The sequence below is a fragment of the Corvus kubaryi genome, unplaced genomic scaffold, assembly GCF_017639235.1.
Source record: "Corvus kubaryi isolate FWS band 111438036 unplaced genomic scaffold, C.kubaryi_AGA036_p1.0 split3-73, whole genome shotgun sequence".
Taxonomy (NCBI): Eukaryota; Metazoa; Chordata; class Aves; order Passeriformes; family Corvidae; genus Corvus; species Corvus kubaryi.
Genome location: NW_024582091.1, coordinates 6,805,190 through 6,949,368, shown reverse-complemented (window position 1 = coordinate 6,949,368; position 144,179 = coordinate 6,805,190). Strand labels below are relative to the sequence as shown.

At 38.2% G+C, this 144,179-nt stretch overlaps 2 protein-coding genes across 10 annotated transcripts; one reads left to right on the top strand and one right to left on the bottom strand.

The window, feature by feature from the left end:
• Positions 1-7,652: 7,652 nt before the first annotated feature.
• PTP4A1 (protein tyrosine phosphatase 4A1) lies at positions 7,653-21,455 on the bottom strand. 2 transcript variants are annotated; one of them, XM_042016619.1, is made up of 6 exons: positions 21,186-21,455; positions 14,021-14,570; positions 12,432-12,524; positions 11,926-12,056; positions 10,254-10,328; positions 7,653-9,073 (listed from the first exon to the last, which is right to left on the bottom strand). In XM_042016619.1, exons 2-6 carry the CDS (start codon positions 14,123-14,125, stop codon positions 8,956-8,958), a joined length of 522 nt encoding a protein of 173 aa, XP_041872553.1. In that variant the 5' UTR covers positions 14,126-14,570; positions 21,186-21,455; the 3' UTR covers positions 7,653-8,955. The 2 variants fall into 2 exon arrangements, with proteins under 2 accessions (XP_041872553.1, XP_041872554.1); XM_042016620.1 differs by having other exon boundaries at positions 14,021-14,567; positions 21,186-21,389.
• A 29,946-nt stretch (positions 21,456-51,401) lies between these two features.
• Positions 51,402-114,376, top strand: LGSN (lengsin, lens protein with glutamine synthetase domain). 8 transcript variants are annotated; one of them, XM_042017152.1, is made up of 12 exons: positions 51,402-51,556; positions 54,305-54,418; positions 75,024-75,165; positions 77,199-77,292; positions 78,313-78,410; positions 83,215-83,303; positions 87,142-87,212; positions 92,635-92,714; positions 98,397-98,456; positions 99,508-100,504; positions 109,900-110,078; positions 111,741-114,376. In XM_042017152.1, exons 8-12 carry the CDS (start codon positions 92,685-92,687, stop codon positions 112,938-112,940), a joined length of 2,466 nt encoding a protein of 821 aa, XP_041873086.1. In that variant the 5' UTR covers positions 51,402-51,556; positions 54,305-54,418; positions 75,024-75,165; positions 77,199-77,292; positions 78,313-78,410; positions 83,215-83,303; positions 87,142-87,212; positions 92,635-92,684; the 3' UTR covers positions 112,941-114,376. The 8 variants fall into 8 exon arrangements, 7 of the variants coding, with proteins under 7 accessions (XP_041873086.1, XP_041873087.1, XP_041873088.1 ...); XM_042017153.1 differs by having other exon boundaries at positions 75,024-77,296; XM_042017154.1 differs by lacking the exon at positions 83,215-83,303 and having other exon boundaries at positions 75,024-77,292.
• Positions 114,377-144,179: the final 29,803 nt, after the last annotated feature.

Sequence of the window (144,179 nt, the reverse complement as noted above, 5' to 3'; positions counted from 1 at the left end):
GTCGTCCCTTTACACATGAGCTACTTGGTAGTAGTCCAGATCTTGCAAGTTGTTTCCATTGGAAAGCAACCTATTTATTTTCAGAGAACAGTGTCCTAGTGCCCTGAACGCAAGAAAAAGCAGCAGAAGGTAATTTCTTTGCTTATAGTTCCAAGTCTGTATTCAGCCACAACTCTTCCCAAGAGGTTCATGAATTATATTCCTTAGAGTCTTTCCATGTTTTTTGTTCTAAATGGAATTTTTTCAAATATGCTATATGGAGTCAGATTATGATCACACTGGTCTTACACATGGCTTGCTTTTGAGTGTTAATTATTAGTTGTTTGGTTGTCAAAATGTGGAAAGGAGTTAGATTGCTCCATATACTTACCTGGATAAAGAATGTATTGGGTTTGGTGGTGGACAAACAGGTTTTCTCCCGTGCTGTAGGGCAGTATTTGCTACTGTGAAAAAGCTGAGATATGTTACAGCAGTAGGCCATTAACTATTCAAACAATGTCTCACAGGAACATCTTTCTTTTGTCTGCAAGGTACTTGATTTATATGATTCTAAAACCCAAGTGCTGCATTTACTTTGTAAATTGTGTAACTTAAAATGTCATACAAAGCAGAGTCAGACTTCTGAAATAAATTGAAGTATATGTGCTACAGCACCAGTTGCATTTATCTGCTGAATTTACAATATTGAACAAGCTCTTTTTTTTCCTGATGACTATTTTCTGAAAGAGTCTACTACATTGACACCCCTTAATAATTAGATAACTGCTTTTCATACTGCACTTGCCATGATTTTTCCCAGGATGAACAGCAGACACTGTTCACAGTACCTGGGATTTGCCAGTGTCGCTAGTTCACGAGGCTCCATAGTTAGCTCATTTGAAGTCTATTTTAAGTTACTGTGAATTATATTTTCAGCAAAATTTAAAACTGTTAGTTCCTCAGATCTTTTCTATTTCTTGTGTAATAAGAATTGACTTTTTCAAATGCAGAACAATGACAGCCAATAATCTAAAATTTTCTAGTCCCATAATGGAAATCCTTTTTTTTTTGATTAAGAATATCTGGTTTGACACTATTTTCCCTTTAATTGCCTTCCTTTCCTTGCTTTAGTTAGTACGGGAACAGTAATACGTGCCCCCTTACACACTTTTCACCAAATTTACGACAAGACCATCCTGTTTCCCCACAAAAAGACTCATTCGCAGCTGCCGGTTGTTGGATCAAACAGAAGTTGCGTGTCCTATTCTGAAAGCAGCAGAAAAACATTCAATTCCACAGGTGAAAGGGACTGAGGCGTTTAAAATGAACCATACAGCCAGGTAGACAAAGGCAAGGTTCTGAAGACAAAGGATGTTTAGCCATTGATTTTTTGACTAAGGGCAGATATTTGTAGAGAGGTAAAAGGTATAGAAGCTACAAGCTATTAAGAATTACTCAATGGAATACACAGATTCAAGACTGAGAAAAGGACACGTTATCCCAAAAAATGAGACAGAGTTGCAGTTTTTTTGCAGAGACTGGTGTAAAACAGGAAAAAAAAATGCTCAGATGAAGTTTTGGAGTGCTAGAGGAAAACAAACTTTGATAGCCAGCACAAAATAGGCCTTTTAGACTTATGTCCGAAACTAATTTGGGCAGTTATCTATGGAACTGCTGCTAGTTACTAATTCTCTGAATACCTGATATTTCACTCCAGTACTATTTACCTTAATTTTTATCTTCTGTGAAGGCAGTCATATGGTAGTGTGTCTCCAGTTCCCCAGTACATGAAAATATTGACAAACTGGAATGAACCCTGGTGGAAGGTCACTGAGATTGTTAGAGGCTTGGCGCATTTAGTGTACTATGCTTGTTCACCCTTGCGATGAGACTGAGCAGGGAAATTTCCACTGTCTCAGTCACCTAGAAGATAAATGTAGGGAGGAAGAGACAGCGTGTCTTGGAGGTCACAGTGAAAAAATGTGAGAAACGGGGAGATTGCATCTGGGAAGATTCCAACTAGCTTCCAAGGGAAGAGTTTTCAGCTGGGGGGCAGATACTGGGAAGGAGCTGTTATCTCCATCCTTGAAGATATTAAAAACTTGACTATATGGGCTCCTAAATAACCTGATTTAATTGTGAAGTTATCCCTGCTTCGAGCATGGCATTGGATGAGATCACCTCCTAATGTTTTTTCCAATCTAAATTACTCTATGTTCTAAATGGCACAATCAGGGGATTTCCTTCAAAAAGATCCTAATGCTTCAAAACCCAATAATATATGATAATTCTCTCGAGTTCCCTTCCTGGACTTGGCTCAGAACCTCTTCCAAGGCAAAGGGCTTGCCATTTAACAGAATTTACTGAGATCCAACCTCAAAGTAGCATAAATACTCTGGTAGGTGAAAGACAATTGAGACAGGAATGTAAACATCAAGTGCCATTGAATAGTACTTAATTTTTTTTCCAGTGAAGAAAACCAGGTTGCAATTAAGGAAGTCCAGAAGGAAGTTTTGATGAGAAGTAGACAAGTGAAATAGAAATTACCAAGAATTTCGGGACAGGGAAAACAGGAACAAAATAAGAAAGTCAAGAACTTGGGAGGTAAAGACTCTCAAGGTATGAAATAAACCTTATGCAGCAAAGAGCTAACTCAAGATCCGACAACTGAATCAAGCCTGAGAATGGGAGAAATAAAAAAGCTTGTAATTCAACACAAATAATGGGGAAGTTTGCATGCTCTCCATCAGGATAACCTCCTTAACAACACAAAGTAATTGGATATTATAAAATTGTCTCACTGATTAGATTAAAATGGGAAACAGCCACCAAGTGTCTGCCTAGAAAAAAGTCTGCTCATTAGCAAAACTCTGTCTGAATAAAGACATAGTGCAGAAATACTCCACGTAGGGTGGCCTGAGGTAGCATCCAAGAGCATCAGGGGTGTATAACTCCTGCCAGGTACCCATCCTGCATAGCATCCTACAAGGAACTTCAGTTAGAAGGCAGGAAGAATTAAGAGTCCTGCTTTACAAAGACGTGGAAAGGAGAGTAGGGTAGCCCATCCCTGACACAGACAGGGGATGTGTTACTGTGGAAAACCTGTATCAAGTGCGAAGGGATGACTTTATTTGCAGTATGAGGGAACTCCATGGTTTTGCACATCTGCTATGTCCCCCTTGTCTTTATGTGCTTTTACTATGATGAACTGAAAGTTGTTACAGAGTTGAATTGAAATTTTAAAGGCAAGTTCAGGGTTTGCATGCCCTACCTAAAAACACACAGGTTTACAGGGGAATTAAGAAAGCAAACTAAGATGTATGTAGCTTCCTGTTAGCACTGTGGAAGTGCATGACAATGCTGAGCTGCACTGTCCTGTTCAGATCCTATCATAACTATGATTCTATGAATAGGGAAGAAGAGTTCATCACCTTCAATTCTTGCTAAAGTCCAATGTAATTCAAGTTCTGTCTTTTTCAGAACAAGCATCAGTAAAACTTGATGATAAAGCATGTGCAAATTTATATGAAGGATAAGAATCAACAACTGCGCCTCCACCAACAAAGTGAAATTAAGAATCCAGTGTTGGGGAAGATGAAACAGGAAAGCCTTATAAATATGATTGCCTGACAAAAGATTTTGGGAATATGAAAACTACAGGCAACATCGAAATGAAAGCCACTTTTGAAATACCAAGTCTTAGTTACTGAACAACTGGAAAACAATGGTATGGCCGACTGAAGATAATCCCCCCTTGATTGAACAATACCCTCTGCTTGCAAGCAGGTCCAAGGGTCAGAGCAGACCCTACTAGCTCAGCAGAAGGGGTCCAAAGAGTAGTTTTTAGAAGTTAAGATGTAACACTCTATGGTAATATAAGAACTCTTATAGGCTGTATGTAAATGCTATAGGATTTGTATCTTGTATTAGATTGGTTAGTGACAATTAGAATATTCAGTACAGAAGATGATTTATTGTATTGTAACCAGGACTTCAGTATTCCATTCCATTCCTCTCTTGCTCTTACTCTTACTACTTCTTCCTCACTCTCCTTGCTCTTACACTCTCTCTCTCTCTCTCTTACCCGCTTACTCTCTTGCTCTCTTGGGCCTGCTCAGAGCTGAGTCTGGCAGCTCTGAGCAGTGCCCCTATACCCACGTCCTTTGCAATAAACCGACTGTGTCCCAAGACCTGCCTATAGAGATCTCTCGTCACCGACCATCCGAAACCTACAATCCAGCCCACTAGAAAATACCCATTCCATACATTTAGGTTTTGTTACAGACACAGGTTACATGTAGTATTGAGATGGAATGTCTATTTGACATTCTGAGTATTTCTGTCTTGAGCATTATGTATCTAAACACTGTGGTATCAGATTTTCTTCAGCTAAACTTTAAGAGTTCTCATTTGAATCAGAAATTGAAGCAGGCAACTTGATCTTCTGGCACTGTCCCTATCGTTTCTTGTCAGACCACTATTTAAACACTATTACCTCACAAAGAGGCTTTCCACCGATAAGGAACTTGTGTTGTTATTGAGATAATTATCAATGCATTAGGACATTATGTATCAGAATTTACAGCAGTCATGCACACGACCATCAAGACAAAAATAATGCCACTTGCTGTGGTTATGTGTAGCATAAACCCGTATCAATAAAAAAATCAATTATAATTGTCAATGGTTATTACACATTAAAAGCAGGGTATGTGGAGAGAAATACTTTACCTGACACTTTGAACTATTGCACTTTAAGAAGTTAGGTGAAATTTATTTAATCTACCTGTAGATACCAACACTGCAAACTGAATTTGCCATCCCATGCACTCCCTTTACAGACTACACTCTCATCTTTACAGAGCTCTTCATCTAACCTATATTAGGTATCTCTTAGCGTAGGAGATCTGAGACATATGCCTGTGAATTGCAAAATTCCTTTCACTAAGTGTAAGAGAATCTTCTACTTATGTGTAAAAATCTGTATTTCTTCAGTTAAGTCCCTCCCAGCTGTTAATAAAGCCCACAAAATTTCAGCCTGGTTTTGAGTTCAACTTGTGAAGTATAACTGATTTTTTTCTTTTACAGTGGGATTACACAAACACATACAAAAAGATAATAGTAATCTACTTGGAACAACATTATCTCCGGTTTGCTAACTTTCCCAATACTGACAGAAAATACTCACTTATTAATGATACAGCAAAATCCCAGCAAATCTAAAATACTGTTTTGAGTACTATCTCTCGGTAATTATTTAAATCATGCTGCACATATTAAAAAAAAAAAAATGTTCTTAATGCAGCAGTCAAGCACTCAGAATCTTAAAAACAGTTAAGGTAAGGTAATCTATGAACCCTCAGTCTCAAATTTAGCCCTGTCAAATACATTTATTTAATTACAGAAGATTTTTTCCCCCCATCTCATTTTTAAGGATAAACAATGCTCATGTAAATGGGCAGTGCTTTACTACTTTTCTTGCTGCCCAAGATCCTGACCTCAGATTCATCCTCAATACCAAATTACATGTTTTCTCACTGTTTCTTCTGCAATAATGTAGATGGATCTGATTACTTCAGAAATTACTGCTTATCTCCCCAACTGCCCCACCAGTGTAAGGACTAGAATGGATTTTTATGCACCCAGAACTCAAGACAGGGAGATTAACAACCAGAAGTATTAATTAGTTTTGAGTACAGTCTGAAACACAGTTCTACATCATTTCATATATATTTAAGTACAGTATTTACAGACTTAAGTTGAAACTGACTGCTCAGCAGTTTTGAGAATCAGATTCAAGAAAATTACATTCAATTTTATACCTGATTTTGGATAATCAGTAACAAAGTACCTTGTCTGACTACCTTTTCTCAGCATTTTTTAGCAACCACATGACAGAATATAGGGAATTCATCGATTTTCTGCTGCACTAATTGCAAACTCTCCCTCTCACCCATTTCCCATGAACATTTCTGCTACATGCTAAGGAATCCAGTAAATACTACCACCATTTACAAACCACCTTACATAAGCCATTAAGTCCCCAGCACAAACCAGTCTAGCAGATGACAAGAATGTACTACAACATACCTCTTGAGGGGGCAAAGCAGTTATACACTCATTCTAAGCATCCAAAATTAAATGTTACATTAAAGCCTGTCTTCCATGCCATGCTTTAGCCTTAAGATACAGTAATTAAAATACAGTTTAAGCATTTCTTCACTTGAATTTGTGAAAAAAAAAATTATATACACAAATTACATGGAATTTCATTCAACTTGTTTTATGTAGTTCCATCTGCTATCTTATCTTCACAATTCAAGTACTGTTGAAAACTACCAGTATTATTACAAAAGAGGAAGAGATTTTCTGTTCCTTAGTCATGGCTAAACAGGGAGAGTTCAGAAGTTGACTCTTTGCTTTAAACAGACACATGCTTATGCAAATGTTTCCTCTTGTTTACTGAAATCAACTGAAGTCAAGCTCAGTCTCAAGTTTAGAGTTCAATGAACCAAACTTCCATCACTAATGTGTTAGAGCTCTTAAGTGAAACATAACCCTCCTTACCCATGATGAATTCTGTAAAGACAGAGCAAAATATGATCTATGTACAGAAATTGTATTAATTTTAAGTAAAAAAATTCCAGGCATTTTACTTGCAGTTGTTTTACAGATTTCTCCTACTTTCATGAGTGACCAAATCAGGATTTTTAACTTGAATTGGATACTAATCTGTGTTAAACCAGTATTTATATCAATCAGCCCAGCGTACTGACGAGTTACAGCATTTGTGAAGATTTTGTCTTTGCCATTGTTCCTATAATCTAGTCCATCTTGACAACAGAAACATTGACTTTGGATGTCATTCCAAAAGATCTAATTTCCTCAGTCAAGTGAAGCTGTATTCCGTTAAACAAAATACCTTTTAAACCATGTTCAGCTTCCAAAGGAAAGATGATCCAAAGTTTATTTTACTACTTTAAAGATTGCGCTATGTTCTTTCAGGCATTTTTAAATAATACAGTGCTCTTTATGAGGCTGTAACTTTTCCAGAAGCAATCCTTTAGAAATCTCATTGACTGATACTATGTTCCCACCTCACTCTTTAGAAATGAAGAGATGTATAACCATAGTTTAAGCAGATGAGCATTGATCACCTCAGCTGGCTACTAAGAGCACCTTCCAGTTCTCGTCAGGAAATTTAGTCACCACTCTGGAAACTCACATAACAGGTGTTTGCTCACACAATTTTTGGGACATCATCTGTTTGTACACAGCTTCAGTCTTGACAAATGAAGCACACTATCATACTATTTTTACCTGAATTCTAATGGTACTGATTTAAGCATTCTCCAAGCTTTACTGATGCATATATACTCTTCTGCTTTACTGCAAAAACAGCTCCAAGAACACTAAGCAAGTAACCTGTTTCAGTACTGGGGACAGCAAGTCACAAGTAAGCTACATTAAGAAATACTGTACTTTCTGCCATTAATATTTGTCCACATTTATTTATGAGTAAAACAAACAGCAAACATTACAGCAAAGAGAACACTCAGGCCTAGATTTAAAAAAGAAAACAGATGCCTGACTAGATTCTGAATTTAGGTACCTCGACTGCTGACAAAGTACACAAAAATAAGTGAAAGTGATGAGCATTTCAGCAAACTTCGTAAGTGCATTTCAGTATTTATTTAGATGTTTTAAGCTCTCGCACTAGATTTTACAAGCTGGTGAACACTGGCAAAAGTATTTCTCCCACAGAACTATAACCACACATTCCCAAGACAGTATAAATATATGGTTGAACTAACATTAATACACATCACCATTTTATCAATTACATAATAAAACAAATTATCAAGTATCCAAATATTAAGTTACGCAGCTTGAAAGGCATACAAAATATTACAGAGGTCTGCCCAAGTCATAGCAGAAACTCAAGAAGGAAAAACTAAAAGAAAAGAAAAAGATCACACTTTCAACAAAGCAATAGTTGGTAAACAACTCTCAATAGGTACAGTAAAAGAAACTACAAGATTTTTCAGAAATTTTCTGATTAAGAATTTTTAGCTACAATAACAAAGCATTTCTACATTTTAAAAAAATATTTACTAAAGTAAAGGGCATATTCTATACTTCCTGCACAAGACAAAGGCAACATTTTACTAGAAATATTAAATAGCCCCTCCCAACCTTTTCAGGCCCTCTGTTAAGTTGCACATGAAGTGCCAACATTAATTTTACTGTAAGGCTTTTTGTCTGGAGACATTAAAGACTTGTGTGCTTCTGTACAATTTAAAAGATCTTCTACATGAATAACTAGAGTAATGACTTGTAAAATGGAGAGGTTCAGGTAACAGAAAAGTACAGATGCAGGGGTAAAAAACTGCTGTAGTTCATAGTATTAAAAAGACAGACTGTGCAAATCCTGATAATTCTAGTGCGATTGTGGGAGACAAAAACATACAGTGAGCAGGCAAGACTACTTTAGAGGCCATATTCTTCAATATTGAAATGACTGTTGAAAAAAAGATAGTAAGGTCCAGATAAGCTCCTAGTTCTCACATCATTAGAACTATGCTCATTTTAAGGAGAAACATGTAGCTGATATGCTGGGTGTTTTGGCACCTAATCTCTCTACAGATTGATTTATTTTAGTACCCCAATTTTTAGCAATTGAAACTAGGTCAGTAAGACTCAGTGGCATGATTAAAGGGTATTTCATCCGATAATTAATGAACAAGGAGACAGCTCAGAAACAGGGTACAGCAAAAACATTTACTGGGTCTCCAAATAGACAGATATTTATCTAAACGTAGAAGTTGCATTTCTACTGAGCCTTTAGCCTAATAAATACTCCTAAGGAAGCTTCCTTTACTACTAAAAATACCAGACTGATGTCTTTGGAATGCAGTCTGCTTAATTCTAGTTTCCATCCTTTATTCCCAAAGAAGTACTATAGGCTGTTGAGCTTTACTGAATACAACAATTATTTCGGTGACCATTGGAGTCTTTAAAGCGCAGACGCATCTTGGGGCGGTATTTCTCCAAGTACAGAAGTTGCTTGCTGTTGAAAGCTCCACGCCGCTTCCTAGGTGGAGAAAAACAGATTTTAAACAGAACATTAATCTACTGCCCAATGAAATAGTATCACCAATCAGAGAAAAATATTTTTAGGTCACTTAAAAAAGCCACCTTTAAGTCAAGGCGGTAACCAAAACAGGGATAATTGGAAGTTAAGTGCCAGGAAAGAGGGTGGTAGCTTCCTTTCACAAATACCTCACTGGACCACATGCTCGAAGGAGTACATACCATTTTGGACAGTGTTCTAGCCTATGATAAGCACAAGCCAGAGATTTTACATTAAGATCTTTAGAAGAAACTTTAAAAGGAAGCTACAGAGCAGATACAAGATGGTCTTCTTTAGAGCTGAAGTTATTCATTCTCTTAAAATAATTATGAAGAATACTACAATAGTAAGAAAGTAAATAAATATTTTAAGTTCCCATAATAAGATGCTGAACAGAAATTAAGCTTTGTTTTCTCAAACCATAAATATGTGAAAAAAGGTACATGTTGGCTGACCGTTTGGAGTATGTACCTGGCTTCCTATTCCTCATTTCATATACAACCAGTACAACCTGAATTTAATTCTTCAAAGGCCTGCAATTATGCAAGAAGTATTCTGTTACTGTTTATAATGGATGCAGCTTCTTTTAAAGATAGCTGAATCCTGAGAAATTAAAACTTTGAGACTAAAACTGTTCTCATCCAACTTAAATACATTGATTAAAAAAATCCAAGGAATTATTTGCCTTCAGCAGACCACCAGAAGAGACTAGGAAGAACTTCACAGCACACTTTGATCTAATAAAGAAGGAAGGATCCACCAACATGAACGAGTATTAGTTCTGGCTAGAAAACAGAACCTAAATTCCAAAGGTATTCTGTCTTTCATATATAAAATAAGTAAAGAAAACTCTGCAAATCTAACTGAAAGTTAAATTTGTTAATGGTTGTTTTGGTTTTTTATAAAACCTCCTCAAATAATTATGTACCGCTTCTGGTTTCACCAGGAAAATACCCATTCCACAGGTCCAAGTCCTACAACACTGACTGTGTGCAGTACAATTTCAGACGTACTAAATTAAATACCTTACCAAAAAAAAAAAAAGGCATCAAAGACAAGAGTAACACTCAGAATTTCCTTCACTATCCAAGGATGTATCAACATATTGAATCTTGGGAATAGCTACATGAGTCATACTTACTGTCTTATGAACTGCACTGCATCTTCATACTTCATTCCACATTCTATCAGTGCAAGAGCAACTAAGACTGGAGCTCTGGTTCAAAAAAAAATAAAATCAGTTTAGCTTTTGTCAAAGCATACTCAGAAAAACAATTTACCCAGTTCTCTCTTCCGCATATCTGAAGTTTCTTCTCTGGGAAAGCAGAAAAGGCAGAAGGCATTTCTCCATTCATTGAGACATTAAATCACCTGGTTTTGAGTTAGCCATTCTCGTTTAAATAGGGGTTTAAATTAACTCTGGTCCACCTTAGCTTCATTCTTCTGACTTTAGGAACAGGAGAGGACAACAGGAATAAAATGAAAGTCATCTTTAACCATTTGTTTTAAATCAATTGATTCTGAGGAAGAATTGCATATGGGTTTCTATTCTCCACAATGAGTCATCATTAGAAGCAGTCAGGATGCCAAAGCAGAAGTCAGAAGAGGGGCTGAGTTCAATAAGAACTGACAAATCCTAGAACTAGCGTTACAAGTTTTAGGAACAGATGCAATCCACAGGCTGCTGCACTCCCCTGAGGATTTCCTTGTTTGCCACGGTGTTCTTCCTCTGACAGAATCAAGTTTCAGTTAGAAAAGCTTGACTTAAATCAAACTCAAATACCTTAGCAATGTATGACTCCAAAGAAAAAAAATCAAAGCAAAACCTCATGCCACACACTAGCAAAAGACTTGTGCATCTACTGGTAAGTGTAAGTGGTTTTGTATGTTCAGGGATTTAAAAGAAAACTTACATGCTAGAAAGCTAGGACCATCTTTTCAACTAATTACCTGCCCAGTTCTGACAAAAAACCAACTGGTATCATTCTAAGCAGCAGAAGAGGACTTGTTTTGGTAACATTCATCACTACGGTGAACTTTGTTATGTGTGAAGCCACAATGCAGTGGATAAGCCAGGCTTACGGACAAGACCAGAAACCTCAATTTTACACTGGACATGCTGAAATCCATGGCTAGAATATATCAGCTCCTTTTTGATCAGATCTAGTTCCCAGGTAGTCTTGAACAACAGTAGAAAAACCATTATTTTCTCACATCTGTTGAACTGTATTTAAGATAGTGCCAGCAGAAAGAAAAAACAGGGCTAAGAGGAGAATATTTAGCATTATCCCTAGAAATTTTCATGTCACTTAGCAATGAGACAAACAGCTTTGGGACTTTGGAAAACACTTTTCATCCCCCAAACAGGTGGTGGATGAAAGCTGGTCTTGATGTGCCAGAACCACCCACTTGTTTGCGGTTAACAGTTACAATGCCCTTGGTTCAAGGAGACTGGCAATACTACTGAAATGGAGATGGAGATGAAGCAGGCAAGTCACCAAAAAACAAATCCATTAGGAAAAAAAGACAAAAATATCAGTGGGACACTCATCAATATACTGGGTACAAGAACATACTTGTTAACTTAATTCTGTAGACTTTGTGAGAGCTGTGACAGAAGCATCGTCTCTTGACCTAAAGACCTTTAATAAATACATACAAGTTTCCTGCAATCTTAACTACTTTTAAGCATGAGGTCACTCCAATACTGGATACGTGACTGTTTTACATTTGCCTCAAATAAACTTTTGCACTAGATCTTAAAAAGTCTGACCAGGGATGACAATTCAACAAATCTTTAAAGCTTCACCCACCTTCCAAGACCAGCAACACAGTGTACAGCAATACAACAACCAGGTTCTTCACGAAATTTAACTTTAAGGAGGTTTAGCCAATCATCAACAATCTGGTTGGATGGTGGAGCACCGTCATCAAAGGGCCAGTCCTAGAGAATGGGATTGCAAATACATAAAGATAGAATTCTTGTAAGCTGCATGCATAGGCAAAAAAAGGGACACAATGGACAAAGAGCTGACAGCTAAGGAAACCACTGAAACCTACAATTCTCTAATAGTGTAACTATAAGCAAGATTACAAATACCTTCCTTTTAATCAGTTCTCATTAAGCATACGATTTAGATCGAAACTTGAACCTTTTTTCCTTACAAGAAAAGATGTCTGCACATCTTTTTCCTCCATCAGCTGCTGGAATACACTCATAAGAATTAACAAGGCGGTGTCTAATAATCTTTTTTTGGAGAAGGGGGCAGGGTGAAGCAGGAAATAGGTTGGCTTTGAACCCTGCTTCTACACTACTTACCAAAACCTGAATGCCTTCTTTTTCCACCGGAGCAGTGTCATAAGTAGCTTCACACACTCTTACCACTGTGGTAACACCGTATTTCTTAAGTTCCTAGGGAGTGAAAAAAAAAAATTGCAAGAGTAAAGTAGCTTCACTTACCATTTAATTTTCTTGATAAGCTAACTTAATAACTCATTCCAAAATTTTCAGTAGTAAACTCATACAAATGCTTAACATCCTGCAAAGAACACAGAAAGCTGAAAAGACTAAAATCTTGGGTGCTAATGCCAAATACTTTAAGGTTTTCTGCAAACATAGTCTTAATCTGCAGACTAAGTTTTGTTATGTTGGATCAGACTTTTTTCCTTTAAGATCAGATCCAGATCCAAAAGATCATTCATTTTAAAGGAACAGGAAGCTTCCTGGTTTGCAAAGCTACATACTTCACTAAAAGCATTCTGAGCAAAGTCCAAGTCCTCCCCTTCTCTCTCTCTGCTTAAAACAACAGGTTTGCTAGACCACTTAATGTTAAGAGTTACAAGGACAGGACAATGAATTATTCCAGTTCCCGAGTTGTCATAACAAAATTAAGCTTTCCATTTTGCTGTTACCCTACATTAAAAAAAGAAAAAGCAATCCCTCTTCATTCCAACCCATCAGTCACACTACAAGTGGCACAGTAATGACTAAAGCATTGCCTAAGCATACCTAATATATTTGTGAGAGTATAAAGGCAAGGAAATGTTATCTCACTGTTTCCTGTAAATAATCCTGCACCAAATGCAGAAGTAGCTGTAGTACACCTAAAATCTTACTAAGGAGGGACTTGGCAAACTTGGACCTTCCCACAAAGTAGCTTTGAAAGGAACTTATTAGCATACACACACACTTTATACGACCATGCACTTTATAGTTCCAACATGCTAAATACGTGGTTTAGATGATAAATTCAGTACTAGCAATATATGCCAAGCCACTGGCTTTAGTCAGTAGCATGTACCAAAGCACTTAAAGCAGCTTCAGCAGCTCTGGATGCAGAGTAAGCCTCTGGATGCCAAAAATTTCACTCAAGTAGATGCTATGACACAGAGGATCCTCTTAAGCGACACTAAAACCATGATCTGCTAATAGTGAAGGAAGCTAGGCAGTGAAAGCATATTGCAATCCTGTTATTTGTTTCTAAGGTTCTGACCCACAATATGTATCACTATGCAGCAAGTGCAAGGAAATGTTACACCACTTCAGTCTAGTCTGAATGTGAGCTCCTACCACTAAGAGATATTTGTGTTGTTCTACACATAACTCTGCTAGATAATTCCTGTTTTCAAACCTAAACAATGTACTTAATGTACCATGTACTAGACAGTATAATTATTACTTTGCTTCCCTCTCAGAATGATGTTTGTGGAGGCCAAAGTATACATGAACAGATTTGTCTGCAGATCTTTGAAGCATAGCACCAATATTTAAAAAAAATCAATATACAGCCTCAGTATCTCCTCATATGGTTTTCACACCAGTTATCATCTAGTAAAGGAAATTTTAAATACAGCATGCTGTTCAAGCATTAAAAAAATACATCAGTAAGAATTCTGTACTGGCCTTACCTCTATAAATTTGTTTAAGGTTGCATTGGTTGGATTATGTGTGATCAGGAATCTCATGTTCTTGTAGGTGATTTCCACAGGAGCTGGGCGGTTCATTCGGGCCATATTGATTTAGTTAAACATGCAACAAGATTATGAAAGGATTAAAAAAAATTCCAATACAGAAGTGATGTAGAGAAACTGAAGTCTACTTCACTATACTCCACGTGAAATTCTCAGTGCTTGGAAGTATGAAGTTGGGAGCAATGGGAAATGAAATGAACCTCCTAACAAGAAGCAGCAATTCTTCAATCCAGTAATACTGAGGCAAAAGAAAGGCAGTGCACTGAGGTTTACCCCATCCAGGTCTGAATTCCGTTGTTAAATGCTCTGCCAATTTCAATTCAACACTTCTTATCCTGGTCAACCACTCTTAGGGGGGCTTCTTGGTGGAGTAGTAATGAATTTCTACAGTTCACTTGTCTGCATAGAGGTCGTGCTGTGCCTGGCAGTAGTCTCCACTGCCCTTCAGAAACTCCATAAATGTGTGACCAAGAACACCACAGAACTGCTGTAAAAAGAGGGGGGGAGGGAAAGCATAATGAGTACAGGTGAAACAAGGTTATTTTTAAGACATCAAGCTTTAAAAAATGAAAAAATAAAAACACAGCGACTAAGCAGTTTCACAAGGTTTATTTTTTATTCCAAGAATTAGGTCTGTGTAAGAATCCTGTTACCTTTCTTAACATGGATTACTTGAAAATAAATACATTTACTTATTACAAAGTTTCCATGTAGGGTTTTTGCAACACCAAATCCCATAATGTATTAAAATACCAATTTCATTTGTGCTAAACATAGCAACAAGTTTTAAGAACTCCCATATTTATAAAAAGAATAGTTCTTCCAGGATACCCATACAACTGCCTTTTCCATTTTGAAATGAGAGACATCACAACATCTACTAAAGTTACAGTGCCTAAAATTACAGAAAAAAAAATGCGTATAAATCCACCTGACTCAAACAGGAGGCCTTGAAACCAAATGCAGTCTTTGTGGCCTAGCAATACAATGTATGCTTTTGAACAGAGGCTTTTGAGACACATGGATTTCTAACTAAGAAACATTTCACACACTAAAGGCTGAAGATCAATGGCAACCTTATATGCTTTTAACAGTCTTTTTACACCATGACTTCATTAATATACTGAGATAGCAGTAATAGCCTAGCTAAAAACACATATAGCAAGTTTATTGAACAGGTAATTCCTGTCCAGTGGTATGCTGCTTAGCTACGGTTAAATTTATATGTATAATTACTGCAAGATGCAACCAGGAATTAAGATAGCAAATGAAGTGCTCCAAATTGTGTATTTATTTGCAGATGCTGCAAATGAACGACCCATATGTACTTGTACGCACCGTGGAACCCTTACAGCAGACACGTTAATTCTGTGCCCAGCTACTTTACCAGTGCTCCTGCTTATACCTGCCTAGGGAACAGGTGGGAAGAAGAGGCAAGTTCTGTTTTCCAAAAGAGAGGTACAAGTCGAACCACATGTCCACTAAATATACTTAGGTATTAGAGAGAAACATAATCAATCCTACAAATACTTAGCAGAAAAAATTATTTATGTTGATTAGTCAACTTATTTTCATGTTTTCAGACAGCTTCCTGGTAAGAGTTTTAACATGCGTGTTATGTCACAGGCATGACTTGTAAAAAACAAACAAACAAAATAAAGAAGCACACAAGAAAACCCCAACCTGCTAATAAACACGAGAATGAAGTTAAAAGAAAGAAACTAAGATGACAATTTCACATCCACTTTGCTGCCACTCCAGAGATACTACCATCACCTGGTAGTGATGTAGACTACAGGAATAAGTTTGCCAGCTCTTGTAAAAAAGCTACTTCAGTTTTTATCTTTAACAACTTGCAAGACAGCAAGAACTCTAAGTATAATAGGCGTAGAAAAAGAGTAAGAAGGATCCTCTTAAGTCACAGGTCAACAGAGTAACAGGAACCAGGAGAATTGAGACTCGAAAGAACTCCAAGAGTCATCATCTGACTCACCAGCCATGCCCTAACAAGGTGGCAGGTGTGCATTTAAAAGCCTCCTAGGACCAGATCCAGAAAATAGCTAAAATACAAACTGAAAAAAAGAACTGAAGGTAACTTATTTAAAGTCACTTTCAATTAGTTTAAGAAGCAGAACAGCAAAAAGGGATGGGACGGCTTTAGGCAGATGCAGCTGCACAAGGTCTTGTGCTGCTTTTTGCACTGCACCGGAAGATCTCATATTGATCTCTTCTTAAGGCTGCTAAGAAGAGTAACAGACAGATCCTTGCCCTGGTTAAGGATGAGGGAGTGAAGCTGTCAGAAACATAAGTGCATGCAAGTGAGCTTGAGCACACAGAATGGAGTTGTTAGAGTGAAAATCTTTCAATCAGCAAAATGGAAATTTTGGGGAGAAATGCACATTTAACATGTTGCCGTACCAGGGTGGGTAGGTAGAAAGAAGTAATCAGGATTTATCCAGTCTTCTAGGCAGGCTGCCCTTAGTCTGCAACTAGGAGTACTCAAGACACCAGACAAACCAGTAAACAAGGAAAAGGGCAGGCAGCACAGAATTAGTTAAGCAAAAAATCCTTCTTTTTAATGCATATTGCTAATGACATCTTAGAAACTGGGTGCACAGGTCAAATTCTTACACAAAGTAGAAGCAAGTAGATTATGCAATGTTACATTTGAGTTCTATGTGTTATTAACCCTTACAAAGGAATTCATTTTGTTAATTACTGACTTAACAGTCAGTATTAGACACATCACAACCTTAGTAATTCACACAACTAAGGACCTAACCAAGCACATACTTAAGCCTCACTGTTTTGTTTGCCTTGGCAACTACTGCTGCCACATTATAAAGGACCAAAGCTCACAGTTTCCTTTAATGTGAATGCCATCACTTCTCACCAACACTAACAGGAAAGCTTCATAGGCAGACCAACTCCTTAAGGCAGCAACACACTGAACTATCCCAAGACAGCTTTGCCAACCTAGTTTCATTCTGTTCTAGGAGTCAAATAAAAATTAAAGATGAGTAGTACATGGGCATGCTGTTTGTGTTACAGCATTAAGCCAGAGTACAAGGCTTCACCCACCTTCAGCAAAAAGACCTGGAAGATGAGAAATCAGCTGTGAAAATAGTGTTGTAGTAATTATGATGACATCAGACTTTGAGGGAACTCAAACGATGTCATGAGCTTTCAAAAGTCTTGGAAATACAGCTTTGAAATTACTATATTGTCTCAGAGTTTTGGTAGGTAAGCTATCAAAACAGTCAAGATAGTGCATGAAAGCAAAAAGTTGCATAAGTGAGATTCAAATGCAGAGTGTTGAATGCGGAAGGTTCTTCAACAGAGTAACACCAACTCATCATTTGTAGCACCAAGTTGGGTACCCCGGCACGTTCTTTTCAATTTACATATAAATTTTCCTTGAGGAAATTTAACACTGAAGGATTTTGGAAAAAGTAGCAGTTTCCATCCCAACGGAAAGGCCAACATTTAGATTGTTAGAGCCATCAAAATAAACTTGGAAAACAAAGCTAAAGTTAATGTACCAGGACCATCTATTGAGTGGTAACCTGTCCATTATAGCTGCATTAATTATGATCGTATGACCTACGACAATTCAAGCTAGGAGAAGTTAGAAAATAGCCTGTTCATATAGAAGGATGGCATCTTGAAAGGAAAGGCTTAAATTCATGCCCCTCTCTGGGACAGAAAGCTAAAGTACCTGTCTTCACTGACAAGCAGATTCACATGGATGTTAATTTGGGGTTTGAAACAGTCACTCACATTTGATAAAATTGGTTTATGAAAGTAATCTATTAGATCATTATTGATATAGGGAAAACAGAGAGGTGCAAGGTTATGCCACGCTGTAGACATACTGGTTCACAACTCGGTAGCATCTTGAAAAGGGATGCAAACAAAAGCACTTGTTAACACAGTTAAATGACCCTTTACCTTCAGAAGATGTGCACAATGGTTCACGGTTGCTCAATCCACCTGCTCATAGACCAAAAACATTTATATCCAGAACCAACTATGTGGTCTCACATTCTCTTAAGTCAAGACCTGGCACACACTCACCTACTGAAACCACAGGACTAAAACTAGAAAACTAAAATAAACTAAGTTTCATGACAATTTGAGAACACCTGCAAGGAAGTTTATTGTTCTAAATTACTACCCAACAAAAAGATACTGAATGACAAATACCACCGACTTCCTCTTACTATTCAAGACCTCAGTAGCAACTGCTAAGGCAGTCAGGGAAGAACAGGAGAGTAAGGGGTACAAACTGCGAAGTCATTATGCAAGGTAGAGGCACACCTTCATAAGGTGCTCTTGACAAGATGTACCTCCTATCTACTGGGCACATAAATGCCTGTCTTATGATATCCACAGTGATAACACTGTCCATTTTAGACTACAGAAAGCGACCCATTGCCTATGAAAACACATTCATATCTTACCAATGGGAAGGGAGAAACCAAAGGTTTATCATAAATTTGTTGCAACATGCTCTATGCCGGAAGGATATTCCTGTGGTTCAAGTATGCAGTGAAGGGGGGAAAAAAAAAATTATCTCAAAACTTCCTGTATAACAAGTCAATGCAGCTTTTAGAGATGATGAAATTGAGGCCATGTGACTCAGTTCAAAGTTCTTCTGCTTGGACCACAAAAACATTATGCAAAGAAGCTCTAACAGATATTGGAGAAAATTAGACATCACAGAAACCAATCCATCCCCTTGTCTAGCACTACCTCCTGGGTTTCCAAAAGCAAGGAATCTCCAAATGACTTAACACTGTCACTTCAATAGCAAACTACATAAATCCTGTCATTCTACTAAAAAACTATTCCATTATGTTTTAAGCAATAACATGAGAAATTTAGCACACACAGCAATAATTGTCTGCGTGTATCTCATCAAGTTTAATTAAGCCATGAACGCCTAACAAAAAGTTGCAACTGAGAAGAAAGCAGTAAGGACTTCCATTTAACACAGAAATATTTCTTGTATTGATCCAATAGAGTGAGTTTTAATTTTTTGAAAAAGGTGACAATCTGTTGTTAGTTTATGGTTCACTAATATCCTTATTTGGGTGTTCTGGTTAATGTTTAAAACAAGTGATCACTTACAGTCAGCCAACATGCTGGGATAGATCCGACATTCTTATGTAGCATGTATTTTGTCAGAACAGGAAAGTTTCACTTGATAGAAGTTATTAGATAAGGCTAAGTTCTATTTATTTCCCGTCTTACTGACATTTAGTTTCAGTAAGACAATGACATCCTGTTCCTTTGGCTCTTGTTATATCTGTCATTCATTTTTATTTCTCATTCTCACATTTCCTCTCATGGATGTGTAATTTCTGTATTGCCTCTTCTACATTTGCCCCCTGAAATGACTCTGAAGACAATTTCAAAACCCTTTGCTGTTCCATCACTGGAATAATATGAGCTGACATTTAAGTGTAATCTTAGGTGTCTCGACTTGGCAGTTTTACGAGATTACAAAGAGACAGGTTTCATACTTCTGAGTCACTGCTTTCAAAAGACTCACCAGATGCAGGTAGACATATTGGAAAGTTGTCTCCAGCAGGAGTAAGAAACACCAGATTACAGGACCTTCATGCCACCAAACTGTACAGCTCATAACACTTGCAATGTGCATAGCTGGCTACCAGCTTCTATCGTCGTAGACGACTTGATTTTGTTAATTCTTTGTCCTTTTTGCTTCCCTGCTTTTGGAGGGCGTACTACCACCAGCAAGCCATACACTGTTTGATTTTTTCTGCTTAAATACACACTGTGCTCTGTGGTTACAGATGTTAGGCAGCACAGGCACTGAGATTACTAGGGGAGTTAAAAAAAGAAAACAAACCACAACCCGGCAAGTAAAACCTTCCGAAGCTGAACTGTGATCACCTCCAGAAGGAAATGCCTTCCTTGAAAAGACAGATGGCAAGGTCTTGAAAGCAGTTTCAGTCAAAATTAAGGTATTTGACTGTATTCGTGAGCTTTTGAGGCTCAAGACAGATTGTTACAGAAATGTCTGCTTCAACGTGTACTTAAATGACTCCTCTGCGGACTTTTCCTGCCGAAAAATACCGGCTGCACACCCGAGTTCGGGCATACCCCACCTCTACTGCATAGAGCTCATTTTGGAAAGGACTCACGTCCTCGCTCGCAGCCGACACCGACTCTCCGCCCGAGCACGGCGGAGACAAAGCAGCTGCCCAGCCGCCTTCGCCCCGGCCGCAGCCGCGCACGTGGGGCTACGGCGGGGGGCGAGCGCCGGCCGCGGCAGCCAAGCCTGGCAACCAGCCTGGCAGCCAGCCGCCCACGGGCAAGCCCCGGCTTGCCCGGACAGCCGCGGGCTACGGCTGCCCCGCAGCCGCGGGGTGCCGGGCTCCCGGCCTGTATGTCCCAATCTCTCCCCAGCGCGGAGACGCTGTCCCGGCCGTGACAGCGCTCCGCGGGCCAGGCCGGGCCGTCGCCCCGACTGCGGCGGTCACAGGTTCGCATCACGCCTCGATCAGGCTCCCGACGCGGAGCCATCTTGTCCCCCGGAGCCGCCGCCCGGCTCGGCCTCCCCCCGGCAGGGGGCTCCCGGCACGGCCCAGGGCGCGGAGCCACGGCCGCGGAGGCGCTGCCCTTCCCGGCGGGCGGCCCGGCTCGGCGGACTCCACCGCACAGAGCCCGGCAGGGAGAAGGTCGGGCCCCGCGGGGGGGTAAGCGGTAGCCCGACTCACAAAGCGGCTTTGTACCCGGGCCGGGCCGCCCAGGAGCCGCGGAGAGGTCGTCACCTCCTCCTTTCTCGGCAGAGGAGGGAAGAGGGGCGCCAGCAGGCGGGGGCAGGAGAGGGGCACCAAGGGGGAGGGGGGCCGAGCCGTGCCGCAGCCGGGAGGGCTCGGCTCCCCAGCGGCCCGCCCGACGGGAGACGCAGCCCGGCGCTTCGAGAAGCCACCCGCAGCCGGCGTGGTCCGGGCGACAGAACAAAGAGACAACATGGAGGAGACGGGGGAGAGGGGGAGGAGAGGCGCGGTAGCTGGGAGGCCAGCGGAGCGAGGGGCCAGGGCGAGGGGCGCGGGCGGGCGGCACTCACAGGAATATGGTTACTCATTGAAGACTGTAGCCTGATCATACAGCCGGGGTGCGGGCGCCACCGCCGGGGGCAGGAGGAGCAGAACCAGGAGGAGGAAGAGGAGGAGGCGCTGGAGGCCGCGGAGCTGCCGGCGGGGGTTCGGCGGCGGCGGCGCGGGGAAGGACCATACAGCGGCTGCGGCGGGCGGGCGGCTCTGCGGGCGGCGCCGGGTGGACGCGGCTGCACCAGGAGCGACACTCGGCGCCGCCTCCCGCACGAGCGCCCCGAGCCCCGCCTTTCGAACGTCACTGACGAGCGTCGCGCCCACCCAATCAAAGGCGCCATCGGCGCGTCTGGGGCGGGCGCGAGGCCGCGGGGGGCGCGGCGGAGGCGGGGCGGGCGGGCGCGCGCGAGAGGCGGAGGCGGCCGGCGGGAACCGGTTCGTGAATGGGGACGGGGCGGGGAGCGGCCCCCGGGGCCGCGCCGGGACACCCCGCGCGCGCCCTGCCCCCTCGGGCCGGTGGAGGCGGCTTCGCCGGGAAGCGCCTGGCGCGAGCCCCAGCTCCCCCGGGACGGAGAGTTCCAGACTCTTCCCTGCGCCGCCGGTGCGCGGCGGCCGGCTGGCGCTCCGCAGCCCTGTGCCCGCCGCGGCGGGGCGAGGGGGGAGAGCCGCTCCTGCGCCGGCCGTGGGACGCGGGGTGGCGCGACGCGGGCCCCGTGTGGGTTTAATCTGTCGGCCCCTTCGGCCGCGGGCTGCAAAACCGCTCTGGCGAGTTTAATGCCGACAGGAAGCTCTTAGAACGTTCTGCCCGCAGATTACCCCGTGTCTTTTAAGTCGAGATAAAAGCCGTGATTCTGGTGTTGCAGATGGGAGCTCAGCCCAGTACGCCAGAAGCGGTGTGAGAAACAACAGGGCTCGCTTAGCCCTGTGCTCCCTCTCGCTCCTGGGAAAGTGTCTCCCAGGGCATAGGGGTTCCCGAAAAGCAGACGTGAGGAGGTGGAGCCGGCGGTGGGAAGCACCGACGGTACCACTGCAGTGCCTCAGGGATAGCGGCACGGCCGGCAGTCCCTGGCTGGACACCGGCAACCGGGGAAACATTTCAGTGTGGGTCAGTGCCAGCTCTGTGAAATAACAGCCTATTTTTAGCTTGAGTTTGTCTGGAACTGTTCTAATTGTATTTAACTAGCTAAGTCTTTCTTCTGCATGATATTTTATTGCTACTATACCGATTATAAGAGCTTGCAGAAGTTGGTTTTGATCTAAAAAATAAACCGCTCCAATCTGAGCCTCCTCAAGTTAGTATTGCCCCGTACAAAGGCATGGCTGGTTTGTGATTTTGCCCAGATGTCCTGGGTTTGTATAACCTGCATAAACCGTGGTTTGTCCAAAGGAGGTTTTCATGGTATCTGACACGTGAGAGACGTCCTGTTCAGAACATATCTGTACTATCTTTCCCTCCACTTGGCTTCAGGTGGCCATAAACTAATTTCTAACCAGGAGCCATGTGTCTGCTAGGATAATGTACTTAGCTTTTCTGGGCTGTAAATAGATCTAGGCTGTATTTACATTGTGTTTTCTATTTACTGACTTAGGGCACGTGTCTGGTGAACTTGCAGCTGTTTCCACTTCTCCATATAAAACTTCTTGAAAACGTGCTCAGAATGCTATAAAATAAGATGATCTCAAGGTTAATGGCTGCTTGGAATATTGTTTACTTTTTGGTGGTTGCAATGATAGGAAGGTTTTGGGGGAAAAGAAGTAAAGTCAACATATCTTCTATCGTTAGTAAAGTTTGAGGAATTTGCTCTGAATAGAGTTCTGTGATTAAACAGCTCTTTACCTGCTTTAATCCATGTTTGGTTTTTGTGTTTGGGTTTTTTTCCTCCAACAATGCAAGCTTTTGTTTACTGTTTCATTGCACAATAAACTGATCATGATTTTACAATCAAATTACTTTCTGCTGCAACATCCTTTGAGTGCTCTAGCACAGTAGTTTACTCTGAAAATAAGTCTGGCAGTTTCTCTGAAATTATATACCCAAAGAAGAAAGGATTTAGCTCAGAAAACTTCTGGTCTAAAAGGATTTATTCTTTTTGAGTAAAGAATGCAATGGATAATTTTAATGATTTAATATTAATTTTTATTGGATTGACCCTATGTTGTCCCCCTAATGTGATTAATTATGTCATACAAGTTGTCACGCAGTTCCTGTATTTTATGATCTGAGATGGCAAGAGATGCTTGGAGACTACAATAGTCTCCTATTTCATATAATACAGGCAGGAATCTGAGATATTTGTAGGGGAGAGAGAGACAAGTGAATAGTTAAAAGATGCCAATTAGTGAACTGATGAAGCAGAGTGGGTTGAGGAAACAGAAAGAGATGAGACTCCTAAGGAACTTTAAATATAAGAAAAAAATAAATGCTTGAAAAGAGAAATCTGTGTGCTATAATCAGAAGAGACTGATACTACCAGTAGGAGAAGCAAAGATGTCATCACCATTGTGGTATTAGGAAGATAAATACAACTTTTATGATAAGAGGCTGTAATAGGAAAAAGCTTGAATACATTTTTGAAGCAGTGGGAATGAAAAACAAAATGTGGGCATAGACTGAATGTCCTTACCTAGTTGTCTATTCTCAAGAGTTTTTGAAAGTTTTAGTAGGCAGTTGTGCAGTAAAGCAGTCAATTTAAAGAATACAAAGTTTCAGAAATCAAAATGGTGGGTTGTACCTTATGATTGCTTTTTTTCTCCTAAGTACAATAGTGAAAAAGAATCCCTATTCACACTCTTTATGTAAAAGTGTAAATATTTTATAGGCTTTGCTAGCCATTTTTGTAAAGAAAGGGAATCTTAATATAATTAGGGAAAAGTTTTTTACTTCTGATCATCTTTGTCAACCTTTCTGTACTTATAAAAGTTTCATTATATTATTTTTTAGTCAGAGGGACCAGAACAGGAAGTAGTTTTCAACATGCAGTCTCACCAAGACCATGTATCACTTTGAAGTGGTTTTAATTTATTGCTGCTAAATGTGTTCTGTTTTGAGAATGCTACTTCTATGGGATTCATGAAAGTTAAACTTCAAAATATTACTCTTATGTTTTAAATATGTATCTTTATATAACAACTAATATAAATATTACTCAAAGACTAAATAAAAGTACTGGTAATTAATATGCATGTATTTTGCAGACACTTAACTTCTTTAGTCCTTCTAAAAGTCAGTCAGTTGTTCCTAATGTTTGTCTGGGTCTTCTGTAACATAACATTAGGGCAAAAACCTAATTGTTGTGTACTGGAAAGAAATGTCACAATCTGAATTTGTTCAATTGGATGTAGTTTCATTGTGTCTATATGGACTATTCCTATATTAAATTTCAGTGGAATTGGGGATTTTATATAGCTATCAATGTCATGTCTATTACTAGTCTATATGTATGGAATTAATGTATACACTTAAGGTTCTACTGGTTAGATCTTTGATCTGCTGATATTTACTGTAGCCTTTTGTGTAGAGGTTTCTGAAGGCTGTGGTAATGCCTGTGTCATGCCAGTGTGTAAAAATGTGAAGTGAGTTGACTATCACTGGGTTAGACTGCCATCTAATAGAAAACTCATACATGACTAAGCAGATGAAAACAAAAAAATAATTAAGGGAAAATAATGTAATTAATGCAAATCAATGTAGTTCTAGGGAAAACAGCTATTGCCAAGAAAGCTGACTTAATGCTTTGATAAGATTACAAGATTGGCATAAAAGTAACTGCATAGCTGTAACACTAAATGTTCATGTTTTCAAACAGTTTTATCAGAGGAGTGTAATCAAAGATCACTCTAAAAAACAAGTGTGACTGATGCAAAGACTGATAAATAGCAAGTAGCGACGATGCCAGCATAGTTCTTCAGAGTAGTCTAGGCTGTTTAGTAACTTGCATTCACTCAAAAATGTGCTTTTAGTACCAACACTTGCAAAGTCATACACCTAGAACAAGAAACACAAGCAAGATTTTTAGGTTTTCAAGAATACTTTTGTTACTCTTAAAGGAGTATAGGGATTATAATGGACAAGTCAATATGAACACCCAGGGCAGTGCTTTGGTAACAATAAAAATGATCATTATGTGATCCTTAGATGTCTAATGTGAAATTGTGAGGAGTAGAGGGATTTTTTTTTTTTAATAACGTCAGTACTAACTATTGAGTTACCATGTGCAGATCTGACCACCGACCTTACCTGATCTTCTGATATACATAAAACCCCAACCAATTTGTGTAGAGCCTGTGTGTGGCATTTTTCATGTACCCTGTTACCTGCTCCTTTGTTTATATTTACTGCTCCACCTCTTAACCCTTTTTTGCCTCCCTCTTCAGATTATGTTCAGTGCCGTGGCATCTCCTGGATCTGTGATCCTCTGGTGAACAGGATAATGGATGGAAGGGTCTGCAGGACAGTGTCAATTTGTGTTTGAGAGTGGTAGGTCCACAGCTGTGTCACAGAAGAGAGAGTGATAAATTTCTGAGAATGCAAATCTGCAGAAAATGTTCAAAGACTGGAAACAGTGAGACGTATAAGGATTCTTCCTGTTTAACTCAAAAAGTAGATGCAGTGATATCTCACAAGGAGAAAATCTAGGCCTCTAAAGGTTTTTTAATTTGAAGAGTAAGATAGATTGGTTTATAAATGTATGACAAATTCACTTGGTCTGAAGTTACTGAAGATACAAGTTACTGGCTTCAGTATAGGAATTACTGGGTGAAATTTCCTGTGCTATGATGTACAGATCATAAACTGTAAAATACAGACTTTTACATCTTGAAGTGCAAATTTAACAGGAAAAGAAGACTTTTAGTAAAAAATGCCCTACTTCAGGTTTTTTTAGTTCAAACTCTTTATGGCATTTTTATTTCAATGAAGCTGTAGAATTTCTTATATTGTGTCTTAACTGGAAATTCTGCTTTTAATATTTCTAAAGTTTAATAATATCAATAATTTAACTGAGTGCTTCTTTTTATTTTTCCACTGATTATAATTTCATTGTGTGTATAAAAACCCTCTAAATTACTGAGTTTCTTGTTGTTGTCAGTTCTTACTATGTCAGCTTCATTTCTGCAGCTTGGTCTCATTTATTCTCCGCTCTAGCATGTTTTCCTCTTTATTTTTTGATGGATGTCTTCAGTCAAAATCTTTTTTCAAGCTTCTTTCTTTTCTTCGGTTCTTTAAAAAGTCTTTTGATTGTTAACCATTAATGCATTTCTCTCCTATGTCCCAAGTTTCAGTCAATAGCACAGTCAGGACGCGGTTCTGTTTCCATGGCCTGGGCCCACGTGGTCAGAGCGCACATGGAGCCCTGTACTGCTGGCAAATAGCACCTAAGGAACACTGTTCTGCTGTGAGATTGGTGGGACAGACCTGTACTCGAGAGGAACCTTTCTGCTATGGAAATTTCTATGCTGATGTGCTAGAAGAGGGATACAGAATTTTTATTGTAGGAGATCTATTTGTGATACTCTAGCACATTATCAAAACTGAAAGAGTTTACAGTGGATTCTTAATATCTGTTTGGCTTCCTCGGCCATGCATATTTATAAAAAAATACTCTGAATTCATTGTGAGGATATAACACAGACTTTTTCACTATTAATGTAAATGGGCACTTCATGTACAAGCTGTGGTATGCTAAAGGTTTCTGGTATAGCATCATGATCTTGGGCTAGATCTTGTCTATTTGCTTTTGTGATAATGACAATTATTTTCCATTTTCAGCTCCAAAACTGGTTTCTGTATTTTGAAGATAAAGTAATTTTAATTTCTTTCTGGAACCCTGATTATATGCCTTGGCCATGGACGGGTCAGAGGGATTAGAGAACTACTACTGAGACTTCACAAATACAAGCAATGTGAAGCCCTTTTTCAGTTGTTCTTTGGAAAGAATCAGTGAATTTCTCATATTGCTTCTGTCTGTTCAAAAAAATAATTGTCTTCATAATGCCCAGTTTGTATTAAAACTTTGAAGATGTGGTAAAGAAGGATTTTTCATGGCTGAAGAAATTATGATCCTTTACAGGCACGTGCTGAAATAGTCACTTGGCAGGTTTAACATTCATAATTGGCCCTTAGGCAACATATAATCTGAGTAGATGGTATTTAAGTATTACAGGAGTAATTATAAAGATGAATAATTTCAGAAAATATTTGCACAATATTGCTTACTAGTAAGTTTTCTTTTGTTAGGCTCTTTTTCAACATATCTGCTAGTTTTTCCCATTGAAGTAAATAAAGCCTATTTTCAGGGACGGAAATATTATAGTTTATGGCTTAAACATTTTCTTGAAGGACTTTTAAGACTGTATTACAAAAGCTGCAGAGAAGACTATCACACCCTGAATGGTGCCCTGACTGAGGCCTTACACCGCTCGCTGATGAAGATAAAATAAAGTAACAACTCAGGGCTGGGGACATTTACAAAGCACAGGCTTAACACCTCCAAGGTGGAGACCACAGCCCCAGGGCTATCAGCTGCCAGGCTCGAATAGACTCCCTGCACCAAAAGAGTGGGGGGAGGAGAGCCTTTGGGTGTCCTGGAAAAGCCTCTGGTCAGAGGTGCAGTGACCGCCCATCCTCCCCTGTGCAGAGGAGCCCAGCTGAGGGGTCCTGATGGGGTGGGGGGGAAGCTTATCCACAGCAGAAGGGGTGACATGGCCCAGCACAGGGGCTCCCTCAAAGGGGTCCCCAGACCCTGCACCAGAGCACCAGAGAGGATGCAACAGACCCTCAGTGTTGCAAGGGACAGCGTGTCAAGCCAGCCCCTGCAAGAGAGGCATTCCCACCTGGCCAAAACACGTATTAATGCACAGGATTCTACACTCTTCGGCGTGTGGCAGTGTGTGACAGCGTGACAGCAGCGACGGGGGACCCTCACCACCAGCAGACCGGATGGAGGGGAGCAACGAGACCTCGTTGGGACCCTTGGATGGGTGATTGCTTCCACCTAACCCCTGTCACCTCTCCCTGTTCCCCCACCCCCCACGCACACTTCTTTTTCCATTTCTTTCTTTCTTTCTTTTCCCTTCTCTTTGCCTCCTTTACTATTAAATAAAATACATCCATTTTTTGGCATCAACATCTAACCTCGTTTGGTTTTAATCTCGTTTCTGGGAATATTTTGAACCTTCTAAGTTCTTTCTGGTTTATGCACAGAGACTTAGCTTGCTTTGCTTTTCTGGGTTTAAACTGGGTCGTAACACCTGTACATTAGGAAGACTGGACATTTTTGATTTCATTTAATTAGGCTTTCTCCAAACCCTTTTTGGAACAGTCCAATGGTTTGACATTCTGGATATATCACAACATTTATCTCAGAAACCTGTTTGAGCTGATGGCCTGGGAATATTTTCTCAAGTATGTTAGCGGCAAATTAGAGCCTAGTCACAGGAATGACAAACAGGGCCTTTGGTGCTAATAGTGCTTTCCATATTTCCTATTACTTTCTAAGAAATTTTGTCATAAGGATCCTATACAGCTGCTGTTAAAATACTGCAATATTTTTATTTATGTTACAGTTTTTCAACAATGCTATCCATGAAAACTGCTAAACTGATAATGGTAATACCAGATGTTAATGGCAATTACAAGAACATACAGCAATTACAGGGATTTGTAACTCTTCCTTTTTGAGAAGTTACTTTGGATGAGGGTGAAAATTCATTTATGTTTCTAAAATGTAAGGCACATATTTTATTGCCTTGCATTATTAGTGCTGCAGCCAGAAATAAACAGACATCCCTTTGCTCAGTCTGTTCATATTACTGCAGCTATCAGTCACTTACTGCCTGTTCAGCATCCTCTTCACACCACTCTGGATTTTTTCCCCTCTGTTGCTAGGGAGGAATGCTCATTGATTTTTCTGTGGGTTTTGTTGGTTTTTTTTGTTTTGTGCAGCAAAATAACAATTTATTGAGACAGGAAAATTTTTCAAATCCACTTGTATAACTCACTATATTCTTTTGTCATCTGATATGCTGTACTGTCACTAGACTCAAAGTTTTTCTTGTCATTTACTGTTGGAATCCCATTATTGTTAAAAATCATTGTCTTTCATTTTATTTCTGATATTTGAATTAAAAATTGAAAAATAGAAGCTAAAGTTGGTAATGGAATATCTGTTGCAGTTGTATTCCATGCTCAAATATGACCTTATACCATTAAATGACAAAATTACTATACAAGAAGGAAATTTAGAATGTGTCATAAAAAATATAAATTATTACATTTTCTTAGTATGTATACATGTGCTTTTGTTGTTTCTTTGATTAGTGAACATTTCTCTTTTTTACAGTATTATAATTGCCGGTGTATTAGAAAAGAGATATACCTGTGTTCAATTTAACAGGAAAAACAAATCATTTGGAAACCAAAGTATGTGTAATCTTATGATCTAAAGCTCACAAACAAGGGAGATTAACTAGTATTGCTCTAAATGAAGAAAATTACATATGTTTAAAAATCAAGCTGTAAGCTGTAAGGAAAAGTAATTATCAAAATGGCCTAAAAATATGTAGTGGCTTTTGTATTTGGATTTAAACAAGAAAGCATCTGAGAACTGTCAGCCTTCGTGATCTAGTGCTGGAATTCTTTTGGATCCCTAATTTCTTTTGCCTTTTGCTTGAGTAAACTGCTTCAGCAAATCAAAAATACGCTAAGTCTTTGTAATAAAAAAAGACTTTTGTTGTGTCTTAGAGCAGGTACACTGTGTCAGGCTATCAGTAAACATGTACTTTTTGTGACATAAATGACATTCCAATGGTACTCCAGGTCTTAGGCTATTTTGCTTCCAACTTGCCAGATGAACTCTGCACCAGCCTTTGCTATGTGTATGATTATGTTGGTTTTTTCCCAAGGTTTCACAGTCAGAATATTACTTTGGTCAGCAGACTGTTGGTCAAAATAATACATACCAAACTAATGGTAGGGAGCTTTACCCCACTGAAAATATAACTGAATACATTGTAGTTTGCTTGTGCAAAATTCTTGATGCAGAACTGCCGCTTTTTTACCCCTAGTGCCATGCACCTTTTTAAATTTTTCAAACTAGTGTTCTTGAACCTGCCATTGAGCCCAAAACCGTATATTCCTGTCTAATATTCCTGCAGCTCACATACTCAGATGTTCTCTCAGCACTACCAGCTGCAGGCATATGCATTTCAGCAGTAATTCTGTTCTCTGAAACTATTACTTCAACATGTTTCTGATGCCACATGGATAATTTTTTTTAGTAATGAGAGTTAACATCTCCACACCGAGAAAAGTGGGACACATTTGTTTCTACATCTGTTTAGATGCAAAATTCTGGAGCCTCTGCAACTATTCCCTATCTGTGTTTAAATGTTCCCATTGTAGAATTGCACAGTCCCTGCCTGAAACACTGCTGTATACTTGGGGATAGAGTAACAATTCCAGCAGTTTCCATGGCTGCCCAGTTTGTCATGAAAATATTATGGTGGTAATTTCTTTTCACATTCTGGTACTGTCCAAAAGACATGAAACATCACTTGGATGCCTGCATCATAACATAAACAGTTAGAACTGGGGCAGCATGTTTAATGTGTCTGTGATGAAAGCGGGGAATAGTCAGAGCTATAGGGGCCAGAAGTACCTCAAGTGTGTGTGGTGGCAAGCTAAAATAACCACTGTTCTTAGAGCCAGAAAGGAAAAATAATCTGATTGCTTTGTTTCTGGAGACACACCACTCAGAAGGGCAGTACGTAAACTGGAGAGTATCAGCATAGCCATTGAAGTAAGCAAGTGCACCACTGTATATTCAGGATGTATTTGGTTTATGGAATTGTAAATAATTGGTGATAGTTTGGTTTAAGGTTGCCTGAGTAGATGTGAAAACTCTGTCGTGTGACAAACCCCGCTGTGGATAATTGTATGTAGTGAAACTCATATCCTTGAAACTGACCTTTGGAAGGGAGGGAAAAGGAGTAGAAAGATATAGAGCTAAGTGCTTAGTCTTACTAAATAGGTCTGAACAAGTATTTCAGATTACCAGTATTTGTAATGATAGAAAGTTAAGAAGCTCTTCAAGATGTCAGTAGAACCACTATTTTCTTCAGACTGTCAGATACAGAAAGATTTCAGTATGTCAGGTATAGAAATATTTCAATATATCAAAAGGAACTTGATGCAAAGGCCTCCTAGTTATTAGAAGAAAATTCTTAGGATGCAGACAAGATTAATGTAAAACTGATAATTTTTTCTGCAGTACTTTAGGATAACTAAAGATGCTTAGAAGCAGACTCTTGCATTTTCTCTACATAAAATATACTCCTAAAAGAAACCAGACTCCAAAATTTACTGACATCGTTCTTGTAGCTTGTAATTTTATTAGAAATTTCAGTATTTAAATAAACTCCATTGTAGAAAAAATAATAAAATTCCAATATACATTTCATGATCTAATTTTACTTAATCATTTTCAAGCAAGCAAGAAGTAGTCTGGAGACATTTTCAAATGTCTAGGCAATGAGCTTTAGAGACACTGCTCCTAAGGATTAACACTACAAACTTTGGAGACAGCCTCTGGAAACAAGCTCATTATGCTGTTCAGTCGATGCTCTGCTGTCATTGTTGTTAGGCTCATAATGCAGCTCTCATCCATACGTTCTCTGAAGCCTCTCATCCTGTTAGTGATCCAGTAAGCCTCAACTTGAACAGAAGCTTTCAGAACTAAGCACAGCTTGTACAAGAGAAAGGCTACCAATTTCTCTCCAATTTGAATAAAATACATTGCAAGGTAATGCAGGAATCTTGACTTTTTTTTAAGGTACCATTATGAATAAAACTGGCCATAAATACTTTTCCACTGCTCGTATTTTGGGGCTTTTTTACTATACTATTTCCAAATTTCTATGTAATTTCACTACCCTTATTTAGGGGAGAATGATATCCTAGCTTAGTCTTGTTTCAGTAAATAGCCTGAAAGTCAGATTATGCTCTGCTTTATTCAGGTGCAATCTAATATGATACTAATTTTGGAAACAAATAACTATGACTTCATCCCTCATCAAACAGTTAAACAAAAAGTATATTTTGCCTTTGGAAGCTGCCCTTTAGTTTAAAAGATTACTTTTCAAAAGTATCTATATTATTTTAGAGCATAAGTCATGTTTTCCAAGGGAATAGTCGCTTGGGGATGCTCAACTTTAGACAGTTCCAGCATAAGGGAATTTACACCCTTAATTACACGTTACAGATTCCTGTTCAAAACATGAGAAGGACTAGGAGACTAAAAATGGAATCAGTAGGAGTCAGCATGGCTCACTGGAAAATACAGCAGACAAAAACTGTAGAGGAGACGAATAAAACTTAAATTAGCTTGGCCAACCCTTAGAGGATGAAGTTGACTTTCTTTAGCCAGGCGGCAGTAAAAAGGAGGTAAAAAAATAGGCAAACATGGGATAAAAGTTCTTGAACATAACCAGGAAATTTATATTTTTTAAAGAGAAAGACATTTTAAAAAGATATTATGTTTTCTGAGAAAATATTTCTAAAAATACTGAATAGTTACACAAAAAGGGAAGGGATATCAATACGGCTTGAAGGTGAAGAAAATTATCAGTGAACTAAATGACTGCTCCTGTCAGTTGATAAACGCTTTTCAACCTGTCTAACACTATGAGGATAACATGGCTTTAACAAAATTAATTTTTAAAATTATCTACTTATCCATCATAATAATGAAAAAACAGGGTCCTAAAGGTCCCTACTTACAATTTTCTTGTTCACACACTGCTTCACTCAAATCCGTTCATTCTCTAGAAACTAAACATTCTTCATTGATACAATTATGAATTAACTGCTTTTGTGTACTGCTTTCTCTACTTGCAGTACGAGTTCTGTATTTTTAAGGGTTTTCACTTTCTTGTGTTTGATAACCCCTTCCTTCTGCTTTTTCTCTGCTGGCATTGTAGGGACCAGCAATATTGTTTTCTTTATCTTACTTGCCACAAGACTGCATATTTAGTTTTATATATTCTTGTGAGCTCAAGCCTGCATCTTGTGCACCCAGATACTTCAGTCTTCTTTAGAACATTCTTCAAGGATTACAGTTTTCAACCTCAGAAAATATGTTGCTCTATTTCCCCCTGCTGAATTATCAGGACGACAGTTTTGCATTTAGTTTTAGGGATCAGTTGGTCTTCTCTCTTATGCTCCTTATTTCTCCTATAATGTCTTTACAAAATTCGTCTGAGCTGAGCTGTCCTTTCCAGTTTACATATTTGTATCTTTATGTTCTCTCTTCTGTCATGTTATTATTAGGAAAAAAAACTATGTAAAATGTTGTCTTCAAAGTAACTATCATTGCCTTAAGAGAGACTTACAAGGAAACTCCTTAATCTGCATAATAAAAGTTATAACAGAGAACAGGAAACCAAATGATAAAATACCCTAATCAGAAGTAAATTTATGAATTGGTATTTATACAAATTCAGACGTTTAACTAAAGCTAAATCAGAATAATTTCCCTTCAAGTGAAAAACCAGACTAACTAATTTTGGACTGCACCTCATGTAGAAACCTACCATAGTAGGAGACATCCAGCTTCCTTTTGCCACCATGAGTTAGGTGTCAAATGTGAGAGAGTGATCTAGGCTTTTTCTATAATTCAGAGAGAGAGAGAGAAGTCGTTCTAGAGGCTGATAAATCCTGTTCTGACATAAGTATTAAAGATGGGATAAATTGCTTTTCAGCAGTATTTATCATGACTGTAGAGAAAGAATGGGCAATTAGAGTAAGCACCTATATTTCAAACTGCTAGCGAGGTAACCTGAATCTTACTAGTCTAGAGTGCAATGGACTCTCCTTACCAATGGCTCTAATGTATCACCTATCCAAAAAAATTACCCCATCAGTGTCTAAAACCATGCTATATGTTGGCTCAGTTCCGAACAATATCTGTTCCCATACTCAGACTGGTGTTTTGAGTTGTCCTATGCAATGGGTTAATTTTTTTGTTGTCCTTACCTTGAGAAGATTTAGAAACCATAAAGAACAGAATCCATCATAATTTCATTTCATTTTTTCAGCATTAAAAGGTTATTTGACTTTAAATGATTTATGTACTTCTAAGGAAATTAAAAAAAAAAAAAAAGAGCTTCACATGGTTTTCAAATACAACTATGTCCCTGTATAGGCCTAATACTGCAGGTCAGGGTGCTTGATAGGAGTGCAAGACCTTAAATTTAATCCTCTCATCTATCTTCTGGTGTTTGAATCTGCATCTCTCAGAAGACTCCCTTAATTCTCAGACTGTACCATGTCTTCAGTATATAATGAGTGACTAGAGCCTCTCCAACAAGATAAAAAACCTTTGCTCTTAGTGAATTGTCTACTTTACTACTCTTTTGGTCCTTGACTCACTGATATTTATGTTTTGTAATCATAATGGAGCAGTATCATCAGTGGTCCAGTACACCAGCTGCCCCTATCACAAATTCTGTTCTGAATTCTAGTAGCTGATCTTCTTATCCTGAGTATGAAGTTACATCAGTTTTTTAATGCATAATGATTTAAACCGAAGTCTCAAACATTCAAGGAAAGTGCATTAATAATGAGTAATTTATTTCTTATATCTGGATTTAAAAAGGCAAGAAGGTCTAATATATTTCAAACATTTTAAGCAATCTGGCATAATATAAAACAGAACACTAAAAGGCTAGCATTGAGATTAATATCAATTTAGAAGGTACAAATCCCTCAACTGTAGGGTTAATGGAGCTCTGTACTGTGAATTTACTCGAACTACGGATGTAATGTTAGTTAGTGTGAAACAAAAAGGAATTTAGGTTCTGTTTACTGCCTTCTGTTGGGGGCGTTCAGATTGAATCCTTCTTTTCCTCTGGTTATCTAAAAGGTTCAATAGCTCAGTCCTTAAATATGATTTCGAAAATATGGTTTCAACCACACATGGTGTCGAAATAAAAGAATTCAGGCATGATTTTGGACAAAGAGTTTACATTTGTCAGGCCTTTTAACATGAAATACAGACCTTAGGAAGCATCATTTTCCACATGTTTTGACACCTTTCATAAATTATGTTTGTTGATTATCAAAGTCTGACATCTCCCTGTAATTTGGGAGGGAATAATAATAAATAATAATGGAAATAATAATGTAAAATTAAATTTACTTTATGTAAGTAAACAGTTTTCCTGCTCACTGGACAAGGTATGTGATAATTTCTGATCTTTATATTAAGGCCTTTCTAAATGGGAAGCACAATTTTTAAAAAGTCTAAATTGAGTATTAATAGCTAAAGAATTGTTTTTAATTACTTTTTGTCAAAGTTTTTCTTCTGAACTAAAGAGTGTAAGGAAGACTTTGCTAATGCCCAGCTTCCTGTTGGTAGCAGCTAGTCATTTGGTTAAAAACAGAGGCATGCAGCATAAATGCCTTTGTTTTCAGTAAATATTCCCCTAACTTATAAAGGCTAAAACTGATCTTTTAAAACATATTTACTAATTTAGTTAAATATTACAAATATAGTGTCTGCAATACTGTTGTCTGTGCATCTCAGTATGGCTTATTTTTTCACAATGGTGAGACACTGTTGATTCACTTTGGTTTATGAACCACAGTGACTCGCAGGTTCTTTTTTGAGGAAATTTTGCCAAGTCATCTTGCAGTTGTACTTTTGGTAAACTCTAAACAGAATAATACTTTGCATTTTTCTTCTTCTTTTTTTTTTCTATTAATCTATTCTTCAATTTATTCAAGCATCCAAATTCTGATTCTGCCTTTCAATCTTGTACACTCTCCAAAACCTAATATAAAATACAACGGTAATAAATTACTCTTTTATTTGATAATTTAGTTATTCACATTATTCAGTAGTATCTGGTATAAAGAAAATTTCTGTGGTTCTATACTCAATCATCTCTCCCTTTGGACAATGAACTATTAATTTTAATTAAAAGAAAATAGTTGAAATGGTTTCCCAAGTGTTTTTGCACCCCTCTTTCTTTAGTTTTATCAAGATACTTTTATGTGATTGCTTTCAATAAGGTCATATGGAAGTATCAAAAAACTTCTTGTAAGTTAATACATATGATCTTTACCTGGTTTAGAAGGAGATTAAATTGGATTAAATCCGGAGATTCTCTAAAAAACTTTTAGGCTATCCCTTAAAGGCATTCATATTGTTTGCTTGTTTATTGCAATATTTTTCTGAGAACTACAGTTGGCTGACTGGTTTGTAAATTCCTAATTACCTCTATTCCTCCTTTTAATATTTGTTAGAATTCTTTTTGGAACCTTATTTAGCATGTCAATTAGGAAATTCTCTAGAAAATATACATTTGAGGCTGAAGACAAATATTAAACCTAAGACATTCCCTCCCTTAACAGTGTGTTAACATCAAGGCAGTTATGCAGGAGCCATTTCACTGCAGTGTAGAAGGAAAGGAATAAATCCAGATCCAGCCTACTCTCAAGCAAGAATTGAGTGACTGTGGATCATGAAGGAGCAGGAATGCCTGTCTGGCATGTTATCTGGCATGACACACAACATTTCTGGACAGGATGGATTTCACACATGTCACTATCCTAGGATTTTTTATTGTCTGGGCAGCAGGGTATCACATTGTTGTGTTGTCATTCTGAGTCACTTACGTACTGTTATGTGCTATATATGTCATGTGGTTGCCAAATCCTCAGTTTTGAAAGCTGTTCCTGGGAGCAGCTGTTTGAATATTTCTGTTGGGTCTCTTTTCAGATCTTCTTTGAATAGAAGATGCAATGGGATTTTAGGCTAAGGGTTTCCAGTTGAAAATATCAATGACAGGGAGGGCACAGGAGCAAAACTGTATTGGAAAAACAGGTGCTGTTCAGTCTTAAGAGCAGATCTGGTAGACACTGTGTTGAGCTTTGTGGGGGAAGAACTGTCTGACTATAGGCTTACTGGATTTTTGCAAGGTTAATAGCATCTTTGTGAAAAATAAAAGCAAAGGAGTACATGTGGAGGGCAGTTCCCTTGCGAGGGGAAATTTACCACTTTAAAAACTCCCAAAGCTCTGAATACACTGACTGGCAGAAGTCCAGCATTTTTCTATTGGGATTTTTAATATCATGGCTTCCTATATAAATTGCTCTTTGTCCCACAAGTCTTGGCCAGACAAAGTCTAATTTGATAGTGCCTTTCCTCAGGCAGCCCAGATGACATGGGCTGTTTGCCAGTGCCTGTAACTGGTAGATCCTCTTTGTACTCCTGCTGCCACTGGGGCCACTGGGTACCTCCTAATCACTGTAATGACGTTATGTACTCCTTTGTCCTCATCCCACCAAACTTTCACTTCCTGTCTTTGTGCCAGTCAGAAATGTTGCCTTAAGAATCATGAAGGAGTGGTAGTATGGAGAAAAAAAAAGGAAAATGATTTTAAATTTCAACTTCTCTATGATCAACCTACCATTAATGGACCCCAATTTAATGATGCAAAGTCCTGAAGAAGTGGGAAAGGGCATAGTTCATTTATAAAGCACACAGGACTCTGAAGTGCTTTGACTCTGGACATTGCAGCAGTACAAACAGCAATTAGACCCCAGGAAAAAGGTGGGTTGTTTCCCAGTGCTGGTTCTTTTCATCTTGTTTGCAACCTGTTTATGCACAAAGCACCACAGCTATTTATAAACTGCAAGTGGGAGCTGAGAATAGGAAGAGCTTTGTGTTTATGGGATGACAGTGTCAGGAGAGCAATACTTCAGCTAAACTGGGGTGGCCTCTACAGAGTCCTATTTTTATGATTGTAATGCTGCTGGTATTTTGGGGACTGAAGTCTCACAGACACAGGCTCCGTTTCATGTAATTTATGTGTTCTCACATGTAAAAATAAACAAAGTTATGGTAAAAAGCTGTGCTCTTTTTTTTTTTTTTATTAACACCAAGATGAGTAAAGCTTTTTGGCTTCTAATTTTAATATGAAATTAGTTGGTAGGCCATTTACCAGAAAGGGCCAAAAGGTGGTTGTTACAATATGGTTGTTACAATACTGAGTTGTTTTAAGAAGAGGGTAGGGACATGGGTGAAATGGTTAGATGCATTAAGGGAAAAAAACAGGTCTTCCAAAAACCTTGCAATGGTAGAAAATTCAGTGCAGTTCTAGCAGGTCTGCATATGCTTGCAAATGACCATCTCAAATATTATTTTTCTTCTTTCTTTTGTTGTAGGTTAAAAAAGACACTGCACAAAGGAGTGAGGAACCTAAAATTTCCAGTCTTACTTGCTCTTGCAAATGGAGATACCATTCCAAAGGTTTATTGTAGAAAATTCTTAGAAAAATCTTCTCTGGCCTATATGCCACTAAGAGCTATGGTGTTTGGCTTGGAGCAATTTGGCCTGGAATTATTGCCTGGCAAATGCTGACTTGAAAGAAGAAGCAGAAAATAAAAAAGGTTTTTTTTTCATGTGTGTTGGATGCACTGGGATAAAATGCTGTAGAAATAGTTGATAGAAGCAGATTGACCTAGCATCAATTTGAGCTCCTACCAAACTATTAGATTTTATTCCTAGAACAGACAGCTGCAACCCACTTTTGCTATATAGATGTTACAGAACAGTATTTAAAAGATATAATTTTATATTTTCAAAAGAAAAATTTTTTTGAATCAGTGAAAACTCTTCAGATTTGGCAAGATACTTGTCTCTCATTTGAGCAGAGCAGCAAAATAACAGTACAACCTGCCTTATTCTCTTCTTAAAATTATGGAAAAAGTGTTTGCAGTTTTGATTTGCAAACTTTTTGAACTGAAATTAAAATCAATGCATTACTGCTCAGTTCATGGCTAAAATACCTTTTAAACATACTGTTTGTACTCATTTAACACAAGTGTCTTCAGAGGCAGTGAAGAGTGAGTCAGCACCAGAGTAATTACTGGTTTTAACTCTTCCATGGTTATGACTGCGAAAACATAGTTAAGAAAATGATAGCTTCTCAATTTCTGCAAAATGCCATTTAAGAATAATGCAACTTATACAGCACTTGTAAAATGTAAAACAAATACAGACAACTCCCTGTTAATAATTGACAATCACCTTTTTTCGCTGTCTAGTGATTTGGAGATCTGAGATGAGAAAGGCAAAGGGAGATACTCAATTCAGCTGTGCATTGTCAAGAGAAATAATGGAAAAATAGAATAAAGACATGAAGTAAAAAAAAAAGTGGGTAAACTTCCTTTTTGATATCCATGAAGATTAAGTAAACTTGTACTCTCATATGATTACAAAATGAAACCAAAGATGTTGCTATCTGCTAATTGCAAGTAAATTATACAAATTAACAAATATTGATATTCACAGAGAGCTGTTTTTGTTCCAATAGGTATATAAAGAAATACTTTATTTGTTAATATTGCTAATATTTCATTAACAGTGAAAGAAGCTACACTAATTAAAAAGTTAGCAAACTTCCTTACTGAGAATTTTTTTAATCCCAGAGATTGTACTACAAGAAACAACAGTTTATGTGTGTAAAAATGCCATGTTGAAACTAACCTTCTTTCTTCTTTGGTAAAAGGAAATCAAGTCCCTTATTTAACATTCTAAAGCTACAAATACAGAGAGTATTCTAAAAGTTCAGCAATTTTTTGCATGTATTTATATTCTTTGCTACAGATTGCTCACCTACATTAGCATTTAAGCAGGTAAAGACCTCCTAAACCTTTGTTAGTGGCTGGAAAAGCCTAGAATCCAACTATAAGTGCTCTTTCAACCCAAAGTCCATAATCAAATGCAAGTCTTACTACTGGCCTTAGGGGCACTGAAGTGAAGTACTGACAGCTTGTAGACTTCTTGCCCAAGTTAGCTTAAAGTTATCTTTCACATACCAGTGCTTGTATATGTGTTGTATTCCTCTTCCTTGCTCCTAAGGTCTCCATGCCTCCAGATAAGGCTGAATCATTTGTATGCTGAGGGAGAAGAAAATACTAATATATTTTAAGACCAGCATAATTTTAAATAAATCGTTGAGTAACTGAAAGAATAGACAATCCATGCTTTGTCCCTAAATTGATTTTGAAGACTCAAGGCAAACTTTGTACAGATAATCCAGTGAAGGTTTTCTCTTGAGGTCAGCGCCAAATGAGACAGGACCTTGGTATTTCAATCAATAGGATGTAAATAGAAAATGATTATAAAAAAAAGGAGAAGAAGATTTACATCCTGCAAGTATTTGTCGCGCCATGAGCTGAGTTGGTCCAGTGCTGTTCACAATTGTTCTCACTCTCTCAAAATTCTGTTAATTCTGTACCATACTAAGGGACCTTCTCATTAATTGAAGTCATAAGATGGCAGCTATTTAGAGTTGCAAACATTTTTACACTTACTTGATGGAATCCCAATCATTATCTTATTCAGATATCCAATAGAAAAGTGTAAAGGAGGAACAGTTTTTGGATAATATTCTGACAAAATGAAACCATTTGTATCTCTGGAGGAAGGTTTGGAAAAGTACAGGCAGATTAGAAATGTGATCAAGTCAGGTCTGCAACAGTTGGTATTTACAGGGAATTTATAGAGAACAATGCTGATGGCATAGTCCTGCTATCTTTCAATATATTTTTAAAGTTCCTTTTATCTTTTGGGAATTCTGATGAAGCATTTAGAAGGAGACCAAATAGAACATTTTTGTTATAATGTTTAAAATGTTGGATGCAAGCTCTCTTCTAACTGTAATGCTGATTACAGTTAGTTACAAAATCTCTACGTATTTTGTAGGAAAGTTTAAAACATTGCCATTATTGATATAACATGGGGAACCACAATGCAGTGCGCAGTTAATTGAATTTTAACTTCTTTCAAGTTTAGACTGTAATGTATAAAAGCTGTTCTTTTATTGTGGTGTTTTAGTTGTTCCCTAGAAGCTTACTGTGTTTAATTAATGCCTACTACACATGTTTATGTATCCTATCATAACACCCATAATTTGTGTGACCTTCACTATGGATAAGTTTGCAGCAGGAAAGTAAATCTATTGAAAAACCCCATCATATTTCTTGGAAAAGTTCCAGTGAATAAAACAAGTTCAGTTTGTATCTTGCTCATACTGTATTGCTTAGAATAGTTTCTTTGTGCACAGGACTCTGTTTCTGTCTGGGATTTTGGGATATTTCTAACGTACAGGATTCATCAAAAGTTTCATATTCTCTTCATATTTTTGATCTTTACATTTACTAAAATATGGATGGTATTCCAGATTTAACTTTGATATGTTACACCAAAGGTTGCAGTTATTCTTTTATATGATTTTCTCCTGCATGCTTTTAGTTTGTCTCTGATTTAACACTGAGATAAAGGACTTTTGCTTTGTAAAAGTGATTTGCTATGGTGAATTTCTCCTGTCTCTATTTTAATCTTTGTTGATCTGGATTTATCGTGACCTCTCTTAGAGAAATTATTTTGTCTAACCTGTTTTTTTTTTCATTAGGATTTAAATGATTGTTTCAGCTATATCCCTGAGTGGGGTTTTTTGGTTTGTTTGTTTATTGGGGGTTTTTTGTGTGTAGTTTTCCTCTTCAGATTATTTCTGTTTTATTTTTGTTGTGTTACTGTTTTCTTGGTGACCTACTTGCTGTCATTATGTCCAGACTCGGTCTTTTTGGCTACGCACTTTTTAAAAGGCTGTTTCTAGAAATCTGCCTGCTTGAACAGCATACAAATAAAACATTTCAAGTCTTCTTCTGACAATGTGCAATATTTGCCACAGCATCTCTTAGTTTTGGTGTTTTTCTGTGGTGGCTTTAGCTCTGGTATTGAAGTGAATATACAGCTTTCTATCAACTCTAAGATATTGAATACTGCAGTTTCTAGTGTATTCCAATTCTAGTTGAAGTATCAAGCTGTGGCTTTCCTTGGACACTGTTTTTGTAAATATGGCACTTTCTTACGAGGTTAATCTATTCCTTTATTACTTGAGAGCCACCCCTGTAAAAGTAAGCAATTGACAAAGTTGAAAATACATTCCAGCTACTCCCATTCACATTCCTGCTAACTCCATTCACATCTCTAGATTTAACATCAAGGACATATTTGTATGGCTGATTTTAGCTGGCAGCAGTTAAAAATGCTATAAAGTCTGTGGACATGTAGCACAGACTAAAATTTCAAACCTTCAAAGTCAAGTGATGCTAAAACCAACTGGGCAGTAAAAATGTCCTTTAGAGGTGAAACAGGGCAAGAAATGATAAATTTTTATCTGTTCTGCTGTTCATTTATGTGATTTCATAGCCTGTAGTGAGAGTGAATCCTTTCTCCATTAGTGTATTGATGATTTATTTTTCCTGATGGTCAGAAACTGAAAGATTAAGTTCCAAAACAGTAAAGGACATTATCTCTTCAGTGACTTTTCAGCTCACACAAGAGCTGCAAACATGCAAGGCAGGTCATACAGTGAGAAAAACTGTAAATACAAAATATTCTCAGTAGTGATTAATAACAATTACAAGGAGAAACAATTGTGGCACTCAGAAATAAGTCCTTTTCTATCCAGAGTCTGTAGAATTTAACATAAACTACAGACTTAAAGTGCTGCAGCAGCAAAATTCACTGTTTTAAAGACTACAAACATATGCACAAACATAAAAATGTGAGTAAGGTTGAGAAACCAAGCACTAAAAAGTTCATAAATGCCAAAATGAAAAATGCCTCTGCAATCTTAATTTGGCATTCCAGTGCTTATGTATTATGACATAGAAGCACATATTTATAATATTACCTAATTCATTACAGCTGACAGTGCATACTATTGAAATTCTTCTCTGAATCATTACCTTTCTCACAGATTTTTCTATGAGATGTATCACTTGCATCTGGAAGCACCACAAAATTCATTGATTTATTACTTTATGCCTTGTGAAACAATGGAATATTTTATCCTTATCTAATTTGAAGGAAGCTGAAGTATGGAGAGGTTAAGGTCAAAGGGATCCTTTAATTTCATGTATCTAACTGAGAAGACTGAGGCCTCATTTTTCAAATTAGGTAGTATTTTTAGCAAGCCATATGTCTAGAGCAGAGGTTCCTCTAACAACTGTTACAGTGTGAGTGCTTAATACTTAAAGAAACAGGTTATAACATTGCAGTTTTCACTTTTTGCCCCAGGCAGAGCAGCTGAGACAGCCAGGAAAATGAAAAAAATTTCTGAATGTGCATGTGAGCTAAATCATTCACTTTGTGAAGATGGTGTAGGAACAGGTTACTCATCACTCCAAGTCTTGTATAACTTAAATGTGTTCAGTGAGTACAGAATTTCTAAGGATTTTGACTTCTCTTTCACAGGATTCTGAGGGTATGTGTCAGTGATACTTTTAAGTTTACAATGTGGCCATTTAAGATGGTATTTCACAGGGACAATGACAAGTTCATCCTTTAAATGTCCATATCTTGCTCAAGTTCAAAACTGTGGCACAAAGTAAGGAAGTGGGGAAGACAGGAAGAGTGAGATAGGGCTAAAATATTGCCAAGAAAAGACCTCAGATTTTTTTTATTATGTAGAAAACAACCTGGGTTTCCTTATTTCCTTCTCACAAATAATCAAAGTATTATTGCTAGTGTTTTCTAGAAGTTTTCAGGCTCAGCCAGATTTCCAGCATGGAAACTATTATCCTAAACAACTGGTGTTGGGCAAGTTTAAATTATCTGATCCAACTTCTGCTGGAAAGTGTTAGCTATGGTTATCTCAGCCACCTGCCCTCCCTGTAAATCTAAGGGCTTCATTCTGCCTCAAATTGCATCACTACAAGTCCAAAATATTTTCATTTTTTCAAAATAATATCAGTGAAAAAGTGATAGCAAATAATAAAAGTAACGTCAAATTAAAAAATTTTATAATTTCTGAAAACAAGAGATCTGAATTGACCCAGGAGAAAAGAGGATCACAAAATATCTCTGTTCTCCATTGCATTTTTTTCCTATTCCTTTTAACCAATTTCCTATAGAAGTTGCAAAATAGGATTCATGTTACTAAGGTGGTTGCACTGTTGCAAGAGAGGAGTGGCAGCATTCATGTTAATTTTCTACATTATAACAAGAACTACTTTCATTAAAATGGAAAGATGTTGAAATATCCAGTTTACCATAGCTGGAATATTTCTCAGATGTGTACATTTTCAGAAATCTTCAGCAGGATTTAATAGCATGATTAATCTCTGGCAGGGTTCTCTAATTATTACTAGCGATCGCACTTGAGTTCTTGAAATTTAAAGGGCTGTTTCGACAGAATTTCATTGGGAAAAAAAAAATCTGCCTTTTTTTCTTTCCATTCTACATCTAAATTAAAGTGATCTCAAAAGCTATTAGCAAATGGAATTGTTTTCCATATAATCTCACTAATTAACTTTTTTCCAGTAGAGTTACTAAGTACAGTAGCTACTGCAGTTCATCTTTATTAACCGAGGCATGACTGGCAAATCCACTTCTGTTACACTCCCTGAGATGTAGTTTAATAACCAGTGTGTGTCAAATGTCAGCTCTGCTGTTCCTTTTGGGATTCTTCTGTCAAGAGAATACATGTTCTCTCTGTGCTATCCTGGCATTTTCTAAAGCCATCCTCCAATTTGCTTGCCCAAGACCCACAGTGGATTCAGAAAAACAGTGCAGGAAGTTTTTTAAACTACTACATGAGTAGTTTTAAATAAGCAATTCTTTCTTCATCATAAGTTAGGGAAAGGTGAAAATGCCATTTCAACCAACTGTTCCATAAAAATCTATTTTACTGCCCAGGAGAAGGAGTACTGCTGTGTAGCAATTGTGAATGAAGCAAAACTTGGTTGGGAAGAGGGGCTTTCTTCTCTGGATTTGCAAACTCAGTGGTATTCTGGTTCCTTTCTGAATTACACACTGGTGATTTCTCATTCTCTTTTAAATAACTGTCTGGCGTAGTTATTCTAAACATGCTGTCAAAGGCTTTAAAATAGAAGATACAACATTTAGAAAAATTTTGTTCTTTCCACAAAATGATATGATTGTCTGTCTCTAAATTTACTTTGGGAATTCATTTTAAGGATCATATGTTCATAATGCTTTGGCACAGAAAATTAAGCACCCTTCAAATATGCTATGATTTAAGAAATGTAAAGGGTTTAGTTAGATGGCTTTATTTATGACTGCAATGTACTCTGTCTGTCATGGTGAGACACTGGAAATACTGGGACTGAATCCACAACTCTGCAGGAAAAGTTTTACTGAAAGTACATGGAATTTACCCTCAGCAAAAGCAAAATTATTCCAAATTTGGGAAAATATTGACATCTTCTTGATATTCATACCTTTGTCTTCTTTTCAAAAAGAAATAATGCACTGCCATATGACCTGCACAGAAAAAAACTCAAAGGCATTAATTTACAGGTAGAACTTAATAACCACTCTATTTCATTTGAATAAATGCAGAAAATAATCATAAACCAGTTGCTTTTTGGAAAGTGAAACTTCAGCCATTTGGGCCCTTTATGTGTTTTTATGACAGAATTCCATTTTATATTCCTAGTCTTGTTTTTGAAATGATGATATATATCCACAGACATGCATATCTGCCCGCCCTTCCATATGGGCATATGTCTATTCATTGTGTACATATAAACTAGATGTTTTGGTACATATTCTGGAGTGCATAACATTGTTTTGTGAACTACATAAACTAAGTGAAATACTGTGTGATTCTTTGTCATCAATTTTTAAAAAGTATGACTGTGTTTAAAAAGTCCTTCCTTGCACCATCAGGGTGTTTTGTTTCTTAAATATGAATAAAAACCATAAAGATATAGTGTAAGTTAAATTGATATTTTTCTTAAAGAGGAAAAAAAGGAAAGCTAAAAGATAAGGTTGTGAAGACAACTGGGAAAGAGAACAGGAAGAGGAAAAGAAGAGAAATGAGAAATTTTAGTCCTATAAGGCATTGAGTAAAAATAAAGATCCAAGCTAGGTTAAAAGATAAAAAAAAAAATAGAGAGGAAGTTAAAATCATCTGTCCTGAACTCATTCTGTCAGTCAGAGATAGGAAATACCACCTTCAGAAATCTGAATACACTTTATCCATTGACTCATCAATCACAGAAGAATTTCAGTACACTGATTCCAAAGCCTTGTTTACACCATTGTAGGAGTTACTGAGTGAGGATTAGAAATAGGAGGCTTATTTGGGAATACAGTTTCAGGAGGAGGTTAAATGAGATAAAAATAGAGTGAGAAAAATGGAAAAGATAAACTAAATAGAGCAAAATAAGAGAACCAAAAGAAGAGAATTTTGCAGTAAAGTCTTTTCTATTTCAACATACACTGTTATGTTTGCTGTTTTCCTGCAACAAATTTTTGTCCAAAATGATCAGTCGATGCCCGTGCGTAACAAGTGCTGGATGCTCTAATTCTTCTTTAGATAATGAAAATTATCTTGATACCTGGGAGTCAGGCTGTATGACTGACTCATAGTCATGGCATGACTTGCTTGACCTGCCTTACTCCTAGTTTGGAGCATTAAAGTGAGCAGCAGACAAACATTTTCAAGCTTGAATGTTCACTTAAGTCCTAAAACTAAAATTAAACCTGAAATAAATAACCAGGGGCAGTCTGTGTTGGTGGAGTCAACACTTCTGAGCAACTTCCTTCAAAGAAGGTGCTTCTTTCACTGTGTGCATGGTTTCTGAGAATTTACACTTGAAAATGTTGGCTTCATTCCTCAGAATATTTCTGTGCCATCTGTAAGTTTTCCACCCCCTTATTTTGTATTGTCCATCTGTTTAGACTAAGCATTTTCTCATAGGTCCTGAACACAGTGTGTTATCCTAGAAAGCGAGGTGAATGACTATCTTTTGGACTCAGAGCTTTGCAATTTTTAAGGCATGGATTTTCCCCACAGTCCCTGCAAGATGGGCAGATAATGGTTCTCTCCATTATCTGAGGCACTAATGTCTAATACCAAAAGATGCTTAATGTAAAAGTCTTTCCTTCAGGTAGAGGCAACTTCTTCAACTTTGCAGAGGCATTATCCTGCAATTCATGTAACATCTGAACTGCCACCAACCTGCTTCTGCCACCTTACACTGGATATCACTGCATTGCTTGGGGACCTGCACTGAAAACTATCTCCTGCAGGATTGCCAAACCAGGCATCTTCTCAGCTATCTTTTCTTAGGGGACCAGTTTAGAGGATGCTTTCATACAATTTCCAATGAATGATATAAAAACTTTCACTGTCTATGTGGAAGTGGATATATTAATTCCCTCAAAAGCAATGTTGGGGTTTTTTTCCCACTTATATGGGAGGCAAAAAAGAAAGGTATATTTAAATTTTCATTCTAATATATCAGGGTCTGGAACAGTCTTCCCCTTTTCTGTGAGAGCACTTTAATCAACAGAATATGGGTTAGGGTCAGGAGAGAAAAAGACACATAGAAACACTTTCAGGTTATCAAATAATTATTTACTTGTTCAAAGAGAAAAGACAACAGAGCAGATTTAAACTGGGATATAAGAGAGTCATTAGATTAGTTTTAGTATACTTTATATTTTTCCATTTGAAAAGTAAGACACTGAGTTTGGCAAAATGGAGCAAACCACAAAAAACAATTTATGGAGGATAAAATCTACTTTTTTAAAAAAAATCATGTATTTCAAAAATCACAGTAGGCAGATATTAAACATTAACAGATACCGATGTATCAAAACAGCAAAAGAATCACTTCAAACTTTAGGCTAAGGACAACTCATTTTGAGGGTAATTTACACAGTGACTTTTGGCATATTTGGCGAAATTAAATGGCAACAGGATAAGCCAAATCTGTTACTGTAATCAAGAAAGAAAAGAGTTTCGTGTTCTGCCACTCATCTTTCGTTTTCCATAGATGTTTTTTGCATCATACATCTCCTGACAGACTTGAAAAAATAATTATGGGACTCTAAAATTTGTGTGTGCCTTACACCACGGTCAGGATATATGTGGACTAGTGGAAGGCTTCTTGTATCACCTCTAGAGCTCATTTCCCTTGCACTTAGACATCTGCTTCTTTTCTGTAAATAAAAAGAAATAGAACTTTACTAAAATTCTGCAGGAATACCCAAGACTATAGCACTATAAACAGCAGAGAAGGTGTAGAGTCACAGAATGGTTTGGGTTAGAAGGGACCTTGAAAAGTCATCTAGTTCCAGCCCTTCTGCAGTGAGCAGGGACATCTTCAACCAGATTAGGTTGCTCAGAGCCCCATCCATGATCAGCTTTGTCAAAGGTGTGTGGGTGAAATGATGCCAAGCCTTTTGGAAAACTCCACAGGTTCTAGCTCCAGTTCAAGGGATGAAAAGGGGTGCCTCTTTGGGAGGAAGCATTCCCATTTCTCCTGCACTTCCAGTGCAGCATTCTTTCTTTGGCTTCATACCACAACCACTGTGAGGGAGCAAAGCAGATTCTCCTTCCTGAAGCTCTCTAAAGTGACACAGATCAAGACAAACATAAACACAATCAAAATGAAGTTTTGAAGGGTCTTTGTGTGTAACAGCAAGAAGAATAATCAGGACCTGAGAACTGGCTGAATGGCAGGTCACAGAGGGTTATAATCAGTGGCACAGGGTCTGGTTGGATGCAACCCTGTGCAATGTGCTCTAGGATGACCCTTCTTGAGCAGGGAGGCTGGACCAAATGATCCTCTGTGGTCCCTTCCAACCTGACACATTCTGTGATTTGGGCTTCATTCTAAAATCAACTGTGGTAAATAAGATTTAAAAAGCAACATTTTACAAACTACAAGACTTGTTAAAATTTGTCTGCATACTGAATTATCTGAGATTCTGGACTGTATAATAAACACCATGCGCAAAGAAACAGAAATGAAAGTTAAGGTACTGCACAGGTACAGTAAAAATTGGCTAATAAAACCCCAACATCTTGATTTCTACGTGTACTCTCACAACTGTATAGTCATAGTGAGCTGGCAAGAATACCATGAAAAAAAGGGGAGCTTTAATCACATTATTTTGAAATTGTGAGTATTTCATTCAGCACTGGATCTATCGCCAGCCAAATAAGGGGCAAATTTACTTTATCATTAGATATGAATGTTGCTATGTGACTAAACAAAAGATTTCAGATATCATTGTTGTCAGAATTTTCAAGAACAAGAGTTTACTCTCACTATAAAAAGTAAAATGCAATCTGATCTGTTTCAATGGAAATACCTGAACATTTTTCCATGGCATGTTATCTGTGAAAAATGGAAAATCTATGTGAGCTAAACAGCAAATAATTGCTCCAGATATACTGGATTTCACATTACATAATCTTTACATTGTTAAACTTTCAGAAAATATTAACCCAGGCTACATTAACCCTCTTGTACTAAGCATAAATAACACCAAAGAACTAGAGCAGTTATGAATATGTCAATTTTTAAATGTGTGAAACAGTTCTACTGCACAAAATGAAACATAAGTTCAAGAAATACATAATTTAAGCATGGATTGAGAATATTTAATGCTGTCACTTGAACAAAGTCATAAAAAATACTAATTGCTCACATTAAAAATGTTGTCTGTACTTTAAGATAGAGGGACATTAATAAAAAAGCATTGCTGATCTGTGATTTAGAGGCACACAAAAATACAGATGGCATCTAGAACAAGACATATGAAAGACAATGATACTGGGCTAGATATTAAGACCCTTCAACTTAGATTTTTTTATGTTTTGATGCATATAGACATGCCTATGGCCCCATTATAGTAAATGGAAATCTAATCAACGCAGCTGGAGTCAAAAAAGCAATTTAGTTCACCTGAGAGCAGACATTAAGGCTATGACCTTACTAGCAAATAAAATAGTTCCACATCTTAGATACCTGTAATACTTAAATCTAGGTGTTTGATGTCCTAGCGTGCTCACAGCCATGGTTTTTCTCCTCGGCTTTGTGGGAAATTTATGGAGAAAACTACTAGTGAGAACTCAGAGAAAATTATTTAAAACCCCCTGATTTCAGTCAACCCTAGATTTTCACACACTCATACCCACATAAAAGCAAAAATATGTTTGTTTAAGTGGTCTGGCAAGGATCATCAGAGGTTTATGTCAATGGCAAAGGATGTGGTTGTTGATTCCTCACTATGTCTCTTGCCTTTTTACTTACTGGCGATATCAAACAGGTTTTTGGACTGCTGTTCAATACCGTTTCGAAATCAAACATTATTTCAGGGTGATTCTTCTGTTTCAGAATTTAATTTCTCTTTTCATAATTCTTAGAGAATGGGTTGCCCTTCGTATATGTTTCCTCATTTGAGGTATCTTTAAGCTTACAGTCTGCCTTCCTTTTAGAATAACAGGAGTGATACATACAACATGATGTTATCTTTATTGCCATTCTTCTGTTATCAGACCACAGACCTTCTGGTCTTGACAAAACCTCAGTCATTTCCAGTTTGGTTGCTGTCAGTTTTGTTCTTTGCCATCAACACAAGCCATTCTTTTACCTCTTGCTTTATTGTTTCTCATAGAACCATAGAATGGTTTGAGTTTGAAGGGACCTTTCAAGGCCATCTCATCCAAGGGGGGGGGGGGGGGGACCCAGGGACATTTTCAACTAGGTCAGGTTGCTCAGAGCCTTGTCCAATCTGCCCTTGAACACTTCCAGGGATGGGGAAGTATTCAAGAGCAGATTAGATGGGGTTCTGAACTCTGTGTTGCCCACCTCTCTGGGCAACACAGTTTGTTAGTCAACACACAGTTTGTTAGTCAGGGAAAAAGCTCTCAAATTGGTGTTTTAAAATAGATATAAAAGCAAAAGCTTTCTCATATTATACTTTTCAGGAAGTGGTAAAAAAATTAATCTGGTGTTCTATTACACAAGACAGTCTGTGTTTTCTCTCTGGGGGAATTCGAATATGAATTTATAAAACTTGCAGGTTTGAGAACATATGGTTTATTTGATTTTAGACATAGATACGAAATTTAATGATAAGAGCAGTTATGCTTTATTGTGCAGAGCCAGATTATCTGGTAGAGCAGATTAGGACCCATTCAATATGCACTTGCAAGGTCAGGTCATGAATGGTCACTGCTTGCCTTGGAAAAATCACGTATTATGATTTTGTGCTAGTTTATCTTGTGTATTTCATGTGATCATTCTTGTCTTGTGTCTAATTCTGTCCCAGTCAAAACCAACACCCTAATCTTCAATTCACTTTCCATGAATCTACCATATCCAGCACTTCTCTTATATGCTTTTTGCTTCAGAGCTCAGGTGCTGTGCCAGGAGGCAGCTGCACTGGAAGCTGAGTCTACCAGATGTAGCAACTGCTTCTATCTGACTTCCCACCTGGGTTGGAGTGAGAGCATAAACACTGCACTGGAAGGACTTTCGCAGGTAAGTACTGATATGCGCCCAGCCTCTGAATCACTTCTGAGCTCAGTGGGACACTTAGAGCATGGAAATTGTGCAGTCCAGACCTACTGGCTGGCTGGGACATGCTAGCTTCATCACCACCTGTGTTGGTCCCATCCTCATTCCACTCAGTTTCTGAGTTTTTAGAGAAAAATGGGTGTTAGTTTTGCTGTAATGACTGTGAATTGATGCAAAAGTTTTAAATGAGGACAATGACATTCCCATGTTTCACATGCTAAGGAAGAAAGACTGAGTGCTAGAAATTTTTTACCTGAGACTCTGTTAGGTATTGGAGAATTGGTTTAATTTCCTGCCATGCTCTGCTGTGAGCTCAGGAGTGTCTTTGACCTTGGTATCCTGGAGTACCTAAGGCCATGGTGAACCCTAGCACAGCAAAGGAGGCAAGTGTCCCGTTTCAGGTGAGAATATGAAAACACCCATTTGCTTAATCCAAGAGAAGACTGGATTAATTTGTCTAATAGTGTATCAAAACATGATACTGCAAGGACAGGCAAGCACCCAGGCAAGAAATAGTACCATCTGGAATATGGTGTCACTGGAAAAGCAAAGTTTTGCAAAGTGTGCATACCACACATTACCATGATTGGTAATAGGTTTCTTTCTGCTAGAAATCCTTCTGCAAGGAGGGGGTTATTGCTCCCTGGAGATTAACTGATTCTGGTTGGGGTGAGAAATTTGCAGAGATAATAGGATAGGTCAAGTGGAAGAGAGTGATGATTTGTTTGAACAAGCTTGGTGCCTGCACATGAAGGAAAGACTGTGTTCAATCTGTGAAATCAGTCATTGAATGGCTGTAATGTGACAGGGACATTGATACATGGGATATGTGTGGTCTTTGTGCAGACAAACCACAGTTCCATAGACAAAATGGAACCTGAGGTAGAATTCTGGCCAGGAGTTCATAGTGATAGCTTCATAATTATATCTCTTGAGGCAGAATGGGTTTTAAATCCAACCAGTAAGATGTCCCTGTTTGCAGAACACCCAGAGCCCAGTTGTGTGCCCATAAAATGGAAAAAAGTTAGAAACTAAAGCATATACAGTCTGATACCCTTGCATACTCATGGAGGAGGACCGATAGTGCTGCCCACCTGGGCTAGCCGTAGAGCTCCCTATGGACACTGAAGTTAATTTTCCTTGGTTTCAGCTGTAGCAAATAGCCTTACACATTAGGGGATGGTTGTGTGCCCTTCAGAAAAGTCATTAAAAAAGCCAGAAACAAGGTCATCATCCCCAGAAAGGATGAAGCCATTTTCATATAATCTGGAAGATTTGATAGGGTTTGCCGCAAACCTTTAAAATGCCCTTTCTTTCCTGACATCATCAGGTGTCCATGGTGGTCCTTCAAAGAAAGAGTGAGGCAAATAGCTAAAGTTAGTCACAGCTTCAAACATTCATTTAATCCTCTGCTGCACTCAGGGCATCACTTAAGAGCACTGAGTTACTACCCTGAATACAGCTTTAATATCTCACAGGGGATGCAGATAAAAAGCGTCAGCAGAAGTGTGTCATTCCATTAGACCAGCTCTGTATCTCAGAGCTTATGCTATTCAGCTCTCAGGGAACTGTTGTGGTTTGCCTGATCCACTTGTGCCTAGGCAAGGAACTTGTGTAGTGGAAGGTGTTCCAGGTGAGGTATCAGCATCTGAAAGACACCAACGTGCAGCTATATCTTACTATATTTACTGTCTATTCAGGATGTAAGCTTACATTTATCAGAATGCATTTATTAGCAGTTTATCAAAATGTTTGGTGTAGATCTGCTTTGCCAGTGAAGTATTTCATGTCTAATAAGCTCTGACATTTCCATCAGGTTGTAATTGCAAAAAACTCAGTGTTAAAAACCTAACAGGAAAAAAATGGGAGGCAAGATGGTTGCCTTACTCCTTTGCTCAGGGAATGGGAAACATCATTGCAAAGATTTTGAATAAGCAATTAATACATGGCAAAGGCAATAAAGTGTAGCCAAAGTAGAAGCAGAAACACTTCTGTGGTATTTACAAGATTAAACGGTTTATTTGTGTGCCTCACGAGGTATAGAAGACACAGCAGGATAGAAATATAAAACTGATGAACAGGCTTATTTCGGACCAATGGGGAAGGCTCAAGACAGAAGTATGATGGAAAGTGATGTGTTCATATCCTTAGAGAGAATATGAAATAGGATTTAAATATGTTATTTCCTATTTTATAGATGGAGCAGCCTACCAAAAATTTGCATAACAGAATTAACCCCTTTTGCAGATACACTTCAGTTCTAAGTAACAAGTAAAAGCAAAACTAGAAAAACAGCTGAGTTAAGAAAATATGTTCAAAACATTTAGTGGTATGCTGGTCTTGCAACTTTGTGCAAAGTAAGCAGTTATCTCCTGAGAGGGCAGAAATGGATAGCTGGAGTGAAAACCTCTTACAAGATTTCAGCTAAATCAATCCTTTTCTGTTTGAGTGCAGAAGGGTTAAGTGGCATTTGAGTGAATCTAAACCTCAGAAATCCATCAATGTGCAAACACTACAAATTAAAATATTATTTTCTCTCATATTTGTTTACTTTTGTTGTGAGAAAGCTGTAATTTTAAAAGAAATTATTTTTAGTCTGTCTGACTGTGTAGCACGCTATTGAGTTTAAGTATCATTAGGTTAGAATTTGCCTGGCTGAACTGGTAAATACAGTCATTTATAGACAATTAGCTGCTTCCTGATGTCTTTCAGATGCTGATCATGGTGAAATGTAACCCCCATGCCATGTCTGTGCAAGCAGTTCCTGCCATCCTCCCACTGCTGCCTGTTCTTCTGGACCTCAGATTTTATAGCCCCATTTCAGCAGTAAGTAAAGATTTGACATTGTTGACAAATTTACAACTTTCTGGTGCCTGAATTACAAAGATGCTGTGCAGTAAGCACAAACTGGCAGAAAGCATCTCAGTCAAATCTCAGACTATCTGGAATTTAACAGGTATCAAGGGATTGTCTCTTCTCAATATATTTAACAACTTAAACTTGCTAAACTGTTATTAAACAGCCTTATTTGTTCTGCTCTCATGGAACCTTGTCGGTGTGGATTTGTCAGTGTTGAAACCATCTAAACTTGATCTATCTAAAATCTCTTCCGTGTCTGTATCTGGTTTCTCATCCATGTTATCTGAGCTGCTAGTGATGGTTTCTGCAGAGCACAATACACCTCAGAATCCACACATCCTGCAATCTGCCTGTCTTCCGAGCAAGACTATGTAATGACATTGATGAAAAACAATTATATTCCACAAAATAATTATTACCATATTTAAATTTCTCACAATAGTCAAGGAGGAAGCACACTCTAATGAAAAAGATGCAGAAAAATAAAACAGAGTTACACAGCTTGGAAAAAATAAAATGTTTACTATTAGCAAGAAACCTCAGTAGTACTGTCTTTTCTGAACTAGTCATGTGGCCTCACCTTGAGTACTGTGTGCAGTTCGGGTCACTGCAATATAAGAAAGATGTTAAACTATTAGAGGGCGTCCAAAGGCAGTGACCACTGACAGGACCCAAGAGAATGGCCTGAAGTTGTGTCAGGGGAGATTTAAGTCAGATACTAGAAAAAGACTGCTCACCCAGAGGGTGGTTGGGCACTGGAACAGGCTCCCCAGGGGAGTGGTCACAGAACCAGCCTGACAGAGTTAAAGACGTGTTTGGACAATGCTCTCAGGCACATGGTGTGACTCTTGGGGATGGTGCTGGGCCAGGAGTTGGACTCAATGATCCTTGTGGGTCTCTTCTATCTCATCATATTCTGTGATTCTATGATTGATTTTCAATAGTTTCTAAATCCTTCACTATGTTCAGGAAGCATTGTATAAACTAAGCATTAGTAATGAAAATGTGAAAGAATCTCTGCTTCTTTTTCCTTTTCCTGCCTACCCCATCACCTTCCCATGGCTATTCAACAGCACAATACCTTCTTATCTATTAGGAAAACACATACTAAAAGAGTAGGCAAAACTGCAGTTCAGCCTCATCACTGAAAGTAATGAAGTCTCTTAACATGGGCTCCATTCATACTCCCTCCACTAATATCTGTCTGGTCACTTGCTATGGTCTAGATTGGAGCTCTTCCATGGAAAGGAGAAATAGTCTGAAATTTTCATTCCATACACTGCTTAAAATTAGACAAGGGCCCCAGTCCTGAAAACTGGTAGGTGCAGGGAATAATCCTGAATAGTGTCAATAATTTTTGGAAAATTAGTTTTCCATTACATTACTGAGGGTTTACAGAAGCACATCCTGAGATCTTGCATGCAAGATTGCCTGTGCCAACCTTACACACAAGGTTGTCAGGACAAGCCTTGTGATGTACCCCAATCCATATGTCTTGCTAATGAAGAGGGCTGAATTATACTGAACTAATGGGCTTTTCATTTGGAGTTTTATTTGTGAGTATGGTTTTTGGATGGAATGATCTCATCTCTGGGAATCAGACTGACCCCATCATACAAATCAGCCATCAAATGACAGAAGCTTCTACTCATTTCCAGACTTGAGACAGCATCAAACCAGTAATTTCATCACTAGCTTGCAACCACCATCCAACCACTATCCAGACACTAGTAGAAAGTCTAACTTTTCTTTAAAAGAAAAGAAAGTCTGACTTTTTCTTTAAAAAATGCTCACTTTAGAATAGGAGTGAAGTTCATACTTCCAATAAAAAAAGAGTTGAATTCTTGTGTCAGAACAACTTTGTTAGATCTGTCTGGCTCACTGATCTGCCTCTGACAATGGCTACTAGTAGATATTTTGGGAAAGGCAAGGACATAATTATTTTTTCCCGTGTTTATAAGTTTCGCCAGTCTTAGTCTTTGGGACTTTCAGAATGGATATCTTGCATTAATTCATCCATTAATTTTGTCTACTTGCTTTTTGAGCCTATTTATACTTCTGGTATCCACAACATCCTGTAGCAATGAATGTTACAGTGTTATTATATGTCAAATAAAAAGATACTTCCTTTTGTTCTAAACCAGTTGCCTGGTAATTTCATTGTGGTCCACCTTGCCTTTATGTTATGGGAAACAGTCAACAGTTATTCCTTATCCACCCTCTCTTATGCCTTCAACAGTTTCTATATACTTCTCTAATTTCCTCCTCTTTTTGTTTCATAATTTTCTACAATTTCCTCATTTTTTTCCCCATAAGTCTTAGTTTATTTAATTCCAAATCTCCAATTATACTTATTTTCTAATTTTACTGTGTCTCTTTGGGATAGAATCACATTTTGTGATGGATTATTTCCATTTGATTCTTTACCGGTTTCGTAATAGTTCTTGATATTCTATTTTTGGCTTTGATCATTTCTTAATATTGAAAATATGTTTTCAGAGAACTTTCCATAAGATCTACTTCCAGAATCACCTTCCTCATGGTCATTTGAGGTCTAGTATTTATAAGTTTAAGTTTGTCACCTTATGGTTTGTTCCCCTTCACGATGATAGGTATGGATTTCCTTTCATGAATGATGAATTTAACTGCCCCTCTATCACGCAGATAAGGGGGCATATAAGACCATTCTGCAACTTGTCATTTCCAGTGCTGATTCTTGTAATTAATTTTGTTCCATTTGGAGATTTTTTCCCCTCACTTTTTATTTTTTAACCAGATCATTTAAGAATTAGTTTAGTATCATATGTCTAAACACAGATACCTGAGGGACTCTGCTGGCACCTTCCTTCTTTGTGAAAAATCTACCATTTCTTTCTAATATTAGTTGATTGTTCTTTGACCAGTTACCATGAGAGGAATTTTCTTCTTCCTCTCTTGACACTGAACTTTTTTGAAAGAGCCTTTTTGACAGATTCTTTTCAAAAGCTTCTTGAAAATCTAAATTCATTGAGGAGATTAAATACTGATTCCTTAAGATAATTATTGTTCATTATAATATAAATAATTTATAGTTCTATGGGGTAGAATTCAGCCATGGGGGTAGAATTCAGCCACGCTTACACTTCTGAAAAATCCTGACTTGCCACCAGCCAGTCTCTATTCTATCATGAAGAAAAGCTCAAGGAAGTAGCAGAAAGCTGGTTTTTGAGTATCTCCAAGCAATGTATTCAGCTGATAACCTGTCTGTGGTTCCGTGGGCCAAGCAACCCTGTAGGTGATTAACATGGGAGGATGAAAGATGAGAAATTTATTTTTTAAAATCACAATTCAGATAGGAAGTGTCTAGAGATTTGCAGTAACTACCAATTTAGAGGACTTGGCTATCACTGTAAGCAGAGATAAATGTCCATGTGTGCATCACTGCAACTAATATGTCTCGATTATTGACAGAAGTAGTTTCCTAAGATTGATCAGCTTCATAGCCTCTGCAAACTTATGGGAAGTTGGCTGATTGAGGTTCTGATTAATCTCTTCCAATTTTCTGGGACACCAGAACTACAGTTTCTATATTTTATATTCTTGGCTCCGCAAGATATTGTGTTTACCCAATATAGATACTTTTTTCTCCTGTAGGCCTCTCTTGATGTCTTTTATTCCTCTTCAACCTTATGGGGTAGACATACTGGGGCACATTGATAAAAGTAGTCCATTTGGGATTGTGGGATAACAGACAAGCAGAGATGTCACAAAATGTGCATGTATATGGTCTTAACTGCAGGTTACCAGAAATAGGTACCAAATGTATCTTGGCTTCACTGTGTGACACATGACAAGTTAAGGAATACTTAAATTTAATCAAAGAAGCAGATGAAATCTTGCCAAACCTTCTAATTTTTTTTTCTCATTTTACTGCCTGATAGTCATTCTTAATTGGAAATAAGATTTTAATCTCTGAGCAATAGACAAACTTTACTATGACCCATCTTTACTGTGGAGACTGAATTTTCTTTGTCTAGAAAAAGATGCCAGTATATTGTGCAAGTATCAGCTGTTTATGTGTAGAAATGCTTGGGTGAAAAATATCATACTCAAGGAAGGTTTAGATGGGGAACAGGAATTGGAGATGGATCCATAAGAAATTGCATCTTAGAAGTACAAAGCAAATATCAGTAATTGGCATTTTCTTAAAGGTGTACTGTACTAAAATATTCATAAATAAAAATGAGGGTTTCAAGGGGCTGAAATTCAATACTATCTATAGAAGAAAACATATCTGAATAGAGATATGTAGTAAAGCTGCACTGCTTCTTAAACTATCATTCAACATAAAAGTAATATTTACAAGTTTAGATATTTATTTATTAACTCTATTGAACCTCTGGAGTCTCGCTATGGTGGTGCTTTACCATTTGGACTTCAGTTACGCACCTAAATTTGGTCATATATGATTCAAAGTCATTATGCAAGATAAGAGCTCATTACAGGAATAGAGTGGAATTGTGGACTTCAACACTGAACTTTGAGATTAGAACAATAAAATAAAAACTCATGAGATGCATTTGTTAGCTTTTACACAGATAAGGACTTGCTGACATAGCAGCATCCTTGTTAAATAAGGTCTCTGTTACGTAAGGACAAATGTAGTCTGCTTCTGTCACCAGAGTAATCCTAACTTATTCAAACATATTTAATGTTCTGATATTTCACAAATAAAGCTAAAAAAATAATTTGCAATCTAAAGTGCTGTCTTTGACGCTGCATCTAATATTTTTCTAGTCACTGTGTTTGACAATCAGAAAATTGCCATTTGGAAATTAACCAGTTTTGTGTTCAACCAGTACTTGGGGCAATTCCCAATTCTGCCTTATTCCCTAAACATTCCTGGCCAGTAAGCACAGAATCTTCCTTTTTGTATCAGTATAGATGAGAATGTGTAGAGATTGCAGTCATGAGATATTGTTTCTACTACCTGGTTGAAAGACATACTTACTTATGAAGAGTAAAGTGAAAGGGGAAGACTAAATTTTATATTTTCAGTAAAAGTTTAATTGAATCATAATTCACACAAAAATTTATTAAACTTTCAGAATTTACAATTCTTTTTGATTTATCAACCTGTAGTCCTTTGCATATGTGTGAAGAGCAACACAAACTGAGGAAAAACTGTAGATTCCATTTTAATAAACACTGCATGTACATATGGCTCTCCCTGAAAAGACAGTAAAGAAATAAGAGGAAAAAAAGTTATTAAGAGGATAAGGAAACTCTAGCATAATTTGCTGAAAACTTGGTGGTATGTCAGATGCAGATTTTGAGTTCCTATGTAAAAACCCACATTTAGAAAACCAGCTGAACCTCCTATTAGAAGCAATTATTGTTCTACCTTGCAGCAATCGCTTGTATTGTTATTTGCATGATGATTACAAGGAAGAGCTATTTCTTTGAGAAAAACTATACAATAATTATAATAATTCAGTTTTATTTCTTGACTTTCAATGTAGTTTCTGAAAGGATTAGCTGATATAAAAAAACTCAGCCACAATTTGTTCTTCCCTTGAGAGAAGCCATGTTCATTTAAGAAAGACTGAAGTCCCCAGCCATGCACCATGGAGTTTTGTTTGCCTCTCCTTTAGTGCAGGCTGCCAGGCTGCCTTGCCCAGGGTTTGGACAGGCAAGTAGATGTGCATATTGAATTCAGAAGCAAAACAGGGAAAAACAGTATGCTTGATTCACACAGAAAATAATGTTGGAGACCTGTAAATATTCACATATATTGTTCTCTCAGAAAAGCATACAGAATTCCAGAAGTTTGTACAGTGGAATATTTTCTAACCCAATTGCATACACAAGCAGCTCAGCAGTTCAGTCTGCAAGAGTTTGCATCTAAAACTGAGTAACTTTTGCCCTTGTACTTGTTACTGATATTTTTGGAGGATACAAGCTGACTTTAGGGATACCTGATTTCTTTAATATCAGCTGACATCCATGACTGTGCTGGCCTGGACTCTGTAGAGCTACACCTTTGACTGCCTTATATTTATTTCTGGGATGAGTAAATCCCAAGACTTAAAGTACACTTTATCCTCTTCCTGCCAAAAGTAACTATAATAGAGGCTAAGGCATTAAGGGTCCAAAAGCCTTGTTTTTGCCTGGAATTTTCCTCCTTCTGTGAGAAGCAGTGCTGTAAGTTCCCTGTCCTTCGGTCAGGTACAGATGCTATGGATAGATCAGACCCACTTAGCCTGTGGAAAGGGCCTACACATATAGGAGCACAAGAGCATAAAGTAAGTAAAGGTTCCAACAAAAACAGTCAGAATTTTTCCACTTCAGATTTCAGGGAATTTATTATTAGTAATGATTTTATTTATATTCTTTATAATAATTGTTATCTTTCAATTTATTGTAGGCCTGATGCTATACTATGTCTAAAAGATGTGCAAATCCCAGGATAGGATAATTTCTATCTGTTCTGCTGCAGTCTGCTTTCAGCCCACTGTGGACAGTGGTATGAGCAACAAATTATTCTGCTCATGCTTTTTCTGGAAATAAAGCATTTGGAGAATGAAAGCAGACCATTTCACTGGGCTGTGAAGACTGAAGACAGTAGAGATCTTGACCTCATAATTAGGTTGTACACTGGGAGAAGAGTGACCTGAATTTCGAGGTGTTTCTGTGATGAATGTTGATATTAGAGCATCATAGGTAACATATGTAAAACACCTCTGGAAAAGTATCAGTGCTTAGAGCTCTGGTTGCTCTCGTTTGCCCAAAAGTGTGTTTATGCCTACTTTGTCATGTTCCCTCATGCAATTGTGTTTTGTGGCCAAATGACGATGTTCTTCTGTGTACAATGACAACTAGAGCAAAAATGATGGCAAGTACCCTTTTTATCAAGTTAGTCCCTTCTTTGGTGCTTAAGGTACAATCCGAAATTATTTGGGCTTAAATTTCCTCAAGTAGTGGAGGGTGCTGAGGTTGCACCTCCACCTAACTCAAAGAAATGTGGCATCAAATTGATGTTCATGCATAAAAATTAAAGGATAGCTTTTTGTACTCAGTTTTCATTTGTTTTAAATATAAGCCTCACTGCCTAGTTTTTAAAAATGTGGCTTTAAATACAAGCCATCCATGGATAATTCTCAGCTTTTGATCTCTGGGGATAGATGAACTTAACTGCTGGTTTAGGAAAGGAATCAAATCTCCAAAAGAGAGACCAGACTTCCCTTTTTTTGAGAAACAAGTGGCTCCTTTTGGCTGACTTTAGAAAACTTCTTTTTAGCCTGTACACTGGGGTTGGAGGTGATTCCATTTTCTCTATTGCTACCTTTTTCTATAGGCTATTTACAAATTCAGGGTATCTAGCAGAATAGATACTTACTGTGGTGATCTGATGCTTAAGGTGAACATTAATGTTTATCTTCTATAAAAGTTAAACATTTGTTGCTAATATATATTTCCTCCCCCAAATTCATAGATCTGTAGAATTTGAGAGTATCTCAGCAATATCTGTGTTCCCAGTTCATTTCAAAAGAGCAGAGTATCTGCTGTACAACTCACATTCCTTGGCTGCTTCTCTTCAGAAACAGCAGATCTGTATACATTTTCCATTATTGCAAGACACTGCCTTAGCCAGTAAGCAGAGGGGACATTGAGTAGTGCCAGGTCAGATCCTAGGGCAATCAAGAAAATAGTTTTGTTTTAAATGCAGTACCAGGAATTCTTATTACTAGAATATGTTTGATGGAAAAGGAATAAAACAGTAACTGTGTGAGTTGAATTTTACACTGAGCTGAAAGTGTTCCAGAAATATCGCTGAAGATAAACATCCAAAGGGGGTTTCTGACAATTAGGTATGATTCTCAACTGAAGAATTAAACCAAAATTATGCAGGTTCATTTTGCTGCCTTTTGTTAATGTACAATCTGACTTGCTTTGTCTTTCCTTTTCCATTTTTCCCTACGATTTACTCTATTTCTTATACTGTATTTATTATAGTGCCTTGTGCTATGTTTACTGTGGGCAGAAACTAACTTCTGCTGAGGTAGAAAATGGCTTTCTATTTTTTTTTTCTATGCTTGTACAGCACCAGCAGCATAGACCTTAACTGACGCACCTGTAAGGGATAGATAATAATAGTTTAATACATGGCAAGACAAGAAATTATGTTCAGTGTTGATATATATATATACATATAGTAGTAAGATATAAAATAGTCATTCAGAAGATTTTCAAGATAGATGAAATGTAATGTCAGATAAAACTTCCTACTCTCAATCTTGTAAGAAATGTTTTTGATACCACTGATACTGGTGTAGCCCTTGGACTGATTTTTTTACTTGTAAGAAAGCTGCAATAAAGAAAGACTTATTACAAGTGTTGCTGCAGCTTTATGGTGAGACATTTCAGGGCCCTGAGAGCATGAATTGACTTTAATGGCTCTGATGAGCCTTCCCTGGGACCCTCACCCTTTTCCTCAGGGATCCCTGCCCTTTATTTCTCTCCTTAATCCTGAGCTGTGGTGTAGGTGTGCCTGTCTCCTGGATGGACCTCAGACCTCTGCTGTAGGTGGCTGATGTCCTGGGAGGGACCCCTCAGATGCCTCTCTGAGCCTGTCTCCTTTGCTCCTGGCTGAGGACCCTGGGTGCACCTGGGCCTGGCACATCCCGTGCTTGGCTGTGGCTGTTGAGTAACCCTGCTCCCAGCTCCTACGGGGCTGTGTTCCACTGATGGGGTGCTCCCTATGCTGGGGCCACCCCGGGCTCCAGCTCACCTTTCTGTGTTGGCTGTGTTTCAATGTGCCTGAGCAAAGGTTTCATCTCTGTTTGTAGCTAGAACCGGTAATTTCAATGGGAAATTTTTGCCAGAATTGCAAAATAAAAAAGGGCAACCTTGCAGAGATTATAGTCTATGGATAGTTTTAAAAAAATAAGAAAAGAGAGTCAGCATGTTTTATTCACAGAATGTTTAAATGCCACTTTTTATTGACTAATTCTTTGCCTTGCATAACCTAATACTGTCATGTTGAAACATTAGATTAAAAAAAAAAATTTCCTTCTGAAAGGAAAAAAGTAATAAAAATTGTAATAAAATGAGTCGAGTAGTGTTCTGCAGAGCTCAGTGTATGCTGTCAAGGGATGTGGCTATGGCAGAAGCATTTATAAGCAGTTCAGTATTCAGGTCTCGGTGATGAGGAAAGCTGCTCTAAAGTGATTTCTTTGACCACCAGAAGCAGTGGTGTTTCTTCAGCACTGTTTTACTTTTTGCTAATCCGTTTCTGTAAGTCTGGCTGCTTTGTTCTGCCATAAACCCTGGAGTGCACCGTGCCTGATGGGGTCATGTGTGTGCAGGTGACTTAGAAAGCGATACCCCGACATTGCACCACCATTTAATTCCTGGAAGGGAAGTTCCTTGTACCATATACTGTCACAGCCCATGAATATGACCACATGTGGTCCCATTTGCTTTAAACAACCAAGAAAAAGTATTTAGAAAACTTACAGGGAGATGATTGTTTAGCAAAAAAAAAAAAAAAAAGTTTTATTTACTGACCTCAGAAAGGTACTCAAAACACATTCCAATACAAATCTTTTGCCTTCAGAAAACTCAGACTCTTTGGATGAGGAACATAAATTACATGAAAGCATCATTCAGGCTGTGGGAAAATGTCTCTTCTAAACCTGTCTCAGCTGAAGCCATTAATGGCCCCAAATGTGCTATCTAGTTCTTTATGACTTGGCTACCAAAACACTTGTGCATTCAATTTCTAATCCACTTTCAGACAAGACTGACAAGATAGCCCGTGACAGAGGTGATATCAGCCCAAACACCTTTACCTGAAGTCAGTTGGGGATTGCTCACATGTTTCACCAACAGCCTCCTACAGACAGAGAGACAGACAGATGACCAGCCTGGGACTGCCAATGTTTTCAACCATCTAACAAAAGAGCATGGCTGTCTAATTCATTAGGTTTGTAATGCTACCTTTTCACTGTCATGAACGTGGTGACCCAAACTACAATATGTATGTTGCAGATGTGATGTAAATACAGTGGAATACAAATGTACTTTCCTGTGATCCATAGCAAATCAGGTGGTAATGAGTAATCCGTGCTCTCAGACACTCGCTAAGAACAGTTCTGGATTTACAGCTTAACAGATGTGTCAAGCAGAAAATAAGCTACTTCAAAAAAGAATATTAAACAACGGTTATCTTGCAATTTGATTGAAGTAAATTTCAACTGCCAATTGCTCATCCTCCAGATTTCTCAATATCCCATCTCTGGTGAAATGTATGAGCCTGACTCCTAATTTAAGATGGCTAGATGGGGAAATATTTTAACCTCCTTTTTCATTATGTGTATATGAGTACTTGATATGTAAAAATACATATCTGATACTGACATACAAAAGTAGACTATTTGCTTGTCTCTATTGTGTTCCACTCGTGTTTATAACGAATAAAATATCAGGACAGATATCAAATTTTCCATACATTTCACCAATGAAAATTTAATCTGATTTATGATCTGCAGTAGGATCTGGATAGACCAGGTTGATATACCAAGACCAACAGTACGAGGTTCAATAAGACCAAGTACTGGGTCCTGCACTTGTGTCACAACAACCCCAGGCTGCACTACAGGCTGGGGGCAGAGTGGCTGGAAAGCTGCCCAGCAGAAAAGCCCTGGGGGTGCTGGTCAACAACAGCTGAACATGATCCAGTGTGTGCCCAGATGGCCAAGAAGGTCAGTGGCACCCTGGCCTGTATCAGCAATAGTGTGACCAGCAGGTCCAGAGAAGAGATTGTTCCCCTGTGTTTGGCACCAGCACCGGTGAGGCCACGCCTCGAGTTCTGTGTCCCGTTCTGGGCCTCTCACTGCAAGGAAGACATTGAGGGGCTGGAGGGTGTCCAGAGAAGGGCAATGGAGCACAAGTCCTATGAGGAGCAGCTGAGGGAGCTGGGGTTGTTTGGCCTGAAGGAGAGGAGGCTCAGGGGAGACCTTTCTGTTCTCTACAACTGCCTGAAAGGAGGGTGTAGGCAGGTGAGGGTCAGCCTCTTCTCCCAGGCAACCAGTGACAGAACAAGAGAAAATGGCCTCAAGCTGTGCCCGGGAAATTTGGGTTGTCCATCAGGAAGAATTTCTTCACTGAGGATGATCACAAATGTTGGAAAAGGCTGCCCAGGGAGGTGGACACCATCCCATGGGGTGTTCAAGAAATAACTGGGCATGGCACTTAGTGATATGGTTTAGTTGACAAGGTGGTGTTTGGCCAAAGGTCAGACTTGATGATCTTGGAGGTCTTTTCCAACTTTACTGATTCTGTGATTCTAAGATTCTATGATTTCTTAAAAATTCTTCCTTCAGTTAAGTTACATTAACGCTTTATGTTGATGGAAGATATCATACAACAATTCAGTTTACAGTCCTACAGATGTGAAAGATGGCGTGTGCTACCATGGGCAGGTAGTCTTTGTGATGATGCAGTAGTATTATTTTTAGTGAATATAGAAGTTGAAAGTGAATTACACAGACAAAAAGAATTTCAGAATGTTAGCTAACGTTTTTGCAGTGAATTCTCGTAGGGGTCAATCTTTGATTTAGTTGTTGGGTTTGTTTGGCATTTCACATAGAAAGAAAAGATCAGAACTAAGTAAGTCAGATGGCACTCCTACAAGATGCCATTTACATTCCTGCCAAGGTCAGCAACCTACACAAGTTAAGCCTCAAAAAAAAAAGCTACAAAACTCTAATCAATCAACAAAGCAGACAAATTTTTTCTAAGCTTTTTTCCCCCCGTAGTCTAATTGAGAATTGATTGGTGTTTTAGAATATTTTACAGTGGACAGAAAAGACCACTCTTGATTTGTTGCCAGATCATATTGTTTCTAAATATCTTAGAGGGGGGGTTGTTACTTTTCCACTATAGCAGGCCCATCACTGAGGAGCCAAGCTCTGGCAATTTTCCATTGTGTTTGCTAGGTGAGCCAGTGTTGGGGTCTCCTCCCCTGCCCTGGAGCCCTGGGAGATGGGCCCTGGGAGGGAGACACGGGGTTTCCCTGCCCCTGGTCAGCCTCATTCCCCATTGGTTGGTTTGGGTTCCCTGATAACGCCAAGGACCCTGGGGTCCCGTGACTGCGGAGTTCCTGAGCAGAGCCCCGGCCATGCGGCTGGAGAAATAAACATCTCTGAAACATCTACCACGAATCTGTCCATATATACTTCGCTTTCCACGAGACTCCTGGTTTGATATATGTGTGTTGCAGTAATCCCCGCTGCAACAAGCCAGAGTTGATTTTTACCTCTGAAGAAAAGTTAGAGGTTTCCTGAGATTGAAAAACTATTTTCAGCAAGATGGACATTAGACACAGCCTGGTCATCTACACTACACTTTGTTCAGTGGCTGGAGCACTGTCATGGGGGGACTCACTGCAAGCAGGTACATCACCTTGGAGTCTCCCAGCCCTGAGCTGCATTTGAAGAAATCCCTGTTTTTTTTCAACAGATAGGGAATTAGAGCACTTGCCCAAGAAATGCAAGACCTTGACCATCACCTTTGTTTTGGGAGATGATGAAACCACATCTTCCTTGTCTCAGAGTCTGGGGAAGAACCAGGCTGCCAGACAATCAACAGTGCAGATGGAGTTGCACCACTATGCCAAAAAGACTGAAACAAATTCATGGACCCAGGAAGAGAAAAACTCATATAAAATGAGGAAATATGTACTCCCAATACTGTTTGTGCTTTTTATCCCATGTCTCTTAAATGGGTATTGCAGAGCTCAGATCAGGAACTAGGAAAACACTGTCTAAAAAAGGCTGCAGACACATGTGTCCTCATGTTTGCCCTCCCAGGCTACTGCACACTCTAAGGCACCAAATGTAGACAAACTTGGTATAGATGAGGTGTAGACGAGGGCCCTGTTTGTGTCCAGCAGCTGTAATATTTCTTGCAAGTGAAGGAATCTCAGCAGCATGAGAGGTCGCTTCCGGTCCAGGCACATTCATCCCCAAAATCCAGATTATAGGTGGGCAGGATCAATTTTGGCCACCCTGACTCTAGTGTGCTTGAATTTGTCCATGAACTCTTGTATTTCACAAACTGTGTGCCATAGTGTTGGACATCATTGAAGCCCATGAGGAAAATGTTGTGAAAACAGATGTTAATAATGCAATTTATTACAGATACTGGCCTATTAAATTGAAGGACATTAAGTAGTGAAATAAATTATTAAGAAAAACAGACAATTCCAGGCATTCTCCTGGGGAGAAATCTATTTTGTGCTCAGCCACAAGCTCAGCAGGGGTGAAATGCAGTCCATTTCATGCAGTTTGAAATGTAAAAGCACTGACTTGATCACATTGTATGAACTCTATGCTCCAACACTGTGTTCAAAAATAAATATTGCAGAGACGTACAAGAAACACATATACAACCTTTTCCCCTGTGGGAAAATTCAACAACTTTTTGTGTAAAGAAACAGTTTTATCACCTCAGAAAATTCTTCTAAAGCTAGTCACAGTTGTATTGATGTTGTGTTTGTCCTCATTAGCAAGTTAAGAGGTGCTGCTTCTCCTTATCATTCAGAACCAACTCCAACACTTCTGTGAATAGGTAATAATGAAGAGAAGATGGGAGAAAGAATCTTTCCATCCTTTAAGAGATAGTTTAGATATGAAGAGATTAATAGCTATCACTGGGGAATCTGAACCAAGAATCAGTCTTCAAAACCTTCCCAGGTGATAATGGCACAAAGAAGACTAAACCAGATTTAAATAAAATTTTTGTAAGTTCCTGTGGTCAGGTCCAGGTTGTAAGGTCCAGAAATTCCTCACATTTTAAGTACGGATCTGCATCTTTTACAGTGCAGTCTTATGTAGCAACCTTCAGATTAATGCAGCTAAACCAATCTTGGAATTCACAATTCTAATTTTTTTTTTTTTTAGGTTTGGGTTTTTTGTCTGTTTGTCAAAAAGAAATGAGGTTTATACCACTGCATGTGCTGAGGTAATTCTGCATGTATGGTGATTTTTTTGAATCCTCCCTAATAGCTGGAAAGTTCTGTCTGATTTCTACTACTTTTTTCTACTACTACGTTTCAAAGATAATTAAGCCCCAAGATTCATGCAAAGAAATGGACAGTTAGAGGAGAGAAAGTCTGTTAATCAAAGTATGCACCAAGCATGTATACTCTATTAGAATGTGCATGAAAAAGAAGGCCTGAAGCTTGGAATGAAAACTTCATTTGGGCAGCACAGTTTGTGAAAAGCAGTGTTTCCTGTGCCTTGTCTGGCCAAAATCAAACAAGTTCAAGGCACAGGTTTGTAAGGGAAACAGGCTTTATCAGCTTCAATGTTTAGGAATATAGGTTTTTTACTTAGTAAATAATCTATTCCTTCGTTTCTTACAGTCTGATGTGATTTTGACTGGGTTTGGGAGAAGAAATTCAGTAACACTATGAGAAAGGCCAAGGCATTTCTGAGCCAGGCTAAAGCAGAAAGTCTGGGCAGTCACGTGAAAATAAATTTGTGATGAGGTTTGTAGCCCAGCTACTAAATCAAATAGGTTTTGATAATATGCATCCATTATAATGTGCCTTGTTCCAGTCTTTTTTTGGGTTGTTTTTAGATGGCTGTTACCTTTATATAAAATGTATTAATCCTAATTATCTTGTCTAAGGCTTTTCTCTCTCCACAATGCATCATTTACAATGAAACCCCCTGTTTCTGGGGCTTCAACCACTTTGCTCCTTCTTCACATCTCTGATTGAGGAAAAGCCTTTTCCTGTTTGCTAAATCAGAATCTCTGCTAACTGTGCAAGTACATGTGAGAGTGCAAGGACATTGTATATATGTGCATATACATTTAGGCTTCATGAAGAAAAATCTATTAAATTATGGAGCTACTTACAAATGCTTTAGTCCAAGGAAGTTGACATCACTGAAGCTGAACCACAAGATTGATCAAAGTGTAGTTTATGACTGTGTCAGTATCGCAAATATATAACTGAGTAAAAAGGTTTTTTTCTCCTTTCTCTGTTTTTCTACCATGCACAGTAAATCAAATTTTATAAATGTTTCCAGCAAGCAAATGGTATCCTCAGTAGCTACCATTTAAGCTTAAGAATTTTTGCAGTGGGATTTCCTAAAAGGCTTCATAGAAAAAAAGGTTCATTGTTTGAAGCCAAATTCAACTTTTGGTTAAGACTGATCAAAATAGTTTATACAGATTTTCATAAGCTTTTTGCTCATACTGTGTATTATTTGGCTTAGTGATCACAGCTGAAAAGCATGATTTTAATAAAGAAGTTGAATAAGCAGATTGTGGGTCACATGGCCTGCCTCATTCCAATGGTAAACAAAGTAAACTACTTTAATTAAGGCAAGATAGGTAATATATGTAGCATGTGTATTATCATTGTCTGGTTTGCTTATTCCTTTACATTCATATTTTAAATAGCCAGCATATCATCTTATCATCTTATCAGATGATAAGAAAGATGACATTTTATTAAGCAGCTGATCTCCTTATGTTTTTACAATTTCTTCTGATGAAGTAAGACTGAGCTGTGGCTGTAAATTCTAATTCTAATCAACATCCCTCAAACACCCAGGAATCAATCGTTTGTTTATAAGACCCCATCAGGAATGACTGAACTAATCACTTTGAGTACACCCCTCATGCAAGGACAAATCCATGCTCCTGTGAATGCCAGTGCTAACTACAGATTGATTTTATTGACTCAAGCATTCTGAATTAGGTGAAAGAAGTGGTAGGAAAGAGACTGGTAGTACCAGTATGGCAGGTGATGTGTGCAATGAGGCACACAAGCGTAGGGTTGAATGGGTTCCCAGGCTTGGAACTGGGAGGGAATTTTGTTCAGGGTGTAGTGGCCACAGACTGCCAAGGATTTTGGAGGTTTTCTGGCTTTGCTAGAATCATGCGCGTGTATTTACACAATCACATTCCTGCAAGAGCCGAAAAGAAGGTGGTTGGTGACCTTGGCTGCTCTTTGTCCTGCTGCTGTGGTCTCCAGGATGCTGCTCTTTCTGAGCTGCCTTTGCTAACTGGAAACCTCCAGCATGTGAAAGATGGGAAAACATTAGCTGTAGGCACATGATTACTGACAACTTTGACATTAATCAGCAAGAAATCATACCTACCAACCAAACACCAACGCCAGCCTTCTGGGGAGGGGACAGTCAATCTCCCTGGGCAATTCATATGTAAAGGAGCTCTACTGCTTTTCTTGTAGCATTTAAAGCTTCGGGGTATTTCCCTAATGAAGGATTTAAAAACGTGTGACCCTTGGCCAGAGATCTGGTTCTGCCACTAATGCTGCAGCCCAAAATGTTTGAAAGTGAGTGACCATGCCCCATCTCTCAGAGTTCAAAGCCAGGCTGGATGGGGCTTTGAGTAACCTGGTCTAGTGGAAGTTGTCCATGCCCATGGCGGGGGGGGGGGGGGGGGGCATGGAACTAGATGACCCTTAGGCTCTCTTCCAATCCAAACTTTTCTATGATTCTATGACCTAGAGCTCTCCGAGTCTTGGGGTGGAGCAAACATCAGGTCCCAGTAAAGTAAGCTCTATTAAACTGAATCTCGTCATTACAACAACATTTATGCAGAGACAGCGTTGCATTGTAACGCATGAATTTTTATTTATTTTTTTCAAAGTGTTTTTCCAGATGAGTGACTAATCTCAGAAGCCCGCGGGCCGCTGGGGATGCAGGTATCCATGGTTACTTTCGTTGCCTAGCGACACCTCCTTACGCTGCTGAGCGAGCGCCTGCTCTCGCCTCTGCTGCTTCGTGCAGCCCCATCCACCTCCACCCCAGGCCAGCTCCCTTGACATAGGAGAAGTTGCTCTGCAGTCCAGATTAGAATTAGAGTTGGTGGTTTTATATGAAAAAAGAAAGAGGAAGGGGGCCAAAGAAAGACTCTGGTCTCTCTAACAGCAACATAAACCCATTTGTGGCTCCAGGCAGGATCTGAGTCAGCATGTTGATGTAAATCGTCACTTGTGCTGTAAGACACAACTTTGCACAAAAGTTCATTTAGGGTAGGATTTAAGGGTATTGATTCATTTCTCAGCCAGACATAGACCAACAAACAAACTAGGGTTTGTACTAACAAACTAGAGTTTGGCTCCTTTACTGGGTGAAATGAAGCATAGCTTCATTTAAAAAAAAAGTAATATTTATGTTATTTCAGAAACAGAAGATGCATTTGTCTTATAAATGAGATTTAAAAATACACTTATAAAAAGGCTGTGAGTCAGATTCTCCAATTATGTCAATTTAAGATGAGTTAATTGCAAATTAAGAACAATAAATTTTACTGGACCTGGTTATGAAGGGCTTCTCAAATGCTGCTGGTTTATGCATGCCATGACTCACCAGCATCCAGTCATGGTACACAGAGGTCTGCAATTGATGTCACAGCCTTGGGCTCTGCTTTTCAGAGCATTTTCTCAGAACAATGACTTGCAAGTACTTTTCACCTGAGCACTCAGGATGGTATTTGTGGTCTAGCTGGGTTGCTTACACAAACAAGAGAACAAATTGCTTATGTAAGTCAGGCACTTCTGGTGCAATCTTGCCTGTAAATAGGGATGCCCTTGTCTTCCTCCTCCTCAGCCTTCCCTGATGCAGCACTCAACTGCCTTGCTGTAGAAACAGACAAAAGAAGATCGTTTCTGAGTTTACAGTCCTGAGTTTGCCCTTCCAAACAGTGTTCTGCTGAACAAGAGCTCCTTTAGGAGGTTGCTTTCTGGAGTATTGATGTGGTAGATACAGGAGGTGCAGTCCAATTAAAGTGCTTCTGAAGTAAATCCTTGAAAGCACCATTGTTTTCTGATTAATTCTTGCTCATGACTTCCTTGAGTTTAGTGCCATGGGAGGTGTCTCTTACTATGAATCTGCCACCTTAATAAACTCAGTCACCTGTAGTACTAGGTCATTAACCTTGTCCCTGGTTTGGGCCAGATCAGCTCAGACTCCTCCTAGCAGTTCTTGGGCACTGCTTGGGAGTTAGTACAGAACAGACACTATTCCCTCTAGGCAGTTTGAAAGCTGTCTATGGTGCTTTGGAGACAAAGTGGTCATTAGTGCTGACATTCTGGACATTTTGGTCTAGCCAGGTTCATTAGAAAAAAAGTTCTGGGCATGTTTAATCTTCTGTGAAGTAGTGCAGTGCTTTAACTGCTTATTACATTGTTTATTTGCCACGTCTTGAGCAGGTTCAGCCTGAGCATTTTTGCAGAGATACGGACAAGTACAGGATTCTCATTGTACTACATTTACTGAGATCCACTCAGAAAAACAGAAACCTGCAAGAAATGTGTTTAGAGTGCAGATAGTAGTGGTTAGGATGCAGGTGTTTTTCAACCAATGTCTGTCATGGGGAATAAGAAAGTTCCAGCATGTTTTCCCATTTTTATGAAGTTGCTAAGCTAGAAAGTACCACATGGATTCACTGGATGATGTTCATCTGTGTTTATCTGTTAATTTTTGTGTTGTAATTGGATTGTTAGCAGTAGGGAGCTTGTGAAGCACATAGCAATTAGGGTTATAATTCAAGACTCCAAATAAGCTCTACAGTTTATTGAGTAAGGATAGCAATGACCTTAGCAAACCAAAGGGTCTGTGTTGCTAAGTATGATGCTGCTGTCCTTGTGCAGTTAGAAAAGAAGGGACTTCTTGCTCACTTGGAATGTTCTCCAGAATCTTTTTAGTAAGTTTTTCTCCTTTATTTCTAAGCCTTTTTCAGAGCATGTGGAAATTTTCATTGGTATTCTTCTTTTTATTTCGCATTGTAACTGCAAGTCAGGACTAAACTCAAATTACACCCTTCCTCTCTTTTAATCTTTATGTCCTATCTCTTATGCTTAGCATTAAAGTTGTATATTTCCTTAATACATGTTCTTCCTTGTAAAGCACTTCCTGGCTGAATATAATTTGTTTTCCTGTGTTAATTTAGGCTAATAATTCCCCTTGCCTCATTTGCAGCCCACAGAGTGATGCAACTTCCCCTTGTTTTGTTCCCAGATAAGTATTGCCACAGTGCTTCCATAAAATGATGTAGGACTCTGTTTACAAAAGAGTGCTTCTGTGGTATCTTACTGCTTTCACAGGAAGCTTAACAGCTTGCAGAACAGTAAGTGGCAAATGTTTAATGCAACATTATGCCAAGTTGAGGACAAACTGTTCCTCTCAGGAATGTTTTCAGGCTTAAATGAGAGGAAAATCCCCCTTGCAGAATGTGAATTCATGAAGGCGGTGGGGAGTGACTGCCACTTCTTTGCCTTGCCAGCAGCTCTAATTCTCAAGCACCTTCCAAGGCTTTTTTAGATCAGCTGTAGTGTACGCTCAGCAGCAAGTAGTGATAAAGCTGTGACTGGCTTTTCTGAGGAGCAAAGATTCCTCTTTCATGGAGGAGGCAATAAGTCTTCCAGTCTGCCTCTGACAAAAAAATTGGCTTGTGCCCACAGATGCTGGAACGGTACAGAGGGGGGAGACATGAGGCCATAGCAAAGCTATTAATGTGAGTAAGAAGAGACTAACAGTGTAGCTGCAAAAACTGTGAGACAGAAGAATTCCAGCTTAAACTGTGATGAGTCAGACTGAAATATGTGGAAATTCAGACATGGATGAGAGTCATCCATTAGGAAGATAAGTGGATATTACTGAACTAGCAGTAGTTTGACTAAAGAGTGAAAGGAGTTGCATTTCACAGAATTAGGTTGGAGAAGACCTCCAAGATCATGGCATCCAACCTTTGACCAAACACCACCTTGTCAATTAGGCTATGGCACTGGATACCGTGTCCAGTCATTTTCAGAGCACCTCCAGGGGTGGTTACTCCACCACCTTCCTAGGCAGCCCATTCCATTGTTTAACAACCCCTTCTGTGAAATAATTCCTCCTGACTTTCAGCCTGAACCTCCCCTGATGGAACTTGAGGCCATTTCCTCTCGTTCTGTCACTGGTTGCCTGCGAGAAGAGGCCAACCCCCACCTGGCTACAACCTCCTTTCAGGCAGAGAGCTATATGGTCACCCCAAGCCTCCTCTTCTCCAGGTTAAACACCCCCAGCTCCTTCAGCTGATCCTCATAGGACTTACCCTCAAGACCTTTCACCAGCTCTGTTGCCCTTCTCTGGACGCCCTCCAGCCCCTCAGTGTCTTTCTTGCAGTGAGGAGCCCAGAACTGGACACAGCATTTGAGGTGTGGCCTCACCAGTGCTGAGTACAGAGGGACAATCACTTCTCTGGTCATGCTGGCCACACTATTGCTGATACAGGCCAAAGTGCTACTGGCCTTCCTGGCCACCTGGGCACACACACTGGATCATGTTCAGCCACTGTTGACCAGCACACCCAGGTTCTTTTCCACTGGGCCCCTTTCCAGCCACTTTGTCCCCAGCCTGTAGCGCCGCCTGAAGTTGTTGTAGCCAACCTGGCACTTGGCCTTATTGAACCTCATAGTGTTGGTCTCAGCCCATCTACCCAGCCTGCCCAGATTGAATACATTTTAACAGATTTTATCGTTCTCTGTGTTAATGCTCCTAAGCAGGAAAACCAGCAAGTGATCTCTGCCCATCATCAGTATTCTTAATCTCTGGACCTGACCCTCCGGTCAAAATATTCTGCTGGCTTTCTGAGGCTCCTGGGTTCTGAATTCTTTGAAGGGGGGAATTGTGTGGCTGTTCTCTGTAAGTAATCCAAGACTTCCAGGTGAGTGCCTGAGCTGAGGGATCCAGAACTTCCCGATGGGTGGTGTGCGGAAGTCATAGAAAATGTGTTGTATGCTTTCTACTTTATACCCAGTGTTATGGGTAAGGCACCACTTTGGGTTTTCTAAAGATGACAGGGTGCTCAACTGATGCTGTGAATTTACTGTAGGGAAGGTACATCAATCTGCAGCTCATGTCTTTCAATGTCCTAGCAGTGCCTGAAGACTTTGTAAAGTGTGAATGAATTTCAGACCTTGATGTCCCAGTCCTCCACCTCAGAAACAGGGTGTAATATGGGGGGAAGAGAGGAATAGAATTAAAGCCTCATCAAATGAAATCTGTGTTCTTATAAGGAAATACCATTCTTCACTATAGTAAAGGATGTTTCCAGTTAATCATGAGAAATGTAATCTGTCCAGGAAGTTTCATAGGAGACAAAGGGGAACAACAGCTTCTAGATCACAAGGCTCCTGAAGACATAGTTAGAATTCATTATGTAGGAAACTTTTATGTTCATGATAAAGGGAATTGTCATGTTTCAGTGTTTTTCATTAAAAAATAATTTTTCAATTGAGCTTTCAGATTTTGCAGAACTTCTGTTTGTCATGAAAAGCTGTTTTAACAAAATTCCTCCTTCGTATGTGTGCATAGGCTTCAGCTGTGTCTGATCAAGGGGGAAGAAGCATTTCCTGTGAGGACCCACAGCACAGGCTGGGGTGCTGCTGGTGTGGAGAGGGACCACATTCTGGACCAGGTGCCCAGGTTGCCTTCAGGTGGAGGCTGCAGGGAGTTGAGGTGTTCCCAGTTTTCAGCTGGCTAAAGATTTAGACAGGGTCAGCATGTGCTTTCAGACCTGCTCACTGGAAAGTGTCCCACAGCTTAATCAGCAGGAAAGCACCACTTGGTGACTTGGCCATGACCTTCAAACTTGGTAGGCAAATTACTTTTGCAAACCACCAACAGCAGAAGATTTTCTAAAGAAGGTACATTGACCAGAGATGGCCAAGAAGATTAATTTACATGACAATAAAAACATTTAGAAACAGATATTTCAGTGCTCCAGAATTTTTACCTTCCCATAGAACTAAATATGTTTGGTTTTGGGTTTTTTTTCTATAAAAAATAGCTATTTTTCTGCACTAATTTTATTTTCTATCTTCAAAATTGAAAGGCAGAATTGTTAGTCAGGTGAATTTCAGAGGGCCAGTACCAGAAGAAGTTGTAGGTTTTTTCAAAAATGGTTTTAGTTATTTAGTTTTTCAAGCACATAGAAGCAAAGTACTTCTATGCATTCCTGTGGGGAAGAAAGAATTAACTAGAAGATTCCTCTATGATACCCCTGAAACTTGGCTTGGGGGCATGGAGTTTGGCAAGCTTTTGAGGAATTGTGTGAAAAGTCCAAAATATACTTTAAATCATGTGGAAATTCTTTACATGGAAATCATGCTTTAGTAAAGAAAAGGGAAAGAGCATGAATGATGAAATATTTGCTTTATAGGTAAGAAGATGTACTGATCAATGTAAAGAAAACACTATTTTGTGACATATAATCCATTTTTCATGGGGATTTCAAGCACCAACAACTGGGGCTTTTTTAAGGTGATTGAGTTATACTCATATTGAGGGATAGGAAACATCATAATGAGGATACATGATGTGGTCTGTACTTCTTACGTCCTTGACAACAGTTAGTCTGTATTTATAAAAAGAAGACTATACTAGAAAATTAAAAACTGGGTTCAAGGCCTTGATTATAAGAAAGTAAAGATTAAAGGGACAGTAGCTTTGATTACAGTGCTGTACCTCTGTAAATTAATAACTGTCTGATGCTTTGTTAGGCACAAAAAAAGGTGGAGTCATTTTCATAATGTTTTGTTCACTAAAAGCTAACAGTATGATTTATTCTCATAGATAATTAATTTCTAAAAATTCTTCTTTCTTTGTGGCAATTTTGCAATGGCAAAAGTATGCTAGTAAAATATTTTTTTTCCTTTGTTATTTTCTGCAAGCAGGATTCCTATTCCTGAGCCCTAGATTCACTTACACATGACATTAAAACTCCAAAGAAGGACTGCAGGAAACAAAAATTATCTGAAGGCAGAAAAAGTCAGTAAGTTTTTGTGCTTTGCTGGTTTTTCCTCAGTTTTATTAAAAACACTTGTGTAAAAGTTCACCTCCTGGCATGCAGTTATTTCCCATATAAAATTATCATAAACATGTGTGTTACAATAGTATTTTTCATTTCATGCAATGTTTCATATACCTTTATGATGTTCATGGAAAAAAACCAAAAAGAATTATGGTTTAATATTATGGTAGATAGTTAACAGATGTTTTATAGCTCTTCAAATATAAAAATTATTACATTAATGCAAAAAAACCGGTGGCATTTTGAATAATCCTCAAATAGTAAAAATCCTGCTTTCATGCATATGTTTATTTTTATAATAATAAAATTGAGATCCATAATAAAAACAAAATGACCCTGTAACCCTCACAAAGAATGTTTTTCTCAAGAAATATTTCCACAAAGCAACAGAGATTGTCTGAAAGAGTCATATTTAGTGCACAGTAGTGGATTTGACAAGGACAAGCACAAGCCATTATTAATTGCCATTTCTTGAACAGATTAGTTAGAGGTGCCTCTTGTGGGCAGTAGGTTCCCTGTCCCATAAGCTAATACAGCAATGAGATAGTATAGGCAATCTATATCAAACGACATCTGATAAAAGTCTGATTTTAGTGGAGAAAAAGGCATTTCAGTAGCATGAAGGGTTTTTGGAAAGGAAGACTCCCTTAAGAATCTACAGTATTGCCTTTTAAATTTTGCTGTTGCAGCTATTTATTAGCTCCAGGCACAGGATAACTGGTGTGCGCCATAACAAACTCTCAGAGCTGTACATTGAAAAATCTGTTTTCCTAAATATTTGTAAAACAATTTCATATAAAAGCCCATCAGCCAAAAGTTTGTATCATAATAAAACTTTGTAAGTCTCAAATTATTCCCAAGTTCCATGGGAGCATCGAATCTTCTTGACTGATTAAATAGGTTCACAGGTTAATGACATCTAAGAGTTTTTCATCACAGTCCTGGAGTATGTGGTTTCTTTTATGTTCTCACTTTAGGCTTAGTTATGAGACTGAGAAGAGAAGCCAAAATGAAGAGCATCTGCTTGAATGCAGCCAAACACACACTGCAGCAAACCCAGGAGCACAGGCTGAAGGTATGGACACACCAAAATAAAAGTAGCCATGACAGCTGAGTCACACAGTTCAATGAAGTGCAAACCTGAGACCTGGATTGTATTATCCATAGACTAGAGGAGAATGAATGAACTTCCTCAGGACAATGCAAAAAAGCTTACAGGATTTTTAAACAGTGATGTGTTGGAAAAGATGCTTTTAAACCGGCCTTGAACATAAACAGCACATATCAAATTTTCTTGCTTTGCCAAGACAAAAAAAAAAGGTTGTATTTCCAATACTCAGAGACATAGACCGGCAGGGACAGAAACATAGCGTTCTTCAGGGAGGTCATCCCATCCCTAAAAGTTCATTATAACTACAAAGAAAGGAGCTGATACAAGTAAGCAAAGCCACAAACCATTTCTTCTCTTAAAATTCATGTGGAAGCTAAAGTACACTGAGAAGAGAATTTTGTTTTATTTGTTCTCTGCTGTCTTGTCATTGCCTGGTAACATTTTCACATAATGCAGGCTGACACTTAGAATCAGACTTAGTAGGAGGATTGATTTTGTTCCCTTGAAGAACATACTGGCTTTTCAGTGAAATATTGAATGCTTCAGGTGTGAGCTCAACCTCATCAATTTTCAACCTCAGACTTTTATGTTTAAAACTATGGGGATTTTATGTTGAATGTTACTTTCATGTCTTGTGGGAACTGCAGCTCAGCTGCTTGTATCCCTTTTTTTTTTTTTTTTCACAATCATCGGTGAAAATGCGATATCCCACATGAAAAATTTTCATGTTTAAGTGTTTAGTAGAAACAGTTTTCTTCTGGAAACAGACCAATGAACCATTGAAACTTTTCATATGTGTTGTTATTCAAGCCTGGGCTGCACAAAAAGCAAAAAGTGCCTTTGCTAGCCACCTGCAGAGCTGTGGTAAAAGACACTCAAAATTCACCTAACTTTGATGTTATCTGTTTATAAAAACTCACACATAATAAAAACTAAACCTGCAAAAAATATAGATTAGGATGAAAGATCAAGCTGCACAGAAACTAGGGATCACCACAACCAAGAGTTGCCTCTGAGACCTTAATTTAACTACAGTGGGAATTAATTTTCTGTGTTAAAAGGCAAAGAAAAAGGGGAAGAATAGGATATGATTACATAATTAAAGACTGTATTGAAACACAACTACACAAGAAACAGAATAAAGGTTGCCAGGAAATAATTTATCTGGTATTTCCTATCTTCCAGTGTCAGACCTCAGTTTTTCAGCCTGCATTCCCCAATGGATGATCACACACCAGCTGCAGTCCCATAGTTGTACAGCCAAAATTGTAAATGACAGCAAAAGAATTTGCAACCTAAGTGATATTATATTCACGTTTTAGTTTTGTAGTTAGTTACCTTATTGGTTTGAAAAGGTGGCTGAAATCTTTTGTTATGTGACAGTTTAAGAACCTCCATCAGATTTGAACCCTCTTGTTTTTCACATCACTGATGTCAAAGCTTGATGTAGGTGATCTTTGGACAGTAAGGGTCTGTTATTTTTTTGTGATAATATTAGTCCATGTGCTAATGCTTAGATGCCCTTATGAAGGAGAAAGAGTAACAAACAGTGGTTGCTCTGTGGAATAAATCTGTGCTCTGTGTGGCACTTCTTGACTGAGGATGGATAGCTGTGGCCTCCTTTCAAAGCATGGGTGGAGAGACTTGCTTGTTTTAGCATGTATTTTTAATTTCAACTCCTCACTGGAGCTGGAAGGTCCTCAAGCCCGCTCCTGGTTGTCCCAGGAAGCGTGGCATTGCTCCAGTGCTGAAGATAGGCTGTTCTTCAGGTGCAGTGGGATCTGCTTCTCATTCCTAGGCATGTGAAATGCCCAGGCCTGTAGGATATGGTTCAGCTCCCTTTCTCCACAGTTCAGTGATGACCCCCTACAGTAACACAGTTGTGTGTTAGTTGTTTTAGTATTGCCAAATATCAAAGATTTGGTGGAAAGATAGTTCCGTAACAACTTTTAAGAAGAGATGCAATACTGTTTTGTAAGAGTTGTGGAGCCACAACCAGGAGTTGTATCTCACTGTTGAAACAACCACAGAGAGGTTACTGAAATAACTAAGAAAAGTTATAAGAAAAAGAACACCTTGGAACTACAGTTATTTCCCTAAATTCTTTTCAAAATACTCTGGTGCAGTTGTACAAATGACTCCTTGACTCTCCATATGGACTATGAGTCATTCTAATGTCAAATGCCCAAAGCCTGAGGAAATTGCAGGTTTAGTGTTGCTGAGTCACAGTGGCATGTACATCATGTTAGCTTCAGCTGGCATACAGGAAAGACTGATATACACCTCTAACTTCTCAAATCTTTTCTTGTCTCTTAGGCCGTTGGGAGGATTGTGGTCTACTTTGGTGATGTCCTTGAGAGTAATGTTACGAATGCCCTCAGATGGTGGTTATTTCCTGGTTGCTTCTTGAGCTCCTAATTAAAATGGAATGCTAAGTGGAGCATAAATGAATACTATATAGAATGGGTCATTAATGACCTTTTACGCTAGTCTGGTATTTCTGCTGAAATATCATTTTCCCTGCTGCAATAATGGAAAGAGAAGCACCAGGGTGAGAACTCTGTGTGTCTGTTACATATGGTGCAAGCAGCGCCACTTGGTATGCACCACTGAAGACACCGCTGAAAACAGCCTCCATTCCCATTATACAATACTCATTTTAGTTGTTCATACCTTTCTGAAGCACCAAATTTAAGCCAAAATGTTTCATATCTTTCCTGTGCCTCTGACTGAACTCCAGAATATTCCAGCCAAATAATTCAGCTCCTTCAATAAATGAGCCTAGGAAAAAAAATGCCACTTTGCTCATGTTAATACTTTGAGATCTATTCTGTAAAATTCTCCAGCACCACCCTGCAGGTATTTTAAGTTTGGCAGAGAGATAGCTCTCATGTCAAAAATAAGCCTACCTTCCTTCCTGCCTGTGAAAATCCTCCCAATTTTTTTTTGAAGTCATAATGATTATGTCAATTGCAATTCATACAGGTTCAGAAAAGTTGTGAGAAAGCTGTAGCTTTAAGCTTTTTAGATATCTTCCACAGAAATTTGCAAACTTCATTGTTACTTTAAGCTGTTGCTTTACTCTTGGCTGATCAGGTGTATAATGTGTACTTTTCTCACAGTATAAATATGCTTCTGTCACTGACTTTGGGGGAACTCAGAAAATCTTTCCGTGTCTTGGAACACTTTTAACCCTATACTGGCTTTCTGTGCCTAGAAGCAACATAGAGTAGTGCTTAGCTGAGAAAAAGAAAGAATTGCAGAGCACTTCTGCCCATGCAGTTTGCCTTGGAGTCTTCACTGCAAAGCAGGTCAGGCTCCTCTTTGCTGTTTTTGTAATGACTTTTGCCTCTGGCTCCTACATCTAGAGTTCTTATGCTCGACTAGATCAACCTGCTATATGGATCACTGGGAAAAAAATTGTCTTCTAAATTACACTGAATCAATAACAAAGAAGTGGGGATTTGGCACCTTCTCATCTAAGCAGATAGGGAATCTTTCCTCATTATCTCTCCAGATTATATTTGGAAGGTCTGGTACTTGTTGAAGATGAAACTGTCTGCAAAAAGTATTCATCCATCATTAGAAATATCTACAGGGTAGAGGGACTTATTTGTGAGTGGAAATTTGAACCACTGGACTGGATATGGGAAAGAAAACTTGCCTACGGCACTGCAACTAATCTGCTTGGAGAAGACATGTTAGGTGTGAACTAGCCTGATAAGGCAGTGAGGAAGATCAGTCAGAAATTACATCTACACAATGCCTTTATTTAACAATCTATACCAGTGTTGTTCAGCTTATTACAAAAAGCTTACAGAAATTCAAAATGTGCTAAGTGATCACCTCTGGACTATGGCACAGAGGGGCGAGTCCCTCACTGCTCTTATCAGAGATGCAGGAAGTGATCTGGCAACCAAATTCTTTTAAAGGGTCTTGGCAGAGCTCATAGGAGCCACTCATTTGATAGCCTCCTATGTGCTGCACCATCTCCTCCTTTACCCACACTGGGCTGTCAGACTAAATGTAAATCAGTACATAAGTACAGCCAAGAACAGCTCTTGAATCCTCAGGTTGATTGGAACTGCTTGACTCATGCTCTCATGCTTGATAGCTTATGCCTTCCAAAATAGGTTTGGCATGTTTAAACCATTTATTAGAAATGGTCCCTGGCCTGTTCTGAGCCCTGAATGCCACCTGGCACATGAGCATATATAAAACACAGTCCACTATGGGCAAGTAAGGATGATGGGCCATGAGTGCACTACTAGAGGGCCTCCCAAACTGATTTTGGTGTGCCTTCAATCCATTCATCCGTTGTGCACATGGAAGTTTCCATACCATTGTTGGAACACCTGTTACAGTTTAAATCGTCCCCATGGATTAAAAGAACAGTAATGACAATGTATGAATCTATTTGTATAGCCTTGACTCAGTGGTCTTTTAGTGGTTAAGGTAGAAGCACTTAATGTGTGTATTAGAAGGCATCAGAGGCAGCACTCAGCTTCACTTTGTCCAGTTCTTACCTCCAGTAGGTAGTGAGTATTTCACTCAGTGGCTCAGCCTCAAGGATGTTTGCTTGAAGCACTAGGACAAATGACAAATGACATTTGTGAAATCAACTTCTATTAACTGGCTCAAGTAAATGTGCAAAATTGCAGCAAGAAGAACACTCACTATATTCTGTACTGCAGTATGTCTTGCTGTATGTGTTGACTCCTTTTAACTGATGTCGTTGATTTTTTATAGCCAAGCCTTTTTTTTACAGCTGCAGATACAGTCCCAGCAGCATAAACTGTGGAACAAGCCTTTGATTCTTTCCTCCGCCTTCTAGGTCTGGGCTGTGTTATTACCCCAGTAAGTGTGTAAGAAATACACAGGTGTGTGGGAGTCAATCTTTTGATTTTTCCAGTTTTCCAGGACTACTATGGTTTGCTCTATTGAAAATACATCCAGATTACTTGTAAGTTGTATAAATGCCATGCATTAGTCAGCTACATGTTACCATTCTCCGACTGACTGAAAATCCCATTATACCTGCTCTGTAAAAGCTCTTACAAACAGTAGGAACTCAGAAAGATACTTTAGGGTGACCTGGTAACCCTTGCTGTCTAAAAGCATTTTCAGCAAGATTTTTCTGCACATCTTTGAAAACACTTTAACAGTGACACCAATGTAGTTTCTTTTGGAGAAATAGAAGAAGCATACTCAGTTACTTTGCAATATTTTCTAACCTTTATCTCTGTTATTTGAGACAAGTTCTTGGTTTTTTTTTTTTTAAATAAATAGAGCAGTCATCCTTAATTCAGCTCTGAAGCAGCAATATGTGCAAGAAAACAGAGTGTGTGTCCTATAATCAGTCCGGTCTTACTTAGTACTTAAATATTCTGATAGCTTTAATAATAATTTCATGGCTAGGCATTTAGGGCCTTCCATACTTTAACATGCTTTCTACCTAAATCACCAACCCAAAGTCATAACTTTGAATTGTCATTGCTTTTTTGTGTTGACATAAACAGAGTGGAGGGATATTCATCACAGGTCGTTTGGATCACCTATCTCTGTGAGCATTGGTAAATGGCATGAATTCACACTGGGGTGAAATTTGGTATCAGAGGATCATCAGCAATAAGAGCAGTAAGGTACGTGGAAGAAAACTTCAGATAGCATCATTTGCCTTTATAAATTTGATTCTAGCTACTCAGGCCATGACAAAGAGTGACAATGAGCTCCTAGTATGTTAACCTAGAGATGGAACAATGAAACAGAAAGTCACTTCTATTTTGAGGTCCTAAAATACTTAGGCAGTTCACATCCATCTGTTTCTATCTGATGGACTGTATGTAATTTTCCAAATTTGGTAAAACTAAAAATTAAGTTTTAAAGTTTAGCTCTTACAAGAATTCTCCTCATGACCAGGAGCACTAGTGTCATCAGTCTTGTAAGAATTTCTTTCTAATGAGATTTTCAACTGTCATGGCAAGTTAACAGCATGGAAACAGGACTACAGGCACCTGGAACACTGTTACAAACGGCTGAAATACATCAAAGAGAAAACATTTAGCAGAAACACGTTTAAGAATATATGAAGGGTTTGTTTTTAATTTTTTTCCCTTAAAAGACAGTAAATATTCTTACTTATTTCCATTGGTTTTGGGACACAACCTAGAGACACTGGATATCCATGTCTAAGTCCATGCCTTGCCTGCCATAGAGATTATTTGAGAAGAGGCTGATCTTAATTGAATTTGATGTTGGTTGCTCTCACCACTTACCCTCTCCTTCATTCCATTTCTAAAAGTTTTAACTTCATTTTAACACAAGGAGAGCCACACTGTGTAAAAGTGATGAACGTTGCGAAGTGAAATTGGCAATTCTCGACTTTTTTGAGAGATTCCTCCATTAATAAGTGAAGAATGAAAAGGTTCTGGCAAACTATCATAACCCAGCTAAGTAAGTTGAATCATAAGGGGGTTTTAGCTATTGTTTTTCTGGGAACAGAAGCTGTTCAGAGATGACGAGTGAACTGTGGGCTTCATAATAAGCCTATTACAGAGCAAGGTTTACGGGTAAATCCATCAGCATTCCTGCTTTCCTGCTAGCTATTCCTTGCACCTTTTTTTCAGCAATGGAGATTTCTTTTACATGGAAACTGAATACTCATTCTTCTCTAAATAATGTCAGATGTTCCTATTAGTTGTAAATCAGGCATCAACTTTATCAAGGTATTTCATATTCGAATTAATGAACATAATTTCAGAATTAATGTTTTTAAGCTTTTTTTACATAAACAATAAATCTGTGAGGATGGTGCCACCTAATGTAACTAGAGAACATGGCAGTTACTTTTTATTTGATGCTGTTAAATTACCAGCAGGGATTGAAAGGTTAGGAATTTAGTACTCCTTTATCCTTTCTGTTTCTTCTCGCACTAGCTTGCTTTCAAGGCTTCCTTGAAAACATGATAGAAATACATATTTTAAACTAAAGATTCTTCATTTTACCCCACTGAATCTATTCTATGCTAACAGCATTCAAAACTTGACTGGCAGAAAAAGTAGTTGGAAGACAACCTCAACATAAAGTATATCATTTTTACCAAGGCAGAGATTAAACACGTTTCTCCCTCTGTCTGGAAGAATCTTTCACTAGTGATAGAGATTTAAGCTTATATTTCTTCTCTTTATCTGACCCAATGATTTTTCAGTCAGTTTACATCAATCAGAACAATTTTAACAAGGAGGACTAAGCACCTTTGTTGTCTATTCATTTAGCAACAGCAGTGGTTAGCATAATATAGAATAGAATAGAATAGAATAGAATAGTTGTAGCTGGAAGTGATGTACAATCCAACTAGTCCAACTGCCTGACTACTTGAAGACTGATCAAAAGTTGCAGCATATTATCGAGGGCATTCCCCGAATGCCTCTTAAACACTGACAGTCTAGTTACATGGACCACCTCTCTAGGAAGCCTGTTCAGTGCTTGATTCCCTCTTGGCAAAGAAATGCTTCCTACTTTTGAGTTTGAACCTCGCCTGCTACGGCTTTGAATCACTAAGCCTTTCAAGATGATTATTAAGGGAGTCAGTAAAGGGGGCAGAATTACATATCTAAATCCATCCAGGCACAAGCTGATTTCAAACCATATCTATTGTACCCTAGATAAGTATACTTTATTGAATGAGAGAAGAGTATATGCTCTCTGTGTAACTAATCTACTAAGGAAAAAGGAGTATGAATACAAGTAAACCAGAGTGTTCTGTGCATGCAGACAACATAAAGGAGAATTTACTTCCAGAGTGAACGGATTTACCGAGGAAATAAAATAAAGAAAACGAGTTGTGGTGCAATAACACAAATATATCAAAAGATCTAGATAGTTAGGCTAATAAAGCTTGTGTCAAGTTTCAATCATCAGAAGTACTAAAGTTAAAAGTAAGCATAACACCCAGTGTGGAATTTCTCTTCAGCTGTAGTATGCTAAAAGTTATTGCAAAGAGAACCTTAAAGATAATTTCCTCTAGACTTGTTTTAAGATTCCAGAGAATTACCTGAGAAAGACCCTAAAGTTAGTGGATATAAAGAGTTTTTTACAAGCAGGTATATAATGTGGGCAAATATGTACTTTTTTGTTTATTTCTTTGATTTTGCCAATTTATAAGTGCAAATCAAAGTAACAGACACTATTAATTTATCATTATTTATCTCATGTATATAAATTTATTCTTTTTGGACATATAATTAGAAAATTTGGGATTGGAGAATGAATGGCATGAATATTGTTAGTATACTCAGATTGCATACTAAATTTCATTCTTTTTACATAGTGCTTTCAGTGATTCTTTTTACATAGTGCTTTCAGAGATGATACACAGATAACTGTGTACTAAGAAACCACTGATAGTTCCTCAGGAAAAATACTTGACAAATCATCTACCAGGCAGGCTATATTTTCACACTGCAGAGAGGTTGGGTCAGTCTGATCCCATTGTACTTGAGGGATGTTTCACCTTTTGTTGCTGTATTGCCATGGACCACCTTTCACTGTAACATTAATGCAGTTTAATGGCAGCTGGCCATCTGCTTTAAAGTGAGACAACTTGGAAACTGTTTGGAGGCACATCTTAACTCCCTTCTTAAGTCTAAGTAAAAGGCCAAGTCTATTAAGTGACATTTTTCTCCTCTTTTTCCAGCAAGCAGGGATAATCCTGGAAAAATTGAAATGATTGAGGCGTGATGGACACCTTGCTGTGTTTACCTGGAGGTAAGAAATGCGAGACATGTGAGTAAGACCATAAGATGCCATGAATTTTCTCCAACCTTCTGCTAAAAGGGGTTTAGTAGGCGTAATATCAAAAGGCTCTTGAAGACTCAGTGTATATATACATGGAGGGTGGTGGCAAGTAACAAGAGGCAACAAGAATCGAATGATGATGCACTGGTCACGGTCCATGCTGACAACTAGTGGCAACCATCTAACCTTCTTCCAGCATGGATTCACAGCCTCCCAAACTAGTGTGGTTCCAGATTAAATCATGAAGACTTTACAGAGAGTGCCAAGATCTGTAGTTACAGAACCTCAGCCAGTGACACTGCTGCGTTGATGTGTCAAGTAAGGTCTGTTACATCTGCCAGGAATTTGAACGGTATATTAATGTGGAAAATCCCAGCTGCCACAGATGGTGTTAGGGCTTCTGTTATGCAGTTTCTGCTGTGCAGCTTCTTGCAGTTCACCTCAGGGAGCATGTCATAGTGAGACAGAATTACAGGGGTAGCTGTAAAACTGGAATAATGGTACTAATGCTCACATGATGTATTCTGCAGGACTGGAATTTCAAGCACTACCTGGATTTACTGTAATCCATATTAATTGCTAATTACAGTCTGCAGGGCCAGGTGCAGCCACAAGGCTCACTGGAAGAAGTGTTTTGTGCCTTGCTTGCTGGAGCACCTCTCCAGACCTTGTCACAGGTCATGGTTCCACGTGGGGTGATGAGCTCTGCTTAGGGCCACAGTGCAAGGCAGCCTTCCCATGTGCTACTGTGCTGGAAGAGGCACAGAAAATAGGACAAAAGTCTCAGACTGCTGCATGGCTCTGTGGCTGCTCAGCCAGTCCAGCAGCTGCACTGTGGCAAAGTATGACTGCCAGGGAAGTGAGCGTACATTGCCGCCACAGGGGTGAAGGAGGAGAAGGAAGGTGCATTGGGTAGAGCTCGGGGTACAGGATTTCTTTTTCTAGTCATGGTCTTATTTTGGTTCCAATTCAATGTGAGCACCATTTGTGCCCACCTTTTGAGAATGCAGGAAGGGAAAACCGTATGAGGAGGATTTAAAAGGGGACCTAGGAGAAACATAGCTACAATAATTGAGATGGATCAGTGCAAATCTAAGGTCTAATAATCTGTTTTACTAGGTGGCAATATGGAATTTAATTAGCTGAAATCTTTTGTAAATCTTGATGCTGAATAATATATCAGCTGTGAAAAAATGCAAAGAAAAAGACACTGAATAGAAGCTATAGTATTGTTTAGTAATGATGGCAATGCACAGGGTTGGAAGTAAAAGAAATATATCCTGTTGGTGAAGGAGCACATTAGGTTAGATTTTCTTGAAGGAATTTCAATGTTCAAATTTCTCTTCTGGCTTTGTAATACCAGCCTTTAGGTATTAGTTCAGAATTTTTTGAATTTATGATGGTGTGGGAGAGACTTAGTGAACACCTTGTTTTGTTGGCCGTGTAATTGCCAGCCTTGGAACTGGAGAGCTCAAAAGTCTTTGTTCTAAAAAAGCTCCTGTGATAGGTCTGGCAAAACCCACTGTAACCTCTATATCTGTACAGTACTGTATAGTGTGGATGGTAGTTGGCACTAGTCAGCTGGCATCCATTTGGAAATCTCCACATTATAAGAATGCTAAACAGCTTTAATAGGCTTTTTATTTTGAAGGCTTCTGAAATGGGAAAAAACATTTTTTAGCAGTTCAATGTAACCTGCACTAGTTAGGAGAAAAAGCAATTTCCTGGTGGATGCTTCAAAGTCTGATTCTTTGCTGCTTAAAATGATGTTAATTCAGAATATACAGAAATTTTCCCCCTTGGAGAACCAAATTAAATGGGAGGAGAGTACATGCAGTGATAACTTTTTGTTGGAAAATACATGAAAAAACCCACCCTTTTGTCAGTAGATGAAATCAGAAGTAGTTCTAAGCCACGATGATGGTGAAGTCTGTCTGAAGGTTGCCATCAACTCACCCACTGATCGTTCCCCTGAGTTGGCAGTTGTTTGCCACAGTAGCTGTCACCAGAGAAGTTGAGTCCCTTTTTTTAGCTGCTGAAGAGCTACTAATGGGATAATGAGCAGCTTGCACTTTCTCATTAGCACTTATTCATCATAGATAGCGCATACAAAGTATCTGTAGTTGAAGTATTAAGTAACCACTTTTGTGATGTTTGTTCTGTGTCATATTTCTGAAGTGTCTAGACTTTTATATTGGTATTTGATCAACTGTGGTTGAAGCCCTGCTTCAATTTAATTATTTAAATTAAATAATTATGCAAACTCATGGTATCAGTTCTACATTCTAAAATAAAGGGATTATTTTGGGTAAATCTTTGTTTCTCCTCCAGAAAACACCTTTTTGAGTTGTTCTTCTCTGGCTCCCTTTTCTGTGATGCCACAAACAATATATAGCTGTGAAAATATTAGTCTGCACCACACATGCCCTTGAGGAATTTGGTTTACTTACAATGATGTTAAAAACTGTTTTTTTAGCCAGTATAGCTGGAAAAAGAACATTTTTAGCACATTTATGCTAATGCCAAACTGAAACCATCTCAAGGCCACTTAGCAAGGAAGATGAATTTTGCTGTACCTACCTGAAGGATTTAAGGACTAGAAAAGGTTCTCCTGCAATGAAGTGGAAAAGGAGGAGGGGATGAAAGATCGGACAAGCATTTTAGGACAAGCCTAAGAGGCAGGTCTGCTCCAACCCATCTATCTGCCTGGAAACAAGGGGTGGATGAGCATGGCATGGCTGTTTCTCACAGCTGTGTTCCTCATCAAGAAGTGAACATTACTCCATACTTTTTAGCCCTTTGTTATTGTGGCCAATGCTAAACTAGGTTTTCAGGAAGTTGGAATTCACCACTTATAATGTTTCTTATGCAGAATTAAATGAAAAATGTAAAATAAACATGATTCCATTAGTTTTATCTTCCCTTGTCTCTATTGTCAGAATACTTCTCCCTCTTAGGATGCCTTCCTCTGGAATTTTTTTTTTGAAAGACTGTAGAGAGGTCTGTTTTAGGAAGAATACTCCCACATCTGTGTGAAAGTAGATTTTTGCAAAAGCTCAGTTACAGAAACTGCCTTTCTGAAAGTATCTATAAAAGCCAATTTTTATAAACGCCTGGATTTTTCTCATGAGATACAGTAGATTTGTCTTGATTTATCCTATTTCCCAAAAGTCGGAAGATGATGAGCGTTACTGACCAAACAATGCTCTTTGCAGTAGTCTGTGTGTTGTGGTAGATCTGAAATGGGCTTCGTCAGTTTCTGGATCCAATTCTCAGATTCTCCAACCAGCACAGTTTTTCTGAAACCAGCAGCATCTTGCAGCAGGACATGTTGACAGAGGACCCCCTCCCTCTCCTCTTTCATTCTGTTCACAAAGCAAAACAAAAGAACAATTTTTAGGAGGACCTAATAAGTACTTGAGATGGAAATAGTTGATTCTTCCAGCAGTAATGAAAATATTGTTTCTTGCTAATGGTGTTTGCAAGATTGGTGCCTCAAAAACTACACTGTTTGAGGCAGAGGTTGCTCTTTCTTGTCTTTATGATCTGTTTAGCGGAACAGAGTAGAAGAGAATGCAAAGTGTGCCAGAGATGCTTAGTACTTGGAAGAATGTAATGAAGTAAATAAAAATATGTATAAATTAATCAGATGTAAAACCATAGGAGAATTTATTCTGGACAGTATCTGTGGTAGTTACCAAGCTTGATCTGCCACTTAAATCAGAGCCAACTTTGAACATGTCTCAAGTTACTCAGGGCGTTGTATAGTCAAATCCTGAATACCTCCAAGGATGGATATCCCACAGCCTGTCTGGGCAACCTGTGCCAGTGTTTGACCACTGTTCTTGTGAAGAATATTTTTCTTGCCCTGACAAATGAGATTTTTAACCTGAAATGTGTATTTTTCAAATTAAGAACTGAGGTTGTTCCTGCTTGTATTCAAAATAGTAAAAATGGGAAGCCAGAAGATTTGTTGCTGTCTGGCCTCTGCCTCTCAGACTATTTGGTGTGAGTAGTCCTGCTCAGAAGTGTCCTTTGGACATAGCTCATCCTAACATAGACTCACAAGCAGCTCTGCCCTGGCAAACTGTAGGTCTATGACACCTGTCCATTGCCTAGAAAAGAAACTGCAATTGTGCCTACTGATCGTATGATGGCATTCTGTGGTGAACGTTTTTGAAAGAACTATTCTGAAAGCAAAATGCTGAGTTCCATCCCATCTGTCTTGTAGGAGCCTGGTCCTGTTGAGTGGTCTGGGGGACTTTTTTAATGTCTGGGTGACATTTTTTAATGTCTGGGTGACAAAAGGTCAAATCTTATAAATAAGCCTATTTCTTGAATACTAGCAAATTTCCAGCTGTTGCCTGCTCTGGTTTGTGACAAGTGGGGCAGTTCAGAATGGGGCAGTTACAGAAATTGCATAGATGGATTCACAAATGTTGGGTCTCTGGGCTACAAGAAAAGGAAGGATTTTCAGAATCCCAGTTTTGGACTTGGGCACTTATATTCATGCATTTGACCAATGATGCCCAAGATTTTTGTGAATTATAGCTCCCAATGCATAGTCATTATTTTGGGGTAATTTTAACAAACTTTTTTTTTTTTTTTTGAGTATTAAAAAATGCCAAACCTGAGTTTTCGCATTGAATGCCAATCTGAACATCATGTTTACTTGAGTTTATTGAGTGATGGGTTGTCAGGTAGGGTTGCTGTAAGGACAACAATTTGGCCATCCTTTAATGTTATGTCATCCAAAGGAACTTGAATGAATGAAATGTCATTTAAAAACAGTCCTTTGAATACATATGAAACCTGAAAAATAATAAAAAAAAAAAAAAAAAAGACAATCTTAACTATCTAATCTTTGAAATATTTTTAGAGATCTAATGCAAAAAAGACTCCTCCCCAATTCTAACACAACTAGATGCACCACTATTAATTTAGAACATGGAAACCAGAATAACAGGCTGGTGCTGCATGTTGTTCTTGCAGTATGCTGTGCCTTTCAAATCCCTGTTCATGTGCCTCAAAAACATACTGCTGTTATAATGCCCAGTGTAGGTTTTACCTCTAAGGAGCCTAACAATAGCTTCTCTTCCAGAACAGGAATGGCTTGTTACAGGACAAAAGCCTTTTGTGAGGAGAAAAGTTGAGCAAACCAGTTTCATGCTCAGTTGTCTTTGTTTCCAGGCAGGCAGCTAATAATGTGTGTTTGTCAGTTTACTACTTCAGCCCTGTTCCAGAAAGCAGTGCTCTTGGGCATGACTCGTTGGGGTTGCTCTTCATGGTTCATCATCTGCGTGGCCTTCTGGGAAAAGAACTTTACAGCAATTCTGTTTGAACTAACCTTCATTGTATCTGTGCCTATAAATATGGGATATCTTTCTACTAGATTTTTACTAGGCCATTTCTGATGGTGACCTGAACTAGAATGAAGTGGACATGAACAAAAAGGAAGATCTTACTCAGCAGGTAAGAGACTGATCATGAATGATTTCTGAGCAGATATACTGATATAAAATACTTCTTGCACCTACCTCAAGATTTCAAGCGAGTGCCTGTTCCTTGTGAATTACGTAGAAGGCTCTTCATGCATGTATGTTGAGCATGGTCTAATTCTGAAGGAAATGGAGGTCAAAGAAAGGCTTCTTGCTTAAGCTGAAAAAACCCCATTTGCTTTAAGAAACAACTCTAACAGATTTTAACTTCCTATTGGTTTCATTCATAATTTTATCAAAAGTAACAGAAATAGATGTATTAAATCTGATCCTATTAATATTATTGGGGAAACACATTGCTTTGACTTCGTTAATGTAAATGAAAGCACTACAATCTGTGGATCAGGATCTGACCTGGATTAGAAAGTGACACTCTTGAGTCAGGCTACCGACCCAAGCGAAGTTGCTCAGTTTCTATATAAGTGCATTTTGGCAGATTCTGGTCCTGAATTCGTACTTCTGTGGTCCCAAACCACTGTGAAGGAAGGATCAGCTTATTCATTTGGACGTTCTGCCTTATTTAGGGATTTTTTTTTTACACAGTGCGGGTGGCATAGTCAAGGGAAAGTAATTACAAATAATCTTGTTACAAGGACAACTCTGTTGCTTTGAAGCAGCAAGATAATCAGTGACCTTGAGAAGCCCATCTGGTAATTGTGTATGTAGTATGAAGGCTTTGAGTGGGTGTAACAGACAAAGGCAGGTGTCAGATGTGAAAATAAGTAGCGTGATATTGTGAGCGAGCCTCACTCCATTCATTTTCACGTGGAGGATGCTAACAATCTTGAGTATATTTAAAAGTTTCAAAGAAGGAAGGAGACTTTTTCTGCTCCTCACATGTCCACACATCTCCCTTGACCTATGGCAAGTTTGTGCTTCAACTTCTCCAACTGCAAAATAATGAGATGTACTTAATGTTTATGCCACTTTCGCATCCTTCACAGTGAGGTTTCTGTAGCAGTAAATCACTCTTAAAGAGCCACTTTATCAAACAAGGTCACTGAGGGAGAAATTAGTCACAGCAATATCTTGACAAAGTATGTGATCCTCATGTTTCTCACTTACAAACAACCAGTGTCTGTTTATCATCACACGCCTAGTTTTAGCACTGCACCCAAGAGCCAAACCCCCCCTCTGTGCTTGGAGATAGTCCTTGGATATATCTGTGTTGTCCTTGGTAGAACTCCGTGGCCAGATTCTGTCCTGGTTCAAATCTTTAACTCCAGTGACTCCAGTGAAGCTGCATTAATTCCCAGCAGTAGGTAATTGTTCCTGCATCCTCTGCTCCTTTGCTGCCTGGTTGCTGGGTAAGCAGCAGGGCAATGCCAGGGAAAGGGGCAGGGAAAGCACTTGGATGCAGAACTACTTGCTTTATGGGTACTGTTGCATGAGGTCTTAAGCAGCACCTCCTGCTGACTTGGCTTCAAGTATTTGAAATTCATTTGAAATTTGAATACACAAAAAGATTAAATAAACTTGATGTACCAACCTGGGGGTGCTCTAAAGTGTAACCTGGTAACAGCTAGAGTGGGACATAAAAAGTTCCTCAGCATTTAGAGTATGACAGTATTTCAGTAACTCTGAAAAACTGACTTGAATTAGAACTGGAAAAAAGTTCAAACAATGTGAATAATGTCACATGTCAGCATTTCCTGAACAATATTTTTACATTTTTTTAGACTGGAAACATTTAATTTCAGTTTTTCAACAGTGTTTTATATGATGCAAAAAAAAAACCAAACAAACCAAACATAAGTGAAGCAATTAACTTTTCATATATAGAAAATTCAGTCAACGAAACCTTATATATTTTTGACTTTTGTTTTAGTTTCCCATGTTTTTCTACTTCTTAGGTTTACCAGATTTTGACATTTTGATGTTCTTTGCAAAAATAATCTTTCATTTTTGAAAAATCTGTAGCACCAACTCGGAAGGATCATCACAATTTGACCTCTTAACAATCAGTTAACAATATGAAACAAAAAAAGAGAATGTGAGTGAGCCCCTATCGTACTTTGTTGAATTCTTGCATCACTTTTTTAGGTAGCCAGTAGCAGGAACATTGAGTTATTTTGTTGATTAGATATACTAAAGCTCCTGCTAGAATTGCAGCTTGCCTCTTTCACCTTTTCCTTTGATAGAAACCCTTCAGCAGCTATTAATCTACAGTTACTCAGAGCACATTTTATACTAACTCAGTTTCTCTCTTTTTCTCCCCTTTCAAATGCCTTACTGAGAGTTTATTTTTCTCATTTCCATGTCTCTTTTTGTCAGCCTGTTTTTGAGAGAGGTTTATAAACCACAATAGTGTTTGCCGTCTTGCCTGAAGTCATGACACAAACAAAAAGTAGGAGAAAAATGGAAGGTCCCCTCTGCAGCATCTGAATTTGCCACACAGAACACTGCAGATATATTTTCAGTCACCTATAAAATCATTTTAAGGCAAAAGTTCAAGAATTGCCCTGGATTTTCACCTGTTTCACACACCACAAACCTCAGTATTTGTTATTCCTCCCAAAGGCAACACTTTACATTTCCAATGCTCTCAGCTGGGCAGGTTTACAGATGAACAGCCTTTTGGTAGTGTTGTATTTCATGATATAGTTAATGCTCCACTTCAAAGCTGTACAAAGCCTAAAAATGAACACAAACTGATTAAGAAGAATTGCTTTAGATTTATATTTTCTGTGTTACCACAAGATATAAAATGTCCCTCAGATGCAGAATCCTGACCACATGCCAGAAGTGGAACTTAGTTTGGTTAAGTAGAGCAAGCAATTTCATCTGCACAGTGCTAAAATATTTACCTGCTGCTACTGTCCTCTGTTCTCTCCTCTTCCTACCTGAATGGTGCTTTAACATGCTACTGTAAAGCTTAAGTGTAGCCCTTATCTGTTGATAGTCAAAGACATCCAGACTCTTGTGTACTCAGAGTGACACAGCAGGCATGTAGCGAAGGCAAGTAAAGCTGTTATTTGTATGAGTTGAGATTATCCATAAAGGGAAATTAAGTGTGATCCAGCCCTACTCTTCCTGCCTCTTGTAGGACTTGCACTGGTCCACTCTACCTGAAGCCTTACCAGGTGCAAACTCCAGTGCAGAGAGGATCGATGTATGAGCACAAATTGCAGCACTGGGACAAGTAGTCCTAATAGAAATCAGAACTTGGGGAAGTACCAACAAATATCAATGAAAAATAGCATCAGATAAAACCTTAGAAAGAAAAACCTAAATCTCAGATTCGTTGGACAATGTGGCCTACATTCTTTATATTTTGGACCTAATTCTTCTGGCAGGAATGTTTGAATTGCTGCCCAAATGCTCAATTGCTAAGACAGAGAAGCAAACTTCAAAACTGCCAAGACCTCTGACTTAAGTTGCAAGTAAATATTTGAAAATCAGCAAAAAAACCTAATTGATGCTGAAACAAATGTTGGGTAAAAAAACTGGTACTGTTGCTCTACAGCAACAAAAATGTAGGAACTTTCAGGAAGGAATGTAAAAGTAGTCAAAATTTTTGCTGTATTAATGCCATGACTGTTTTGCTTTCAGCACAGCATGACACATGGTTCAATTAAATTAAGTAATGGTTTGTAGCCAGCTCACATGCACTGTATCTCATACAAGGCACTATTTCTCTGAACTGTCTCCATCTTCTGTAGGGAAAAAAAACCTTTCAAGAAACAAAAAGTTAAACACATAATTCATAAGTCCTATTCCTGAGTGCTTTCCCCTCTGTGCCCAGGTACTGAGCCTTTTCTGATTGCAGACACCACATAAACTACTAGACAAGTAAATCTAAGTCTGTGTTATAGCTCATGCATATGACTGTCTTTAATATGAAGAGATGCTGTAGCAGTACCTTGCAACGAATAAAGAAATGTTTGTTTCACTGCAGAAAATACTGTGAATGATTTCTAAATTAAAATCCATAATGTCTGACTTTATTTGGAAATTAAGAGTAATTTTCCTGCAAAAAATCACAATGTGCCTTTTGCTGAGGACCCAAAGTAATGCATAGGTTGTTCTCTGTATGATTGTAAGAGTTTTGTTTATTTGAAAGTAAAACTGATCACTGTTTTTGTTTAAGAGTAATGGGTGCAGTATTTCTTTTGGGTCTATAATCAAACTGCAGTACCACAGCCTAGTTCTTCATGGAAAATATACCCTTTGCAAACATCTATAGATACATCCATCATTAGAGATTTGTTGCGAAGGAGCATTTCCATTAAAGAACTTACAAGTGATCAGTTCTTATCCTGCTCACCTCTATTCAGAAGGAATTTGTTTTGTTAAGGATTATAATGTGGGGATGGTACCTTGTGTTCATGAAATCCTTTGGAATGGCTAGTTATGTGAATAAGCAGTTTTCTGACATTTTGCTTTTGACACATGAACAATCCTTTGTCTGACTTCAGTACAGGTGTTCTAAAAAAGGATGTGCTCAACTTTCCTTTGGTCATTTTGCTGAACATTTTTCAGAGATCTAAAATATAGATAGCAGGCAAAAACTTAACCTAACTTTAAAATTTTCAGTAGTTGTCAGCATACATTATAAAGCAGAAATGCATATGGCGTTATGATTATGTTACTGGTTTCAAGTTATTCAAAGGAAACAGATGAATTCTGAAAACCTCATAAATTTTAAATCAAGGTATTTTGATGATGGCAGGCTCTGCAACAAAATGGCAGGAAATATTTGTCATAAATCGCAAAACACATTTTTTTTAATGACTGTAACTTTCATAGCTGGAACTCTTCCTTATTTCTGTCAAAAAATAATGTTATATGCTTAGAAATTTAATATGATGAATCTTTTATTTGAAAATTTGTGGTTTTCCATTTGGCAGACACTGGTTCCTCCACCCCTACTGTTTCTCCCCCAGTGGCATTCCCTTTTTTAATTACTAAGGAAAGTATTAAAATTATAATTCTGAATTATAATCTGTTTTTTTTCACTTTGCCTGTCAAAGAAGTTATTTTATTACGTTTCTATTCCATAATGATAGAGAGCTGTAGGAATTAGGTCTATTCTACATGGGTGAATGTATAGGGGTATCAGCAAACACCCAGAGTTATTTTATGGGGTATGTTATGGGAATAAACCAAAGCCCTTGGGTGAAGAAATGGGTTTATTAAACACTGAGGGCTAAAACTGGGGTAGCCAAGGACTTCTGTTGTGAATGCGCCAGTAACTGTGTTAGATTGCAAGTGGGCATCACTGGCATGTCCCTGTCAGGATACGTGCATGGGAGTGACAGGTTCATCCTCCCTGCAGGGCTGCTGGCCAGCTGCCTGCCACACTAACTGCAGTGTCCCAGTGAGCTCCCGAAGCAGCTGTACACACAGCCGGCCATGGAATTTTGGAGCAGGCGGGAGAGACAGAGGAAACATTTCTATGAGCTCTTCATTAGGAGAGAAGCCATAAACCTCTTTTGACTACATAATAATGGAAAATAGCATGGTGAGAAAATAGTGAAGAAAGGGAGGAATAATGCGGAAAAAGGGAGTTGTTAATGAAATTAATGTAGGCCGTGTAGCTGCTTCCTTCCCTATGCACAATGGATGATGCTGCCTTTCCTTCTACGTGCTTTTGTCTGCCAACAGAAATCACTTTTGCCTTATCCAGACTGGCATTCACTTTGCTTTTGTGCAGATCCCTTCTTCTGGAAAATCAGAAATTGGAGAGAGTGCAGATTATTCCTTTGTGGAAAAGGTAAAGAATGGTCTCATTCAGAAGCTATCCCTTGATTTCCCAGTGTTTTTACAGGTGCTAATTCCAGCCCAACCCAAGCAAACCAAGGACTGTTAATATTTCTCCAATGCATACTTGACTAGGTATTCATAAGTAATATAATAATTTGGGATTGGCTATGCAGTGATTTTGGTTAAACTATGTCAGGCAGTCTTTTTTAAGACATTGTGAGACGGAGAATTCCATCACTACCTTGATAATCACTCACAGTATTGAAATTTGTGCTATTTTTTTGATTTGCAAGTGTCTGGTTTTGATTTCCTGTCCCTTTCCCTGTCACCATCAAATTAATCACTCTTGAGGTAGGATTAGGATACTTAGGAGAGATGGTGATCCAGACACTTCTTGATATTTTTGGGGATAATGCAAGCACATTAATTTTTGTAGTTCCTTTTTGTACCTTTTCCACATGTTTACATCCATTTTAAAATCTGCTCCCACCCCTGCAATATAAACTATATCAATGTCATATATAAAGGTAAACATTGGGTTCTTTCCTGTTTAAACATCCAAATACGAGTTTTTCCTTTTGACTACTGCTCTAAGTTCAGTTATTTGTCCAAATTAGGTCCTGAAATTAATCTAAAAGTTGCTTATTTTAAGGTTTCAGTCCTCACATTTATAAGAATTGCCAGTTTTCTGTGTTTCAGGGCAATAAATTTCCTTTATAAATACAAATACTTTTAATATGAACAGGAATACACTTAATTGTAAGTACTAAAATACATTTCTTTCACATTTAAAGGACATGTTTGGCAAATGATGTCACACAAAGTACTATGTCTTACAATGCTAAATCTGCCTAAAAACAGTATTATGAAGGTATTTTCACCAATTTTGTTCTAAAACATAAGAAAAAGAATTCTGTGAGATATTTTAAAGCTCAAAATAAGTGTTCACAGAGGCTTCCATCACCGAGAAGTAATGGAAGCAGCTGGTGGTAGTACTCCATTGCCATGTTCTGTGTCATTCATGCATGTTGTTTGGTTGTATATTTTATTGCTGGTTACAGAACACATCTGAAAGTGACAATGATGAAGTTGATGGCAACAATATATGTGGTTTCAGAAAGAAAAAGGGAAACAAAGGTCCTACAAAGTATATTCCTCCTTTAGAAAATGAGAAGATGGAACTGTCCCACACCTCAAAAGTCCCAGATCCTTGTCCCCTTAAAGGAACCACTGGTTGCTCAGAACTGCCATCAGACCAGTCTCTCCAAAACCCCACTACCTTTCCTCCAGTACAAAAGGACAGAGGAGGTCACAACAATTCCAATTCTGGCAGTGATGGTAAAGAAGACAGGTTTGGAGAAACACGAGAAACCCAGGAAAATGCTGAAATTGGGAAAAGAATAGTGGGAAAAATGAACGAGGAAATAGATACAGCAGCTCAGATGAAGTTGTCCACAGGTGTGCAGCCTGCGAGGCGTGCAGAGAAAGGTGGCTGCACAGAGGCTGTACAGAGGGCAAAGGACAGTGAGCAGAGAGGGGGTAAGCCAGAAGGACAGGCTGGAATGGAAGAAAAAGTTGTCAAGTTTCATGTGACAAAGATGGGCTCCCTGGGCAGTGCTGCATCCATGCCAGGGAGCCATACTGCCGAGTCCCTCACAGGAGCACCTGGCATTTCTAAACGAAGTCTACAAGAGTTGAAAAACCTGCTTAGTGAAGGTCATCTGCCTTCTCATGGGCCCATTTTCTGTGGCAAGGGAGGTGGCACTTTTGCTCAGAAAAATTTGAAACCCCGGGAGAAAGCAGCTGACAAACAGGGCGGGCCCTTTGAGACTTTTACTCCCCATTTTGGAGAGGAAAAGCAAAAGTATCTCAGCTTCCACAAAGAGGGAGTGGGGCAGCAGAGCAAAACCGTCCTGGTCCTCAGCTCTGCTGGCTCTGATCAGCAGCAACCAGTGGGAAGCAATGTGGATCAACTTATTCTGGGACTACCAGCAGCTCCTACACCTGCAGAAAGCACAGCTCCTGAGGTTCAGTTTGACTCCTCCACAGGCCACGCCGGTAAGGATACTTAAACATCACCTGCTCTCCTCTTAAACAAAATGCTCCTGTTGTTTTGTGGTGTTTTGCTAAGCTGCAAACTTAAGTCAGAGCTAGTGCACAAGAGAACTGACACCTGTGGTTTCTGTGTGATCAGGATGGATTGGATATTGTGCTCTACATCTATGCTGCTTTTAGATATTTTTGAAGTAAGGCATTTATAAAGCCCAACTGCCTGCCAAAAAATGCCATGCACAACTGGTCATGTCTTTTTCACTAAAACGGAAATATTTCTTCATTTAAACTGAGTGCAGGCAGCACTTCCCGAAAGTCTGCTAGATACTGCAAAGCTCTGATGGCATCTATGCTTCTTAACACTTCCTTTTTTTTTTAACATTTCCAGCAGTAGAAATTGGTCCCATGTAGGGATGATGTTTTCAATTATTTGTCCTGTGAGAGAACTGGAATGCAAAAACATCTCTTATAAATTATAGTGGAAAAAAAGCAAATGAGGCAGAGAGAACTTCCACTTATTTTCATGCTGTTCAGTAAGTCCATTTTGGAAGTGTTTATAGAGACAATTAATTGCTACTAATAGGCTGTGATTTCTTTGTAAAAGCTTCTGGGCTAGCTGGATCAACAAACCAAAAACTATTATTAGCTGTGATAATGTAATGGGCTTGAACAGTTTGTTGTTCTGTTTCCAGGAAGCACAAAAACACCAGTTTGTCAGTTGTATAGATATCACATTAATACATTTCCATGAGCATCAGTCTGAGATCACATTATCAGCTTTCCAGGATAGATATCTTTCTTTTTGATTTATCTTACTGATACAAGAAATACCAACCTCTTAATTGATAAAGTACTTTAGTCATCATTAACTATGTAACAAAATATAATAATAACAATCAAATGTTTACAATAATATTAATTTATCCTGGTTTTTTCAAGTCTCCTGACAGATCGGTAGAAACCCTCCTATGCATACTCTGAAAAAAATCAGTTTGAACATGTCAATTGTTGTTAGCTACTGCAGGATTTCTTGGTAGACATTTTGTGTTACCCAGTTTGACCGAGTCTGAACAAGATATCCATGAACATTATCAGTGTTTACTCGGGGCACTGCATGAGAAATACAAAGCTTTGAAAAGATATTTTTCGCTCGAACCATTCTCTATGCATATCTATTAGAATAAAAAGGTTAGAGGATTAATTAGCAGCCTACACTTGATGCTGTTCCCTCTCCGGACTACATTGTTTTTCACATTTCTAAAAGGTGAGCGAAATGATTATCAAATTTATAACACTACTGTTTTCTCATTGTCTGCAAAACCAGCAAATATGTTTTAAAACATAGGAGTAATTATTCTTTGTCATAGCACTATTTACAAGGTAGAGGGAACTGATGAGATTAATTGTAGATTCCACAGGGAGATTTCAACTCAGCTGTAGCCACTCAGCATGAAGTAACTAATCCAAGCTTATTACCTAGTCAGTAAAGCCAGGCATTTTGTCTTCAAAGAGGTATTAGAGGTGGATGAAAAAATGACCTCTGAAGTGTGTTTCCACTCAGTGGGGAAGAAGCCCCATGATGATTAGCTTAGATCATTTGTCTGACTCTGAGATGCCTAGAGCTACCTGGGATTAATCCTGCCCTGTATCACTGGTGGTAGTGATGATTGTAAGAGACCTACAGATGAGAGCAAACTATGACGGGAGCTGGGAGAAAACTGTTTTGTCTCATCAGAAAAGTATTCCATATCAAATGTTTTGGAAACTCATGAGATTTGGGTTCCATTTGGATTTGACCAAAAAAGTTGTAGTGCTCACTGTGCTTTTCTACTAGTAAATGGAATGCACAGGAGTTTACACTTAATAAGAATGGTATGTGTTCAAAAATTAATTTTCATTGAAGACGTTCAGTAAATTAACTGAAGAAAAGAAACATTTGGATAAAATTCTGCAGTGTTTAATGAGCCTTTGCATAAACAGTATTTCATTGCTGTCCATGGTAATTTATTGGTTGATAAGATCAAGTCCTAATTTTTTTTTTTTTTTTTTTTTTTTTTACTAAAACATTACATTAAATATTTCAGTTACCAGAGTGCCTGAAGTCTTGGATCTAAAGATATCTCAACACTGAGTAGATCTGAAATACAAACCCCAATAATTTACAAGTTTTCAAATAGTTTAACTTGCTCAAATCAGAAGACTTCATCCAAAATGTTTGGAAAAATTACAAGAGGTTATATATCAGATCTACTACGTGTTGAGATACAGCCAAAACAGGAATATGCTTTATTGTTGTTAAAAGTACAGAGTTAAGGGACAATTTCTAGAGATCAGCAGCAGAAAATTTAAAACATATGTCTGTGTCAGTAATTCAGAGGATTTATATACAGTCATGTTAGTTACACGGTAAACATCTCTCCAAAATAATAAATCCATATGTTTTTTCCAAAATACTGATTGGAAAATGTGGAAATATTACTGTATGTGGATTTTGTCCATTTCTTGTCAGCTCTTTTGTAAAAGAAGTGCTTGGACATGGGAAAAAAATAATAGAAAAGAAGCAGACGTCAGATATTTGGGTTAGTAAAAAAAAAGTTACTTGAACAGTGTCAGAGAAACTGGAGCTGAAGCTAAAACTCTTAACCTAAAGCTCTTTTCCATGGAAAGATAGAAACTAACACATGCAGCTGATTAGGTGAATACACTGACTGCACTAACATGAATTTAGGAATTTTATTTGCCTAAGTGTCTATATCTAATAATGATGCACATTTCTGCAAGTTGATATGTAGTCATTAATTGGCAGGTGCTTCTTAAGCTGTTCAATGCCTGCATTCTTGGACAAAGAGGGATGATTCCAAACAGTAAAGAATAAGATGAAATTTCATGCATGTAGTATTAAATAACCATCATGTACATGCACACAGGATGAATTCATACGTGTGCTATATGTATAGTGTAAAGAGCATGTAAGGTAGGTGTATATTGACCTCTCTGAACTCAAACCTTGCCATGTGCTGCTCTGCATGCTACTAAATTAGAATATTAATACTATAGTAGCCAGGGACAGAATGATGAATCCTTCAACAAAGAAATAACCTAGGCTTTTTTCTCTATTGACATACAAAAATTTGCTCACATACTCTGAACCAAATTTGAACTCCCCATGTGGTTTGGCTGTCCTCTGTGCGCACCTGGAGGAGACATGTCTGCCCCAACTGATTCTGCTCAGTAAATCTTGTCAGTCACAAGGAAATAGAAATGGAGGCTCTTTGGGACCTGTAAGTGGACAATCAGGAGATATAAGTGGTCACTTCATAGTCACTGCCTCTGCTCTAATTCCTGGACCATAACGATGTCTTACTTTGGGACTTAAGCCTGTCTTTTTCACTTGGTACCCTTTTCCGCTTTGTATTTTACACAATCTGTGCCATTCTTACGGCTCTCTTAAGGTGAAGAACCAAAGCCATACTGTTCTTTCATGTTCTTTGCTTATGCCAACAACATTTTTCTTTCTTCTATATTTTGAACTGAGTTTGAGTATAGCAGGGCTGAAGCTCAGCTCCTTTCTAGAGCCTCTTGTTTGCACTTATTTTCTGTTGGAAAAAACATCATATTTTTTTGTCTTTTTCTTTCCTTTTCTCTCTGAACTGAGCTATATACAACTCATCATATTTTTTTTACCTCACAAACTCTAAGAACAAACCAAAGCAACCAAAAGCTCTTTAGTCCTTTATCTTCCATACTAATAGCTGAAATCTTCCTGCTATGTGATTCTGCATGATTTCCCATTTTTCCTCTTGATCTATATAAAATAAAAATGCTCAGACAGGACTTCTATCCAGTCTTTCTGATCTATTTTGTCTTCTTTTAGGTGAGATTCAACTCATCTATCTCTGGTATTTGTAGTAAGCTAGTCATCCCGTGATTCTGTGTGAGAAAGAGGTGTGTATTCTGACCATAATTCCCACCCACTGGAGATCCTTACTTTTTTTATAGTAATAGTTATAAGTTGCAAAAACAGTTAGATTGGACCTAATGTAAGGGAAATGTATTCTCTGCTTTTTATGTCTGCCAGCTGCCTCTCCTTCTACAGTATATTTATGAAAAGTTTAGTCCTTACCTTCAATACTGTACAAAATCTCTTCCCTAAATAACCTTGCTTCCCATTTAGCATAGTGATCTCTTCCATCCTGGAAGTGTTCAAAGCCAGGCTGGATGGAGATTTGAGCAACCTGGTCTAGTGGAAGGTGTCCTTGCTCATGGCATGGGCATTGGAACTACATGCTCTCTAAGGTTCCTTTCAACCCAAACTGTTCTATGATTCTCAGTTGATTTTTTTAAAATAGGACAAATATTTTTAGACCAGAGGGGGCTTCCTAGTTTGCAATAGCGTATGCCTTGCTTCACGCAACTTTGATCAGTGATTCCTTCCATAAATCCAAATTTTCTGTTTGATTTTGAAGAAAGATAGGCCACTGTAGTTTCATCTTATTTAGGATTATCTGTTAGGTAGTACTATTGGGTATTACGCAACTTAAATTTCTTTCAGACACCTGCATATTTTGTTTTCAAATCCTCTAAATTTTCTACAACTGTGATAATTTTCTCATCACTACAGAAGAGCCATTTTTATAAAATATCCTGGAATGTACAAAAATATAGGTTATTTATTTATCTTTCATTTATTGAGAGATAAAAACTTACTTTACATTTGACTCTTGAAGATGTATCTTGTCTGAGAAGCTGTGTCATGTTGTTGTCATCCAGTTTGGAAAGAATAATTCATGACTGATTGAAGCTCTATGTCAGTCTCTAAATTAGCTATAGAACTCAAGAAAAACCTGAGTTTCTCCACGGTCATGCTGGTAAAAAGCCTGCTTTGCAATTAAGTTTAGAAAAGAAAGCAGACTGTCATGAGAAAAAGAAATGAATGGAAAACACATTGCAAGTTTCATTGTCAAACAGATCAGGGAAATATTTTAACTGTCTCCTATCCTTTGGGAGTTTCTAGTATGCTTACATAGTTATGCCCCTGTTATGAGTCTTATAGGTGAGTAAAAATACAACGTAGGAAATAACTTTTTATGTACTTGACTGCAGAAATCAAATGAGTAAACAGTTTTGGCAAAGCTTTTTTTTTAGGTGAGAAAGAAATTGAAATTGCATATTTTTTCAATTGAAGACGCTTCTGGTCACTATTCACATCAATAACGCATTCAAATGCAACTCATGTCTACTTACCATGTCAAAAAAACAGATTGGAATAGAAAAGTAGCAGTAAGAATGATATCTGGCATAGGAAAAGCTGTCATATAAGGTTTGAGAAATAAAGGTGGTTAACGTTTGAAGACAACAGTGAGAACAGTAAATAACATGCTGTGCAAAGCAAGTAAACTGACCGTCCTTAAATATAAAAACCAGAGTATTGTAAGGAAGGACAGACATGTTCAAATTAGTGCTGACAGGAATTTCCATAGGATTTAGAAGTGTAGTTGTGTGATTACCCTGTGGGACTCTTCACTAGTGAGTATCATCAACACAAGGTATCTGTTTTTATAAAGGGGGTCAGTATAGATCTTCAGAGCACCCTGTGCTGGATTTCTAACACAGTCACCTCTTCTAGGCCCGAGACACTGTACTTTAGTTGTGATGTGGTTTATTAAGGGATCACGGGAAAGGGTTCCTTTGAACAAGTTGAAAACAAGATTGATCTGGGACGTGCACTTTCTTCTGTTTTGGCACTTTCCTGTTGCTGAAAAGGGAAAGCTGATGTCAACTATTTGCCCTAGCTGCTCTTAGCAATCTGGGTGATTTCGATATTAATAATCTAAGAAAGATGCCACTCTTCTATAAATAATAATAGTAATAATAATAATAGTAATTGTTATCACTATTAATGGTAATATTTTTAGTTCATTGTGTGATTAATATGTTTTAAATATGTGAAGACAGTTTGTAGGTATTTTGTACTAATTACAGTAGAAACAGGAATATTACCAATTGTTTCTCAATGGTAACTTAAATGGGAAATGCAGACAGAACCATAGACAAACAAACATTAGGTTCTTTTCTGTGTCCTGCCAAACTGATATAGATATTTAATGATCTGCTTAAAGAAAGATGACCAGTCTGGATTTTTATTTGATTTTTAAAATGAAAATCTGAACAAAAATCTGAGCATCTTGTTGAATTTACATGTTTCTTTAAGGAGATTTTTCTGAAATGAAAAGGAAGATGCCCCTCTTCCTAGAGGCCCAGAAACCTAGAGAAAAAGTTTTACTCATGAACAGAATCCTCCCTCAGAAGAATGTAAAACTTTTAGACTGTGATTCTAAATCAGCAAGGCCTGTCAAATACTTATTTATTAGCTATTTTACCTACAGTAACTAATGCTCTGGATAATGATTATATGAAGTGAGTAAAGACAGAGTACTCAGTTCCCTCCTATGCCTTTCCAAACTTAAATAATTATTGGCATCATGGATGCAGTTTGAGTGGCTCCAAAGAAAATATATTTTGGGTCCTGTGCTGTAGAAAAGTGAATAGTCATTAGTTATTCAGTAATTATTACTTCAGAAACAAATCCCCTCTCATATTCCCAAAATCAATCAGAGATATTAAGTCAGGGTGACATTTTTATCTATCATACAATTTACAGAAACATTATTTCAATGAGAAGGCTAATCTGCAAATGATATAAAAGATGAACTCTAAAAAGTATGTGAAGGCTACATGACTGTTTCTGTTGATTCTAAAAGATTTTGGGAAAAGGCTCTTGTAAATGAATAAGTGTCTTTTGACTAGCAGGGTGTCTACACTGGCATATAGATTAATTTTAATCTAATACTAGACCAATATGTATAATTTAGTCTCATAATTTAACAAGATATATCTTTGATCATAAAAGATCCAACTGCAGAAGAAAATTTCTTGCTTCTTTAGTTATTAATATTTTCTGTCTTAATCTTCTTTAGAAACATTTTCTGTTTATGAATTTTCTGTTAATGTTTGTTCACATCATGTAATTATATATTTATTCAAATACCTTTAGCTCAAAGACAACACATATATATAAAATTTGGAAAATTACCTGATATTGGCAGATGTTTAAGTATATTTGTAGCTTTATTTTTTAAATGAATTTATGCAGCATTAATATGAATTCCTGTAACATTTGTGTTTTTCTTAGATACTGATTTATATAATCTATATCTCTTAAGAATACTGTTTTAAAGAATTAATATGATCAGAATTAAAGTTACAGTTTTTTCATGAGTTGTATGTTTTTACCTGAAAAATATTTGTTCAGTAGATGGAAATTTAACAGATGACATTTCAGGACATTTTAAGAAATTCTTGCAAGATTTACATCAAAAGCTGACTGATGTCAATGATTGTCAGCCAAGCTTCACTTTGAATAACACAAAGACATAAAAATCTCAGTGTGACAGGTGGTTGACAGGAAATGTCTACCATCTTTGCAGAGGAAATGAAACTTGTATGGAATAAGGCATTGATCACTGCTTTAAAGGTAAAAGCCTCAGATTTCTGTCCCTGGAGTTGAAAAAAAACTTCTCTTAATATAAAATTTGGAAGATTTTCAGAATCTTTTAAAGTTCTGTTACTCTACTGAACAGTCACATTTTATGCCTGTTATTAAACTTCTAAATAAATGTCATGTTCATGAAGAGGTTGAATCTGGTAAATGCCAGCAAACATCTATGCTGTAAAACAACATTACAGGATGACTGAAGTGGTATTCAAATAACTTACTTGGTGGCATAAGCAAGACAAGACCAGTCCTCCCTGCTTGCTATTGTGTTTTGGCAGCACCTGTAACAGAGTGAGTGTTACACAAAACATCTAAACTGGGCTTCCTTATTTAATATTCATCTTTTAAAGGACATATTGTCCCAGTGTTTATAGAAGACTTTTGGAAAAAAAACTGTTTCCATAAGGAGCTTAGAGCTGAAACAGACCAAAGGGAAAGATGTCATGAGAAGTAGATATGACAGAATTGCTTTCTAGATTTGTCTATTAAATTTTTACTCTGTTCTCCTATTTACTTGAATTTTGTTCTGTACTTTCAGCTGCCATACCTCAGAGAGCACAGTTACTAACTTTTTCTTACTTGTCTGTCCTAAAGGATCCTCCTTGCCGTCTGAAGCTGGAGGATCCAGTAATATCCAGCAATAGTCAAGGATTCTGAGACATCTATGACTACAACTGAATCTGTGGCCTTCTCAGGGAATAATCTGATAGCCTTGTACTGGGCCAGCTTGTGAGCCTTCTTACAGCCCCACAACTGGCAGTCCTGCTTGCCCCAAAGGAGAGGTTAAAAAGATGTGTTTGTACCTACTGGCTACTGCTAGAGGAGACCTGTTCTAGTTTCGGTAATTTGCTACCAGAGAGGTGAGGATTGCCCCCACCAACCTTCAGAGTACCTCAGCATGAAGCTTTAAACTTCCACTTGAAGGCTGGTGGTGAATGGTTGCTGTTGGTGATCTTCCGCTGTGGTTTTGAAATACCTGCAAAAATTCATCTGACCACATGCTCAGGAAGAATGGAGGACTTTTCTCCCAGAAATGCAAAAAGAAATATATTTTTCACAGTTTATTGCATGTTAATATAAAATTTTACTCTTGGTCTGCTTAGTTTATTGTACTAAGTGGAAGTTAATGCCGTGTGTAGTTTAACTTGAGTAAAAACAATAGTTAGATACCAAAAAGAAAAGCAGGCTGAGAGATCAAGAGGTTGGTGAAAGGAAGTTACTTTGCCCATCTCTCTGTTCCATTATAGAGGTTCTATTCAGGTGTTATCACCTTCATGTCAAGAAGTTTATAGAGCCCTACAGCTTCTGCAATACAGTTAAGAAGATAACTCCATAACAGCAAATGCATAAATGCATAAACTTCCCTTGAAAGTCACTGCCTGTACTGGAGGAGACTGCAATCCTCCTCAAGAGGCCTCAAGAAAGGTTTAGTAAAAGACAAGTGCCCTTTTTATCATGTTTCCGTATCAACACACTTTACAAAGTCATAGAAGAAACAGCACCTGTATTCTGTCAGTTTTCCATGGGAAATAGGTATCCAGTTACTACTTTTGCTCCTAAAACCACTCAACAAACCTCATAAACTCCTGGTTTTACCACATGTTCTCTTCTTAACTTGGAAAAAAGTTTAAATTACAGACCATTCCAAAAAATAAGAGATTTTATACAGGATGTCAGGGAAAAATACATGTGTTTATTTAAAAATCTCTTTCACGTTCCATATCTTTTTCTCATTTCTGTTTTTACACTCTATGCCACAATTTCCCACTTTTGCACTTTTTAGGAGAAGAGCCATATTCCAGCTTTCTTCATTTTGTTTGACGTGAACATTCCTCTTCACTTCTAGCATTCAACAGAGACCCTGATGTAAACGGCCTTGGAAACCCAACTCTCCTTCACCTATTCTCTCATATTGAATTTATTAAGCAGCAGATGGCCAGGGACAACGTGCAGTTTGTCAGATTTGAATCAATAGACCTCCATGGTGTGTCAAGATCAAAGAATGTTCCTTCTCGATTTTTTCACGTAAGTTTTTTTGTTTCCAGTTTATGTGTTTTCCTTTTAACCTTTATGTATTTTCATCCCCATCCTTAAATTATATTTTCTCCATCGTGCAGGCAGCAACTCCAGCTTAGAACAAATTATCTGCTCCCTCCTCTTGCTCATGTTCCTGAAGGATCTAGACTTCTTTCATCATTCCAATCATTTATTCCTCTTTTCCTCCAAATAGTAATCTAATTAGGTAAAGCTAAAAATTTCAGTTCTTTGATGTTCTAATCATCTCTTCCCTCAGAAATATCTTTTCAGATTCAATACATTATAAAAATTTTAGTTTGCTGAACATCTCTAAATTGCAAAAAAAGAAAGGAGTAAACATTGAAAGAAATAAAATGACTGAAGATAAGTTCATTTTAGTTATGAGAAATTTTATAGTTATCAATCACATAGGAAAATATCACTGAGTTGCAAGATGACTTAACAGCAATATTTGCCACAGTAATGATTCAGGAAATAAAAATCACATTAGGAAGCAGGATAAATTAGGTAGCAGGGTTAGAGAAGGGAGAAGTACTGCTATAGGGTAGTCACCTTTGACACCTTTTTCAGTGCCAAATGGACAGCTTAGACATCTTGGAACAGAGTTCACCAGAGTGTGCAGTTTTGGTTTGGGTGTCACACATACTGATACCGTTTACTGCCACCTGCTTAAGAGAAGACAGACTTCATTCATTCATTCATTCATTCATTCATTCATTCATTCATTCATTCATATTAAGAGAAGCTACCATATGCAGTTTGTCATCTGGATATGCAAAATTGGGTTTTTTCCAGCTCTGAGCTTGCCCCTTTCTAGGTTTGTTCTGTCTCCTCTGCTGACACAAATGGCAACCTTTTCACTTAGAAGAATAAAGGTAAGATGTAAACCGGAGCCAAATTTCACTTGGTGGAACTTGGCCTAATTGCAGCTTTCATCAGAAAAATACTTGGTCATAAGGTAAGTTGTAAAGGTGCTTGATTGAAGGTAGATGATCCTTCCTTGGGGTCTTACCTGCATTTCATTTTCATCAGCTGCAGCTTTCTATTCAAATGGAGAAGAAAGTATATTTATGAGTTTTTCTCACCTGGAAGTGCTTCCCTGCATTTACCCCAAACTTTTGAAGTCCAGAAAGTGAGATTTTTCTGCTAAATGTTGCATCTGAAAAACAGTGAGGTGCATGTTATGGCATTCAAAGTGAAGTTACAGCCTGAACTGTATCAATATGAGTCTTTTGTGGTCACTTGCATCTATGTAAACAAAATGGCCAGAGGGTGGAAGCTAAATAGACTAACTACAGATAAAAGTTTGACTTGCAAAATTTGCACCTAACTGGTGATACCCATAAATGTCTAAAGACCATGCAAGAAAAGTGTTGAACATTTTTTTAGTTCCTTATGGAAAGTTAAAAAATGATCGTTGTGATAATTGATGCCATAGTTTTCATACCAATCTTGCAGAAAGTTGTTCTGCTTTATAAGGACACAGTAACTGTCTCTTACCCTTCATGTCAGTGATCATTGCATTTTAGTGTTCTTTGTGAAAATGTTGTCGTTCTACCTGGGAATCTGAATTTAATATATTTTATATACATAAAAATACCACTGAGCTCTTTTCTGATTTGGTAATACGTCATTCTGCTCTGTGTTTAGGAGAAAGCAATTCATGGTGTTGCCATGCCCAGAAGTTACCTGGAACTGACGCTGAATCCTAAAGATAATGAACTAGATTACATAAATGCAACCAATTTCAATTGTGACATAATCCTGAACCCTGATTTATCAACATTTCGAATACTACCCTGGACTGAGCAGACTGCGAGAGTGATATGTGATTCCTTCACTGTGTTGGGCACCCCACTAATGACCTCCCCAAGGCACATTGCCAAGAGACAGCTGAGCCAGCTTCAGGACAATGGCTTTTCTTTGCAGTCTGCATTCACTTATGAATTTTGTATTTATGGCATTACTGAGGTTGTAAACTCAAAGACAATATCCTTTCCTGCAGCCACGATACTAAATAACCATGATCAGACTTTCATTCAGGAGCTCATTGAAGGAATGTATTATGCTGGTGCCAACATTGAAAGCTTTTCTTCTTCCAGTGGGCCTGGGCAAATGGAGATCACTTTTCATCCAGCGTTTGGCCTAGATGCTGCTGACAGTGCCTTCACGTTTAGAACAGGCCTTAAAGAAGTGGCTAAGAAGTATAACTATGTGGCTAGCTTTTTCTCAGAATCAGGATTCTACAATTCGGGGGCTCTATCACACAGCCTGTGGGATCTGAATGGCCAGAAGAATCTGTTTTCTGCTGGTTATGGAGTTGAGGAGCTCTCAGAGCTTGGAAAAAATTGGTTATCAGGTCTCTTGGCACACACGGCAGCTATCAGCTGCTTGATGGCTCCTACCACCAGCTGCCGTAAGCCTTACTCTAAATACAGTAAAGAATCAAAAGAGACTGTAAATGCAAAATGGGCATATAATGATAACAGCTGTGCCTTTAATGTCAAATGTCATGGTGGAAAAGGCACTTACATAGAGAATAAATTAAGTTCTGCTGCAGCAAACCCGTACCTGGTCCTTGCTGCTACTATTGCTGCAGGTCTAGATGGAGTAAAGAGAGGACTTAGCTATGATGACATGCTCGAAGAAGAAAATCACACTGGTGATCTGAAACATTCATCAATCCCTCTGAAACTAGAAGATGCTCTGGTTGCTCTTGAGAAAGATTCTTGCATTAAGGAAGCATTAGGTGAAACTTTTATCCGATACTTTATTGCTATGAAACATTATGAGTTAGAAACTGAAGAAATGGATAGTGAAAGGAATAAATGCCTGGGATATTTTATTTAGAAGGAGCACTCTTCTGTAGTGGTGCTGTGTAAATGCATACAGTGAATGGTTAAGATTCTTGAAATTAGTACATATATTTAAAAATGTTTTAGTGCTTTGGGATTTTTCCCCCCTCCTTTGTATAGTACATGGTAATTACACTTTATTGTCCATGTACATTCATGGCCTTCAGTAAAAAGCCGATATATTCATGAAATAATATTAACACGGTTTTAAAAAACAGGTGGAGTTTTTTTGGGCAGACCTGCTGGTGAAAAGAAGAAAAGAGAAGGTGAAATGAAGAGCAACTACACAACTGTCATAGGACTATAACATGCAGAAAAGTGGGAGTAGTGGGGACAGTGATGAGGGTTGGGGTTTAGAACTGAGGAAGGCAGGGAATTTCTTGTTCAGCATGGTTATGGGATTTGTCCCAGCCTATTCAGTAACTGATGGGTTGCTAAACAAGAAGAATCTGAGTTTGATTTAAAACCTAAGCTAGAACAATGAGCATTGTAGAGAGAGGGGCAAAGGACTGAGGCTGTAGAACCTGAGAGGCAGGAATCAGTGTCTTAATGGACATAAATAAAAAATACAAGAGGGATTATATAATAACCTATAAATCATGAATTCTGCTGCTGAATGGAGTTTTCAAGAATTATAGTTAATAAAGATACTAAAAGAAATCAAATGGTGACTTGAAGACAAAATAATTCATAGAAAGGCAGCAGTGTCAGGCCACTGTGCAATAAAAAATTAGCTCATTTTAGGTCTGTTTTGATAGTTATTGGGTTAATTCAGAGTTAAAAGGCAAATGTGGAAAAAAGGGCAAAAAACCCTAAGGATTTAGAGCTTAAACTGTACTTTACTGGGAAACCTGATTTTATCAAGTATGCAGAAGATGACTGAGAAGAGAGGAGCAGAAGGAGTAAGTTAAAACCAAAAAGAAAGAGTGAAGATGCAAATTCAGAGACTGACAAATTATGGTTAAAACAGAGGGATGGAAGACCCAATCCTAAAATTAGAAATGGCAGCTGGTATAAAGAAAAATAATCTTTTAGGAAAGGGAGGAGGTGGGGTTTATATTTGCTCTTTGCTTTTGCTCCTACTGTCATCCTTTATTATTAAAGATAACACTTGTTTCATACACCACCTCCACATTACCAGTAGTTTCTGGTGTTCTTTATCTTGTCACAATATTTTGATCTATGTGTAGGAATTTGTGAGTAGAAGAGTTTGGTCATCAGTGGAGTAAAAACAAGATTCAGTCAATGCCTCTGTCAACTTGCAGAATTAGAAAGGTGTGAACAGAAATGCTCTACTTGCCTACTGATGGATATTCCATTCTTCCTCTACAGAGTCCTATACTTCAAATGTAGCTTTTCATATGATTCCAAAGAACTCATTTTTTACTCAGGTAGCAAGAGGAAATAAAGAATCTAAAGAATCATGATGAATTCCCTTGTCTCAGTCTTTGGTTGGTGGGCGAATTTGATTCTCTCTCTTACTCACATGATATATTTTTTGAATGAGCAATTTTGGGGCATATATAGGACTATTTTTCTTTGCTACAGGCTAATTTGCATTGGCCAGGTCTAGCCTTGCATTTAAGCAGAACCTCCCATTCTGAAAAAAATTCTTCTAATTTGCTTCCCTAACACTTCAGGGGCTCTGGAACTCTGTCCTCTCTCTTCTCTTTCTGGTTACTTACATTTTCCCAGGTTTTGGCAGAAGACACACATAAAAATTATTTCCTTGCTCAGACAGCTTACTTACCATACTTAATATTTAGTCCCAGCAGTCATACAGATTTACAGTTATTTGTTGGTGTGGCTTTATAAGACATTTTTTCATTTGTCTTGGATTTATAATTAACTGCCACTGTATACTTTCACTTTTAAAAAGATAATATATAATGGACTTCTGTAACTGAATTTAATAAACATGAAGTTTATGATATATACTACATATATTATCCATATTGTTTTCTTATCAACATCAGACCTAAACCTTTTTCTGTATATGTCCAACTACCTGATTAGATTAATAGAAAGACATTATTTACAAACAAAAAATCCAGCTATCTAGAACTGGTGCTCTACAAGTTATAAACAGTTATAGCAAGATAAGGTAAATCAATAAAATAAATCTACAGGTATTTTCTAAGTAGTCCTCAATGACATAGACTCTGAAAAGACAGTGACTTGATGACTTGATGACAGTGACATTAAATTGAAACATTCCTTGTTTCTGGCAAATGAATACCCTTTTTTTTTATTATTAGAAAGTTCGCAGATGGAGCCTGAAGCTAGTGTGCCCCAAATTTTTGTCAATATATTGTTCAATATTTTTTCTTAAATATATTCTATATAGTGAAAATAAAGTAACTCCAACTCTGTGGGAAAGCATTAAAACATTTATTTCAACAGGAGCAGTTATGAATTTTAAAGTTGCATGTATCCCCAACTAAGTTTTCATGCATGTCCCTTAGAAAGACCACAAGAAAAAGATATTTACTTCACTCTGCTCAACTGAAATTAATTATTATTGACTGTAGTATCACTAACATTTCATCTTCAAGTGTTGCCTGAAAATACTCTTCACTCTTCTACAGGTTTGAGGTCAATGTCTAGAGCATTGCTAGTTAGATAATATAAATATGTGCAGTGTTATAAAATAAAAAAGCAAGGCATCTGTAATTTTGCATAAGCTCCTGATGATTTTCCAGGATCATAAAATCGTAGAACCATCGAATGGTTTGAGTTAAAAGGAATTTTAATAATCATCTAGTTCCAAACCCCTTGCCATAGTCAGGGACACTTTCCACTAGAAAAGGTTTTCTTGGAGCCCCATTCAACATGGACTTGAACACTTCCAGGGTGGGGCCTCCACAACTTCTCTGGACAACCTGTTCCAGTGCCTCACCACCCTCACAGTAAAGAATTTCTTCATAGTATGTACTCCTTTAGGTAGTGGAAGGCTGTTGTCAGGTCTACCCAGAGCCTTCTCTTCTCCAGGCTGAGCACCCCCTGCCCTCTCAGCTTGTCTTCACAGGAGAGGTGCTCCAGCCTCCTGTTCATCTTCATGGCCTCTTCTGGGCTTGCTATAACAGGTTCATACCCTTCTTATGTTGGGGCCCCAGAGCACTCCAGGTGGGGTCTCATGAAAGCAGACTTGAGAAAGAGAATCACCTCCCCTGGCCTGCTGGCCATGCTGCTTTTGATTTTCTGGCTGTTTGGTTTTCTGGGCTGCAAGCGTAGGGTCGTGTTGAGCTTCCCACCAGCAGTCCTTCTCGTGGTGCTTTTGTACACAAATGCTCTTTTATGTAATTCAGCCCATACCATTTCTGCTAAAAGAGTCACAGGAGCCATCCCACCATGTCTCTGTGGTACTAATAAAAGCACTGCAGGCATGTGCACATCCTTAACTCTTCTCATTTATTCCCCACACTATGTACATTGGCACAGAGGCATTTAAGTGGGGGGCCCTATGAAGCTGACTTACTGGTTGTAGACTACAGTCAGAGGTTGCACAGAAAAGAAATAAGAAATTCCTGATATTAATAAAGCATTTTTAAATCTTTTTAAGCAGACTGTGTATTTATATCTTTGTTGGCAAAGTGGGAGTACTTTTGACATTGAGCTACATCATGACTGCTTTTTCTATGTTTTCCTGTGCCAGCTTTCATTCCATAACACAGAAGAATTACAAGGAGGACTTCTATAAACATGTAAGCTGTCTAACATTCTGTGTAGGTTTCGGGTGAGTTCGGTCGGGACGGAGACGGAGACGAATGGAGAGATCTCTATAGGCAGGTCTTGGGACACGGTTTAATGTAAAGGCGTGGGTATAGGGACACTGCTCAGAGCTGCCAGACTCAGCTCTGAGCAGGCCCAAGAGAGTAAGCAGGTGAGAGAGAGAGAGAAGGTGTAAGAGCAAGAGTGGAAGTAAGAGTAGAAGTGGAAGAGAGGAATAGAGAATGTCTGAAGTCCTGGTTACAATACAATAAATCATCTTCTGTACTGAATATTCTAATTGTCACTAACCAATCTAATACAAGATACAAATCCTATAGCATTTACATACAGCCTATAAGAGTTCTTATATTACCATAAAGTGTTACATCTTAACTTCTAAAAACTACTCTTTGGACCCCTTCTGCTGAGCTAGTAGGGTCTGCTCTGACCCTTGGACCTGCCTGCAAGCAGAGGGTATTGTTCAATCAAGAGGGGATTACCTTCAGTGGCCATACCATTGTTTTCTAGTTGTTCAGTAACTAAGACCTGGTATTTCAAAAGTGGCTTTCATTTCGATGTTGCCTGTAGTTTTCATATTCCCAAAATCTTTTGTCAGGCAATCATATTTCCAAGGTTTTCCTGTTTCATCTTCCCCAACATCCTGGAAGGTAGGTTTCACAATGCCAGCATGTTAAAGGCATTATAAAAATTTGTGGTTCCATAAATGCAGGTAACTAAACACTTCCTGGGCTACTTAGGCCTTTTTGATCAATACCAATAATAGTCATTAAATAAATATCATTCAGAGTAGTGAAATAACTTTTTTCTAGAAAAGTTAGAAGCCCTGACTATAATTAACATCTAGGGTATATCAGCTCTTATGAAAGAATATTCCATATCCCATAAGTTGTATTTCCTATTTAGCATTTGCATCATTACCAGTCTTGCTTATAATGTGAAGTGGGAGTTTTTCCACAGAAAGTGTATGCCTGAGAGAGAGATAAATTTAAGTGATATTTTTCACAAGTAGTTTATTAATAAAAACAATTTGTCTGAAACTAGTAGCAAACATGATTTAGTGAATTTAGTGTTAGATTTCAGTGGAACAAGAAATGAAGTAAATTTTAAAGAAAAAATGTAAAAAGAGAAATGGATAAATATAAAATATTTACTTGTCAAAACTGAAGAACATATAAAATAGGATTCAATGGGAATCTGTCCTGCAGTCTAGTGTTCATTGTTTTCTCTAATCACAGATAATGAAACAGGCATACTGTCTTTGAAACCATTAAACTTTGGTTTTGGTTGTTGTTGTTGTTTTTGGTTTTGCTACTTGTGTCAGGGAGCAAGAAAAAAAGAAAAAAGGCTGTTACCAACAACATTCTGGGAAAAATATGTACTTGAGTAAGAGTAAATGCAGGACACTACACTGAGACAAAGATGTGAAGCGCCTCAGTTTTTGCTTGTTCAGAGAGGAGTCTGGGTTGTGCTCATTTCACCTGCTCAGCAATTTCACTGAAGAGGCAGATGAGGAAATATTAACAAGGGTAAGCTTGCAAGAACAAAAACCCGATCATTTTGCTCAATTAAATTCTTCTCAGGATTTGATAATGAGGTGACACACTTCAAACACATTCAGGTTTATTGGAGAAAATCCTGGGGACCTAAGCAAATAAACACATCTAGCTAGGACCTATTTACTAGGAATAACTGAATTATTGTGTGCAGCTCAGAAAGGGGAGACAGACTATAGGTTTTACTAATGGTTTCCAGGCATGTAAAAGATGTAGCTAAGGAGCAGAATAATATCTTTTCTTCCTGTCCATTGCAGTTAGAACATAACAGCAGGTTTTCATCAAGGAAGATTTAGATTAGACAGTCTGGAATATGTCAGAATGTTAAAGAGAATGAAACTAGAACGAGGGAGATGTCTGTGGAAAGTGGCATTGTTTTGATAAGGGACTCCAAAGGGTGACTTATGATATATTGAGATAGTATATCCTGATGCATGGTACCTTCATAGTGTTTACAGGTATAATAGGATGGCTCATTTTCCTTGTTTGCTGGGTCTCATGTTGCTGTGTGATCATTGAACTGACTCTTAGACTGTGGTCTTAGCTGAGTTTATAGGAAGGGAAAATACTTTATGTATTTTAGGAGATAAAAAATTAGCTAAATCACATTATTTTTAATGGAAAAAATCTATCAATAATGAATGTATGCCAGAAGAAAACAGACCAGAAGACACAGACTAACAAAGCAGCCAGAAAAACTGGTGTACAACTACAGTTAGACGTATCATGTAATGGAACACTAGGGACGCAGTGAAAATGCACTGAAACACTATACTATCATTGATCAGGTAAATTTTATGTTGAATGTATGAAATGAAAAATGAAGGTACCTCATACCCCTGCTACACAACATGACTTGGTCTCTTTTGTGATGTAGGATCAGAAAAATAATACAAAAGCTACAGACACCTCCATACAGTAGCTTATTTTCAATTTGGAAATGCTATGTTTCTAACCAGACTTCAGGTTTCATGAGATGTGAAAAGAGAATTGAATTTATTAGCTAATATGTCTTCAGCATGTCAAGGTGATGATACCACGTACGTAAGTGAGTATTCAAATTTTATTCTTTCAGGCTCCAGCCAGAGGGCAGCAGTGCACCGTGCAGTGTTCCTCTGGGATCTCAAACTGTCATGCTGTGCTGAAAAACACCCCATTAAAATCCACCCCATATATTTCATATATGTACTTACAATATTTTTTTAAAAAAAATAGTGTGGCAGCTGAAAACTAATGCATATCTTTGTCATTTGTTTAGCTAAGCTTAATTATCTGTTGAATTTGCATGGACTTTTCAGTAAAGGACCAGAGATCCAAAATAATGGTTTTCATTCTTGATAACAGCATTTAAATATTAATCTACTAAAAGGCTTGTATCTACATTCACGTGTGTGTATCATCTTTAGGTGTATCATCTTTAATAACATTGCAACAAAAGTACAAGTCACTTAATGGCAGTATTCCATTTTTGTAATTTAATGTAGGCCATCACTGGAATTTCTTTCATGTTTCCATCTTACTCAAACACTTTGGGAAGTCTGCTTGCTTATAGGGACTTCCATTTTACCTATACTGTTGTGTTATTTTTTTCCTGTCTGCTGGAGGAAAATTGTAAATGCATAGAGAATAAACACACCCTAGATGTACCTATTGTAACCACCTTTCTATTTCTGAGCAGAAACATAACTTTATGCAGAATCTGAATTATTGAAATTTAGATACACATTCTAGATATCTGTCAGCACGTGGGATAGCCATTTTTTCAGTGGTTCTGACTATATATGTCTATATGGCTTTGCTCTGCAAGCCTGCTACCACATTTTTCAATATTGAATTTCTTCACAAAGTTGCAGTATTCCAGTCTTAGCAATCCTTTTCCTCCAAAGCTTTCTTTGCAACACCTTCATGGCTTTTTGGTTTCACTTGTTTGGTTTTTTTTAACTAAAGAGCTCAATTATGTTCAAAAGTCTTCAAATGCTTGAAATAAAAATTGATCCTGCAAGATTGTTGCAGAGCATTAATTTAGCTGCTCTGAAACTCTCCTGTTTTAACATATTTGAATACACCATCTGTGGAAAATCTACAGATGTGGTCCCAGGGTATGGCAGTAAAGGAAGTAAAGAGGAGAGGAACTATTTGCAAGCAATTCTACTAAATACGTGTTAGTCTTGAGCAATGGGAGAAAGATGTGCAGAGGACTGAGCAGGTGAGAATGCTTTCACTGTAATTCATCACCTGAGAAAAAAGACCAGCTCCTGGATGAAGAATGACTGGTTGAAGTTGAGACATCACTTGGATGAGTTTGCAACTACAGAGCAATTTTTTTTGATTGAAGGTATACAATAACAATTGTTCAATTTAATCTGTGATTTCAGAGTGCTTTTTTATTTCTTTGCTGATGCTAAGCTCTCATCATAACAACATCCACAAAGAGAGCCTCCTACCATCTCACCCTGGCTATGATGTTCTGTCCTGGTAAATGTTATGTCCTTAGTTTTTTGCTTTTGTTGTTGTTTCATTTTGGGTTTCTTGTTTTGCTGTTACCACTTACAGAATCACAGCTAATACTGACACTGGTTTGTACCTCTTCCATACACACTCTACATGGACTTTCTGTAGAATATTAAATTGAATTCAAGGCTATTTGGCTCAAACTCACCCCAGAGAATTTTAGGCACTTTAGTGGCACACTTCAGTTAGGATCTTAGCTCCCATGCACCTCTGGCTGTTGCTTGTTGCCACAGATAGAAATTGCCAAAGGGCAAAAAATATTCCATTCTTTTTTGTACGGTACTGTTTAATTCTCAAAATTAAGGCTGATGACAATTATACTGAAATTTGCTTTCTTAGATACCGTACAACAGTGCACTGGGTCTGGTTGGGATGGAGTAGATTTCCTTCACAAGAGCCCATATGGTGCCGTGTTTTGGATTTGTGAGTAAAACAGTGTTGGTAACACATCAGTGTTTTAACTACTGCTGAGCAGGGTTTACATAGCATCGAGGTTTTCTCTGTTCCTCGCTCTGCATTGCCAGCAAGTAGGCTGGGCTTGACAAGAAATTGGGAGGGCACAGAGCTGCAGCAGCTGGCCCAAGTTGACAAAAGTGATATCATAGACAATATAACGTGATCAGGAATAAATCTGGATTTATTATTTATTATTATTACGGAGCCTTTTCAAAGTAGTCATGGCTTGGAGACTGGCTGCACACTGATCTCCTTGTGGGAGGTGGTGAGTGATTTTCTTTACATCACTTGAGGTTTTTTCCTTGTACGTGTTTAATTGTCTTTACTCACAAATTCTTCCTGTGTTTGCACTTCCAATTCTCTCCACCATCCTGATGGAAGGGTGGGTGAGTGACCGGCTGTGGGGTTGCTTAGCTGCTGACTGCAGTCAACTTCCTACAAACTGTCACTTGAACACTTGTGCCCCTGGCCTAAGACAAGCCTAGGTGAAAGACAGTGCATAAGATAAAAGTCTTGGAGTTTTTGGAGAGGGGAGTAATTGATTTTTAGTGTTGGTGATACTAGGATTTTTGTGGAAAAGGTGAACAAATCATGTTTTATGACACCTTGTTAGTGTCTGGATCAGAAGCAAGTGTGCTTTAATCCAGATTCCATGTTCTTAAACCTGTTTTTTATATTTAAGTATTTCATTGGCTTCAGATACTTTGCCATATGGTAGCATCAGTGGGTTGTTAAAGTCCAGCCTTATCCTCCAGTGGGCCTCAGTGAGCACATCTTTTGAGGGTCACAGCAGAACTGCACAGTGAAATCGTCTGTGCCCCCTGTAAATCAGAGCATTTCACACCAGAGCTACAGTCACAGCTGCATGATATTGGAAGTGAGCAAGAAGAACCTCACAATGAAGCTACATCATAAGGTTCTGTATATTGTACAGCAAATCAATATAAACTTACAACAGAATTACATGCTAAGCGTCTCTGTAATATGTGCTAAATCATGGAGATTCACGATAAGGTTCACCTTTAAGCTCCCATGTAATATAAAATAAATCACTAAGTTATAGCAAGGCCCAGCAAGCACCTTGCTTTACTTGGGCTATTATTACTACTGCTGTAGTGATATGGGGGTATCTGTCATTGACAGGAAGAGTTAGGTAAAATGGTAAATCAGTTTGACTTTGAGGATGTACATGGAATGTGGCCACCTATTACTGATTCAAATTCCCTTCCTTTGGGATGCTCATAAATCTGCTTAGAAATGTGGTAGCTTTGCAACACACAGGGACATATGAACAAAAGATTTTTAAACATCAAAGGGCCGTGAGGTGGTCTCTTTAGCACAGGTATTCTGCACATTGCTCCACCACTGCTGACCTGCTGAACTTGCTTGACAGTGAGGATGAACTAATCCTAGGGCTCTGTAGGTTGCTGTAACAGCATATGCATTTAAGTAAATAGTTGAAAGTAACTTTCAGTTCTCCTGTGGGGATACTTTACCATTCCATGAAGTCTTCACTAGACACCAGGAAAACAGCATTCACAGGAGACTCTGTAAAACATCAGTTTAAAACTTACCTTAGTTTTGTTTTGACGAATAGCTTCAGATCAGTCACATTTTCTTGTGACTAATATTTTCTAATATTTTCATTGAAAACTTAGGGCAGTGCTCTTAAGGATATACACACACAGAACTGTTTGCACTCTAATTTTAGTGTGCTGAGGGTTGGAAGGGGAAAGGGAACATTCATGTACAGGCATCAAATAAAACCATAAGAAGAATGAGAAAGAAAAGCTGATGCTGATTGTGGAAAAGCAAAAGAAAACAGAGATCACGTGGCTGCTTCAGGCAAAAGGCTTCATCCTTCATCCAACTAAATACTTGGCCATGACCCATCAACAAAGAAGTAGTTGTGAAGGATGCCTCTAGAGGCAGTTTCCAAGTGGAAGTTATTTTGGAGATAGCTTACAAAGCTACTTTGTAAACAACTAACCTATCAGGGTTAATATGGAGCTTCCCCACTCAGAGCATATTTTTGACCTTGAAGTACACATGACCAACAGTGTCAAATGGTATCATTGCACTGAGACATCAAATATTAGTTAAAGAAGCCACATAGAGACCAGTGGTCACTCAGTTAATTGTTGGCTTCTCCAGAGTTGTACACTTAAGCGATGAATTAATCTGACATTTTAAAGAGGGTCTGGCTCCAAGCACTCAAAGCTCTGGAAGAGTCACTGCATGCCGTAGGACCGATGTGTGATCTCTCCTAACTCACCAGAGCCAAAAAAGGCTGGTACTAAAATGGCATCCAGCAGATAGCAGTTTTCCATCTGCTCGACTGCTGCTTCAGCTGAGTACTGCTGGATCTGAGAAGCCCTTGCTCTGTCCCATGAGTGTTACAGTTGAAGTGCTGCTGTCATCCCCTTGCCTCTGTGCTTGACTCCAGAAATGACAATGTAACCTATCATTTGGATCAGGGCTCAGCCAAAGTCCCTTTCAGTGTCCACTGATCTATACATTGTTTATTGCTTTCTTATGAAGGAATAAAAGGGATTAATATATTCCTAAAATTTAGAAACTGTACAGGTCATTTCTGGGAGCCCATGGGTAGCCTTTGTCATAGCAAGACTTTTGGATGCCAGCAACATCACTGTGCTGTCATTTTGCTTGTTGTACCATTAAAACCAAATGCTCAGTACTGATTTCAGAAGGAGCTGTGTGGCATGACGAGGGAAATGCCAATGTCATCTTGTATCATTTTAATTAATTCTTGAGATGCCACAGAGCATCAGAGGATCACTTTTGTGGATCTGGGTTATTTGCTCAGAGGAAAATACATGGTTGAAAAGTCTGCACTATCCACCTTGCTGCTTTCATGAACAGAAATGTATGTTATCACCTGTTAGCCTGATTGCAGTGGGACAGATATTTCCATTGATCCTGTCAGAACCAACCATGCAGCTCATACTGCTTGTGTATTGCATTATGCACCTTCACAAATGACAAAAAAAAAGGTCTGTTTTGTCTTGGTGAAGCCAGTTAATTAATCACACAGTATCTTCCTTGCATTTTCTTGCAACCACTGTTTTGTGACACCAGAGGATGTGTCTCTCTGGGTGCACTGTGTGAGCTGGAAACCTGTTCCTTCATAAAATCATGACCTTGTGGAAATGACATTGGAAGAGGTATTGAAATATTGGTTTTGTCAAAGATGATCCCAAAGGCAAATTCTTCTAACATTTTCTGTCTTCCACACATCCTCAGTGTGGCACTTCCTGAAGCAGATCAAAGACTAGACACAAAATTAGTTTGTGTAAGCACCAGCATCTGTATGTTATGCCACAAAAGCTCTTCTATATACACAGAAACACAGAGAAGTAATGGTGCATGGAGGAAAATCCAAATAATGCCCTGTTCTGGGTCCTTCTAGGGCTATCCAGGATTCATCAGCTCACCACAAGCCTACCTCACAACCCCAGAGGGGGAGAGAACCCCATGGCGTACTGGAACACAAGGACTCAGAGGAAGGGACACTCTCCCTGGGCCCCTCTCAGGACTGTTCCAGGAGTATGTATGAGGTGCATATTTGTGTTCTGTGTGTATGTGCCTACTGGGTGTCTCTGCTCAGCCTCTCTTGGGCCACTGGATCCAGCACAGTATAGCTTCCCCACACATCATACGCATAATTTGTTTTAAAAATGAAGTTGGACAGATTCTTCCTACAGAGCCATACACAGGATAAATGCCCACAAACTCAGAGCAAAATAAATGGAAGAAGAGTCCATACAGCTTGCTTCTGTCACATCACATCTTATTCAAAGGGCAAAACATATTTCAATAATCAAATTTAAATTTGATTTAAATTTGGGAAACTCCAAACAGCACACATACAAGCTGACAGTCAAATATTGGCACCATCTTAATTTTGTCTCATCCAGTAGATGACTATCCCAGCAGTCCTGTGCAAACTGCCAAATGTCAATCCAGCAAATTTCAGGATACAGCACACAATTCCTGAAGCAATGAAACATTTCCCAAAAGATCCAATGAAATTTGTTTCTTAGGTGAGGTATCTAATGAAAAGACAATACAGTTGGGTAATTCGCTGTTTTTACTGACCAGATTTCAGTGTTTGAGGGAGCAGACTCACATACTTGATGGCATTCACATTTGTATCCAGCTTAGTTTTCCCGGTGGCTACAAGTATACTTCCAAGAGTGGCGAACACAGAAGAGGCTTTTATTTTAAAGATTCTTGGGTAAGAGAAGAAAAATTAGTCTGAGGTTTAACTCTGCAGTGTTTCTTGCTGACTTGCAAACTTAAAGTACTGCTAATATCTATCTACCTTTTTTTTAAGTAAAACCAAATTATTCAAGTGAGACTATTTGGAACAGAACCATAAAATTTTTTCCCTACAGCAGTGTTACAAGTGGAGATGGGAACATGAATAAATGGATAATTAAGCAACATAGTACTAAGTCTAAAAAAAAAGAAATGTAATTTCCACCTACTAAGACAGGAAAGAACTTTAAGAATATTTTTATTCTCATTAATTTCCTTCTGTTTTGCTGGATCCTGGTCTTGGAAAGAAGAAAAATAAAATGTATTTCCGTAGTCTTCTGTGTGTGGATCACTGTGTCTTAAACATGCTTTTTTCTCCCATGCAAGAATAGAATTTTTTAATATTTATATGTTCTCTAATACCAATTAAAATCAGCACTATTAATTATCACAATTATGACTAATTATTCTGTTACAGATTATGTAAAACTAAAAGGTTTTTAAATATCCTCTTTTCATCACTCTTGCATGTCATTTCTGCTGTTAAGAGCTGTTCTGCCAACTAAGTGCATAATAACTGCTGACATTTTTTTATCTTTGTTCAGGATTTTCAATGAGGTACTGCATAGCCATTCCTCACTACAGCATGGACACAGAGAGAGCTTTTAGTTCTGTCTGACACAAATGTTGTTTTGTTTTAAAATATCACGTTTCTTTCACCTGTTATAGTGTAGACACAATCTGTGTGTATTTAATTCTAAAACCAGTTTGAACAGACACTATTATTAAGAAAAAAACCGTAATATTCTTACAGAAAACAAATCTCACCTCCAGTGAGAAACATGGAATCTTACTTATATTAGTGCAATGACCCCAAATAATCACAGCATTCTGGTCCTTGATATCTTTTAACCTCTTTGAACTCTTGTCTGTTGCCTTGTAAGATTCTATATTTTTAAAGATAGAAGTGGAAAAACCCCACCCATTCTGCTTTTTCAAAATCAAGACATCATTTTGATGAGTAAATAATAACAATTAAAGAAATTATTATCTTTAAAAAGATTTATTCTAGCTCATCTGACATTTTAAACCCCATTCCTGACATAGTAGGCTACAATCTCAGCTCTTTGCATATCGGACCTTATACTGTGAAAATGCAAGGGCACTCTTTCTTCAGAGACTTTTCTTTCACACTCGGCTCTTGCATGCCTTAATTTTACATAATACTATCCCAAGGAGTGGGAAAACTCCTTATTATTTGGAGCATTGCCCCTTGTTTTACTTACCTTCGTTTTATATCAGTTTAAATCCACCAACATGAGTAGAGCTTCTCTGTAATTACACCATGGTGATGACGGAATTTATTCCGACAGTTCAGCCCTTAATTTGATCCTCATGTGTGGTCTACTTAGTTGCTTTCTTCTACACAGCAACCTGAAGATATACAATCAGAGGAGTCTACTGCAAGTTATGGCTCTCAGGAAGAAGAGGCTTTGGCATTCTCACCCTTTATGATACAGACTCATCTTTTATACTGTTGCACTTGAGGGGAAGCCCTGGGTCTCTGAAACCAGCACTGTACAAATAATGTCTTAGAAGGTGTTACTAACACAGTGATGTTGTCAGAGGTGTGATGAAGAGTGATTTTTGTGCTTACTAGCAGAGTAGATTACATTTTTCCCATTAAGAGCTAAGTGAATATAAGTCATGACACATATATATGTTTGTGTTTACAAGAATCAACAGGAAAAGAATCTTTGTTCCCCAATTATCCAGAATGGGAAAAGAGTATAACTTGTTTGGATCCTTACTGGCAGTGGATGCCCAGGTTTCCATCCCTTCACACAAACGGAGGTGAAACAGGATGAGAGGAAGCTAGTGTGCATCATTGTAATGGTAATGGTTTAGAACTGATTGACCCTGAACAAGGGTCAATCTGGATTAGACCTAAGAAAGAAGTTTTCTACAATGAGTGGTGCAACACTGGAACAGGTTGCCAAGAGAAGTTGTAGGTGCCCTGTCCCTAGAAAAATTCAAAGTCATGTTGGACAGGGCTCTGAGCAACTCGATCTAGTTGAAGATGTCACTGTTCATTGAGGGGGGTTGCACTGGATGGCCCTTAAAGGTGCATTCCAACCCAAACCAGTCTGTGATCAATATTCATCCCAGTAAAGGACAGCACAGGGTGTGGGCTAGGTCCCGGTGTCCAGAAGATCTCTTGCAATTAGCAGTTTAGACATATCCCTGAAGAGCACATCTGTGCCTGAGGCACACTGGCAGCTGTTCCTTCACTAGCATAACCATCTGTCTTAGAGAGAGGGTGGAATCAGGTATGCTAGTTTTTCCATGTATATTGCAACTCGGAAGTGTGCCAATATATCAACTTCCACGTGTATACTGAGCCTTAAAAAGAGAGTTTCTTTCCTTTTTCCCCCTTTCTCACTGCTGAGTTGTTTCCTTTTCAATGCAAGGGATTCAATCCCTACCACGTGCTCTTTCCCTTCATTTAGCATATTTTAGACAGGGACCCCATGCTTGATTTCCCTTTGGCAGGCTGTTCTTGCTGATTTGTTGTTACTGCCCTCTTGGGATGGCCCGGGCTCCAGCCATGAATTCTATCTTCCCCAGCTGTGCTATGACTAGGTGAAAGAGGAAGGGCTTATATCTTCAGCTATGCCCTAGATATATTGCCACTGTCTAAATTCTACATATTGCCTGACTGGCTGCAGCGCTCCTGAGCGTGTAACTGATCTCCCCTGTTTGCCGGGGCACTTTGTACTTCTCTGCATGACTCATTACTTGTGTTGCAGGAGTGCCTGCAGCAGTAGTCTACAAATCAGGAATTACAACTGGAAGCAGAGTGATAGTAAGAGATGTAAGGGAGTGTTGTAAGAAATGCAGTTATTTTTTACTGTATTTGCAGTTGTGTGTCTGGAGGCAAGCATGAAGAGAAGTTGCAGTCACAAACAATCTGGGAATGAAGCCCATGGTCTCTAGTAATGACTAAATCCTAATAGGCAAGGTGCAATAGAGATAGCACTTGGAGGCAGGAATATATGGGTTACAATCTATGTAGCTATTTATACAATTTAAAAAGGTGGGGGTGAAATGATATCCCTGCAGCAATGTAAGGAATAGTCATATAAAGGTCCAAGAAATAAATGTTGGAAATGCCTCATCTGAAGACCAGGAGCATTTCACCTCCCTGGGAGTTTTCTAGCGAGTATTTTCAAAATGTGCAAATAAAATTAGTCTATGTGGACGCATCATAGCTTGAACCTCCATTTGGGAGGCTGATACATTGCAAGCTGTTAAGTAGCAGTGTTTCAGTATATCAAATAAATGCCTCATCAGTATCCTTGCATTATGCACAGCTACTTCCTGTTGTAGACAAAAGGACTGAGGATTTGTAGAGGCTTTTAAACTTCTTTTTTCCTAATCTAGAAGAAATAGTCTGATGGGTTCATTCCTCATTTTTAAAGGTGTAGCTGCAACTATGCTAGTTACCATTCAATTAAGTGGCAGTCTCTGTAGAAAAAATTCCTGTTATCTACTTATATTTAGACTTTTCAGGTTTTCTGTGAAAGTTCACCAAGGGACAAAAAAGTCTTAAGAATTTTGAAAGTTTTAATCAAAGTACACTAAGGTGTCCAGTTGTACAATCCTTCTTCATGTTGTAGCGTTTTGACTGTGAAATCATTGAATTGCAAAATGGTGAAAATATTCCTATTTTCATTCCAGCTTTTAATTCAGCTAATTGCTTATGTAACATCAACTGTTTAAATGGGTATATATTTTTTGATTTAGGAAACAAGCTAAATCAACAAGACCTGAAAGTGTATACAATATTAATGGGACAGATAAATATTAGTATTTATCAAAAATATCACAATATCTTAGAATTGATATTATTTCAGTGGATCACTGTCTTGCACCAAAAAACCCCAGAAATGTTCCCAGCCCCAGCATAGCAATATCTTAATTGTAGTACATTTTTTTTCTGAGCATCCCCTCTTGCCAAGACTGTGCTCCGCTCTCACCAGACTTCCTCTGACATTCTCTTCAGCTTCAGGCAAAAGCAGTAATTAATGATAAGACCTGAGTGGTGTACAGTTAAGCACTAAACAGGACTGCCTCTTCTCATCTCTGCCAGTTGCTTGCTCTCTGACCTTCAGCAATTATTCAGACTGATTGTAGGTAAAATTCCATGTTATGAAAACTATGATGTGTATGTCTACTGTTTCAAAATAGATTAACTTAATTAAAATCTGTGCTTCCATGGTACTCTCAAGATCTTTGGTCTAAACAAAGGTCTGCTAAAGCTAATTAAGGACATTAAGGTGAAATTTGCTTTACAGGAACCATTATCTCTGCTGAAAGACCTTTCAAAGTGTCTATACTTTGAAAAACACTTGGAAAGAAAGGTTTAAAAAGTATTGATTTAAAGCTAGGTCCATGCTAGAACCTTTTTATGTTATGGTGATTCTAGTTGCAGGTTGTGAGGGTATGAAGCCTGGGAGGAGAAGGAGTATCTTTGTTAGAAATACTTCTGTGTTAAAATTAATGACATATATTCTCAATAAATAAAACTTGTCTACTTTTATAAAGCTGTGTCAGTTCATCCAAAAAAATTACTGTATCAACTAAAAAAGTCACAACACTTAGCAGTACAGTTTTCTATATTTCTTGTTGTAAATCTTTATGTAAGCACAGTTATACTGGGGTGTCAGGGACTGAAATATTATAGTTTATGGCTTAAACATTTTCTTGAAGGACTTTTAAGACTGTATTACAAAAGCTGCAGAGAAGACTATCACACCCTGAATGGTGCCCTGACTGAGGCCTTACACCGCTCGCTGATGAAGATAAGATAAAGTAACAACTCAGGGCTGGGGACATTTACAAAGCACAGGCTTAACACCCCCAAGGTGGAGACCACAGCCCCAGGGCTATCAGCTGCCAGGCTCGAATAGACTCCCTGCACCAAAAGAGTGGGGGGAGGAGAGCCTTTGGGTGTCCTGGAAAAGCCCCTGGTCAGAGGTGCAGTGACCGCCCATCCTCCCCTGTGCAGAGGAGCCCAGCTGAGGGGTCCTGATGGGGTGGGGGGGAAGCTTATCCACAGCAGAAGGGGTGACATGGCCCAGCACAGGGGCCCCCTCAAAGGGGTCCCCAGACCCTGCACCAGAGAGGATGCAACAGACCCTCAGTGTTGCAAGGGACAGTGTTAAACCGGCCCCTGCAAGAGGAGACACGTGGGCATTCCCACCTGGCCAAAACACGTATTAATGCACAGGATTCTGTACTCTCTGGGGTGTGGTGGCGTGGCATAGCGTGTGGCAGAGTGGCCACGGAGGCGACGGGGGACCCTCACCACCAGCAGACCGGATGGAGGGGAGCAACGAGACCTCGTTGGGACCCTCGGATGGGTGATTGCTTCCACCTAACCCCTGTCACCTCTCCCTGTTCCCCCACCCCCCACGCACACTTCTTTTTTCCATTTTTTTCTTTCTTTCTTTTCTCTTCCCTTCTCTTTGCCTCTTTTACTATTAAATAAAATACATCCATTTTTTGGCATCAACATCTAACCTCGTTTGGTTTTAATCTCGTTTCTGGGAATATTTTGAACCTTCTAAGCTCTTTCTGGTTTATGCACAGAGACTTAGCTTGCTTTGCTTTTCTGGGTTTAAACCGGATCGTAACATGGGGAAAGAAAGATTTTTACCAGTGCATTTTAATTAGTTGGAGTGAAGGTGTATATGTTACATTGCCTAAAGGTGTGTTTAATTTAGGATTGTCTCTTCTTACAACATATCTTCTTCTAATCTACCTAAGCCAATGATCTTTCATTTCCTTTCACTTCTCTTTTACTTTCCTGACATGGTCCTGATCTATTTAGATTTGAGTAATTTTTATTGCAGTTATACTTCCAAAACTTTTACAATGCTGGTCCGTTGCTGAAATCACAATACACCAAGAAGTTGATGGCCTCTCAAATGAGGTTTTTTTCTACATTGAAAGCTCTTCTGTGCAAAAGTTAAAGGAAGCTAGTCAAGATGTTTCAGCAGATCAGTGCTTTGGCAGTGAAGAAAGTTTCAACTACAGAGGGATTTACTGATCAAAAGGAAAAGCCGAACATTGTTCAGAGTTAAACAAGAGTTCTTGGAAGAGAAAGACATTTCTCACTCCAGTAAGCAAGTTGGCAGCTACATTCAGCACAAGCATAAATTCCCTGTAAGCCTTAAAAAATAGCTCATATGGCAAACATCTCATCGGTTCATTTGGGAGACCCTAAATACGCATAAATTTGTGCAGTGTGTGATGATAACGAAGAATGTAATTGAGCTTTCACATCCTTCAGTCTGGCAAATATCTTATTAAGAAATGGGTGAGCATACTTGCTCAGTGAGGTATAGAGGGGACCTCCCATGAAATCTCATTGAACTCCTCTTGCTTTTGTGAGGGGACCTAACAATTAGTTTCAACCCCTTTCTCAAATTTAACGAAAAGTGTGATTTTTCACTTGTAGTGTTAGGAGATCCTCTTAAAATTTTTCTCCCTCACCTCATGCCAGGCCTTTGGGCATCCATTGAGTCCACAGCAAGTGCTGCAACCCCCATGCAGGTCTTCCTCCTTGCACAAGTTTTGCAGGAAGGAGTAGGTGGAAGCCTGGACTGGATTTACAGCTAAGTTTCAAGAGGGAACACTGTTATTAGCTAATAGATGTGTAAACATTTTCATCTCCTATTGTCTTTCATTTTGTCTTAATAGGTATAAGATGTAAAAATTATGACAAAGATGCCATATTAAACTGCCTTAAGAAAAGTTTAAAAATATTACTTTTTATGTTGGTATTATAGTCATTATGATTTTTATGCAAGACTGTGTGTAGAGGAGACAGGCAGTATCTTTGTAAACAAAGTATTCATAACCAGAAACTGATAATGCAAGAAAAAAGAGGGGGAAAAAGAGGAAAATAATACCTTTCAGTAAAGATCTAGTTTGGTCCAAAACATAAAATTTCTTGTTTAACTCCAAAGAACTTATGTGACTTGTGCTTTTGTCTAATAATATCAGTTGCCTAATAAAATACTATTTCTCTCTATAATCCCACCTCACTGTTTTTGTGCAAGAGGAGTAAAACAGAAGTAATATAAAATAATACAGCCAGTTTTGCTATTGCATGAATCAATTTATAGACAGCATAGCTACACTAAAAGTGAAAAGAGAAGGTGTTTGTATTGTAGTCAAATATACAGCAAAAGCACTAAGCAACTTTTGCCCAGCAAGCAGAATCTCCTTTCCATCCACTAGAGAGAGCTAAGGGACTTCGAGTGTGGCAGCAAGGCTCTTGGCATGGCACGCCTGTCATTCCTGCCTGATGGCCTTGGGCTCCCCTGCTCTGTTCTGAAAATGTAAACAAACACATTCACATATCTGGGTAGGTTTCTCTGTTTGAAAGCTGGTTTCATATCATGTGTTGAATGACATGTTGAGGGCAGTAAAATAAAAAGTGATATTTTCCTTCCTTTATCCTTTAAAATTTTTTTGTTTGTAGGATACAGCTTATATATTCTGCCTTTCTTCATATTAATAGGGGCATTACAGCTTCAAATCTTTTATCAGACATATTTTTTTGCCTTACCTGACAAAATAACTAAGAAAAGAGGTAATATAACCATTGAAAAATACACCTTTTGAAATTTAATGTCTCTCATTATTAGACCTTTATTGCCTTGACAGTAAGCAAATATTTTACGGAAATGCAAAACTAAACATCATATTCTGAGATTTTGTGGGCTTTGATGTTTTGGGGTTTTTTGGGGATTTGTTTGGGGGGTTTTGGAATTTTTCTTTTCCCTTGTCAGTTTTATTTCCTTCCTCAAGGAAGAATAGTATAAGATTGAATTGGGATCAAACCAGTAAAGCCCCACAGATATGAAATCCAAAAAGCATAGCTTCTCTAATGATGCAACCAGAGCTAGGGAAATAGATTTCCATCGATTTTTTTATACCTTCTTAAGAAGTTGGGGTTTTTTTAAAATACCATTTGCCATTACATCTTATTGAATTAAATAGAATGCTTCAGACTGCTCCATTTTGTAATTGTACTTATCCCTATGTTTGAAAAGCGCTCTCCCAAAAGTTGCTACACTTGCAAAGGCGAACACTGGCACAACATAATTGCTATTAAGCAATCCGCCTCTCTGAGAGAAGGCCGAAGCTGCAGGAGGCAGATGGAGGTGAGGCCCTGCCTGCAGTCAGCTGGCCTCCTCTTTGGCTCCAAATTAGAAAGTTTTCAACAACACCATGAGAGCAACCAGGGACAGACAGAACAAAAAGTAGACATTTGAGGGAAAATTATGAGTGCAGTGCTTGAGAAAATTGAATATTCCTGTTTATCTATATTTGTCGGGGTTTTCCCCCTCCTCCGAGTTTATTGCTTGTGTTTTACAGAAGAACTGCATTCAAATGCCTGAGCAGGGAAGGATGGAAAGAGTAGGCATGTAAAGGCAAGGGGGCTCTATCTGTGGATAAGAAGAGGGGGAAAAAAAGGGACAGATGAGAAACTTTCCCCTGAGAAACAATACTGAGTGATTAAGGAATCCAAGTTCCCTCTGCAGAACCCCAACATCCTGTATTTGAGGTTTTTTCTTCCTTGTATTTTGACCAGGTTACTTTGGTTATCCTGCTTGCTCTAGGGGTGATGCTTCTGTAAACAAACTTGACAGGCTTTAAAGCAAGAGTTACAGCACATGGAGTGCAAAATGTTGAGGATGGCAAAAGCAGATTCTAAATTAGGATGGATTTCCGTCTCTTTCCAATCTCTTCAGTGAAGAAGGGGAATGCACACGTCATATTTCCCATGGTAGATTCTGCACATTGTACACTATTTTTGATGATCATAAAAGAAAAGCTATATATGAATGTTATGCAGTAAAAGTGTAGCCTCTTGCTGATAAAAGGAGAGAGCTTAATTGTGTTGTTCCTTGAAAACACATATGTTCTCCAGGTGTTTTCAAGTACAGTCTCACTCCTTGCATGTGGTTAACTTGGAGATAGAGCAAGATAATGACGAATAGCCACTAAATTTGTATTTATTTTATATGTATTTATATAAAAATATATTAATAATTATTATTAAAACTATAAAATAATAATTTTAATTATTAATAAAAATATAAATAAATAAATTTATTTATTTATATAATTTTGTATTCAGGTCAGTGTTTCTCATATTGAAATTTTTGCAAGAATCATGCAAATAAGTGTGTTAGAAAAGTTGAATCTCAAATATGTTTCTGTTCCTGGTGATATCACATTATGCTTTCAATCCAGGGACTTTATGTACCACTTTATCAATGTCTTTATTCACTAAAGTACACCCACAAACCCCAGCACAGGAATGGAACTAATGTTAGTATTGTATAAATATTTTTCCCTCTATTCCTCCTGAGGGTTCGCCAGCATAAATTCCCTTTACAGCTTTTTTAGCAAAATCCTTCTCTCGAAAGAACCCTGTGTACAAACACACTCACACATTAACTTCTGACACATCACAGAAATTTCTTGAACGAAAAAGCATAGTATTTAACTATAGGGCTAAGTATTTTGGCCAGTGACTTTCAGGTTGGCAGGTAGAGCAGCGATGCAGGGTTTCTGCCTAAGGAAATTTACATCAGATCTTCTGCATGTGAGATGAGCAATAGTTTCCCATGTTATTTTACTGACATAATATACCCTGCTGGGAGCCATAGTGTCCTTATCTGTGTTTTGGTTCTCAGTATTTCATGAACATACTAACTGCAGACTGAACTGCTACTGACAAGATCAAAGACAGTAATTTCCCTCATCGGTGGCTGAGATGGAGATTCTCTTTTCAGTGAAAGGGTTCAGTATTTATCTGTATCATTCCCAGCCATCTTTTTTCACAGACTTAGCCCAGAACCTGATGCTATCTATCCTCAGTGAGACTACTGAACATACAAACTCTTTCTGCTGGTCCCAATTTCTCGATGTCTAGCCAGACATAAAAGACTTTGCTCATTAGTTCTAAATGAGAAAAGTGGGTCCTATGTCCTGTCAGGCTTACCATTATATAGACACACTAGAAATTTGACTCTCTTCTATTTTCTTTCATAAACATTCCAATACGCCTTCAGACATTTTTCCATATTTTCCCAATTTCCTGATTTGGGGACGGTATAATCACAGTTTACTAAACTGTGTAATTCAGAGGACATTCTTGCGTACCTGTGGAAGAAAGCTGCAATTGAAAGAGTATTCATTTGACATATAACATATTTTCTTTTGCCAAGCTGTTTTCTCAATCTGAGTAATATTTTTTCATGTCTATGTTTCTTCTCTTGTTTAGTACTACTTTCTTTTAGATTTAAATTAATTTTGAATTCTCTTAAAAAACCCAGCTGTATGGGAATCAATAACTCCCAGAATTCAGATGGAACTGTTTTGAGTAATGTCTTTTCTCCATGGAGCTAATTCTGCTGGGCATTATCTTCGCTGAAGTTGAGGCATGTGGCTGGACTATGTCAGTCTTGGTCCTTCCTGTATGAAGTGGACATCAATAATCTCATTTTACATTAGAGTACAAAGCCTGTGTCTACCTCTAATATAGTTGTGCTCGTTCCTAGTCCTTCTTGATTTTCATGCATCTGACCTGTTCTGAACGTGCTGACTTTAGGTTCAGCATTAAGTCAATTGCACTCCAGTGCATTTATTTTCTCTCCATTCACTATAAAGAGATCCCAAAAGGTCTATCTCCAATTCAGACATTCATACTGTAGGCAACTTCATTTGGACAGATTAATCCTGCTAGTCTAATCTACTTTTTATGCCTTATCTATGTGACAAGAATAATGCTGTTACACTCAGTTGCTGAAACCAATGTGTAAAAACTCTGTCACTACCACTTCAACTCCAGCAAACTCTATTTAGCACTTGTTCATTACTGAATTATCTACTACACATGTAAGATACCATAGTTTTCCTTACAAAGCTAAATGTATTCAGACTGGAGACCTGATATTTGGATCAATAATGGCAATTCAAATAAAAAGTGTGTTTCTTTTTAGATTATACATGTCCTGTTAAATAATCTTCTACTGTGTGTTGCTGGAAAAATGTCAGACAAGACATTAACAAGGCAATAAGGCTGAAAATCACCCTGTTTTCCAAATACTCAGGTTTTCAGCTAGAAAAGGCACTCCAGTGCACTTTTCTTCATTAGTCTTTGTCCAGAAACTTTTTCTTAATATTTATAATGATTTGAAGCAACATAAAGCTGATTAATCTTCATTAAAGAGTGATTTGGTTTGCTTATGTGTATCTTTTCTGTGGTAGTTCATGAAAAATAAACACATCTGGGCTCTTTCAGGAAGTGAAAAAGTTACTGTGTAGAAAAAATGCAAAAGTAAGTATTTGTGTCTTCCACCACATCTTCTTTGCATTTTTAATACTTCACACACTGATAAACACAAATTTAAAGATCTATATTTATTTTTAAGTGTCTAGGACATGAAGCAAACTGCCAAAATGTAATGTGGAATTCAGCTTTTTTTTCTTTAAAACAAAACCCAGCAGAGGCATCCAAATAACCACGCTACATGCAAGTTGCTGTTAGCACTTCCCTAGTTAATGTCATGGTGCTCATAACACCACTGCAGCATAAGTTTTGAATTCCCAGTTAAAATTATCACAGTTTGTGCTCACTGTGTTTCAGCTCTGTTTTCTATTATGTGCTTGAGAAAAAAAATAGTCCAGTTAGCCCTGTCACTCCAGAATGCCCAAGTATGCCTTAATGAATCAACATAAATACAGAGTATTTCACCCATGAGGTGTGAGTGTAATGTTTCTCTTACAGGTATGAAAGATGCATTGCAGCTTTTGAAGGTTTTATTTCTTTTAAGTTGGCTGAAATGTACACCTCATAGAGATAACGTGTTTTATTTGTTCTGTCAAGATTCATGTCGATTTTTTAATTCAAACAATTACAACTTTAGCAGCTTGGCATTCTGTTATGCCTGGATGAAGCATGGATGAAGAAGGTAGATGATGTAGAGGGCAGGCTGAGGGAAATCTGTGCTATGAATTAACTGTCCACATTTATTAAGACAAAGTGTTTTGGAAATTACATCTTCCAAAGGTGCAATGCTCTGCTTCCAAAAATGGGAGTACAAAATAGCTCAGGACTGTGGAATTTGATGAAAATCCTCTCGTAGCCTGTGCAGAAGAGCAAAGTACACACAACTTATTCTTTTAAAATGCCATGAAAGTATTTTTTCTTTTCACATTCCCTGGGAGCCAACAATAGTCGGTGCTATAAATTATGAACCAAAAGCCTTAAAAGAACTCACTTTAGTGGCTGGCTTGATTGCAAATAGAAGAGAGAGATGTGGGATTCAGGAAGATTAATTTCCACTTTTTCTTCTGACCAAGACTATTTCTCTTTCAATGTGCATATTTTTTACTTTCTCTTCCTGAGTAATTCTGGAATATCAGTTTTTGGATACACACTTTACAGAATAACAAGAAGCATTGCATAACAGTCTAGCAGTATCTAATGCCACTATTACATATTAAAGTAAAATTTGATTTAAAAGTAATTTCTGTTGTACTAAAATGAGGTTAATAGCTATATTTTTGGTAGGGTTTTTTTTTATTGCATATTTTTCTTTTATTTGCTACACTGATAATTCTAGGGAGGAGTGGATTTTGTTGACTTTTGTATAGCTCAGCATGAGCTATACAAACATCTTGAACCATTTTGCATGCATGTGGTGATGTATAGCATATATGAATTTCCTTACTTTCCTTTTCATGTTTTTGTAACCATTTCTCTGCAGGTCTTTCAAGCAGTTTAAGTGTTTTAGAGAAGAAATTGATACATTTGATTTAAATAATTGACTCTATGATTGATTAAATTGCAAAATAGATCCAATTATTTAGTATTACATACTATTAGTTATGTTGATACGGAAATACAGTCTGTGAAAGGATAATCAAAATGATAATCAATTTTGATTAAGCCATACCTCCTGCTAGCTTCAAGAACATGCACTTGTACAATTATTTTTCTGATATTGATGTACATATTTGTATCTGAGAAAATTAAGACAATATTTCTTTGAAAATCTTCTAAAACTGCTTCTAAAACTCTCATTTGAAAAACCTTTGTTGAATCGCCTGGTGATATCCTGATGCCATATTCTAATTTGATGGGATCATCAGTATTTATTACATTACATATTTCAGAAATTCCAGTCTGATTTTTCAAAAAAGATCACTGAAGTTGAGATTCTGGAAGAACTAAAAGAAATTATGAGAGAGAAGCTCAAGAAACAGAAATACAGAAGAGACATTTTTAACTACAGAAACTGTAGGGAAGGATAAGAATGTCAGCATGAGAGATCTTACTGTGATTTGGAAGAGAGAATGAGGTATCTTTTCCTGGTGCTTGAAAATAATACTTGAGAACTATGTGAACATACTCAGTTTTTTTGTCTACTGTTAGTTATCACTGAAACCTAGGCTAAAACTCTCCTCATAGAAGTATTGGGGATAAGAAACCTAACAAATTTATTGAAAAAATTCATCTTGATAAACACTGAAAGCAACTATGTAGAATGGGTGACTGCAATGGCAAGGAATTGAATAAGACAATTACGGAGAGCTCTTTGAAACCTGTGCTCTTTAGGAAGCAGATTCACATGTCAGTGACACTAAAAAAATAAAAATACAAAATTTCAGCCTGTTGCAAAGTTCCTTTCTTAACAAGATCTCTCCTAATCTCAGCTGTGTTAGCATACTCATCAACAATTCTTTTCAAAAGCAACTGTTTTTACGACACAAAAAACCCTTCCGTCTTCCCAGATCTATTTTTATAGAGTACATACTGTTCAGTTCTTAAGCAGATCATGACAGAGGATAATACATTTATCCTACTTGTTCATATTATTTATCACAATATCACAGGAGCTGCTTGACATGGATGATACAATAGTCTACACAGTCCAGAGCAGAGCCAGTTTAAAAAGCCAACTTGGTTCCAGTTGGTCTACTTGGCTGGGATTTCAGAGTGGACTTTTCTCAGCCTGCTCTCCACGGTGTGTTTCTGCTGTGCACTTCTGCCAGCATGACTCACATTAGCTTTCCAGCCAGCCAGCTCAGACAGTTCATTCTGCTAAAAGCTAATGCAGAAAAATATTTCTTTCAGTAGGGCCAGTAGGATGTAGCCATGTGCTTGATTGCATAAAGTCTTGTACCGACACAAGGAAAAGACTGGGAACCTGTGGCCAAGTGTGAGATTAAGTTGGTTTAAACTAGTTTAAGCTTTCTTCAGAACAGCCAACTGATCTTAAAGGGACCAATTTTTTTAGACATAGTACTTCATTTTTATTCTGACACTTTATTTTCACCTTTCTCTTGCTACAAAGGTGCTGAATTAGTTTACAGCATTTTGGTACTGAATTTACCAGAGAGCCTGCAGACATGCCACAGATAATACTGCCCATCGTTCCAATGGCACTTTATTCAGCTTCCTATCAGTGGCAGCTATATCCAGATTCATCAGCAGTTGTCATGCATATAAAGAATAACAGTAAATTTGGTCTTGACAAGTAATTTTATCCTTTTGCTTTTTTTTTTTTCTACTTTAATCAGAATAGAAACAGATGGGGGGGTGAAGCTATGAGTATCTCTCATTTGTATGAATACATCAGCAATTCTAAAATTCTCACTCTGTAGGAGGCACTATGCAGAATCCAGATGTCAAAATCCAACAAAATTTGTTATTTACCTTAGGCATTAGACAGAAGTATTACAACTGCATTCAGAAGCCCCTTTACAAGAGAATCTTGTCCAGTTGTGCATTTTCCAGTTGTTTGGTGTTTTTTGTAATTAAACACCCACCTCTTTTCACATCTGAATGTAAGCAGAATACCAAACCTTTTTATCTTGCTCTAATATTAACTAATTAATTATAGTATTTCAGATTGTAAGGAGGGATGGCATTTGTAACTGAGATTTTTCAGCACATCAGGCAATGAATAGCTCTTTTATCTAGGGTTGAAGTGCAGCAGAACTAAACTGGTAAGAAAAAATATTAATTACAGATATGTTTTTCCCTACGAAACTGTCAAAACCAGACTGTCCAAAATAAAAGCAAATATTCTTATTAATTATTTAATAGAAATGTTGGATGTTACTGCTTAAAAAACCCCTCAAGTTTGAATGTTTATCTTGCATTTATTAAAGACTAAATTTATGAAATTAAATTATTTCTAAATTGAAATGTCTTATATTCTTATATTCATGTAGAATACTCTGGGTCACAATTACCGACAGATATATGTGCAAGAAACAAAACTATTGCACTTTTGGGTTTGGTAGCTCTAGACTTAAATTATTACCTGGGTTGCAGAGAGAATCAATTTTTTTTTTTTTTTGACAAAGTAATGACAGAAAATATTTGTTCTTCATGCAAACATTTCTCTTAAAGCCTACTGTAGGACAGAAGGATGTTTTAAGAGACAAGGTCTCATTATTCAATAACTATTGAATATCCCCACAATATTTACTTAGTATCTGAGATGTCAATAAGGATCTCTTTGTTTCTGTGTTCTAGAAGCACTGAGAAACTTTGTTCACATGAAAGTTTGTTATATTAGGGATGATTCAGGGCAGAAGTTTTCCATGTGAATTTTGATCAGTTTTAGTATTTTCTAAAATTTAGTTATCTTTCTTGGCTTTTTGATTCTTCTGTCTGATAAATATTCAGACAATTCTTCATATCAATTTGATTTCTGAGTAAGAAACATGGTTCAGATTTTTCTCCTCATTAATGTCTCTGTTGGGCTGACTCTGCCCTGTTGCAGGACTGGTTTTTTCCTAGGGAAAGCTGAATCTGTCTGCTCTACATGGTGGTTACCATTGCATCTCCATGTAGCATTGGACAACCAAACTTGCCAGTTTGAAATCACACTCAGCAACAAAGCACTGACATTCAAAAATAATAAGTGAAACCCATTCTGTGCTTGCAGAAGCCAAAATAGTCACAAACGTTTTAACTTCTTTATAAATCAACAGTGAATAGAAGGTGGAAGTTGTGATATTTCAATAAATTGAAAAAATAGTAACTACTAAACATATGGAGTCTTGCTGTTTGCAAAACATACTGTGTAATTTTTTCTCATATTGCTCTCCCTAGCAATAGAGTTATAAGTTCTGTTTTCTAGATCATAATATCCTGCATATTCCACTATTTTTTAACCCTGCCACTGCTGGACAATTTAAGCTAAGAACCTTTATTAATTTATGGACATAAGCATGGTCCTGTATCCTCCTCTGTGGGTCTCAGGCCTCTGAACGAGTGTAGAGATAGATCATATGTGTCATGGGGAAAAACTACTCACCTCATGTGGTTTAAATCAAATAAAGATTAAAGTGTTTTGTTGATTTATTAATGACAGAGGTAACTGCAACTGGCAATCAGTGAACTGGCAATCAGTGAACTATACATTCAGGATCAATATTGGTGACAAAACAGATAAACCACAGTTCCAGATGCTTGAAAATCATTAGTACAGCCCTACAGATTTCCAAACCCCCTTCCATAGGTAATGCCCCCCTATATCTGCATGCACCCTTGCACCCTCTGGCAGCACAAGCAACCTCCCTCCCCTCTGTGTGGCTGCAGGTCCCATGGGTGGTGCCAGGGACAGGTGACCCCGGTGTCCTGATGTGCCTGCTGAGCAGGGGTGTCCCCACGCCCCCTCACTGTGGGTCACTGCCAGGTGCAGGTGCTCCTACACCCCACAGGGACCTGCTGAGCCCAGCCCAAGGACGGGGATGTCTTGGGAGGATGGCAGTGCCATCAGGGTTTTCGTGCTCCAAGGCCTCTATCAACACCTTATAGAAATTTCCATTTCTTTCATAGTGCTTTGCAGACAGTTTCAATAATCTGTCTCTAATTTTGCAGTTACTGTTTGATCTGATTCACGGTTGTCCTGGAGTTCATCCATAGCATTATTAATTTGAGGGGAAGGCTCTCTCAGAGGGGTCTGGCTGTCCCTTCACACACACTGTTCCACACTACCATCCTGTACTTGGTGTAGTTGTCAAGGTGTTGGTAGTAGGGGGTCTGGTTAGTGACCTCCCTGTCTTTACCTCCCCAAGGAGTTTTTTCATCTACTTTCTCACCCTTTCCTGTCGAGGAGGGGGAGTGTTTTGGTCACATGTATGTCCAATAACATATTAGATGCATTGATTTATGACATGCATGGCTATTTATAACTTCTATGTTTCTTGGCTATTAAAAAAAAATAATTCTTTTCTATTTTGGAAAAAACAAATATATCTGCAGTTCACACTGTGTGGAAAAACACTGATGTCCACTTCCCCGGACAGGCTAATTGGCTCATCATTCATAAACACTTGAGAAGTCATATAACACAATATAAAGGTATCATACATAAATATCATGCACACACATATAGAGAACACATTTTTATATAGGTGGTTTACCAAATTTTCATTTAAGAGGTGAGGCCTGGATATTCTTCCCTTGTCCATTTACATTTGAGTCTGTAACTTGATATAACTTGATATATATTTAATTTTCTGTGGATTTGGACTTGCTTGTGCAGTGTGTTTTGTGGATGCTGATTCTGAGAAGCAATTAATAGACATGATCCTCCTATGAAAAGATATTAGGGTGCAAGGTAAACTACAAGAAAGCATGGAGTTAGTCTTGAAAGAACACTCAGCTGGTCTGAGAAATAGCAAGGAAACAAACTGCTGATCTGCTTGTGTGTTTTGGAGGCAGATGTAAAAGAAAAAGGAAGAACAGAGGTTTTTATATTCTGCATGTCTAATTTTGCTACCAGCTGGACATGAGACACTTTTTTTTCTCTGCATTTTAAGTTACATTTCCCTATTATCCATTGCTATAACTCCCACAGTTGAATGTGTTGGAGAGATTAAACACTTGAGTGCAAATCTGAACACATGCTGCATATGCTTGCTCAAAATGGAAATCAGGCAACTATGTATGTTTTGTTCTGTACAATTTTCAAGCATTATAAAAATTTTTGAAAGAATATATACATCTGAAGAACTGGAGGAAAAAATGGAAAGACAAAAGGCTATATGATTTCATTGATAGTGTCTCAATTTTTAAATATACTGACAAAGGAATCATGTTGAAAGAGGGATCTTTGTTATTAATTCAGTCTTTAAAATATCAGCTAAATTTAACTAATTGCTAAATTGCTAAGTTTAAATGTGTTTTGTGCAAAGTGTGTTAAAAATCACGCATATGATCCTTCTGATTGCTATTTTAACTCTAATTTACATTTTACATTTTAATAGACTATAATTAATACTTCTCAGAATTTTGTGGAGGGTTGAGATATGATTAGAAAAGTCTTTTGATTGACACAGTAAAATTCTCTGAGTTGGGAAAAAGACACTACACTAAGGAAAAGCTTATTATTTATTAGTTATCTAAAGGAAAGGAAATTTTAGCAGGATTTCCATAAGACATTTACTTCCAGTAGTTGCACCAAATCTGAGTGTTTCCCCTGGAAAAAGGGCTCATTCAGCAGTTATCCAGGGGCTGCCGAAGTTTCTTCTAGTTATAGGAGCTCCTAAGTCTTCTCAAACTTAGACAGACTCATCCTTGCTCT

Coding starts and splice junctions, on each gene's coding strand:
- PTP4A1 (XM_042016619.1), bottom strand. CDS start 14,125: ATGGCCCGAATGAACCGCCCAGCTCCTGTGGAAATCACCTACAAGAAC. Junction 12,057..12,431: donor AAGAAGGCATTCAGGTTTTG/GTAAGTAGTGTA, acceptor CCCATTCTCTAG/GACTGGCCCTTTGATGACGG. Junction 9,074..10,253: donor GCAGTGCAGTTCATAAGACA/GTAAGTATGACT, acceptor TTCTCCACCTAG/GAAGCGGCGTGGAGCTTTCA.
- LGSN (XM_042017152.1), top strand. CDS start 92,685: ATGAACAAAAAGGAAGATCTTACTCAGCAG. Junction 92,715..98,396: donor AGGAAGATCTTACTCAGCAG/GTAAGAGACTGA, acceptor GCTTTTGTGCAG/ATCCCTTCTTCTGGAAAATC. Junction 110,079..111,740: donor TTCCTTCTCGATTTTTTCAC/GTAAGTTTTTTT, acceptor CTCTGTGTTTAG/GAGAAAGCAATTCATGGTGT.